This window comes from Bos javanicus, chromosome 5, assembly GCF_032452875.1.
Source record: "Bos javanicus breed banteng chromosome 5, ARS-OSU_banteng_1.0, whole genome shotgun sequence".
NCBI lineage: Eukaryota > Metazoa > Chordata > Mammalia > Artiodactyla > Bovidae > Bos > Bos javanicus.
In genome coordinates this window covers 113,847,493-113,979,618 of record NC_083872.1, presented here as the reverse complement: position 1 = coordinate 113,979,618, position 132,126 = coordinate 113,847,493, and the positions used below count along the sequence as shown (strand labels likewise).

The window sequence follows — 132,126 nt, the reverse complement described above, 5'->3', positions numbered from 1 at the left end:
CCCACTTTACAAGTGACAGAACCGAGAATTCCAGTGGCCTGCCTAAGACCCAGAGCAGGTAAGAGGTGGAGGGATTCAGATAGGGTTGCCTGTAGCTGTTCCACGTGGGAAGGGAGGGCAATGCTGGTTTCCTGATCTTATTTCAGGATTTTCTGTCATTCTCATATTGTCCACCTGGAGGCGCCAGATAACAAGGTTGTGAAAGCAGCTTGCAGAGAGCTCTGGGGCCCCCTGTTCCCTCTTGCTTCTGCTCACCAGCTCCTCCTCCACGCAGGCCCAGGGGCCTGGAGAGACGCCCCAGGTGACATCTTTTGCCCGCCCTCCCCAGCCCTGAGTGCGAGAGGCCTGGCCTGTGCTGATCAAGGCCACATATCAAGACGCGGGCGGTCTGGCCCCATCGCTGGCCTCTCACCGGGCCAGCCAGGCCCTGGGCCCTGCCCCCTCACCTCCTGATCACCAGAACTCCTTTTTCTTCTCCCCTTTTCTCCTCCATCTCCTTCTCCATCTTTGCCTTAAATCCGAGGCCCCACACAGGTGACCTCCAGGGCCTGCCTGGCCTTCCCTCCTCCTTGGTGCCCACCCCCGCCATCTCCTTCTGTCACACCTGTTTCTGGGCCTGCACCCCATCCCTGCAGCTCCCGAAGGCAGGCCTGCAGGGGCCTCCATGCAGTGTGCAGGGCACACCAACAGCACGAGGTCCCCTGGGGTAGAGAAGTGTTTCCGGACAGGACAGGGCTCTGCAGGACCAAACCTCAGGGGGGCTGCCCTGGGGTCCTCTGCCCCTGGCATTCCCAGCAGGGTTGGACTGTGGGACTTGACTTTCTATTAACCAGACCCCAAGCAACTGACCAACCAGAGCGGTCAGGTCTTAGTCTACAGAGAGGACACACGTTAGTTTACACAGAGGGACTCACCTGAGTGTGGGCATGTCCCACTGGGGCCAGGGGGTCCTTGAGTCAGAATCTAAACTGTATATTAAAAAGCAGAGACATCACTTTGCTAACAAAGGTCCGTATAATCAAAGCTATGGTTTTTCCAGTAGTCATGTATGGAGGTGAGAGTTGGACCATAAAGAAAGCTGAGCGCTGAAGAATTGATGCTTTTAAACTGTGGTGCTGGAAAAGACTCTTGAGAGTCCCTTGGACTGCAAGGAGATCCAACCAGTCCATTCTAAAGGAGATCAGTCCTGGGTATTCATTGGAAGGACTGATGTGGAAGCTGAAACTCCAATACTTTGGCCACCTGATGCGAAGAGCTGACTCATTGGAAAAGACCTTGATGCTGGGAAAGATTGAGGGCAGGAGGAGAAGGAGGTGACAGGGGATGAGATGGTTGGATGGCATCACCGACTCAATGGACACGAGTTTGAGCCAACTCCGGGAGTTGGTGATGGACAGGGAGGCCTGGCGTGCTGCAGTCCGCGGGGTTGCAAAGAGTCCGACACGACTGAGCGACTGAACAGCAACAAGGGGTGGCAGGCATTCACTAATGTGGACTGTCATGGAGAGAAAGCGCCTACCTTTTCAAGTCTCTTTCCCACCTTCTGTGGAGAAGAGAGCTCAGTTCAGGGCGAGGACACCTGGCCGCCTCTGAGCACCTTCTGTCCAGAGGACAGCGAGCCCCCATGGGGCCTCTGGTCATCCCAGTGCACAGCTAGCATGTGTTCCCATAATCTCCGCTGTGCTTATCTTTATGGTTACTTTCTATTTCTGACAAGGGATCCTTGTTCTCTACTAGTGATGACATAGTTTCTTTTTTAAGGAAAAAATCAATCAGTTCAGTCGCTCACTCGTGTCCGACTCTTTGCGAGCCCATGAACCACAGCACGCCAGGCCTCCCTGTCTATCACAACTCCCAGAGTCCACCCAAACCCACGTACATCGAGTCGATGATGCCATCCAACCATCTCATCCTCTGTCATCTCCTTCTCCTCCTGCCCTCAATCTTTCCCAGCATCAGAGTCTTTTCCAATGAGTCAGCTCTTCGCATAAAGTGGCCAAAGTATTGGAGTTTCAGCTTTAGCATCATTCCTTCCAATGAACATCCAGGACTGATCTCCTTTAGAATGGACTGGTTGGATCTCCTTGCAGTCCAAGGGACTCTCAAGAGTCTTCTCCAACACCACAGTTCAAAAGCATCAATTCTTCGGCGCTCAGCTTTCTTTATAGTCCAACTCTCACATCCATACATGACCACTGGGAAAACCATAGCTTTGATTATATGGACCTTTGTTGACAAAGTAATGTCTCTGCTTTTCTTAACATGCTGTCTAGGTTGGTCATAACTTTCCTTCCAAGGAGTAAGTGTCTTTTAATTTCATGGCTGCAATCACCATCTGCAGTGATTTTGGAGTCCCCAAAAATAAAGTCTGACACTGTTTCCACTGTTTCCCCATCTATATCCCATGAAGGAAAAAAGCGAATGGATTTAAGGACTTAACAGAGGAGGTGGGGCTCAGGGGAGCAAGCCTGTCACCAGCCCTGGGACGGCTGGCGTTTGGGAAATGCAAGGCGTGCTCTTCTGAGCCTCCCAACCACCAGGTAGCTGGTATCGCCCCCTGCACAGATGAGGAAACTGAGGCCAGGAGCAGGGAAGTGACCATGAAAGTGAAAGCCCTTTGGGTGGGAATGTGCTTCCCTGGCCTCTCAGAGCCTGGGCCCCTTCTCATGGGGCCAGGAGCCTACACCTTGGCTGATACCTGGGCTTGGGGGCTGGGATGGCAAAGCCCTGGGGCGTCGAGGGCCTGAGGAGCAGTTCTGTTGCCAAAGCGCTGGGCTCCTGAGAGGTACCCCCTGGTTGTAGCACAGACCCACAGGAGGGGTGTGTCCCACAGAGGATGTGTGTGTGTCATTGTCTCCACGCTGCAGCAGGGGAAACAGACTCCAGCCTGGCCATTCAGCCAGTGCATGGAGGGGGCGGGCCTTGAACCCAGGTCTGTTGGACGCCAGACCTGAGTTCTTTCCTGTGCCCAAGTCCCAGCTGTACTGAGGCTCTGAATCCTGGAGACCATGTCCTGGGGCACCTACACCCCTGGGGTCTCTCTGGACTCATTTCTAAATTTTTTCTAAATTTTATTTCGTTATTTATTTATTTTTGGTTGGGCTGTGCACGGGCTTTCTCTAGTTGTGGCGAGTGGGGTCTGCTCTTCGTTGCGGTGCACGGGCTTCTCAAAATGGTGGCCTGGGCTCCAGGGTGAGCAGGCTTCAGTAGCTGCAGCGCTTGGGCTCAGTAGTTGTGGCACACAGGCTTAGTTAGGTGGGATCCTCCCAGAGACCAGGAATCAAACCCGTGCCCTCTGCACTGGCAGGCAGATTCTTAACCACTGGACCACCAGGAAAGCCTGGACTCATTTCTTTATGCCCTGCTTGTCCCCATGAGCTTGGGGCCAGACCCAGAAGCATAAAAGAGCCCCGACAGCCAGTCCACACATCAGCCGTGGGGCCACTTCTGCCCTGCTGTGGGCATGTCATGGCCCCCGGGAAACGGGGCTGTTAACTCTGTCTGTAGCCCACCCAGGGCTGCAGTGTGGGCCCAGGGATGTGGCAGGCAAGCTGAGACTGAAACCCGGCCCTCACCGAGCTCCTCCCTTCTCCTGGACCCTGGGTGTCTCCCGTCCATCTCCCCACACAGGCTGCCATCATGTGGTCAGGCTCCCTCTTCTCCCTGGTGGAACGGCGATGGTCAGTTAGTGAAGGAGCTCATGGACTCAGAGGCGCATGCGTGCCTCAAGCAGCTTGCCTTAACTGCTGTGAGTGGACATTCCCTTGGAATTTGCTGATGAGGACCCCAGACGTCTCTGAAGGTTGAAGCTGCTGCCTGGAGACAGGACCTTGCTTTTGCCCTAACCCACCCTCACCAGGTGGGGCTTCCCTGGTGACTCCATGGTCAAGAATCTGCCTGCCAGTGGAGGAGATGCGGGTTCAATCCCTGGGTCAGGAAAGTCCCCTGGAGAAGGAAACGATAACCCATTCCAGTATTCTTGTCTGGGAAATCCCACAGACAGAGGTGCCTGGCGGGCTATAGTCCATGGGGCTGCAAAAGGGTCAGACACGACTGAGCAACTATACAACAATAACCCCCACCAGGCAGTATCTGGGACTTCCAGGCTCGGCTCCCAGGGAGAGCTCGAATCTTCAGAGATTTGAGAAGCCATCCGAGTGCAGAATTAAGCAGTCACTTCACCCACCTAATTTGCAGGGTTTTGGGGGTTTTTGGCTGCACCATGCAGCATGCAGTATCTTCATTCCCCAAGCAGGGTTCGAACCCAGGCCCTCTGCAGTGGAAGCATGGAGTCTTAACCACCGGGCCAGGAGGGAGGTTCCCGTCCTGCAGAAACTTTTTAAGCAAGTTGTCTTTATCAAACTTTTCCATGGGATTCAAGTTTGTTTCCACAGAAACCCCCACAATTCTTCTGTTAGCCCTCAAGTCTCAGCAGCTTGTGTAACACTGAATTTCTTGAAGGGTTACAGTAGAAAGGACGCAACAGGCACAAACCGGTTTGGGGACAAACATCCTGGAGCTGGCCCAGCTGGGGGTGACCTGGGGAGGCGCACAGCAAGGCTCCTGCAGGCTTGGAGGGACAGGTTTGTCAGAGAAGCGAGCAGGTTGTGCCTGTTTCGTGTTGGCTCTTCAAGCCCAGATACCCTGATAGTTCCCACTCCTTTTCTATGGGCCAAGTGAGCCCTCCAGTGCCCCCCTGCCCCTACACACACCAGGGCATCCACCCCACCGGAGCTGGGACTCATCCTTGTGGCTGCCACATTCTTATCGCACATCTGGTGAACAAAACTTCTGGGAATTGATAAGACGCCCCCTCACTGCCCCCCGTTCATTTCTTTAAAACTAAGGTCAGTACTGGGTGAAGCCAGAGAGGCTGTCTCCTCAGGCCCCAAAATGAAGGGGTGCACAAAAGCAGTGATTAAGACAACCCAGTTAACAGTGGGCAATTCCCTGTAGCTCACGTGGTAAAGAATTTGCCTGCAGTGCAAGAGACCCAGGTTCAGTCCCTGGGCTGGGAAGATTCTCTGGAGAAGGAAATGGCAACCCACTCCAGTATTCTTGTCTGGAGAATCCCATGGAGAGAGGAGCCTGGCAGGCTATAGTCTGTGAGGTTGCAAAGAGTCGAACACAACTGAGCAACTGACACCACCTAAAGCTCAACATTCAGAAAACGAAGATCATGGCATCCGGTCCCATCACTTCATGGGAAATAGATGGGGAAACAGTGGAAACAGTGTCAGACTTTCTTTTTCTGGGCTCCAAAATCACTACAGATGGTGACTGCAGCCATGAAACTAAAAGACACTTACTCCTTGGAAGGAAAGTTATGACCAACCTAGATAGCATATTCAAAAGCAGAGACATTACTTTGCCAACAAAGGTTCGTCTAGTCAAGGCTATGGTTTTTCCTGTGGTCACGTATGGATGTGAGAGTTGGACTGTGAAGAAGGCTGAGCACCGAAGAATTGATGCTTTTGAACTGTGGTGTTGGAGAAGACTCTTGAGAGTCCCTTGGACTGCAAGGAGATCCAACCAGTCCATTCTGAAGGAGATCAGCCCTGGGATTTCTTTGGAAGGACTGATGCTAAAGCTGAAACTCCAGTACTTTGGCCACCTCATGCGAAGAGTTGACTCATTGGAAAAGACTCTGATGCTGGGAGGGATTGGGGGCAGGAGGAGAAGGGGACGACAGAGGATGAGATGGCTGGAAGGCATCACTGACTCGATGGACGTGAGTCTCAGTGAACTCCGGGAGTTGGTGATGGACAAGGAGGCCTGGCGTGCTGTGACTCATGGGGTCGCAAAGAGTCGGATATGACTGAGCGACTGATCTGATCTGATAGGGTCTGAATGGACATTTCTTTGAGGTACACAGAAGTCCAACAAACATATAAAATGATGCCCTTGAGACCATCAGCTCTTAGGGAAATACAAGTCAATACCCCATCATACCCACTAGCATGGCTATAATTGAAAAGACAGATGATAACAAGCATTGGTGAGAACATGGAGAAATTGGAACCCTCCTACACTGCTGGTGCTTATGGAAAATGGTGCAGCTGCTTTAGCAAACTGGTGGTTCCTCAGTAAGATACACATAGAATTATATGAGCCAGGAACTCCAGTCCTTGGTATGCCACCAGGGGAAATGAAAACATGCCCGCATAAAAATTTGTACACAAATCTGTACACAGGTGCTGTTCATAGTAGCATTACTCATAATAGCCAATAAGTGGAAAACAGCCTGCTGCTGCTGAGTCACTTCAGTCATGTCCGACTCTGTGCGACCCCACAGACGGCAGCCCACCAGGATGCTCCGTCCCTGGGATTCTCCGGGCAAGAATATTGGAGTGGGTTGCCATTTCTTTCTCCAATGCACAAAAGTGAAAAGTGAAAGTGAAGTCTCTCAGTCATGTCCAATCCTTAGCGACCCAATGGACTGCAGCCTTCCAGGCTCCTCCATCTTGGGACTCTGCAGGCAAGAGTACTGGAGTGGGGTGCCATTGCCTTCTCCAGAAAACAGCCTAAATATCCATAAATAGATGGATGGATAAATAAAGTATTTATCCATACAATGGTGTATCACGCAGCCAGATCTTGGCTTCTAATGCCATTCTCCAATAAAAGGAACCTGGTCTCCTTGGAGAAATGCCTGATCCTAGAACTAGGGCAGGGATTATACAGAATGTCTGGGCTTGTCTGGGCTTCCTGTGTAGCTCCTGTGTCGATAAACCATCTGCCCGCAATGCGGGAGACCTGGGTTCAATTCTTGGGTAGGGAGGTTCCCCTGGAGAAGGAAATGGCAACCCACTCTGGTATTCTTGCCTGGAGAATGCCATGGACAGAGGAGCCTGGCAGGCTACATTTCATGGGATTGCAAGAGTCGGACACGCCTTAGCACTGAATTTCTTCTTTCTTATACAGAATGAGCCTGGAGCACTTTGTAATGCCAGAAACTACGGAAAGACTCACACACATACACAGATGTATACTGTGTTAAAGGGACACGGACCAACTAACTGAAAGAGCTCCCAGTAAGCAAAGGTTGAACAATCTGAAAGAAGATAAGAAAGGAGGAAAGGGAGGGAGGAAGTTTCAGATGAGGAATTGGGTGGGAAGAGCCTCGGTCGCCAGTCCTCGGAGGCTGCTGGTCACGTGTCTTCACAAATCAGCATGGGGGGCTGAAACCGAGCAGCTCTTTGCTTCTTCACCACCCTCATGTGCCCAGGAGGCTTCTCTGGGGAGACTGCCTGGGCCCCAGTGGCCCATGTAACCGGGAGGACCCCTGCACTATGGCAATATAGCCCACCGGGAAGCAGGCGCAGTCAGACCGTCTTGTCTTGCTGTGCAGGAACCCAGTGGAGGCGGGAGTGGACACCCAGCTCGACACCCAGTGTGGTCGCTCACCAAGCCCTGGGTCCCAGCATGGGGCCAAGGTGGGGGCCTCTCCAGAGAGGTGCCTTTCCCTAACTCACACAGGGCGTCCCATGGGCCAGCACTCGTGCTGGACGCAGACCCCTCGCCCTTCGCCTCTCCCCTCTTGGTGCAGCCCTGGGTCCATCTCTGCAGGCAGGGCTGGGAGCCTTCCCTCCTCCATGTGTCCTTAAGGAGCCCTGTGCATGCCGGGAACCCTCCCCCTGGCCCAGACTGCTGGCTTTCCACTCTCCAGGCCTTTCTGCTGGGGCAGTGAGCACATGGAAAGGGAAGGAGAAAAATGCAGGGGAAATGAGAGAAAGCAGAGCCCAATCGACGTCTCGGGTCCTGTTTCTCCACACAGGCAAAGTGCCTGGCACCGGGGGCTGGCCCCCTTCCCCCTTGGTTTGCACGAAATCACAGTGGTCTTTGGTTTTTTAGTTTATTGATTGATTGTATTTGGCTGTGCTGGGTCTTTGCTGTTGTGTGTGGTCAGTCTCTAGTTGTGGCAAGCAGGGGCTACTCCATGCTGCAGTCTTCAGGCTTCTCATTCTGATGGCTTCTCTTGTTTCTGATCCTGGGATGTAGGTGCATAGGCTTCAGGAGTTGTGGCACATGGGCTTAGCATATGGGATCTTCGCGGATCAGAGATCAAACCCATGTCTCCTGCACTGGCAGTGGGTTCTTTACCGCTGAGCCACCAGGGAAGCCCAACAACAATAGTCTTTTAATTTGCTTACAGATGTGAAATTTGAGCAGGGCTTGTGGGGGGTGGCTCATCTGCTCCACAAGGTGTCAGCTGGGGTGCTTAATGGGGTGGGGGTTGGGGGGCGGGGGCTGGAGGTCCTGTTTCCAGGATGACACACTCACACGGCTGGCAAATTGGCAAATTGCTGTTGACTGTTGGCTGGGGAGCTCAGCTGAGCCGAGAGTCAGACCTCAGTTCTTCTCCACATGGACCTCTCTGTGGACTGCTTGGGCTTCCTCACAGCAGGGAGGCTGGGTTTCAAGAGCTAGCTCCCGAGGGGTGGAGGGGGGGGGAATACGTTGGAAGATTGGGACTGACAGAAACACACGATTATATATAAAATTTATAATTAATCAGGACCTACTGTATAACATAGGGAACTCAGTACTCTGTAATAGTCTACATAGGAAAAGAATCTAAAAAAAAGTGAACATACGTGTACGCATAACAGATTCACTTTGCTGTAAACCTGAAACAAACACAAGGCTGTCAATCAACTATACCCGATAAGAATCTAAAAAGAGAGCAAGCATCCCAAGAGACGGGAAGTGGAAGCCACCAATCTCTTACGGTCTGGCCCCCACCAAAACGGCAGCATGTCACTCAGTCAACAGAGCTTCTGTTGGTCAAGAAGTCACAGAACCCAGATTCAAGGGGAGGGGACACACACTCCCATGTATCAGCGGATGGAAAGTCAAGAATTTACAGATACATTTTAAAACTGCTTTAGGGTTGCCATGAGGATTAAGTCAAATCATGTAATCACGGTCTCAAAAGACCACTCCATGGATGACATTAAATACAAAGAAGGGGGGAAAAAGACCTTTATAGGGAGAAGCCTGGCAGACGTGGCTGGGCCAAGTGATCAAAGGTGGCCTTACAGTCAAGGAACAAACTCACATAATTGCTGCTTCCTAAAGGAGCCAAGCGCCCCTGGCCGCCTCAGGGCCTTTGCACTTGCTGTTCTCACTGTGTGGCATGCTCTTTCCCCCGTTTTCCACAGGGCTTGCTTGTTGAATTCCTGCAGGTCTCTGCTTTAATAACATCACCTCTGGAAGGCCTCCCTGGCTCCTAAATAAAACAGCAACTCCCCCGCTACTACCTGTGTCCCTGTGACTCTGGTCTGCTGTTCCTTTTCCCAGTGAAGGCACATGTCTATTTTTAAAACTTATTTTTTATTTACTCTCCACCTACCCCCAATGCCAGCTCTTCCAAGGCACTTTTGTCTGTCTTGTTCACTGCTCCAGCACCTAGAATAGTGCCTGGAACAGAGAAGGGACTCAGTAAAGATACGGGGAATGAGGGAATTCCTGGTGGTCCAGTGGCCCAAAAGCTCCACGCTTTTGCTGCCGAAGGCACGGGTTCAATCTCTGATCGGGAACTAAGATCCTGGAAGCCACACAGCATAGCTCCCCCACCCAAAAAAAGATATGAGAAATGAATGAATGAATGTCACCTCCTTGATGAGGTCTCCCTTGATTTCACTTATAAGTGAAAGACCCAGACCCGGGGTTCCTCCCCACTGTCCTCAGCTCGGGCCTTCTGTGTGTCTCTGGGGACGAAGCCTCATTCAGGTGTGATTCCTCAGCCTAGCGTTCAGCATAACATAAACACACAGGTAATGATGCTTCTAGTTTCCACCTGTCCATAGAGCTGGTTTTGTAATGCAGGTTGACACCTGACGTCTCGATTCATCTTTCCCATAGACTTTTGAGATGGGTGTGTCATCCCTGTTTACAGTTATGGCTTGGAGAGGGCTGCTGACTGGCTCAAGATCAGACAGCTGATTAGGAGCTGAGCCATGCCTAGAACCCATCTCCCGCTTCCCTGGAAGCAAAGAGTATGGAAATTACACCATGGGAGCACCTCGGGAGGATCTTAGAATCAGCTGCACCAGAGGTTGTGACCCCAGCATCTGCAAGGCCTGTAGCTGGGAGCTGGTGTGGCAAGAGCCTCAGATTTGTCACAATAAGCCAGAAATCCTAACTTGGCAATTGACTCAAATGAAGCTTAAACCCAGAACAGACTCTGACGTGGGCAGGATGCCGACCTTCGGCCAACAATTTGCCACCTTTGCTCTATCGGATTCTGCTAGATTCTAGATAATCCCTCACTTTATAGCCGATAAAACTGAGGCCCAGAAAGGAGAGGAATTTGCCCAAGGTCACACAGCAAGAATCAAGATTTGAAAATCTCTGTTCCGGAGAAGGCAAGCTTTGGAGGAAGTGACACAGACCCCCTCAACCCCTAGTCAGTCTCTGACCTTCTCTGGAAGGTGGCTCAGGCCAGCAGGGAGTAGGAAAACACACGCCTGATTCCAGGGGCAGGAGGCTGTGGGGAGAGCTGAGTTTCAGAAGCCAGCAGACTTGGGTTCAAACTCCATTCCCAGCCCTCGCCAGCTTTGTGACTGGGCCAGGCTCTTCCCTCTCCGAGCCACGGCCTCTCCTCTGTAAGATGGAGACCAGATGCCCTGATGACTCACTCTCAGGCTTGCTGGCCCAGGGGCGCTGACCAGATGCCACTGGCTCCATGGGGTTTGGGATCCTGCCGGCCGGGCCTGTGCTGTGAATACCTCTGGAGAACTTGGCGCGGTTGCTACAGCACACGCAGGGCACCAGTTCCTGTTGCATCAACGCTCCGGCTCCGCTGGCACGGGGACTGCACCAGAGCAGACCGTGTGGCTTCCAGAAAGGCCTCTGCGGGACAGGCTTGGTGACACCGGAGCCACCCTCCGGTCCCAGCGCCCCCTCCCTGCTGAAGCCAGTTCGCAGCCTGAACAGGTGCTTAATTCTACCAGTTAGCCTCAGTCACTGGCTAAAAAGCGATTCCAGTCCCTGCTGCTCCTTCCATCTTTTAGACTGAGCGACTGAGCACGCACGTTGTCTTCGGATTGCAAAATGCGCAAGGAGATTAATAACATCAGCTCCCAACATATCATCTCACCGGTCTCTCCAGGCACTCACTCTGAGTGCAGGTAGGCGGGTGGTGAGTATGGTTCTGGTTGCATCCCCTCCTGCCTCCAGGAGCCAGGAGACACAGCCCTCCTCTCCCAGGGCCCTTAGGTTCAGCCAGCTCCTCCTATAGCAGAAATGTGGCGGGGGAACACTTTGGGCAGAAATGCCTCCTGGGCAGTCACTCCACAGTCCACCACCCGCCCTAGCTCCGTGCCCCTCCTTCCCTGCTGCAGGGCCACTCTCTCCTCCTTCTGAACTTCAGATTCTGGTCTCCACTGCCTCTCAGATTTTCTCCACCCCCTCCCAAAGTCCCCCCGAAACTTGCCCCCTCGCATGCCAGGTCAGAAGCCTCCTGCCTACTCGCCCCAGCTGGGGGACCCCGGGCCCCATCAGTCCTGCCTCCTGAATGCTCTCTGCATCCGCTGACCACTGGCCTGAGCCTCACAGCATGTCGCCGGCCACCACAGTCTCCCCCGACTGGTCCCTGGCCTTTAGTTTTGCTCCCCTCTGCCCATGCTCCATAGTCAGAGAACTTTCTAGAACTGTTTGGCAATGGACCTCCAAGGTGTCATCCTTTCTTTCAAAGCTGTAGGCTACTATCAGAAGCGCAGCTCAGCCCAGCATTCAAGGCCCCCACTGACTTTACCTGCCTCATTTCCTACACGTGGTAACAAGTGCTATACATTTTTAAAATTTACGTATTTATTTTACCAAAATTTATGAGATCACCCTCTGCCCCTTTGGAAAGTGCTTTCTTTTTTTTTTTTTTTAAAAAGGAAAACAACTTTATTTGGCTTCCTTGGGTCTTAGTTACAGCAGGTGGGATCTTTCACTGCAGCGTGTGGACTGAGCAGCTGTGGCACGCAGGCTTGCTCCTTCACAACATGCGGAATCTTAGTTCCCCGACCAGGGCCTGAACCTGCATCCCCTGCATTTCAAGGCAGATTCCTAATCACTGGGCCACTGGGGAGGTTCCTAAAAGTGCTTTTGACTCTGACTTCTTCCTGGTGATTTTCTTTCTTTCTTTTTAAACTGAGGAATAGTTGCTTTACAATGTTGTATTCGTTTCTGCTGTGTAACTAAGTGAATGAACTCTAAGTGCCACACATTATTTATTAATGTGGCCATTTCACCCAGCATGTGAAACCTTACTTCCCCAACCAGGGGTCAACCCATGCCCCCTGCAGTGGAAGCCTGGAGTTTTAACCCCTGGACCATATGGGAAGTCCCACATGAGCCATACATTTAATTCCCCATACCCGGGTGAAAAAATTATTCACTGTTCCTCTGAAATTAAATTTGAACTGTGTCCCATACTTTACCTGGCAACCCTAATGTTAGTCCAAACACCCTGGACATCTTGAGGTTTTAGTTTAATTTTTTTAAATATAGGTATGTTTAAGTGCATAGGTATATATACGTATGTTTAAGGATTCCCAGGTGGTGGTAGTGGTAAAGAACCCACCTGCCAATGCAGGAGACATAAGAGACTCAGGTTTGATCTCTGGGTTGGGAAGATCCCCTGGAGGAGGAAATGGCAACCCACTCCAGTATTCTTACCTGGGGAATCCCATGGACAGAGGAGCCTGGTGGGCTGCAGTCCACGGGGTCTCAAACGAGTCAGACACGACAGTGACTTTCACTTCATGTATAAGTGCAATATCTTGGAATACTTGAACCAAAAAATGACTCATCCTTTAACTGAAATTCAAATCTAATTGGCAGTCCTGAAATTTTATCTGCCAAATCTAACAACCTAGGTCCTACATAGGTAACAGAGACCAGGGGGGCTGGCAGGGATTGGATAGTCCCAACCTGGACCCTGATGCTCTGCCCCACAGCTGGCCTGGAAGCCTCCTTTCCAGACTCCTGCCCTGGTCCATGGAACGGACAGGAGCCCAGAGACGCCTTGGGAGGAATTACTCCACAGCTTCCCCCTTCTCTCCTCTCTCTGGACCTAGTTTCCTCCTATAAAAAAGGTTCCTCCTAAACAAAAAGAAACTCGGGGTTTCTCTGCCCTGTTCCCCCGCCTCTCCCAGGGATCTGAGACTTGAGTAGACAGGGGATTCTCATCCTACCCTGAAGGCAAACAGGCTTGTGAGAGTTTCTGTTCTTTGACTCGCTGAAGGGCCTTGAGGAATGACTAAGACAAAGGTCCTTTTTTTCCCCCCCGCCAAGTACCTTGTAAACCTGGCTTCCCAGGTGGCTCAGTGGTCAAGAATCCATCTGCCAAGCAGGAGTCGTGGGTTTAATCCGTGGGTAGGGAAGATCCCCTAGAGGAGGAAATGGCAACCCACTCCAGTATTCTTGCCTGGAGAATCCCATGGACAGAGAAGCCTGATGGGCTACAGTACATGGGGTCAGAAAGAGTCGGACATGATTTAGCGACTAAACGACAACCTTGTAAACCAATTAAACCACCTTAATGAGAATTGTTTCAGACAAAGATCATCAACGGATGCTAAAACCATTAGATGAAAGTTTGTTGAGAATTAGGACATTCACACGGTATCAAAGGAAAAGTTACTTTTACAATAGGGAGACCAGGCAGGCGTCAGCAGACCCGTCACCTGCCCTGTGATCCAATCTGTCCACTGATTAAAGGAGACTAAAGATACCTGCCAAATAAACTTGCCAAACCTGATCTGGGATTAGGGCCTGGGCCAGAAAAAACAATGGCTAGAAAGGACATTATGGAGCAACTGGGACGAGTGGAATGTAGACTGGAGATAAGATAACTGTGCTGTTTCAGTGTTACATTCCCTGAATTTGATGCTTGCATAGTGGTATGTAGGAGAATGGCCTCATTCTTGGGAGATGCATGGTGAACGGTTCAGAGGTGAAGGGCCATTTGTCTGCAACTAACTTTCCATGGTTCAGCCAAAGCAAACAGATAGATAGGGAAGAAAGAAGGAAGACGTCAAATGATGTTGTTGTTGTCATTCAGTCGCTAAGCTGTGCCCAACTCTTTTGGACTCTGTGAGCTGTAGCACACCAGGCTCCTCTGTCCGCCACTATCTCCCAGGGTTCGCTCAAATTCATATCCATTGAGTCAGTGATGGCATCCAACCATCTTATCTGTCACGCCTTTCTTTTCCTGCCCTCAGTCTTTCTCAGCATCAGGATCTTTTCCACTGAGTCAGATCTTCGAATCAAGTGGCCAAAGTATTGGACTTTCAGCATCAGTCCTTCCAATGAACATTCAGGGTTGATTTCCTTTAGAGTGGACTGGTGTGATCTCCTTGCAGTCCAAGGGACCCCCAAGAGTCTTCTCCAGCACCACAATTTGAAAGCATCGATTCTTTGGCGATCAGTCTTCTTTACGGACCAACTCTCACATCCATACGTGACCACTGGAAAAAACAGTTGGTGAATCAGACAGTTCATCATACTGTTCTTGCAACTTCTCTGTACACTGGACATTTTCCCAAATACAAAGCCTGAAGAAGGACTTCCCTGGTGGCCCAATGGTTAAGGATCTGCCTGCCGACACAGGGGACAGGGGTTTGATCCCTGGTCCGGGAAGATTCCACGTGTCCCGGGGCAACTAGGCCAGCGTGCCACAACTACTGAAGCCAGCTTTCCCTTTGTGCTCCACAGCAAGAGAAGCTGCTGCAGTGAAAAGCCTGCACACCACAGCGAACAGTAGCTCCCACTCACCTCAGCTAGACAAAGACCCAGTGCAGCCAAAACAAATAAATAAAACAAGATTTTTTAAAGCCTGAAGGAACGCCCACACAGAATATAATATTAGAAGTGGCCCTTTCCCAGAGAGACAAAGGTCTTGGCCTGTGGTCATGTATCGAATTGGCTGCTGAACCCGCCCCGCTGGGTCTGAGTCCCCAGAGTAAGGATGGGCCACCTAATCAATGTCACCCCTCGTTCTTCTCATCGCTCCTTCTCACTTGCCAACATTCTGTCACTGAGGCCACCCTACAGTCAAGCAAGAGGTGAACAGCCCCTTCAGAGTTTGGGGAGAAATTTACCCTGTAATCCTACAAAGAAACTGGGCCACAAGTCCCGCCTGCGAGGCCAGGCCTGGCATGCGGGTTACTTTCTAGAGAAGCCTTCAGATGTAAGCAGAAGTGAAATCCCCTTTTGCACTTTACAAATATAAGTGTGTCAGCGGGGTGAGGTGTAAACACAACAGGTTTTCCTGTGGTGAGAGTAAAATGCTTCAGTAATTTATATTGATTGTTATCTGGTTAGATGACATCACTGACTCAATGGATATAGGTTTGGGTGAACTCCGGGAGTTGGTAATGGACAGGGAGGCCTGGTGTGCTGTGGTTCACGGGGTCACAAAGAGTCAGACACCACTGAGCAACTGAACTGAACTGATTGTGTAAATTTTATATATCAAAACAATTATGAAAAGGCTCAAAAAGATAAACAGGAAAAGAAATGGGCAGTTAATATGACCTTAAGAGAGGCAACAACAGCAATGATAACTTTAAGAGAAAAGCTATTTCCTTTTTGAGTCTACAAGTGCATATAGTAATTGAAGTGAGAATATAAGACAGAAAAAGAGATTCAATCTTAATTGTAATTCTGTAGGATTTTTGTTGTTGTTGGACTAGTGTCTATAGCTTTGATCTAAATAGGATTTAAGATTTGTTGATTTAATGCCATTTAGGTGATGAGTCTTTAGAAGAAAAGCCCTGTGGGAATTCTTCATGGCTTGTGAGAGAATGATTAAAAGGAGAAAGCCAACTTCAGATCAGATCAGTCGCTCAGTTGTGTCCGACTCTTTGCAACCCCATGAATCGCAGCACGCCAGGCCTCCCTGTCCATCACCAACTCCCAGAGTTCACTGAGACTCACATCCATCGAGTCAGTGATGCCATCCAGCCATCTCATCCTCTGTCGTCCCCTTCTCCTCCTGCCCCCAATCCCTCCCAGCATCAGAGTCTTTTCCAATGAGTCAACTCTTCGCATGAGGTGGCCAAAGTACTGGAGTTTCAGCTTTAGCATCATTCCTTTCAAAGAAATCCCAGGGCTGATCTCCTTCAGAATGGACTGGTTGGATCTCCTTGCAGTCCAAGGAACTCTCAAGAGTCTTCTCCAGCACCACAGTTCAAAAGCATCAATTCTTCGGTGCTCAGCCTTCTTCACAGTCCAACTCTCACATCCATACATGACCACAGGAAAAACCATACCCTCGACTAGCAGAGGTTGGGGGTGTGACCTGCTGCTCTCCTGGCCTCCGTAGAAGGTGGCTCTGGAGAGGGTACCTGTGCCGTGGGTAGCCTAGGAAGCACCTAGCACTGGGAACTTAGCGGCTGCACACGCTGATGTCAAGCTTTCCTATTTGTAATATGAAAACTGTGATTGTTAAAACTGAAAGAACTCCTAACTGATCTGCGGTGACATTCACCCTCATGTTCTACGGCAAGAGGCCTCTCTCCCCATCCTTCTCTCCATGCTGTGCCCAGTGTTCCCTTCTTCAAAATGATTGACTCATTCATTTATTTATTTTTGACTGTGCTGGGTCTTTGTTGCTGAATGCCGGCTTTCTCTGTTTGCGGGTGGTGTGGGTTTCTCACTGCAGTGGCTTCTCTTGTGGAGTACGGACTCTGGGCGTATGGGCTTCAGTCGTTGCAGCACGCAGCCTCAGTAGTTGTAGCTCATGGGCTTCATTGCTCCATCACATTATGGAATCTTCCCAGATCAGGGATTGAACCCGTGTACCCTGCACTGGCAGCCGAACTCCTAACCACTGGACCACCAGGGAAGTCCCAGTTTTCCCTTTCAAAACCAGGTGGTCACTCCCCCACCTGCCAAAATCCTCCAGTTAGTTAGTTAGTTAGTATTAGTTGCCCAGTCATGTCCGATTCTGTGTGATCCCATGGACTGTAACCCGCCAGGCTCCTCTGTCCTGGGATTTCCCAGGCAGGAATGCTGGAGTGGGTTGCCATTTCCTCCTCCAAAATCTTCCAGAGCTCCCCACAACCCCCTACATCCCAGTTCCCTCCACCTGGGTCCCCACATTGCCTCACCCTGACCTCACATCACACCAGTGGGAGGGACCTGGAGGTCCCACTGTATCAGCCCCTCTGGTCTTGCTGACCCTGCATCTGTCCACCTCTTCCCCAGGCTCTGCCCAGCTCCTTCTGCCAGGAAGGCCCACCTGTCCTCTGCCTGGGCAGCTCCACACTGCAGGAGCACACTGCCTGCCACAGGCTGCTGACCACAGTACCAGGAGCTCACGTTCCAGTCCAAGACCATTCCAGAAGAGCAAGGCTAGACAGCCCCGTGGGGCCAGCGTGGGTTTATCCAGAACAGGTGCCCACTGCCTGTTTTTAAGTCACTCATTCAACAAGTATTTATTGAGCACCAACTATATGCGACTGGGCTTCCTAGGTGGCTCAGACGGTAAAGAATCTGCCTGCGATGTGGGAGACGTGGGTTCGATCCCTGGGTTAGGAAGATCCCCTGGAAAAGGGAATGGCTACCCAGTCCAGCGTTCTTGCCTGGAGAATCCCTATGGACAGAGGAGCCTGGCTTGCTACAGTCCATGGAGGGTCACAAAGAGTCCGACAGGACTGAGCGGCTAACACAACCCTTTCACTTTTTTTCTGCCCGCCCCCCGCCTTCGCTACCATGTGCTCTGTGCTAGGCGCCAGGCATGCAGGCAGCCCAGAGTTCACTGTGATGGGGCAGGACAAGGGGCAGGCCACCCTTGAGGAAACACACAGGATAACTTCAGCTCAATGCTAAGTGCTGGGAAGACCACCAGGGGCGGCCTGAAGGGGGCGGGAGGGTCAGGGCAGGTCTTACTGAGGAGAGAACATCTGACCTGATGCCCAAGCAATAAGGCGGCACTGACCCTGAGGCAAGTGGGGATGGTCTTCCAGGGAGAGGGCAAGGCCTGGAGGTTGGGAGCCGGCCAGTTTGAGGAACGAGAAGGCCCAGGGGAGGCTCAGGGGCGCGATCAGAAGTCAGACCAAGCGGGGGCCTCCTCCTGCCAGCCTGGGAAGCCACAGAGTTTCCGGATTTTATTTTAGAGCCCAACAGTGGGGGGGGGGGGGGGGGGGGGGCGCCATCTTCTCCCCTTAGGGGACGGCCAACGAGGCCCAGAGACGCCAGCGTCCCACTGGAGGCCACACAGCGGGTCGGTGGGTGGGCTTTGGGGCGGGGGGCGGTAGCCAACAGCGCCGGCGGCCACGCGTTCCGCCGGCCCCTCTCCGGGTACCTTCTGGCGGCTGACGGAAGCGGGCGGGGCGGGGCCTGGAGGCCGGCCTCCCGCCCCCCGCGCGCCGCCACTGGGCCGGGCTCGGCGCGCCCCTCCTCTCGGCTGACGCGGCCGCGGGCGGGCCCGGAGCGCGGCGGTGTCGGCGGCGGAGCGAGCGCAGCGCGGCGCCAACATGGGGGCCCAGCTGAGCACGGTAGGCGGGGAGCGGGGCGCCGGCCGCCGCGGGCCGGGGGGCATCGCCGCGGACCGGAGCCGCGGGCGCCGGGCCTCCATCTCGGGCAGCGCCGACTGCGGCCGGCCTCGGGGGCGGGGCGGGGGGGCCCGGCTCGGACGTGGGACGCAGGACCCCACCCGGCCCCGCCCTGCCCGCCGCGCCCCGGCCGTCCCCTGGCGGCCGTGACTCAGGCACCGGGCTCCTGCCCTCCGGCCCGGCCCTCCCGGCCGAGGGGCGTCGCCCGGAGCCGGGGTTAGGGTGGCGGGGGTGGCCGAGCCTTCCGGGGGAGCCCCGCCCCTCTGCCCGGCCCAGGAGTGCGGGTGTGCGCGCCAGGGATGGGCGAGTGCAGGGTGGGGGCGGTGAAGGAGACTGGTGACCCCGCGTGTGAGTTCATGCGTGTGAACACGTGTGAAGTGTGAACGGGCGCTTCTGTGCGAGTGTGAGATGTGTGTGTGACCGGGGTGTGGGTGTGACGTGTGTGCATGTGCAACCGTGTGTTTAGGGGTGTGTTTAGGTTTTAGGGACGGTGAGTGAGTGTGCAGCTGTGCGGGAGTGTGAACAGGTGCGTACCTGCGAGTGTGTGCGTGTGGAGTGGGTGTGTGTGTGTGCACACGTGCAATGTTGCTGGATCACGGAGTGTTTTTTTTTTTAACCACCCACCACCCCTGAGCCCTGTTCTGGGCTGCATGCTGGGCTCTAGTTTCTTTTAACCCATGAAACTGGCGAGGCCCCATTTTACAGACGAAGAAGATGCCGCCGGGGCCTTGGCCACCTGCCCGGCTGGCCGAGTCTGAACTCCAGGGCCGCAAAGTCCACTGTCACACTGGCATGTGGCCGGCCCAGTGCCGCCTCCTTTGGGCTTCCTCAGAAGCCGCAGTGGGGGTGGGTGGCCTGTGTTTCCCCTCCAGGCTGTGGCCAGGTCCGCCCCCCACACTCTGGTCCTTGGGGCCCGCTGGGGTCCTCTGGGAGCAGGAGGCCCAGAGCCTCTTGCCTGGCCTCCTCCCCGCCTCGCCCTCCGGCTCTCTGTGGCCCCCCCTTGGGTAGGAGGCAGAAAGCCCCTGGCCTGGCCAGTTTGCTCTGGGTGAGCGGCCCAGCCTGGGACTCAGGGCCCTTCAGACCGAGGGGCAGCTTTACTCAGGGCAAGCCTGGGGGCATCACCCCAGCTCCGTGGAACGTCCTGACCGTGTTCCCAGAAATTGTCTTCCTTCCTTACCGCTCAGCCTTCTACCCCCCAGGCCAGACACCCCCCACCCCTTGCTGTTTTCCCACAGGGCTCCTCACCTTCTAGCCATCCACGTTGCCTGGATTTGTCTCTGTGTCCCTTCGATGAGCTTCCCTGGTGGCTCAGACAGTAAAGAATCCACCTGCAATGCAGGAGACCTGGGTTCCATCCCTGGGTCCGGAAGATCCTCTGGAGGAGGGAATGGCAACCCACTCCAGTATTCTGGCCTGGAGAATCCCATGGACAGAGAAGCCTGGTGGGCTGCAGTCCACGGGGTCGAATAGAGTCAGACACGACTGAGTGACTAAGCACGCACCCTGGGATGTGGCTGCTCAGTATTTTTACTGAGTAGCCAAGGACCCCCTGTAGCCCCTCCGTGAGGGACAGAGCCCCATCTGAGCGTCAGGAGACCTGTCCCAACTCCTGAGCCTCCTCTGTCCAAGGGGTGGTGGATGGTCCCTTCCTCGTGGGCCCTGCTGGGGTCCCCGCTTGGCCCAGAATACCCGGAGCAGACCCCAGCCCTGCCTCCGGGCACAGAGGCTCCACGCAGTCTGCCGGAGGCCCGCTCGGGCTTGGGGCGCCAGACTTTTTATCTGGGACGTGCAGGCCCTGCAAGAGGCCTCCTCCCACTCACGGAAGAGGGGTTAGCTCTGGACTCTGCCAGCCACCGGTGGGTACACGCTGGGGGGTTTAGCCGGCCGGCCCCAACCCTGATTCCCCTGCCCCCAGCACAGATGTGAGCGCTCAGTGGATCCGGACAGGCCGCCACCACAGGTAGAGTCCAAGGCTTTCTCCTGCCCCCAGCAGCCCTGTGCCTAGTCTGTGGTCCCAAACCCCCTGCCCCTGGGCAGCAGGGCTGGGTCTCCCTTGCAGAGGGCGGATCGGCTCTGCACCCGCCCCTCCTCCTGGGCTCCCTTCACCCCAAGCCTCGGGCCAGGAGCCCTTCGCTGCAGGACTTCCTCTGCACCCTCCCACTTCCTGAGAAGGGGGCTATGAGGGAGGTGGACGCTCAGATCCCAGCCGGATAGCTGGCGGGCAGGCAGCAGGCAGGTAAGCCTCAGCACAGGGGGCTGGCACCTGGGGAGGAACATGCCTGCCAGGTGGAGGTCCTGGCAGGTCCCTTTGCCCGCTGAGACCTGACCTGGGTAGAGAGGATGGCAGGGTCCCAGGGTCGGGGAGGGGGAGGGGGTGGAATTCCAGGGGGTGAGCAGCTGGCAGGGTGCCGCATGGGGGGTGGCAGGGCTACCCCGCCTCTCTGCTCTGTTGGGCAGGCTGGGGGCTCCCTGGAGACACCCTGGTGCCCCATTTTCCTCTCCCCGTCCTATGTTATCAGAGGCAGGGAAAGGCAGGTGGGTTCCGTAGGGGGCAGAGTGTAACCTTTGAGGCACCAGGTCAAGGCCTGGGAGGCAGCTGTCCCCTAGCCCCCGGGGTGGCCGGGGGGAGGTGGTGTGTGTATATGCGTGTGCGCACATGTGTGTGCAGTGCACTGAGGAGCTGGGGTGGGGCCTTAGCCTCGTCCATCCTGTTTACTCTGCCCACTGTTTGCAAGGGTGGCAGGGCGTCCCAACCCCTTGTGGGTCTGGTAAAGCCTCCAGTTTCCCAGAGACAAAGCTTTGACCTTTCCACTGCACTCTTTTCTCTGCCAGCTGTGCCCACTGGGCTTTGTGTCCTGAAGGACCGACTGACAGTGAGAGTCTGCCCACAGCTGCCACTTGGAAAGGAATTTGTGCAAAGCCCACCCCTGCTCTCTTCAGTGGCCACACTGTCCGCGGGGGCAGAGTTGTGGTCGCGGGGCTCAGTGCGCAGACCGAACTGGCTGCCAGTTCTCACCCTGCCTCAGTGTCCTCACTGAAGTAGGGTGGCCGTAGTGCCCGCGTGCTGGGCTCGAGGACCTGTGCTCACGCGGAGCAGCCGGGCAGAGGGACTGGAGGAAAGACCGCTTATGTTTACCCATCAGTCCCAGGCCAGCTCCTTCCAGCAGCGGCTCCAGCCCCATGTCTGGGAGGCAGGTGTGTCCGCCAGGAATTCAGGATCCACCCATCTGGCCGATGCCTGGTGGAGGGCCGATTCCTGCCCTCCCCCTGGGGGCATCTGGTCTCTTGTCCTGGTTACTGAAACATTCGTATAAAGTAAGAGAAGTCAGAGAGACTGTGGGGTAGCCGCTGGTGCTTGTCCCCATGTGAATTAATCCACAGATATTTACCAAGTCTCTGCTCTGACTGCTGGAGATGAGACACCAGGGCCCTCGCCTCTCTGTGTCTGCCATTCTGCATTGTGATCGCGCGTGGGGAGCTGGCCCAGGCGTGTGAGCCCCAGGCTGGCATCCAGGGCATACGGAGCTGGTGCCTGGAATGTGCAAGTTCTGTGCGAGGGCCAAGGTCAGTGTTGAGGGCTCGCCTTCAGAGCTGTTGACGAATGAGCCTTTTTCACGGCTCAGCACCTACCCTGGGTTGGCATTTGGGGCAGGTGAAAGATTGGAGGAGAGAGACGGGATCCGGAACGCAGACTCTACTCTGGGCCTTGCCAAGCCAATGAGGAAGGCAGCTGGCCCGTCACCCACGGCTGAGGGTCAGTGAGGAAACGCAGAGGAAGGTGCTTTGCAGACTGCACATCGAACTGCAGGTCAGGGGTGTATGTGAGTCGCTCAGTCGTGTCTGACTCTTTGTGACCCCATGGTCTGTAGCCCGCCAGGCTTCTCTGGTCCATGGAATTCTATAGGCAAGAATACTGGAGTGGGTTGCCATTTCCTTCTCCAGGGATCTTCCCAAACCAGGGATCGAACCCGGGTCCCCTGCATCACTGGCAGATCCTTTACCTGCCAGCCAGGGGTCTTAGTTATCAAACCTGGCTGTGCATGCACTGAAACAGCTGTGCTGGGAGGAAGGAAAACTCCAGGGAGCACAGCTCCACTTGGCTCTTAATGTCATTTAAGTTTATTTCCAGGGCTGCCGACAATAGTGATTTCCTGCAAATGTAACTTGGCTCAATTTTTTTCCTAAACAATGTTCCGGTGGATATGCCTTCCCTGATAGACGTGGAAGGGGCCTGGAGCAGAGGAATCATCAGAGTGCCCCACCCTCATCCCCAGGGAGTTGGCAGAGGGCAATGGGGGCTCTGGAAGTCTGCTAAGGGCTTGATTAGCCAGGGAGGGGCCTGGCAGGTGAGATTTGAGGTTTGAGCTGGGCTCTTGGAAGCTAAATAGGAAAGGAATGTGCTGGTTGGATGAGGGAAGGGTGTGCAGAGGCCTGAAGCAAAAAAGGCTGGTGACAGGATGGTAGGGACCTTGAGCGTAGGCAGTGGGGAGCCACGTGGTGGGTGTTTGGGGGACGGGGGGAGCGGCCTGTTGCTTTGGGCTGCTGGGCCCTGGCTGCAGGAGGTGGGAGATGGGATTTCGGTGGAGCCGGGGATTTGGGCTGTGGGCTCCAGGGCATCTGTCTTGGGAGGCACCTCCAGAAGAACCAGACTACACAGGACTGGGTTTCATGGCGGTGAGCAAGTCACTTAACCTGTCTGAAAAATGGGGACAGCAGTCTCACTCGTTTTGAGCGTGGTCCCTTGAGGACAGACTTTGCTTATCCTTGACTGGATGATAGTCACGGTGCTGCAGCCTGGGATTGAAGTGAGGATTAGCTCAGAGGATTCACCGCCCACTCGTGGAGCAGTGCCAGCTCGGGGCCACGTGTGCTTTTGGGCCATGTGTGCGCATGGCCTTTTCCAGCCTTGATGCCCTCCCCGGCCTTAGGTGGGACCTTCCTGAGGAAGGTGCAGCCTGGAGAGGTGAAGATTCTCTCCTGAAGTCCTGAGCTGGGTCTCAGCCCCGGGTCTCCTGACCCTGGAGTCCTGGGCTGCCAACGGGCCTTTTTTCAATATTTATTTTATTCATTTATTTATTTGGCTGTGTCTGGTCTTAGTTGTGGCACATGGGATCTAGTTCCCCGACCAGGGATTGAACCTGGACCCCCAGCGTTGGGAGCGAGGAGTCTTAGCCACTGGACCGCCAGGGAAGTCCCCCCAATGGGCCCTAAATAAAATTCAGGGTGGGAGAAATAGCACATGGTGGTCAGGACATGGTAGGTGGTAGGTAAATGAGCAGGAGACCAGAGACCCTTTGTGAGGCCTGTGCAGGCCAGGGGTTGGGGGGTGTGTGCTGGGGTGTGTGCTGGGGCCAGCTCCCTCGGGCCTTCCCTTTACACCCACTGATACAGACCAGGGGCCCCGTGGGATGAGGCCTTGGTTGCACGCAGCCTGGAGGCCCTGTCTGCCGGAGAGGCACGAGGCACTGTCGATGGTGTTCTGAGCCCCACAAAAGGCCTGTAACCAAAGCTGCAGCTGGGCAACTTGAAGCTGCTGGGCCGGTTTGGGGGGCAGGGCCAGGCCTGGTGTGGAATCCTGGTGCCTGTGTTCTTGCTTCGCTTGTGGTGGGGGCCCCATGAGGGTGGTAGAGAAAGCTCCTGTGTGTGTGTGTGTGTGTGTGTGTGTGTGTGTGTGTGTGCGTGCACGCACGCACATGTGCCCACACTCCCCAGGTTATAGTCCGTGACCTCAGCCCCCTACCTCATCTCATGTCCCAGCTCCCCTGGGTGGTAGGCCAGTCAGTGGCCCTGACCTTCTTTCCATAGATAAGAACACCAAGGCTCAGAGAGGCCTCAGGTACTGGCAGGGCTTCCAGGAAGGGAGGAAGCGTTGAGACTGGGCCTAGAGAGGGGAAGATCTTGTCAAGAGGTCTGCAGAGGAAGCAGAGAGGCCTCCCTGCAGGCAAGGAACTTGGCTCTGAGCTTCCTGGCAGCCAAGGAAAAGGGGGAACTTGCGCGGAAGAATATGCACGGTTGTCTACCGTGAGAACCAAGCTCAGGGAGGTACCCTAGGGAGGCCGAGTGAACAAGCTCTGAGACCGTTTCCTTGAGAACCAGTGTTTGGGGAGAACTTTGGGTTCTTGACCTCGCTGTTTGAACTGCTAGTGTGGACTGCCTTCTTCACTTTTAATTTTGAAATAATTTCAACCTTCCAGTAAGTTTGGAAGAGTGCATAAAAGAGCCCTTATATACTCTTCACCAAAATATACCAGATGTTAACATTGGTTGTATTTATCTTATTATTGTATGTGTGTATTAGTAACCGTTTGAGAGTAAATGACATTATGTTAATTCTTTGCTTCTAAATACTTGTGTCTGTCTCTTAAGAACAAGGACTTGCTTTTGCATAACTGCAAGATGGTGATCAAATCGGAAACATACAGTGCTATTGTCTAATCCATGGGTCTTAATGCATGTTCTGCCAGTTGTCTCAGGATTGTCCTTTACAGCTGTGTTCTCTTCCCCCCGGCCCAGAATCAAATTCAAAACTGCCCATTGCATTTTTTCTGCAGTTTTTCTGTCCCTTTGGCCTCTGTACAGTAAGTCTCCTCCATACGAACCTTGTCCCTATTCCTCAGGGGAAGTGGCGGTTTTCCCAGCGACTCAGAACACAGAAACACAGGGGTATAGAGTTCATCCCTTACCCACGAACCTGTAAGTTGCAGACTTTCAAAGATGCGAACGTGTGTTCCATCCGCGTGAGGCGTGAATGAGAGCACACTGTCTTGCTCGCCCTCCGTCTCCTCTGCTGGCGGTCCTTCAGCTCCACCGTTTCCCAAGCTCCCGCCTCCAGTCCGTGACTCTTCTTGTCGGTTGACTCAGTGCCAGGCCCTGTGTGCCAGCTGTTGTACTGGAATACTGTATTTATCAAGGTGCTCTCCTGTAAGATTTTAAGTGTTGTCTTTATTTTTTGTTTGTGTATCATTTGTGCGAGAAGTATTATAAGCCCAGTACAGTACAGTACAACATAGCCGATTGTGCAAGCTGGGTGCCTGTGTCAGGCTTTCGAACAAATTGGACTTCACAAAAGCGCTCACGGGACGGAAGTTGTTCGTCGGTAGGGGACTTCCCTGTCTTCATTTCCTCTGACTGCATATAAATTGTCACAAACTAGGTGGCACAAAGCAATGGAAATTCCTTCTCCCACACTCTGGAGGCCTGAAGTCTGAAATCGGGGTACTGGCAGGGCACGGTCTGGAGGTCGAGGGGAGGGTCCTTTGCTCTTTCATGCAGCCCTCTCCCCTGAATCTTCTCTCTCTGAGAAGGACGCTTGTCATGGGATTTGGGGCCTGCTGGCAGAATCCAAGAGGATCTCAAGTCCAGGTTTTTTCCTCCCGGTTAATTTATTTCAGCAGCACTGGGTCTTCATGCTGTGAGAGCTTTCTCTTGTCGCGGCGAGCAGGGGCTACTCTTCGCTAGGGTGCCCGGTTTCTCACGCGGCGGCTTCTCTCGTTGTGGAGACGGGCTCTTGGGGTGTGTGTTTCCATAGTTGCGGTGCGGGGACTCCAGGAGGTGCAGCTTGTGGGCTCTAGGGTGCAGGCTCAGTATTTGTGGCGTTTGGGCTTTCCCTACCCTGCGACATGTGGGATCTTAGTTCCCCAACCAGGGATTGAACCCCTGTCCCCTGCATCGGCAGGCGGATTCTCATCCACTGTACCACCAGGGAAGTCTTCCTTGGTTTAACTACAGCTGCAAAACCCCTTTTTCCATCCCCACGATCTGGGTGGACAGGTCTTTTGGGGGCCACCCTGCAACCCACCAGAGCCTCCTTTAATCTGGAACCCGTTCCTCAGCCTTCGTTTCTCGTGGCCTTGATATTTTTGAAGAGTCGTGCCAGTGGTCCCAGAGGACAGCCCCTCGGTGTTTCCTCGTGTTGGAGGTGGGTCCCAAAGAAGGCACGGGGCAGTGCCGGCCCCTCTCACTCCATGTCAGGCGTTGTCTGGTGAGCCTGGCCCCTTTCCTATGCTGCTCGCTGGTCAGGGTGGGGTCTGCCAGGTTCTCTACTGCAGGGTTGGTCTGAGCGGTCTTGAGGCTGTTCTTGTCTTCTCCTTGGGTCTCGCTTGTGGTCTAGTTTGTGGAAGCTGCCCAGGACGCGACTTCCAGATGGCCCAGGGTAGCCGCTGCACCCATGTACATGCCCAGTGAGGTCACAGGCCTGCTGGGGGACAGCCTGGGCTAGCCGCTTTCCATGGCTGAGTTCCGTCTTGACAACCAGGAAGTGTGTTTTCTGATCCCCATTTCACCGACGGAGAAGCAGGGCAGAGAGGCTCAGTGGTTTTGCTTCCCAGGGACAAACACAGCTAGAAAGAGCAGCAGGCTAGTTGTCTTTCTTTGCAAGGATGTCCTCCCCAGGTAAAACCTAAGCAGTTTTATCTGCCCATGTGATTTGAGTTTTCTCTGTCTTCAAAGTATCCAGACCACCTCTCAGGGTCTTTGTGAGGCTGAGAGCACGGGGCAGGGGTGCAGGGGGCTGGCGAGGAAGAGCCCCTTAGAGCCACATAGCAGGTTGAGCGTGATGTTGAGGGCGAGGACTGATGTTATAAGAGCGTGGCTGGGGAGGCAGGTGGACTAAGGCTTGAATTCCAGCCCCCCACCTGCCAGCTGTGTGCCTTTGGGTGAGTTGCTTCGCCTCCCTGAGCTGTTCCCTTGTCTGTAAAGCGGCAGTGACGTCAGCACCTTCTTCAGGGTCGTTGTGAGGTTAACCCCCGTGTGGGGCTCGGCACGGTGCAGAGAGCTTCGGGGGACCTTGCAGATCACCTTTGTCCAGTTCAGTTCAGAGGAGGGGAAAGGACTCGACCAGGGTCACCCAGCCAGCAAGGAGCAGAGCTTCCCAGCGTCCAGCTCAGTGCCCTGGCTGCCCCTCACACCTGAAAGCAGAACCCCAGGGCTCAGGGGTTTGTCTGTAGAGAGCTAGGACTTGATATCACTTAATGCAGGGAGATTGACTCAAGGAGGGAGGAAGGGAGCACAGATACACAGTACTCAAGGTTAAGCACAGGTGCTTGGGAACTTTGTTCTGAGCTTCCTGGCAGCCATAGTGAAAAGGGGCTACATGCTCAGTTTCATAGCTTTCTTTGTCCCTGTTCCTCAGGGGAAATGGAGCTTTTCCAGTGACGTAGTAACACCCTGATGGGTTTCATGAGTTTGAGTTTTGTATTAATAGCGTCTCCCAGCTGGCACCAAAATGGAGCCAGGGTGGGGATGGTGATGAACTGGGGAGAGGGTGTTCCTGGCAGAGGAGTGGTCCAGAGCTGTGGACCAACTGGTGTGTTTGGGGGGAGGGCAGGGGGCAGACCCTCCCCGGGGCCAAGCTGACCTCTTGGGTCTGCCCTGTCGTTTCAGTTGGGCCACGTGGTCCTCTCCCCAGTCTGGTTCCTGTACAGCCTGATCATGAAGCTGTTCCAGCGCTCCACCCCGGCCATCACGCTCGAGAATCCAGACATCAAGTACCCGCTGCGGCTGATTGACAAGGAGGTCAGTGCAGGGCCTGAGGGGTCCTGGGGCACGGGCACCTCTCTCTCCTTCTCGGCATCAGAGCATTTCATGGGCATCTACTGTGTACTTAGGGCATGGACCCTCATGAAGTAGATCCTATTATTTGCCCATTTTACAGATGGGGAAAGTGAGGTGATGTCCATTTCTAAGGTCTTCCCAGGTGGAGCTAGTGGTAAAGAACCTGCCTGCCAATATAGGAGACATAAGAGATGTGGGTTCAGTCCCCTGGAGGAGGTCCTGGCATCCGACTCCAGTATTCTTGCTTGGAGAATCCCATGGACAGAGAAACCTGGCGGGCTGCAGTCCATGGAGTCACAAAGAGTCAGACATGACTGAAGCGACTTGGCATGCATGCATGCCTATCCATTTCTAAGGCTACCAGTAAATTACTGAGGGATTTGAACCCTCAGAGCAGGTTCTCTGAGCCACACTTACTATCCCACAGAAAATCAGAGTAGGAGGGATGCTGTAAGGATTTTTGGGTCCAGATACCCATTTAACAGATGTGAAAACAGAGGGCAAGAGAGGGTTAACTCGGGTCACATTGTGAGTTAGGGGTTGGGTTAGGACTCAGGCCTAGGCCTCGTGGTCATCCAAGGTGCTGCATCCCAGGGCCCCTTCCTTAAAGACAAGGTCTCCTCCCCTCTCCTTCCCTCACTTCCAGGCCCACCCACTCAGGGCCCCTAGAGTCCTGATTCCCTGCATGTTCCCGTGATCTTGACTGTGGCTGGGTCGGGCAGGCTCACTCCTGCCCTTCCCCTCTTGCCCTTCCCCCCTTTTTCAAACCTCCGATCGTAGTTTTGATTTAAAACCATCCTCTCCCCATCTTTGCCCAGCCGCCCACCCTGTAGGGCCGCCTCCCTCCTCACCATCAAAGCCTCCCCCATGCTATTTCTGGCCACAGGCAGCTGCCTCAGAAGGGGTGTGGCAGGGAGGAACTGAGTCATGGGGCAGAGAAAGCCAGTCACCTGCTGCAAGCCTGAATCCCAGGCTCTGGTCTGTGCCCCGGGCTCCATGTTAGAGCTGGAGCGCCTGTGACCGTAATTGTACCAGGAGTTCTTCTTAGAAGTCAAAAACAAGAAAGAGGCCAAAAAAAAAAAAAAAAAGACCACTTCCCAGATGAGACCAGACTTATCCTTTCAATATATCCTGTACAGTTTCTTCCTACTAAAATGAAATCACAACGTTTTGAATCCTTTTCCTTTCATAAAGTTCTTTTTCCTTGTTTTTTTTTTTACCACGTGGCTTGTGGGATCTTAGTTCCCGGACCAGGGATTGAACCCCAGCCACGGCAGTGAAAGCCCAGAATTCTAACCCCTAGGCCACCAGGGAACGCCCTTGTTACTGTTCTTAAATTCCAGAAGTAGTGTATGATTTACATGTGCTCACTGTAAAAATTGTACTTTTGTAAAGACACATATTTATACGTGCCCTGTTCTCAAGGTGTGAATGTTCCTCTTCCCTGCACCATGACCCCTGTGCAAGAGGGTCCCATTCACGGGTCATCACGAGCCTTTCCTGGTGTCACATTGGTTACGTACATGACGTGTGGACGTTCAGATGTGTGTATACTTAGTTTCTCTAATAACCTGATATTTTTACCTGGCTGTACAACATGGACTTCCCTGGTGGCTCAGACAGTAAAGAATCCGCCTGCAATGCAGGAGATGCAGGTTTGATCGCTGGGTCGGGAAGATCCCCTGGAGGAGGAAATGGCAACCCACTCCAGTATTCTTGCCTGGAGAATCCCCATGGACAGAGGAGCCTGGTGGGCTACAGTGCAGAGTCAGACACGACTGAGCGACTAACACTTTCACTTTCACACACAGCACAGACACCTTTTCATGTCTAACCCAAAGCTGATTCATTCTGATTGACAGCTCTCTGGTATTTTGTCACAGGGATGTCCGCAGTGGACCCTCCAGGCCCCTTTGATTGAGCAGGTGGCGAGTGTCCTAGCAGTTACCCTCCCCCATTGTAGCCTCCTGGTGGCTTTGCAGGGTCAGCAGGTGGGCTTGCTCTGGCTACTTGCTATGGCACAAGGCAGGGTCCCAGCTGCCCGCCCTTCCCCTCTCCGAACGGGACTGGACCAGGTGCTGGGCAGGGTCGCCCTGAGCCCTGAGAGTCTCCTGCTCAGCTTGTCATGGCCAGCGGCTTCCTGGAAGCAGCGGCGTGCCAAGCCCTCTCAGACATTAGCCTGGTGACTCTTGCTGTCCTGGGCTAGAGGCTGTCGAACACAGTAGTCATCAGGGTCTTTGCCTCATTTCTGCTCTTCCTCCAAAAACGTCTGGCATGTGGATTTCTGACCTCGAACCCTAGGACTGCTTGATAATCCTGGAATCCACTTGCAGGAGGCCTTGGGCCTCTGTTTGCAGCTGGACTGTGGGGCAGAGAGACCCACCAGCCTCCAACAAGCCCTGCATCCTGAGTGGAGGCTGGGTGCCGTCTTTCCTGAGGTCCAGGCCTCCTGCCCCAGCTCGCTCACTCCAGTGATGCTCTGGCCCTTTGGAGGTCTCTTGACCCTCCCTGGGTGGTGGCACCGTCCCACTGGGCCTTGCCTCCTGTGAGCACGAGCACAAGTGCTGGGCTGCTGGCTGCCTGTCTTTCCAGTGGCCCCTCCACAGCCACCGCCCTGCAGCGCCTGGTGCAGGGGAGACCCCCAGGGGCCTTCTGGAGCCCAGTCAGAAGGACCGGGTTCACGTCCTAGCTCTGACACTGTGGGACACTTGCCTCCCTGGCCTCTGTTAAGACCAGCCCCCATCCTCAGCCCAGCCTTGGTCCTAAGCCGCCTCTGCCCCGCCCTGGAGCGGAAATGGCCTTTGCCCATTGACCATGCCCTGGGTGCGCATGGCCATGTCCACCTCCCAGGCAGTGAGGCTGCCATGCCTCCTGCCCTGTGTAGCCCTGTCACAGTCATGCCATCCTGCCTTTTGAGGGCTTTTAGTTTAGTGGCTTCTAGAACCCCTCTCTCAAGTCCCAGCCCCAAGACTCACAGGAGCCTTGTCTCAGCCCTCCCCACTCTGTGGTCAGCCTCCAGGCTCTTCCTGCCACCCCAGGACAGGACACATCTCAAGCTATGGCAGAGGTGGTTCCTTCCCTCCTGCCCCTGGAAGCCCTGGAATTTTCTGGGCCATTTGGCAGCCTCCTTTTGGGATCTGGAGCTTGCTTCCTGCCCCAGCCACCTTGCTCTGTGGCCCTGGGCGGGTCACTGCCCTTCTCTGGGCCAACAAGAACAGAACACGTGCAGTGTGTGGCTGACCTCTGTGCCCTCACATACACACGTGTGTGCAGGGCATGTGCCACCTGTCAGTGTCATCTCTGGTGCTGGGGCAGGATGGGGGCTCTGGGTCCTGTGGCCCCTCTGCCCTGGGTGTCGTCCAGCAGCTCAGCCTCCTTGCAGGTCATCAGCCATGACACGCGGCGATTCCGCTTTGCACTGCCGTCGCCTGAGCACATCCTGGGCCTCCCTGTCGGTGAGTACAGCCCCGGCCCAGCCCACACGGAGCCAGCGCTGGGAAAGGGAGGTGGGGGGGCGGGGGAGTTTACATCTCAGTGAGAGCAGGGAGGGCTTCAAGGAGGAGGTATCAGCCATCCCAGGCCTTCGAGGATGAGTGTCACAGCGAGAGGGCAGAATGCTCCAGTGTCCCTGGCAGTGGCCCCAGCACGAGCAAAGGCAGAGAGCTGGGATGTGATGGAAGTCCCTGGGGTGGGGGGCGGTGAAGGGTACAGCAGGAGCCGGGGTCTGTTCAGGCTGTGGTGGGGCGCAGGGAAGTGGGTTGACAAGATCCAGGGGACGCTGCGGGATGGTCCCAGGCCCAGACTCCCCCCGCCATCCTGCAGGCCAGCACATCTACCTCTCGGCTCGAATCGATGGGAACCTGGTTATTCGGCCCTACACGCCCGTCTCCAGCGATGACGACAAGGGCTTTGTGGACCTGGTCATCAAGGTGAGGCCTTGGGGCCACAGCTGGGTGGGGCGGGGGTGACCACATCGCAGCCCAGGCCTCCCCGGGGCCCACGTGCCCCAGAATCTGGCCTCTGAAGGCCCTGTGCTCTCTGAGCCTGGTCTCGGAGTGAGGGGCACCCTGTGGTTCTTAGCACAAGCTGAGCATGGGGGTCTCAGCAGAGGGCAGGGGGTGGGATTCAGGCTCAGTGTCTTCAAACCAGGACAGATGGTCTGCCGGAGAGGAAACAGGCAGGCCCACCAGCTCACGCAGGGCCCGTCTTCCACTTGCAGACGGGGGAGGCCCGGGGAGCTGGGCGCCCGCTCACCCTTGAGAAGCACCCCACAGGCCCTCTGGGGGTGCAGTGTGGGGCTCATGGGTCCTTGTGTGGGCACTGGGGTGAGGGGCTCTCTGGGATCCCCCACCAGTCAGGGGGTGGGTGCACCCCACGGGGAAGACAGAGCCATTAGAAGCAACAGACCAGAGAGACACAGAGAAGCCAGAAAGGATCTTAAAAAACAAGACGCTGAGCAGAAGGAGAAGTGACACTCTAACCCAGTACATTTTTGTGAAAATTAGAAACACAGGCTTTACAGCAGTGAGTCACTTTCTCTGATTACACACCCAAAAAGTGGGAACCTGCCAGAGCTGGTGGTGGGTGTGGAGTGTTAGACACCTTCCCCAGTCAAGGCCCAAACCACAACCCCCAGCCACAGCCACCCTGGCTCAGCATCCCCCTGGGGACCAGGCTTACTGTCCCAATGCTGCTGTGCGGGCCCCAGGCCCCCTCACTGGACCCCAGGATGGGGGATGGGGCAGAAACAGACCCCCGCTGGGCCGCAGCTTCAGCCCCGGGGGTTTCAGGGTCCCGGGCTGGGCGCTGGGTCTGTGAGGGCAGGAAGGGAGCTGGCCTGGCAGTCCTGGCTCTGGCCTGGGTCCCTTCTTTGCTCAGTGTCACTCAGGCCACACGCTGGGTGCCCAGCCCATCCGGCCTTGGGAGCCTGTTTTTGGCTGGAGAGTGGACACTGAACAGGTGGGCACACGCAGGTCAGTGTTTGTTCTGGGGACAGACACTGGAGCTGGGGCGGGGTGATGACAGCTGTGCCCCCCACCTCGTCCCTCTGAGCAGGCAACCGTGAGGCGAGTAGGTGGAGATGGAGGGAGAGGACCCTCCCAGTGCAGAGGCCCTGGGGCCAGGAGGAGGCTTGAGGACTTGAGGGCCGAGAAGGGGAGAAGTCAGTGGGGCTGGGCAGAGCCTTGGAGGCCCTGCAGGGAGGGGCGCTTTGTCCAGAAGGAACGGGAAGGTGGTGAGGGTTCATGCATCTCTTCTTGCTGAACTCACCCCAGCCGGATGTGGAGGAGGTGTTGGGGCGGGGGGATTCAAGTAGAGGATGAAACGCTCACGAGGACCAGGTCCTTCCTGGCTTGGAGACCTCGTGGCCCCCTTGGTTCACCCTGGCTAAAGGTCAGAGCGCTGGCCTGGCACAGAGTGGGCTCTGCCCACTCTCCTCCCCGACCCCAGACACACAGACATGTCGGCTGTCTTGCAGCCACGAGTTCTCCCCTCCACACCCCAGAGGCTCCAAGCCCTGTGAGGCCCCTGGCCTTGGCACACCCTGCCCTGCCCCCTCTCTGCCCACTCCTGCTTGCCCTTCAAGGCCCAGCACAGATGCCGCTCTGTCCTGGAGCTCCTCCTCTGTCTGCCCGTCTCTTTTTCGAGGGTTGTAGCTGCATCCCTTTTTCCCAAAGCTGAAATCCCAAAGGGCACAGAAAAGGGAGTTGTTCCAAGAGTGATGTTTTCATGGCAGCACAAAGCAGAAAGAACTGAACAGCCACCAGCAGGGCCCGCACTGGGCTGACAGCCGTGGGAATCTCCTGCCGGGAGGGGTCACAGACACGGGTCTTGGCAGAACATTACACTTCAGGCCCTCGGGTCGGCTGCCATGGACACCAGGCTGGTGCTTTGCCCTCCAAGGGGACGTTACGGGGAAGGCAGGCCCCCGGGGGGGACGGGGCACAGACAGGTAAGTTCTGACGGGTGGGAGGAGCCCCGAGTGAGCAGGCCGCACGCAGCCGCAGAAGATCCCGGAGCTCACCCTGGCAGCCTGGGAACGGGGGCTGAGGATGGTGCGTGTGTCTCTCAGGTTTACTTCAAAGACACCCATCCCAAGTTTCCCGCTGGAGGGAAGATGTCCCAGTACCTGGAAAGCATGAAGATTGGCGACACCATTGAGTTCCGGGGCCCCAACGGGCTGCTGGTCTACCAGGGCAAAGGTGACCTGGGCTGGACTCCCCAGGGGCCCGGCGGGTGCGGAGGATGTTGGTACAGGTCCCGCCCCTGCTGCTGCCTGGAAGGGTGACTCCTGTAGGGCAGGCCACCTCCTCTCCGGGGCCTCATTTCCCCAGCTGTTAGGGATCAAGGTGGCCGGTGCAGGGGTTGTAGATCAGCCTTGGGCACATCCAGCCCACAGAGTAGCTCTGTCAGGCTGAAAGCAAACCAGGGGAGGGCTGAGCTGGGGCCCTGTTTCTCCAGCCTCCTGCTGCTCTTGGCATTTGAGCTGGCCCTAGTCCCCCCACTTCCCATCCCCTTCACCTGACTGGCTGGGGGGGTAAGGTGGTCGCCACACCCAAACCCTTGAGATGGGGCAGGATCTCCAGCCCGTCTGACCCCCAAGCACGGTGTGTTTGAGAACTGGGTCTCACCCCGTCTGCTCTCCCCAGGAAAGTTTGCCATCCGTCCAGACAAGAAGTCCGACCCTGTCATCAAGACGGTGAAATCTGTGGGCATGATTGCAGGAGGAACGGGTATGTGGACCTAGATCCCTGCCTGAGTCCCTGGTGGGCGGAGTTGTTGAGTCGGGGGCAGGGTGTGGGACACCACACAGGTTACGAGCGCCCGGGAGCTGCATGAGGTCAGGGTTGTCCTGGCACCTCCCCGGGCATCTGCCTGGTGCTGTATGTATGCAGCAGGCACTCACACAGCGTGTGGGGGTGGCTCATTTTGCAGGCATCACCCCAATGCTTCAGGTGATCCGCGCCATCATGAAGGACCCTGATGACCACACCGTGTGCCACCTGCTCTTTGCCAACCAGGTCAGTGGGTGGTCCTTAGGTCTGTAGGCCCGAGGGTAGGGTGCTGGGTAGGCACTGCTCAGGGGTCTGCAAGGCGCTGTGGAGATGCTCGCGATGGCTGGAAGGTGTGTTGAGTGTTTTGTGCACAGCAGCCTTGCAGCAGCTGGTGAGGTTGGGCAGAGCTAGAGCGTCTGACCCGAGCAGGGCTGCTTGGTTGGGGGGGTAAGGCCCCTGGAGCACCCCCACACCGAGACTGGCTCCCCTGGCCGCTTCCTCGGCACCTCAGCACTCTCTCTACCGCACGTGGAATTTGGGACCCACCAGGGACGTGGGAGGAGCCTGAGGGTGCGTCTGCACAGATGAGGTGCAGAGGACGCACCCGCACGAGGTCCCTGAGCTGGGGGTGTTGGGATCGGGTTTGGACCTGGGCTGTCTGGCTCCCGAGCACATGTCCTCCTCCCCACGCCTGCCGCTTGCCTGCCCGCCCTGGCCTGCTGTGTGGCCTTGGACAGGTCATTCTCCCTCTCTGGGCTTCCCTGTCTCCCTGAGGAATGAGCCGATAAAGCCCGGTCATCATGAGGATCTCTCCAGGCTCAGCGTTTCATGACTGAATATGTGGATTTTGTAGTGAGGCCCCTTTGTGGGGAGGCTCAGACGGGACACCCCTTGCCTGTGTGGGGGCACGTGCACCAGGCCCCCCACACCTCTCAGATACGGTTCAGGTCAGCCTGCCCTGGGTCCGTCTGGCCCAGGCTCTGCCCCGTCCATCTGCGAGGACGCTGAGCCCAGAGGGGAAAGGTTGGCCTGATGTCCCTGGACTCCCACACAGCTGCAGAAAACTGCCCTGAGGTCAACCAGTGAGGCCTTGACCAGGCCCAGGGGTGGGTGGACAGAGCCAGAAACGCCAGGCTGGCCGGTGGGGTGAGCGGGTGGGCTGCACTCGGCTTGGTGGTGCTGGGCAGTCTCCGTGGAGGCCTTCCGTCGCCTGAAACGGCGTCATTTTGCCCGTCGGTGGGGGCAGTGGCTTCTGTCATCTGTTTCTGTATTTAGTCAGTGTGGTGTCACAAGTCACGTAGCCTCTGAAAGTTCCACTCCACGCTTGTGAGGGAGCGAGAGTGAAAAAAGTGCAAAAAAAAAAAAAAAAGTATCGTGTGAAAATTGTTCTGACCTCAGGGTCCCGCTGGAGGGTCTCAGGGACCCTGGGGTCCGCAGGGAACCCCACAGGGGGAACCACGGCTTTGCTCCAGTCGGGCTGTTGCCTCTCCCTCCTTCCCCGTGTGCCGTGCATGCTTGGCTTGGACGGGGGCCGCAGCTGCTTCAATTCCCCATCTGCAGTGTAGGGTAACGGGGGCCCACCTCTCAGGACCCGTGTGAGGACTGAGGTGGCCTGGGACAGGAGCGCTTAACATCGCAGATGCGTGCGTTCTTCCTGGAGGCACCGGGTGGCCGGGAGTGGAGGCCGGTGGGGACCCAGGACGAGGAGGGAAGCCCCGCTTTCAGAAGGGCATCAGGGAGACAATAAACAGCAGGGCAGCCTGGTTCTTGGGCAGGGAGACTGATGTTCTGAAGGCATCGGTTCTTCAGAAAGTAATACTCAGAAGTCCCAGTAGGATCATTTTTTTCCTTTTATGATATGACAAAATGATGCACTGTGGCCTGGAAGACAAAGTATACATGGGCAGCCAAGAAAATTTTGAAAAAGAAGAGAGACAAAGAAGAATACTAAGAAGTGTCAGTGATGAAAATAGCGCGGCTCTGGAGCCGCACGTGAGACCTGGGTTTACTGGACTAGCTGTGTTTCTGGGTAACACAGCGGGAAGTCTGGACTGTGCTGGAACATGCTAGATATGTGGCTGTTTACACTGAGGCTAGTTAAGATGAAATAAAATGAAAAGCTCCCTTTCCCAGTCTCACTAGGCACATGTTGTTGGTTCCATAGTCTCCTGTGACCAGTGGTTAGTTTCCCTCTTGGATAACACAGATCTAGAACATTCCCATCATTATAGAAGGCTCGGTTGAACAGCCCTAACCTAGAAGCAGACCTGAGTGTAAATGAGACTCTATATCTGATGCAGGTGACATGTCAAACCTGAGGAGATGAAAAGGAGTGTTGGGTTAGTTGCTGTGCACTTGGGAAAAGTGAAGTAGGTCCATACCTTACCTTATAGAAAAATGAAGTATGGGTTAAGGATATATGTGTGAAAAAGTGAAGCTTTAAAAGTAGAGGGCGAGCCTTTTTAAATACAAGAAGTATTACTGAATGAGTGAACAAAGATGGTCAGGCTAAGCAAGACACTGGAGGAGAGCCCGTCAAAGACTGATGGAGTCATCTGCTTAAAAATGAAAAGCTCCTCTGGGGAAAAAGTTCGCAAAGAGTCGGACACGACTGAGCGACTGAACTGAACTGAACTGATAAATAAGGTAGAAAGATAAACAACTGAGGATGAGACACATAATGTATCATCAATAAAAATATCCTTCATATAAAAAGTTTTTACAAACTAGTAAGAAAAAAATATGAGCAGACCAGTGACAAGCTTACTAATAATAAAAGATAAAACACAAGCTTTATTTTCCATCAATCTGATTGGCAAAGCGTAAATGAGTATTACCTAGTCCTGGTAGAGGTGTAGAGGGGTGAGTACCTCAGGACTCCCTGCTGGCGTGTGTGTTGGTTGTAACCTACGTGGGGAATAAAGCAGCGGCTTGTATTGAAGGCCCTAACTATGTGGAGTTGTCTGCCCTGGACTCCACTTCCTCAAGTTGATCCTAAGGAATTGACAGGGCGCTGAGGGTGGTCAGAGAGGTGTTCACAAAGGAGGATGTTCAGAGGATTTCCATGCCTCTCGTTGCCTGCCTGTCCCAGCGGGGGGCTCAGGAGAGGTCAGTGAGCGGGTGACCTTTGCTGGTTGACGGTGCTCTTTGTCCCTAGTTTCACAACAGTCCTATGAGTCAGTCGTGCCCTCACTGACTGGAGGAGCCAGATCTGAGTGACCTGCAAACATTCCAGGCAAATCTATGCTTAGGAATGGAAAGAGGGAACGTTTCTGGAGTAGATTGCTAACACTCCCTGGGGGTCTAGGAAGACTTCTTGGAGGAGGTGAAACAAGCTGAACTCTACAGGGTCGCGTGGGGCTGGCTGAGTGAAGTCAGCGGGGTGAAGGTGGGGAGCTGCACGCCAAGCAGAGGGATTGGCGTGGGCAAGGTTGCGGGTTGTGTGATGTGGGGAGCTGCATCTATATTCCCTAAATTATGGACCTATTGATACAGCCTGAGATGCCAGAGCATAAAAAGACTCGGACTTGCCCTGGAAGCTTTGCCAAGCGTGTGGCCCACGGGTGGGCGGGATGACCAGGGTCTCCAAGGGCAGTCCCTGTCGCTATCCCTCCTGACCACTGGGCCCTGTCCGCTCCCCCAGACCGAGAAGGACATCCTGCTGCGGCCCGAGCTGGAGGAACTGAGGAACGAGCACTCTGCGCGCTTCAAGCTCTGGTACACGGTGGACAAAGCCCCTGAAGGTGAGTGTGCCTGGGCGGGTGGGCACGCTGGCCCATGCGTGCCTGTGCTGCAAGCCCTCTGCCAGGTGGAGCCTTCTGTCCACGAGGTCTCCCTTGGTCCAGCTCACGGTGGTCCTGTGAGAGGAGGGCAGTGAGGAAAGAGGGATCAGAGAGGGGAGGTAAGTGCCCCACAGTGCACAGCGAGAAAAGCCCAGAGCTGGGACTTGAACTCTTGTCCGCCTCTTATGGAGCCCTAGGCCTACCCCTGCCTGCACTGCTGGACATAGAAGACCGGCGTTCTCCCCTCGAGCTGGGGCCAGTGCTGGGGGCGACGGGTGATCGTTTCCACAGTGCAGTCACCAGCCCTGGGGGTCGGGCTGCACTGATGTACAGTTCCCTTCACTCTGCCTGTCCAGGTGTTTGGGCTGTTTGCCAAGGAGTCATAGGAGGCAGGGACTGAAGGCTGCCCCAAAACTCGAAACAAGGCTGTCCTCTGGGAGCTAGACCCTGCTCCAGTCTCCTGCCAGCAAAAGGCCTGGCCGCACTGTTAGTTGGAGAAGGGCATGGCAACCCACTCCAGTATTCTTACCTGGAGAATCCCATGGACAGAGGAGCCTTGCCTGGGCTACAGTCCATGGGGTCGCAAAGAGTCAACAGAAAAAGACACGACTGAAGTGACTTAGCATGCATAGCATGCATGCAAGCACTGTCGTGGACACCGCCCTCTGGTGGTGGCACCTGGCAATGCCGAGACCAAAGTGCCTCCTCCTAGGAACTGTTTTAAGAGGAACCAAGTAACATGGCCCAGGAAGAGATACAGTTAGGTAGTTTTCTGGTATTTTACAGTTACGTTTATTATTACCCTGACCACGATTCGAGAGTAGCTGGAGGACTGCTGTACCATCAGGTATAAACTGGAAAAGGCCGATGTTGAAAAAGAACAGGGTACCAGGCCAGCGTGGCGATTGTGGAGCTAGAGGAGTTGAGGGAGGGGCCCACTGACCACGTTTCCGCCACAGTCTCTTTCAGTATACACACAAGAGAAATACTTGCCTAAAAAAAAAATCTTGTAAAACAGATGTATCTTATACACCTGTACATTTCATATACTAGCAAATAGGGTTTAATCCCATGAAGTTTTTTACAAAGTACTTGGAGATCCGTTAATAAAATGTGATCTACCTGCCTATGTCCTGCCCCATTCCAGGGGGATTTTAGGCAGCTTATAGAGACTTATGGAGTGAGTCAGAGTGAAAGAAAAACACGGGCAGGCCCATAAAATAGAATCTAGAGTGAGGTTTGTACAGGAGCGTGGGCTGTGATGCACCCTCCCAGCAGCCAATGTGAAAGGGGAGGTGTGGTCAGTGACTAAGCACAGTGCCGGTGAGGTAGAATATACCCCACTGCTCAGCACAGAGGAGGCTTCCTCATCCAGGACCAGCTGAGACCGACTTATCCCCCTCCCTCAGGGGACACCCCCCGTCCCTCCACCACCCCACCCCCGCCGTGGAGTGTACAGGGCATGACACAGGGAGCAGTGTCCATTTAGACAAGATCCCTCGGTGACCTCCGCGTGACCTTGGACTTCCGCAGCTGCGTTTCTATTGGTGTCAAAGGCTTTAGTGAGGTTCTTCCAAATTGTGAAGGACAGAGAGAAGCCAGATAATTGGGTGTTTGGAGCCAGAGGGACTCAGGGTGCAGGCCTGGTGGAGCCCTGCTCGTCTGATAGATGCAGTGATGCTCTGTCTGCTGCTCACGCTGCCGCGTGGCCCTCAGTTTACTGTTTCACCGGAGCAAAGCCAGAGGGCTGGCCTGGGTAAGCCCCCCACTCACTGGCCGGGGCTCAGAGGCTGGCCTGGGGTCAGGCGCCCACCATGGGATCAGGAGGTGGTTGATGGTAGCTTTTCAGAGGGGAGGGAGCAGGCAGCGGGTGGTGGGCATCAGGCAAGTCCCTCTGTTTGTCCCTCCGGGGTTGAGATCCTGCTGAGCTGCTCGGCACGGGTCATTTGAGAGCCTAGCATGTGCCCTCAGTCCCTAGGCAGTGTTTGTCCCGACTGACCATTGAAGAACTGCGGAGCAAGGTGAGCTTCAGACCGGGTTGCTCCTCATGCGTCTGCAAAAGGGAGTCACGTTGTTGGGCAGTACAGGTGATGGGGGCAAGGAGCCATGTGCCAGGACTGGCTGGTCCCCATCCCTGAGCAGCCCCCATCAGCGGGTCAGTCCTGAGGGTCCGTGTGGGACTAGAGTCCTGCCAGCCCCGGGGCGTCAGGTTCTCACCATGGGCACCTGCAGTCACTGGGAGGAATAAAAGGCAGCTCTGGATCTCAGGTGAAACCTGGAGACACAACTGCGCGTGTGCATGTGCAAGACAGGGAGGCAAGCAGGACTTCGAGGAGGCTGCTGTTTTGAGGATCCTGCATCTGGAACCTCGGCCTGTGTCCTGGCCTCACTGTTTTCTGGCTCATTTCAGTTCAGTTGCTCAGTCGTGTCCGACTCTTTGTGACCCCATGGACTGCAGCACACCAGGCCTCCCTGTCCATCACCAACTCCCAGAGTTCACTCAAACTCATGTCCATTGAGTCAGTGATGCCATCCAACCATCTCATCCTCTGTCGTCCCCTTCTCCTCCCGCCTTCAGTCTTTCCCAGCATCAGGGTCTTTTCCAGTGTGTCAGTTCTTCGCATCAGGTGGCCAAAGTACTGGAGTTTCAGCTTTAGCATCAGTCCTTCCAAAGAATATTCAGGACTGATTTCCTTTAGGATGGACTGGTTGGATCTGCTTGCAGTCCAAGAGACTCTCAAGAGTTTCCTCCAACACCACAATTCAAAAGCATCTAATGCTTATTTGGGACACATTCCTTTGTTCATTATTTATTGAGCAACTACTCTGTGCTCGGCTGTCTAGGCACTGGGACTACAGCTGTGGACTAGAGATGGCTCCTTGTGGGCCAGCGCCCCATGGAGGGAAGAGTCAGGCAGTAGGCACGGGGCTGGTAGGTAGCAAGAAGAGGGGTCGGGGGTAGGCAGCATCACCCTGACCAGCCTGGCACTGAGCACTGGCTGGGGGGCCTCTGGGACCTGGGGTTGCCTCACTGTGTGACCTGAGACAATTCTGGGTCCTCTGGGCCTCAGTTTCCACACCTGTAAAATGGCATCAGTAAGCCCCGCCCTGTCCATCCACGAGGGTCACACAAGAGGCCAGTAGAAGTGAAAGGCTTTGCAAACTGTAAAGTATGGTTAGGGAACCTTGACAGGCTTGCATTTGTGAGCCAGGTGAGCCAGGCAAGGGGGCAGGGGATCAGAGCCAAGGTCTGCTCCATTCTTCCGTGTTTGTTGAAAGAAAGGAGGAATTCACAGGCACAGCAGCTTCATCACAGAGGAGGGGGCGGTGGGCAGTTGGTGGTCAGTCACACGGCCACCCTCAGGCTCACCTGGTCTCCCGTCCTGCAGCCTGGGACTACAGCCAGGGCTTCGTGAACGAGGAGATGATCCGGGACCACCTGCCGCCCCCAGAGGAGGAACCGCTGGTGCTGATGTGTGGACCCCCACCCATGATCCAGTACGCCTGCCTGCCCAACCTGGACCGCGTGGGCCACCCCAAGGAGCGCTGCTTCGCCTTCTGATGGACGGGCCCTGCTGCCCGCTTTCACTGTACCCTGGCCACACCCACCCCTCCTGCCGCTGTTCATTAACACCACCCGCCCCGCGTCTCCAGCTGCGGCCGGGTTCAGCCTGGCCTGCCCGTGCCTGGGAGGTCACCCCGCTGGGCTGGCCCCTGAGGGGCCCCTTTGGGAGCAGGTGTCTGTTACAGGTGGGCTGCTGTTGGCCACCTTTAAGACAGATTCCTGTCTAGGCCTCGCCGGAGATGTTCCTTCCCTCTCCGCCCCCTCCAGCATACACACTACTGGGTGGAGGCTGCCAGCACCATGCTCCCCAACCTCCCCAGAGCATCCCACACCCTGGAAATTAGCAGAAATGTACAGGCAACCCTTAGCTACAGGCCGCAGGCCCTCACCCCAGCTGCAGACCATCGCCTGCCGCCCCTGCCTGCTTCAGGGCCATGGCCAGGCTTCCACAGCTGACACTACATGGTAGCTGACACCAGTAAGTTCCCATGGCAGGGGCTGCTGGGGTGAGAGGTTGGCCAAACCACCCAGAGCCCAGCAGGTCCGGTCAGCAGGGAGGTGGGCTTGTCCCTGGGGCTGGTGTGGGAGGAGGGGGCTGGCCGAGGGCCCTTCCAGCTGGCACATGGGCTCTCCCAAAGCTTCAGCAAAAACACCCAAACATTCGGGCAGCTTTGGAAGTTCCAAGCAGTCCACCTCCCATCGACTGCCTTAGCGTCCCGGGCAGCCAGCCCTGATGGCAGAGCTGAGATGGTGTGCGTTTTATTCATCCGTCCCAGAGCACCTGTGCTGCCCCTGCCCCAGGTCAGGGAGATTTCGAGTAGAGCCCCTTGTTGGAAGGACATTCACAGTGGCCTCGACGTTGCCTTAGACACAGCGTGTTAGCCTCTTGCATATCGGCTTTTTCAGAGTCATTTATGAGCAAACAACATTGAAGTAAAACTTTGCTAGTTTGAACCCTTTGGAACTCCTGGAGGCTCTGTGACCTGCGTTGTTGGGGCAGGAGGGGGAAAGGGGCTGTGCAAGACCTGGCATTTATTTCTGAGGTTTGTTTGGGGAACTCCCTGGCTGTTCTTCCACTCCGTGCTTCCACTGCAGGGGGCACGGGTTCTGTTCCTGGTCAGGGAACTAAGATCCCACAGGTTCTGCAGCACGGCCAAAGAAAAAAAGAGAAAATTTGTGGAGAGTACAGAAAAATAGACACAGGAAAAGAAATAGTCACAGGAAAAGATATATATATGCAGTAAAAATAAAAACTATACCCAGGAAAATAGTGCACATCCAGAGGCAAACACTTAAAACTGAGATGAAACCACACAGTCCGCTGTGCGGCCGCAGCTCGCCTTAATGGCAGGTATGCTTTCCCTCTGTGGTTAGAAACGCCATAAGCCTGATGGATCATGGCTTTTTATGTAGCAGATCCCTGCTGTTGGACAGTAAGGCTGTCTCCAGTTTGCGGATTTTGTAAATCACAGTGGCTATCTTCAGCCTCCTCTCTGGTGGTTTCTTTTAGGATAGATTCCTGGAAAACAGAGTGTGGCCCCTGGGAGTTAAGCATCCCTCACACCCAGTCTTGCACAGATCATCTCTGCCGTGTCAGAAGGTGTGCCCAGTCCTAACTTCAGACAACCCCATGTGACCCCAGTCTTTTCCACTGTATGCTCTCTGGACACCCTGAAAGAAGTAGGAAGAAGTTAGTAGCCCCCCTCTCCCACAGAGAGACTGAGGCTGAGGGCAGTGAGTGGTTTTCAGGGTGTGTGTGGGGGGGCTGCCCCAAGGTGAGGCAGGTGTCACCTTGTCCTGTGGAGGCTACAGGTAGAGAAGGGAGTTCCTTCATTCAGGGTCCAGGTAAAGAATGCCTGCAATGCAGGAGACCTGGATTTGATCCCTGGGTCAGGAAGATCCCCTGGAGAAGGGCATGGCAACTCACTCCACTATTCTTGCCTGGAGAATCCCATGGACAGAGGAGACTGGTGGGCTACAGTCCATGGGGTTGCAAAGAGTCCGACCAGATTCAGCAACTTCCACTTTAGGTGGCTCAGAGGTTAAAGTGTCTGCCTCCGATGCAGGAGACCCCGGTTCGATCCCTGGGTCGGGAAGATTCCCTGGAGAAGGAAAGGGCAACCCACTCCAGTATTCTTGCCTGGAGAATCTCATGGAAGGAGGAACCTGGTAGGCTACAGTCCACGGGGTCACTAAGAGTCGGACACGACTGAGCGACTTAACTTTCACTTACTCTCCTGAAGTGAATTCACAGGTGATAGATATCACCTACCCATACAGAACTTTTAGGAAGTCAATGCAAAGCTCCAACTATACTATAAAAGCAAAAAAAAAAAAAAAAAAGTAAAGGGGGCGATCCAGTAGGTTAAGACTTAGTGCTTTCACTGCAGCGGGTAGAGTTTCATCTCTGGTCGGGGAACGAAGATCTCATATGCCGTTGGGCCATTAAAAAAAAAAAAAAAAAGGAATGTATAAAGTGATGCACATTTCAGCATGTCAGTGCTGGGCGCAGGCCCCGGAGGAAGCACCGGCCTGTGCCCAGACACGCTCCGCCCGGTGCAGTCTCGCCTTCCGGGCACTGCCTCCCCGGTGCGGTTCTCCCTGGCCCGGGCACAATCCTTGCTTAGTCTCCAAGCAGGACCCAGTACCTTTGGCTACAGCGCAGCTGCACTGCTGGTAATCCATGTGTGTTCTCACCAGGCAAAAAGTCCTGTGTATTCGTACAAGAAACGGAACGAAACCCCTGCCCAGAGAATCGTAACCCGCACCTCCAGCTCCGGGACGTCTCGGGCGTAGGAGGGCCAGTGGGACGCCCCACCCCGTGCACCCTTCACGTGACCGGATCCCTGCTGCCCGGGCCGCCAAGTGCGACCCCAGAGTTACGAAATCTTCCTAGTGGAGGGCCATCCCGCTCACTGTCAGATATGGTATCAGTTAAGGACCCTACTCTAGTGGTAGTTTAGGGGGCCGGCACCCAGTCTCGGCAGTGCAGAGGCGACCTGGATTTCCCCCCTCCGTCTGGAGCCCAATCTCAGACCCCCTCCGGCTTCAGCAGCTCGTTTTTCCACAGACCTTCCGACGCCGGATTTTTTTATTGTGTTGTGCTGCTCTGTCAAGAGTAACTAACTCCACTCGCGGGACTTAGAAAAGAATAACAGTAGTGACTCATAGGGCACTCAGTCCGTGCCTGGCACTGTGCTCAAGGCATTGCCTGTATTTTCCATTGATTGTGTGTGTTGATGTCTCAGTCGTGTCCGACTCTGCGACTCCATGGACTGAGGCCCACCAGCTCCTCTATCCTTGGGATTCTCCGGGCAATAATACTGGAGTGGGTTGCCATGCCCTCCCCTTCCTCCAGGGGAGCTTCCCAACCCAGAGACTGAACCCGCGTCTCCGGCATTATACGCACATTCTTTACCGTCTGAACCACAAGGGACCCGGGTTTCATTAACTGCTCAAATACGATTGACTACCCATCTCACGCCAAGGTCAGTGCAGGCGGTTCAACAAAAATGCAATTCCACATGTTGCACCCTTAGATCGCAAAAAGCCTGTGCTGTTTGCCCCACTTTCACAATACACACCAGGAAAACACAGGCACATACATACACAGGAAGGAAAAACGGCTGGCTTTTGAAGGTTATTCAGCCTGGAAATGCGACACGTGACAGCGGGAACTGCTTGAGCCGGTGTGCTGAATTCAAACACAAACAGCTAACGTTAAAAATATTAGCCGCTCACACAATGCCCTTTAAAAAACAGAAACAAATTGTTCACTACAAACTTAATCCACAACAAACACACTACCAATGGTTATTTTTTATCTTAATCCCGTGCATACACACCCAAACAATTCTATTTTTTAAAATATAAGGGGGACGGGCAGATCGCAACTCCCAGGCATCCCGCAAAGTAGGCGGGTCACCTTAGGGGCAACCTTTACCCGCTCAAAAATTCGTCTCACATTAGCAGTGAGGATTCGGGCGTCACCCCGAATCGTTATTTTCCTTACTCATAAGTTTAAGGCATAAAGACGTACCTGGCTTACTTCCTAGGTAATGAATCCCATTCTCATTTGCAATACGGTGAGTATAAAAGTGGAACGTTAAAGCCCGTACTTTGTTCGTTGAAGGTTGCCTTATTCATTTCATTGTTTTATGTCGCTTTTCATTTTACTATTTTTCAGTTGCGAGAGAGGGGGAAAGGTAGGACTACAATATGCAGATAAGCAACCGGCTCGCAAAGGTTCACGGGGAGAGCCCCGCCCCTTCCGGTTCCTTTCTCAGTCTGAACTGTCGCGAGAGTTCATCTGGCGAACGCCGGAAGCCGCTAGTCGCTCCACAGCGACCTTAGGGGCGGGCTCGGAGGCTGAGGGAACCTAAGCTGCTCTCGGCTCGTTCGGCGGTGCAAGATGGCCGACATCTCTCTGGACGAGCTCATCCGAAAGCGAGGAGCTGCATCGAAGGGGCGGTGAGTGGCCTTTTCTCCCTTCGGGTTTCAGGGTCCTCGTCCTAGCGGGGCTTGGGGCGGAGAGGGGAGCGGCCCGGGAGCGACGCGGAGGGCCAGTCTGCGCCCGCCCCCTCCCTCAGCCGCGCTCCTCATTGGCCCGGCCGCCGCCGCCGCCGCGGGCCAGGTCGCCCGGCCGCCCACTGGCTGTGGGCGCCGTCGCTCCGGCTGGCCGGAGGAGGCTGGTGCGGCTGGCGCCGAGGAAGGGGCAGGCCTGCTGGGCTTGTGCGAGCGGCCCGCCGGGGGCGGAGCTGCGGGCGCGGACGGGACTCGCTGCCCCGCGGCCCGCCTGGCGTCCGGAGGGTCTCCCCGGCGCAGCCCCTCCTCCTCTGAGGAGACGGGCGCGGCGCCGAGGTCTCAGCGCGGCCTTCGAGTTAGGACGCCTGGAGTTTCTCGGGGAAGTGACTTGCTAAGACTCTCCGGGTCTGTTCCTGCCGAAACCGCGACCCAAAGTCAGCCCTTTAAAATTTCCCAATCCTTCTCCCGGTTCCCCGCTCTTCGCACTCGCGGCCCTTTGTGAGGCGTTTCAGGCTCTCGGGGGCGCTTTGCCGCCGGTGCGCGGTCCTGTCAGCCAGCTATTAATGTTTTCCAAATGAGGGGCTTGAGGTGGAATTTGCCCGCGGCCGAGGAGAGCTCAGAGCGGGGCCGGGCGCGCTCTGAGAGTTGGCCTCAGGCTTGGGCGAGACAAACTGGCGGGACGGGGCGGCAGGCCGGCCGTTTCTTGATGACTCGCAGAGAACCCCTGTTCTGTGTCGGGGTGAAGAGTCGCGGAGCTGGTTTGCCGTTCCGTGACCCAAACTTCCTCTGGACCCTCAAAATATTGGTAGTCATTTCCAGACTCTATAGGGGCTCCAGTTCATCTGTGTGAAGGAGATGGGAAACCTGGGCCAGTGGTTTTCTAGCACACGTTAGATTAGTTCACATGTCCTTGCGGAGAAGCCAGGCTGTAAAGAAGGATGTTGTTTTCTCCCGCAGTCTTTCACTCGGCAGATGTTTATTAATACTGCCTTGTGTGGTGGCTCGAAGATGGATTCTTTTCACTGTGTGAAAAGTATCCCTCACCCTCAACCTGTACACACAGATCCGCCACAACTGCTCCCGCCCCCGCCTCATTCCCCAGCCAGCCCTTCACGAGGTTTCTGGTTCATAATGGGCACGCAGCGTTAATTTTCTCTATCCTTGTTGTGGTTGTGTTGTGTGCTCAGTCGTGTGCGATTCTTGGCGACCCCACAGGACTGTAGCCGGCCAGGCTCCTCTGGTCCATGGGATTTTCCAGGCAAGAATATTGGTTTGTGTTGCTACTTCCTCCTCCAGGGGTTCTTCCCCACCCAGGGATCGAACTAGCATTTCTTGTGGCTTCTGCATCAGCCAGCAGGTTCTTTACCACTGCGCCACCTGGGAAGCCCTCTTTCAGGTCTACCCTCTAGTAACTGGCGGGGAATTGGTACTGGGTCCCCTGGTCACGTCTGAGCCCATCCAGGTTTCACAGAGTTGCTGAACAGTTGCTGGGGGAGCCAGCTTCCCACTACCTGGGCTTCCTGCAGGCACTCCCTTAGTTCCCGACTGCAGGCAGTCTGTACCTGCGGTTGATGTTGATGTGTGCAGTGTCTTGTGTTGGGCCTTGAATGGGACTGCAGGGAAGGGAGGATGTGTGGATCCACCACAAGAGCAGAGACTGCAGCCAGGCAGACCTGGTCCCTTGGCGGGCCCCATTGTGGGGTTCTGTGCTTTTGTGGCCTGATGACCTCTGATTTAGGCATTTTGCTCGTTTGTAATAATGGTTCCAGGTAGGTGGTTTAGAAGATTAAATATGAGGATGTAAGAGTGTATGTTTTAAACTGTACCAGATAGTAAGTGTTCAGTAGATGGCTTTAAAGGAATAGAAGCCCAAATCCCTCCTTTAGGGGACATAATAAGTAAGCATTGGGGTCCTAGAGTCAGACTGCCAAGTTTCAATCCCACTTGCCATATGAAAGTTACTTAACCATGCCATGCCTCTCTTTTTTATCTGTAAAACGTGGGTAATATTTACTGGGTATTGTCAGGACTAAATGAATTAATGTATCTAAAGTACCTCAGAAAGCATCTAGTGGGTACTAAGTGCCCAGTAGATGTTAGCTCTCATCATTATTGTTAATGAAGGCTTTTAAGGAAAGAAGTAATATCCAGTCTTCAGTGTAAGAATATTGTGTTGCTATTTTGTAAAAATTGAATTGGGGGAAATGCAGGCAAAGAGACAGTGTGAAAGAAACTGGACCACATGCTGGGTTTGGATTAAACCTACTGGAAACTCCATTGTGCTTGCACAGCCAACAGAGAAAAACTAGATCGGGGGTGAGGGGGTTAGGGTTCTTGTCAAGAACTGTGAAAAGTCTGAACAGATGGTATTTCCTACAGTAAATAAATACTGTTCTACTTGCTTCTTAGAAGAAATCTCTTTACTGGCACCTTGGTGTAGTATAGGGATGTCACAGAGACAACTTTGTGCTTAATAATTTAGGAAGAGCCTATGACCATCTCAGAAAACTTCTTTTCTTAAAGGAAATAGCAAAGGACTGAGCCTCTGCAAGTGTAAATAACCCCTTCTCAAAAGTCGTGGAATGTGCTTTGTTCTTTAGAACAGCTATTCTGTTTTGTGTTCATTGTACTGTGTAAGTCAAGAAAGGTGTCATTACCATCATTATTATTTGGCCCTCAATTAATCATCAGAAAGTTCTTTGATTAACATGAGATTCAAGAAAGTGGGGAATTATTTTATGATACTTCATCCAGGCTGTGGTGAGGTGCTGTCCTTCCCCCAACACAGCATGTCTCTATTGGTTTCAGTTGTTCAAGACCCATAGATGAGTCTCCTCAGGTAGTACTGGGCACCAGCTGCAGTGTGGGCCTGCCTCTCTTGTCAGTTTCTTCCTTTGGATGTAATTGGTTAGTCAAGTCACCCTCCTCTTTGGTTTGCTTAGTTCAACCGTCAGAGGATAGCTGTCACTGCTTCCATGCAGGTAGATGATGACCGGCAGTCTTAGTGGGGAAGTTGGGCCTAGAGTGTGCTGGAGGTGAGTGGCTCTGAGCTAGATACAAATATGGAGAATCCTTGGAGCTGTGGGGAGAGGAGGTTAGGGAATTTTCCAGTTGAAACCAGGGCTCTGCTCCCATACTCTCTGCTGGTTTCCTATTGAAATAAGGTAAAAGAAATTAGACCTAAAACAAAGAGGAGGGAAATGAGTTGTTACATTAGCTTGGAAGAGAAGAACTATAATTTAAAATGAAACATCGGCACAAAGGTAAGGGGATCCTGTCTTGTTTTTCCTTGTGTCTCTAAAGCACATAGTTCAGAATTAACCCTCAGTAATTGTTAGAACTAAACTCTATTTTCTAAGATGACCTCAACACACACATTCTAACCCAGAGACCCCATGGGTTAAAATCCACTTTGAACAATTCAGGGTCCCTCCAAATCCTTTGGACTGGACATCTGTCCAGAGCCAGGGGCCACTGTGCCCTCCACAGGCAGATCCAAGAGGGTGAGGCATTCTTAGCCCCAGACAGACCTTCCCTGATCATGTGTCTGCCAGGTTCCAGTGGAGGAGGGGTGCTGGGGGAGAGGGCTTAGGCTCCAGTAAGTGTCTGCTCTCTTGCCCACACTGCTCTTCCTAGGACCTGGTAGAGTACCTGGTGAGCGCCTGGAAGCAGTGCACAGTTGCACTGTTACAGGTATCATGAGGCAGGGCAGTAAAAACACTCCTCTCTCTCCCTCCCAAATGTTTACTGGGGCCAAAAACCCAGAATGTGTTCAGGAACATCAGATAGTCTGCAGTGGGAAGGGAGGCTGCAGTCTGTGGGAGACAGACTGGGGGTTCCACTGAGGGGTTGCACTTTTTTTAGGGAGTCCTTAGCAGTTATTGGAGCCAGGAGGGGAACAGAATTGGCTCAATGTTTTAGAGACCTGCTCCTAGCAGGAACGTTTACTTGAAAAGTTCCTGATGACTAATGCCTGCCATATAAGCAGTACCGCTGCCTGCTGGGATGAATAGCTGTCTTCTCACGCAGGGAGAGGAGCAGTGATTAGAAAAATCCTGAACACTGAAACCCCCCTAAAGCTGCTCATGAAAGGAGTTGAGAAGTGATGTAACCAGGGAACCGGATATATGTAATTGAGGGAAAGTAGCTTATTTAGGCTCCTACCTCCACAACTGTATCACCTCCCTCCTGAAAATTTACCTTTTGTGCTCTTCAAGTAGATAAAAATAGCAGCATGGGCCATCACGGTGGCATTTCTTGCCAGACAAGGAGTATGGTGTATGGGTCTCTGGTGAGCCCACCATCCTTAGTGTGTGTGTGTTCACCCTCTGGTCACTAGAGGGTGCACTCTGTCCCTGGATGTAACTGGTGTTCTCATTTTTTTTCTTAGTTTGAGGACAGTATTCACCCTTCCTTAACTTTTTTAGTCTTGTTCGTTGTTTTTGACCCATGCTTGATTTATTGGTATTTTAACTAGGTGTGGTGGTGGTGGTGGTGGTGGTTTTGTTGCTAAGTTGTGTCCAATTCTTGGGACCCCATGGACTGTAGCCCACCAGGCTCCTCTGTCCATTGGATTTCCCAGGCAAGAATACTGGAGTGGGTTGCCATTTCCTTTTCCAGGGGACCCAGGGATCAAATTAGCATCTCCTGCATTGTAGGTGGATTCTTTACCGACTGAGCCACCAGAGAAACCCTTAATTAGGTATCAGATCAGTCGCTCTGTCGTGTCCGACTCCTTGCGACCCCATGAATCGCAGCACGCCAGGCCTCCCTGTCCATCACCAACTCCCAGAGTTCACTGAGACTCACGTCCATCGAGTCAGTGATGCCATCCAGCCATCTCATCCTCTGTCGTCCCCTTCTCCTCTTGCCCCCAGTCCCTCCCAGCATCAGAGTCTTTTCCAATGAGTCAACTCTTCGCATGAGGTGGCCAAAGTACTGGAGTTTCAGCTTTAGCATCATCCCTTCCAAAGAAATCCCAGGGCTGATCTCCTTCAGAATGGACTGGTTAGATCTCCTTGCAGTCCAAGGGACTCTCAAGAGTCTTCTCCAACACCACAGTTCAAAAGCATCAATTCTTCGGTGCTCAGCCTTCTTCACAGTCCAACTCTCACATCCATACGTGACCACAGGAAAAACCATAGCCTTGACTAGACGAACCTTTGTTGGCAAAGTAATGTCTCTGCTTTTGAATGTACTATCTAGGTTGGTCATAACTTTCCTTCCAAGGAGTAAGTGTCTTTTAATTTCATGGCTGCAGTCACCATCTGTAGTGATTTTGGAGCCCAGAAAAAGAAAGTCTGACACTGTTTCCACTGTTTCCCCATCTATTTCCCATGAAGTGGTGGGACCGGATGCCATGATCTTCGTTTTCTGAATGTTGAGCTTTAAGCCAACTTTTTCATTCTCCACTTTCACTTTCTTCAAGAGGCTTTTGAGTTCCTCTTCATTTTCTGCCATAAGGGTGGTGTCATCTGCATATCTGAGGTTATTGAGATTTCTCCCGGCAATCTTGATTCCAGTTTGTGTTTCTTCCAGTCCAGCATTTCTCATGATGTACTCTGCATGTAAATTAAATAAACAGGGTGACAATATACAGCCTTGACGAACTCCTTTTCCTATTTGGAACCAGTCTGTTGTTCCATGTCCAGTTCTAACTGTTACTTCCTGACCTGCATACAGATTTCTCAAGAGGCAGGTCAGGTGGTCTGGTATTCCCATCTCTTTCAGAATTTTCCACAGTTTATTGTGATCCACACAGTCAAAGGCTTTGGCATAGTCAATAAAGCAGAAATAGATGTTTTTCTTGGAACTCTCTTGCTTTTTCCATGATCCATCAGATGTTGGCAATTTGATCTCTGGTTCCTCTGCCTTTTCTAAAACCAGCTTGAACATCAGGAAGTTCATGGTTCACATATTGCTGAAGCCTGGCTTGGAGAATTTTGAGCATTACTTTACTAGCGTGTGAGATGAGTGCAATTGTGTGGTAGTTTGAGCATTCTTTGGCATTGCCTTTCTTTGGGATTGGAATGAAAACTGACCTTTTCCAGTTCTGTGGCCACTGCTGAGTTTTCCAAATTTGCTGGCATATTGAGTGCAGCACTTTCACAGAATCATCTTTCAGGATTTGGAATAGCTCAACTGGAATTCCATCACCTCCACTAGCTTTGTTCGTAGTGATGCTTTCTAAGGCCCACTGGACTTCACATTCCAGGATGTCTGGCTCTAGGTCAGTGATCACACCATCGTGATTATCTGGGTTGTGAAGATCTTTTTTGTACGGTTCTTCTGTGTATTCTTGCCATCTCTTCTTAATATCTTCTGCTTCTGTTAGGTCCATACCATTTCTGTCCTGTATTGAGGTCATCTTTGCATGAAATGTTCCTTTGGTATGTCTGATTTTCTTGAAGAGATCCCTAGTCTTTCCCATTCTGTTGTTTTTAAAGCTCAAATCACATTATAGCTCTATAATTTGAAATAGTTACTCTCCTTGAATTTGTTTCCCCATCTATAAAATGTGGATAATCTAATTCTCAGAGTTGTGAGGGTTAAAGGAGGTGAGGCAAAGTTTATGGATCTGCAGTTAAGTGCTCAAAATGATTCGTTGAGAGTGCTTCCATTGTAAAATCTTTTCATAAACCGTAGTAGCCAGTTGCCCCTTATTTGGCCATGGTAGACATTGCTTATCAAGCACAAACTCCTGTGAATTCTCAGTACTGACATTTCAAACAGCCATTACAGTTTATCAGAGAAGGGAAATTGTTAAGGAATATGAGTAAATTAAGGTTGCAGAGACCTAATCTCCGTTGCTCCTCCTACTGCAAAGGTTTACTGTTCAGACCCAGTTGGAATGAACCAGAAAACTTTGAATCTGCCCCTTTCCTCATCTTTTGTCCAGGGATATGAATTTTGTTTTCAAGAATCTCATTGTTTCTTTAATTATTCAAAATAGTTGCTTTCAACAGCTTTTTCTTTTCCTTTGTTTCTTTTTTTTGGTAGTAATGTTTAATTGATTGGTGAAATTGGGTAACTAGATTTTTTGAAAGCATAATTTATGCCACGGGGTCTAGATTTGCCCAGTTTTATGGTGTGGTAAGATCATTTGGCCACCTGATAGAAAGAACTGACTCATTGAAAAAGACCCTGATGAAAAAAAAAAGAAAAGAAAAAGACCCTGATGCTGGGAAAGATTGAAGGCAGGAGGAGAAGGGGACAGCAGAGGGTGAGATGGTTGGATGGCATCACCAACTTGATGGACCTGAGTTTGAGCAAGCTCCAGGAGCTGGTGATGGACAGGAAGGCCTGGCGTGCTGCAGTCTATGCGGTCGCAGAGTGGGACGTGACTGAGCAACTGAACTGAACTGAAGATCATGGTGTATTACATGATAAGATCACCGCACCTCCTATAGTTATAAATATCAGGAGCCTGTGGTAGGGGTACCCTGGTGATGAGAGAAGACAGATGAAGATAGGAGATCTTCATTCAGGACCTGCTCACATTTGTATGTGGATGTGTCTGACCCCTCCTGTGTGGTGGACCTGGTCATCAGTGATGCCTTCGTTGTCAGCGTTTATGTAGCTTGGTTCCCTTTGTAATGTCCACTCAGTCAGAGACCAGCTGCTTTCTCTTCTAGAAGGCCTTTCCTGAAGTGCCTGCAGTTCAACAAGACCCTTGTGGGTCCACTTTTTGGGTAAGGACCAGAGGGGCCCCTGTGCCATGGCTCTGTGGGTGCCCTCTCTCAGCTGGGAGAGCAGTTGGTGGCCAGGATCCTAGGGCACAGTTGAGGACTGCTCTTCCAGGGCAGCCATCCTTTCTCCCATCTTAACTCCCCTGAGGCTTGGAGTAGGAAAGAGGGAAGCTTGAAATCTGTTATTGGAAAGACTGTGCTCTTTGATTTGGTTTCTCCCCTATAAGGTGGACCTGATGGCAGGTAATCTCAGAGATGGTGAGCCTAAAAGGAGAAGATAAGATAGAAGCCCTGTGGATCCCTGACAGAGCTCTTAGAGCCTTTGTCGTTCCTCTGGGGCATTATTGATGTGGAGGAGGAGACACAGGATCTACCCTCAGAAGCTCTTAGTCATGTGGGAGATGCAGGCTTGTAAAAATCTTTGTGATGCTGCATGGTAAGTGCTTTGATAGAAGCTTTGTCCAGTGTTTTGAGGGCTCCAAGAGCAAAGAAGCTGCAAGCTGTGGGCTGTTGGGGGTCCTTTCCATATTTGGAAAAGGTCCGTCTAGTCAAGGCTATGGTTTTTCCAGTGGTCATGTATGGATGTGAGAGTTGGACTGTGAAGAAAGCTGAGCGCCAAAGAATTGATGCTTTTGAACTGTGGTGTTAGAGAAGACTCTTGAGAGTCCCTTGGTCTGCAAGGAGATCCAACCAGTCCATCCTAAAGGAGATCAGTCCTGGGTGTTCTTTGGAAGGACTGATGCTAAAGCTGAAACTCCAGTACTTTGGCCACCTCATGTGAAGAGTTGACTCAATTGGAAAAGACTCTGATGCTGGGAGGGGCTGGGGGCAGGAGGAGAAGGGGACGACAGAGGATGAGATGGCTGGATGGCATCATGGACTCAATGGACATGAGTTTCGGTGAACTCCAGGAGTTGGTGACGGACAGGAAAGCCTGGTGTGCTGTGATTCTTGGGGTCGCAAAGAGTTGGACACAACTGAGCGACTGAACTGAACTGAGGATGTCCTTTGACACTACTCTTTCCAGAAATCTTGGAAGGCTGCGCATAGCCCACAGACCTTGGCCCTTCCTCTCCTAGAGTGGGAGCATGCTGATTATTTGTTGATCTGTATGTCCCATCTGCTCCACCCCACCCCATAGTTTGGCATCCCGTTCCTCACTGTGCTCCTTTTGGTACCCAAGGCCTCTGCCTTCAGAGGGTTCCAGTGCTTGACGAGTGAGGAATTTCATCTGGAATGCTTTCCACTAACTCGGGTTTCATCTGGATGTGCATGTAAATGTTGATCCAAATCTTTTCCCCACGTTTTATGAGTAGACTTTCAGTAGTAGACCCTGGTCTGAACCGACAACCTGTTGCTTTTCTTTGATGGGCATCATCAACAGATACAGGGAGTTGAAAGCATTTTAAAAAACACCAAACAAATCTTAGTGGAGGCCTTACCTGCCATTTGGTCCTGGGGACAGGGCTTTGTTACAGAGTTTCTCCATAAATACCAAGGGCCCCTCTGTAGCTACAGTTTTCTGTGCTTACCACAGAGCATAGCCTCACTATTTCCCATGGCTTCACAGGCTACAAAGCCTAGGGTAGCCCAGTTCAGGGACGAATAGATGCTCCTGCTGCACACAGCTGTTTCCCTCTCCCTGACGGTGCTTACTGGTCTCCCTAAACACCTCATTCCTTTGGGCCTTGCTTTTTCTAGCACCTCAGTCTCCCAGAGACTACATGGGAAAACAGAGCAGGGATGCACAAGCAGTCCCACCCACCTTCAGCCTAATCTGATCGATTCTGTAAATGACCCCTTCCACTCTCCCACCTGTTTTTTGTGTAAACCCACTGGAAAGTACTTAAATCCTAAAGTAATTTGTCGATTTTCAAAGTAAAATGGTACTGTGCATCACTGCTTTAGGTCTGGCTCTGGCCTGTTAGAAGCAGCAGGTATTTTTCCGCTGTGCTTGGATAACAAGATGAAGGTCCAGATTTTCTTTTACTGGTGCTAGGAAGACTCACCTTTGGGTGTGCTTCTGCTCTTAGCAGAAGAGCTGAGAAAGTCTCGCTCCAGCTTCCAGCTGAGGAAGCATGAGGCAGTAGGAGAACCCAGAGGCTTGCCGGTGATGAAGAATGCCTCCTGGGAGGCTTGGGCTGTGATGTGGGACATGATGCAGGAACTTGTTTATTCAGCAGTTTTGCCTTAAACTCCAGGCCAGAGAGTCTCAGCACTGCTATCCTCCACGATCACCTGTGGAGTGAAAAATGCATATGCCCAGGCCTTTACACAAATTTTGGACTCAGTAGCTCTGGAGTAGGGTTTGGAGAGCTGTATCTTTTTGTTTTCTTTCTTGCCTTTATTTTTTTAAAGAGAGAGCTGTATTTTTAAGAAGCTCCTTAGATGTTTCTGATACTGAGCCAGGTCTGAGCAACATTTACAAAGCACGGGGCTCTGAAACAGGAGTGATCCCCATCTGCCCCTTCCCTCCCAGTCCAAGGTGGGGAAAGAAAAGAACAACACAAACAGTCGTGATAATAGGCACAAAGGAGGGCTGTCTTGGAAGGATCAGAGAAGGTTTCCCAAAAAGGAGATGTTGCTTTGGGAGTCTGTGTCCCCAGGCAGGGCACCTGCCACAGGAGGAGTGTGTGTGTGGCTGGAGGCTTGTGGTGGTGTGGGCAGGTGGGGTGAAGCAGAAGCCCGCAGACCCCCTGGAGGACTTTAAGGATTATACTTGAAGGGTTCTTCTGTTTACTCTAAAGTCATTGAAGAGCCAACAAAGGAGCCCCAGAAGAGAATGGGGCTTATTTAATGGAGTTTTGTTCCTTTCCAATTTTAAGTTTCTGAACTTGATGTTTTTGTTGTGTCAGAGTGTAATAAATATATATTTGGTCTTTGTCCCTGGCATACAGTTTCTAAAACCCTTGGAATTTCCTGAGTGGTAAGGGCATTAGGAGCATCTTTTGTTCTAATGAGGCAGCTCTCAGTGGGCCCCTGGATTGCTTCAGGACAGAGGCTGGCCTCCAGAAAGATGGAGGCCTGCTTAGCTTGTTGAAACTTGCAACTCCACCCCCACTCTCTGCCCTGGACCTCCAGGGAGAAAAGAGGATCTAGAGATTAAGTGATTATCATCTGTGGCCAGTGATTTAATCAATTATGCTAGGTAATAGAACCTCCATAGTCACCCTTATACAGTTGAGTTTGAAGAAATTTTGGGTTGATGAACATATCCATGTGCCAGGAGGGTGGTGTTACCATACCCTTTCTCCATACAGTGCCTTATACATCTCTTCTATTTGGCTGTTCTTGAGTTGTATCGTTTGTAATAAATTGGTAATAATAATAAGTAAAGTGTTTTCCAGAGTCCTGTGAGCTACCCTAGCAAATTATCTAACTTCAGGGGAGGGTCCCGTGAACCCTCCATTTTATAACCTTTGTCAAATGAACAGGAAGCCTAGGACTTGAAATTGTTCTCTGAAGTGAGGGCAGTTTTGTGGGACTGAGCCTTTAACCAGTGGAGTCTGTGCCAGCTCTAGGTAGGTAGTGTCAAAATTGGGCTGTCAGACACCCAGTTTGTATCTCGAGAGTTGGAGAATTTGTTGGCATGTGGAAAAATCCTACACATTTGAAGTCACAGTGTTATGAATAGAAACAGTTCAGGCAGTGGTTATTTTTCTTTTCTTCCAAGTCTTTATGTTTTTATTAGACCTCAGACTCCGAGACAGACCCATGTGTTGACTTTCTTGGTCCCAGCCCATTGGGGGTGTCTACCTGCCCTGGAGACATGAAACTGTCATAGGCCAGCTGGGCGCCCTTTGTTGATCATTGAACCTCTCTAAGCCTGTGTCTTCCACTGTAAAATGGGCATAATACTGCTTGCTTCACAGGGTGTTGAGAGGGCTGATGGAGAACAAGGAATGAAAGAATTTTGGAAACTAAAGTTAGTCTTTCGCTGTGTGGGTTTACGATATCTGGGAAATATTCTTATTTCATTTGGTATTGTTTAGAGGTTATTATCCATGATAGTGTCTCAAAACACCTGGTCTGGGGTGCAAAGCAGTCTTGCCTAATGATAGAAACCACCAGGCCCTCCTCCCTTTGTTTACCATGCAGACTTAAAAGGCATAAAACTGTGAAAGAAGTCTCTGTATAGACTGAATTGTTTCCTCTAAGAGGAAGCAGCTTTCTGGTTTCTCCAGGACCTCCTTTGTTCCCAGTATTACCCCGACTCTACTACTACCACAGGCTACTGTTGATATACAGATCTTCTTAATATTGCAGTTTTTATTTGCAGGCTCAATGCCAGACCAGGAGTGGGAGGTGTCCGATCGCGTGTTGGGATCCAACAGAGCCTTCTTAGCCAGCCAGCACGCACAGCCACCTTCCAGCAGAGGTTTGATGCCCGGCAGAAAATTGGCCTCTCAGATGCCCGCCTCAAGCTGGGAGTCAAGGATGCCCGGGAAAAGCTTTTGCAGAAAGATGCTCGGTTCCGGATCAAAGGGAAAGTGCAGGATGCCAGAGAGATGCTGAACTCGCGCAAGCAGCAGAGCACAGTGCCCCAGAAGCCCCACCAGGTTGCTGATGCCCGGGAGAAAATCAGCTTGAAGCGGAATTCCCCTGCTGCCTTCATGAGCCCACCCATTGGGACAGTGACCCCTGCTCTGAAGCTCACTAAAACCATCCAGGTAGGTTGAGACTCCTGCCAAAAACTCCTCGAAACCAGTAACAACTGTGGAATCAGGCAGAGACCAGGTGTGTTTAAGCAAAATGACAGTCCCCCCAACTGTTTGAAGAGTAACTATATGTGGAGGCAAGATATCATCTCAGTTTTGTGTAAAAGAAAATGGGTGGGGTGGTGGTGGGGATTTGTCCAGAGAAATTAAGTGACTTTCCAGGTGAAATAGTGGTAGAGGGAAGAGAGGAGAGGACAGACTAGTTGAGCTAGTGCTGTGTGCAGACACTGAATATTTATTCCTCATGCAACCCCAGTTATTACCACAGTTTATCAAAGGAGAATCTAAGTCTCAAAGATGTGAATCTTTGTGCACAGTTACACAGCTGGTCAGTGGACGCATCAGGATAGAAGCCCTGTCAGACCTGGCTCTTAGTGCAGAGTCCTGGCCACCTGCAGAGCCACTGCCCCAAAGGGAATAGAAACAGTATCATTTAATCTTCACAGCAACTTTGGTAATAGGAACTACTGAAGCAGTGAACATTTATTAAGCCAGGTTCATTGAGCCCTGCAGGTACATTGTTACATGATCTCTGGGATGATGAGTCTTCCTGTCGCTTTCCTGCTTTGCGAATGAGGCACTCTGTAGGACCTTTTACTACAGACCAAAACTGAATGCCCACCATATTAAAGTTCATTTATCCCCTACTTGTAGAGAACGCATGTAGGCCAAGTGGGATGAATTATGACCACTGGGTGTTTCTAGGTTCCACAGCAGAAGGCCATGGCACCAATTCATGCTCATCCTGCTGGAATGAGGATCAATGTCGTCAATAACCACCAGGCCAAACAGGTGGAGTGTGTGTGTGTGTGTGTGTGTGTGAGAGAGAGAGAGAGAGAGAGACTGCCCACAAGTGTGTGTTTTGATGTGATCTTCCAAGTGGATTAACTGAGGCCTGGCCCAGGGTTCCAATTTGAAGAGTTGGAGGTTGACACTTTGCAGTTTATGAGTTTTGAGAAGAAATTTCTTGAATGCATAGAAGCAGAGAGGCATGTTGAAAATCTTTTTATTTTTTTAAAGTAAAAGTACTGTGTGCTTACTATAGAAAATTAGCAAAACAGAAAGATTGGGGGGGATGGGGGTAGTTCTTATACTATGGCTGTCCATAGTGAGCCCCTGTTGAAATTCTGCCCTGAATTCTTCCTGTGTTTTTCTTGTTTGTGTGTGTGTATATGTGAGAGAGATTATTATTTATTTAATGCATAGCTGTAGTTGTGATTATGTTATTATCCAGTTTCATATTGTTCTGTTTTCACTTTATAACTCAAGCATTTTTCTGTGGTTCACATTTACTGTAAACATTTTAATAACTGCTTGATCCATTGAGTAGACATTTAGTTGACTTCAACCATTTTCCTGTAATTTTCACTGTTACACATCCTTCTATGAACATCTTGGAGGATAAAGCTCTTTCTACAGTTTGAGTTTATTTCTATAGACCGGATTACCTGGCACAGACTTTCTAAGCCAAAGGATATAAACAGGCATTTTAGGGATCCTTAATAGATATTGCCGACTTGTAGAAAGGTACTTCTGATGTACCTGAAATTTCACAGCTTTTTCATTTGGCTCTTACGGGCAGGGAGCCTGCCAGAACTGAGCCCCAGTCACCCAGGCCAGTTTGCCCAGGCACTCCATGTGTACATACTTCTCCCTACGCCTTGCTTAATTACTCCAGCTCTCATCTCCCTGCTGTCCTTACTCCAAATGTCTGCTGAGAGCCTGCATGCTACATTAGCATGTATTTTTTTATTTTCAGAATTTATACGACCTGGATGATGATGACGATGTTATAGCTCCCATTCCTACTAAACAGATGAAATTTGCAGCCTCAGGCAGCTTTCTCCACCACATGGTATGTCATCTTACATTCTTCTTAACACTCTGTGTGTGTCTGATCAGGTGCATGGGAGATGTGGTGGAGAGTAGGATCTTTCAATTCAGAGATATTTCCTTATTTGGGTCCTAAGATTATTAGAACCGGAACTAATCCAGCCCCTGGTTTTTATAAATACTGAGGCTTAGCATGTCAGCGGACTTGTTCAAGATCCAACAGACAGTGAAGTGCAGACTTTAGTTCCCAACTGCTGTGTTTGGAGACTTCAGGGGAAATGTGAGTGATCCCACAGGACAGAATCACATTTTATTTCCTTTAGGGCAGGACATTCTGCTGGTTCCCTTCCTTCCGTGGTCATCAGCTCTGGCCCCATCCTTGAGTCTGGATTCCATTGGTTGATGTGTTAGCAAGAATAAACTGAACCTTTCCTGAAAGCTCCACCAGGTGCCACCTGCGTGGAGGGAAAGTTTGATGGATGTTCTGCCATGCAGAGAAGGAAAGAAAGCGGTGTATCTGGGAACATCAGGGAGCTCTGCACTGCTTGGCTCAGTGCATGGAACCAAATCACACATAGGAGGCGAGAGGGTACCCACGCTAAAGACATGGGTACCCATGCCTTTATTTGGTCTTCAGGCACCCAAAGACTCAGTTTTAGTCACTGCACTGAATATGTGGACCAATTTCTTGGTTACCCTTGAAGCTCTTAACTTTGAAATGTGAAGCTGAATGATGCCAGTTTGTTACAAAGGGGCTGAGCCTTTCTAGTCATTAGAGTGTTTGTGTCTGTTACCAGGGCGGCTGTCAGCTAACTGTTAGTTAGTGGCTAACTCTAATTGGAAAAATCTGTTTATATTAACTTACTTAAAAATGAGTTCCCTCTCTCCCCACCCTGTGAGATGGGTACTGTTACTACCCCTATTATATGGACTAGGAGTTAGACACAGAGAGGTTAAATAAATCTGCTCAGCTTGTAAGTAGTGGATCTAGGATTTAAGCCTCAGCAATCTGGCTCCCAGGCCACGTTTTAACCACTGCACTCTGCTGGCTCTTGAAACTCAGGAAACAGCTTGAGAAGTGTGGGATCCACACTGAGTCACCTGGGTTGGGAGAAGCTGGTGAATTAACTCTGTTCCATCATCTGTCTCTCTGGCCGCTGCATTCCTCCTTTCTCCATGAATCAATGCCTGGTAGACTGTCCTCAGTCAGCAAGACCACTAACCGCTTCTGCCTCACACATTTTTTTTTCTCCAGACACATTAAAACCAGGCACTTCGCTGGTTTATATTTCTAAAGGATCACTTCCCCAGTTAAGGGTAGCAGGGGAGGGAGGGAGGGAACGGTTTCTGCTGATTTGCACGTGCTGACTCTGCTAGCCTGCACCTGACCATCTGGGAGCTGCAAAGGTGAGCTACTTGTGGTTCCTCTATATGACTAGAACAGGTACCAAAAAGCGGGGGTCTGGGCCTTCTTCAGAGTAACTTCCTAGTCCCAGCCAGCCCATGGTGATAGAAGCATATCTGGGAATGAACTTGACTCCAAGCTTTTGGACTCTAACTCCAGATTGTAGGTTTTTATCAAATCTAAATGGTATGACTGAGCTGTGGCTTCTGTTCGGGAACTGCCTGGATGCTTCTTGCCAAGGGCTCCCTACATTGGAACGTGGCTTCTGTGAGCACGTGTGCAGTCTACTTTTTTCTTCTCCTGTCCCTTCCCTGGCAGCTGGTATCTTTCTGGCTGTAGATCAGTAATGGAACTGGGGAGGTAGGAGGCCTTGAGATTGGGGGTCGTCAATCACCTAGGGTATCTGGGTCCCTGGCTTCTCAGATTGCTGTCTGCCTCTTTGTTTAGGCCGGGGTGAGCGGTTCCAAGCTGTCCATGTCCAAGGCCCTTCCTCTCACCAAAGTGGTTCAGAATGATGCGTACACTGCTCCTGCTCTCTCCTCCTCTGTTCGGACAAAAGCCTTGACCAACATGTCCCGGACGTTAGTGAACAAGGAGGAGCCCCCCAAAGAGCTGCCGCCTGCAGAGGTAAGGTGAAGGCGAAGGAGAAGTGTTCACACTAGTCAAGAGTTAACCTGAGCTGGGTGGGCAGTGTGCATCTCGTTGGGTCCTCATAGTGCCTCTGGGAGGTAGGTGTTGCCACCTCTGTCTTACAAATGAGCAAACCAAGATCCAGTAGACCCCGCCCTCAGAGAGCCCACAGGCAAGCCAGTAGGGAAACAGAGCTGCAGATAGAGCACTGTGTCTGCCACAGCACAGGGCTGCCAGGAGCACCGATGAAAGAGCCTCTCATTCCACCGGGGATACAGGAAGGCTTTAAGGAGAAAGTGCCATTTGAGCCGGATGGTTCTTGAAACACGAGTGGCATTCTGTGCAGAGGTTCAGGCCTGGAAGGGCCTGGAATATTTGGGCAACATGAGAAGTTCCATTCCTTAGCATAAGTTGACTGGGACATGATTAGAGGGGCCCAGCTGTGGTAGGAAACTCTCCATAGAGGTTTCCTCTGGGCCTTCCTGGTCGTTTGCTGAAATGAGTTCTGCCGTTTGAGCACAGCTGTTGTCTGGTAACGTTCTGTTCTCTGGTAACTTCTGGTAACGTTCTTCTATCTGTGGCAGCCTGTCCTCAGCCCTTTGGAAGGCACCAAGATGACCGTGAATAATCTGCACCCTCGAGTCACCGAGGAGGACATTGTTGTGAGTACTGTGGCCTGCCAGAATTTCAGATCTCAAGCCACTTCTGTTCCAAGGGTCCCCAAGACCACCCCCAGGTTAGCTGATTGTCTAAGAGGACTCACAGGGCTTAGCATAGAGTTGTGTCCAGGCTGAGATGCATTACAGGATGCAAAGCAAAATCAGCAGAGGGAGACAACTTGTGGAGGAAAAGCTAGAGGATAGCAGACTCAAACTTCTGGAGTCCTCTCCTAGGGGAGTCACACAGGATGCACTTACTCCCCCAGCAGTCAGTTGTAAAGACCAGGGAAGCTCATTAGAGACTCAGTCCCCAGAGTTTTTCTCAGGGACTAATCACATATGCACCGTCTGCCTGCCACATACCAAAATTCCAGACACAGAAGGAAATCAAGTGTTTGGCAGGAAGCACATTGTTGGCACAATTTAGTTGCAAGTTGCCACTCTTACCAGTTATGGTGATGAGCGCCCTCCCAGAATCCAAGATCCCAAACGTGAGCTAAGGGTCAACTTTGGAAGCAGGACTTCCAAAGGAGAACAGGCAGGCCAGATATGTTAACCCTTTTTCCTCATAGCCTGTAAACCAGAGCCAGAGGAATTCCCTGGTGGCCAGTGGTTAGGACTCGGCATTTTCACTGCTGGGGCCTGGGTTCAATCCCTGCTTGGAGAACTAAGATCCCACATACTGCACAGCATGGCCTAAAGTAGATCTTTAAAAACAATAATAATAAAATTAGGATCACACTTAGTATTCAGTTTTGTGTCTTGGTTTTGATATGTACCATTTTCCCTTTTATTGTTGGAAATCTTTTCAACGACGTTTTCACAGATCTTCCCTTTGTCCTCATTACAACCTTGTGAAGGCAGTTGCAGGTGAAGAAATGGTGTGGTTGTTAGTTAGCCTTTGCAGTCTGTGTCCATACTGTGTTCCCTCTCTGACTTCAGTCTCTTCATCTGAGAAGTGAGGGATGGGAGTAAAGGATGATGACGACACGTGTACAAAGCACTGCCTTGAAAATGGTTTCAGTTGAAACCCCTCAATCTTGCCAACCAGGATAATTGGTCACCCTGCATTGAACTGCGGAATTTTGTTTCTGATTCCCGGGTGATATGTTAACCACTCTTTGTCCATCCATGTGGACATCCACTGGAGTCCTACATGTCCATCCATTTTCATGACACAGCACTCTTGACAGAAATACCATATTCCATAACTATTACCCTTGTTGAGGAAGTGGGCACTGAGGCAGGAGGACTTTGGGGGTGACTTGGAGTCATAGGGATCACAAGGCCCAGCACAACTTGTCCATCTGGCCCCAGATTGAGGCTTCTGGATGTCCCAGGAATACTACCTGACATGGAGCCTTCCTGAAATCTTGGCTGCTTGGCATGTTCAATCAGAGTGAAGCTACCTGTCAACCCAGAGCCCTGTCTGAAATGTGTGAATTGCAGGCAGGGAGAACAACAACCTGAAATTCTTTCCCAACCCAAGCCCTCTTGCTTTTCATAGGAGCTTTTTTGTGTTTGTGGAGCCCTGAAGCGTGCTCGGCTGGTCCATCCTGGGGTAGCAGAGGTGGTGTTTGTAAAGAAGGACGATGCCATCACCGCGTATAAGAAGTACAACAACCGGTGTCTGGATGGTAAGTCAGAGAAAGCAGCCTCCTCACCTCGATGCTCCTCGCCGCTCACAGCAGGCCTTCGGGGGAAGCCCTCCTCTGGGACGAGTGGGTGGGCATCTACCTAGTGCTTTAAACTCTCCAGGGCCTCCTGTGTACTAAGAATAAGCAGTGATGTTTTGTTTTCAATTGAAGTGTGGTTGATTTACAATGTTGTGTTAGTTTCAGATATACAGCACAGTGATTCAGTTATATATATCTTCTTTTTCAGATTCTTATCCCTTAAAGGTCATTACAAAATACTGAGAATAGTTCCCTGTGCTATACTATGCAGTAGATCCCTTGTTGGTTATCGCAGCCTTTGCCTTTTGATTGTATTATTTAATCCATTTACATACATTTTATGTGGCCTTTTTGCATTGTATAAGTATTTTTTAGTGTAGCATTTTAGTTCCTTTAATGATTTTTTCCACTATATTTTTTGAGTCACTTTCTTTTCTTAATAGTTGCTCAAGGATTTATAGTATATATTGTAGGTTATCAGAGTCTATTTCACATTAATATTAATGTAGCCACAATGAAATTTAGAAATGTTACTCCAATAAGGCTCTATTCCCACTTTCCCCTTTTTTTGTGCTGTTATTGTTATACTTACTACATAAAATGCAAAGTGGGAGTCTGGTACTTGTAAGGTTAATCTTTCATGGACAAAGTAGAAATCTGAACATACGCTTTCAAATTTTTTTTCACTTAATTTTGTACCATAAGCATTTCCCCTTTGTACTTGCTTCACAACCAGTCTGGGTTGTTTCATGCTGTGTGTACTTTCTCCCTTACTTTGATTCTGATCTCCTCCTGCACAAAGCAGGGTCTGTTGCCAGTTTGCTTCTTGACACTGTCATTACCGAAGTTTCATGGACCTCATAACCCTCATAGTCTCTGGGCTTTGCTGACACCTGACAGCCCCAGCCTTAGCTGTGAAGCCAGAGCTGCCGGCGGTGGGTGCTTTGACTCCTGATAACAAAAGTGGCAGTCCCTGTCCTTCCATGAGGAGCTGAGGGCTCATGACAGAGCTTTTTCTTTCTTGGTTTTTCAGGGCAACCAATGAAGTGCAACCTCCACATGAATGGGAACGTTATCACCTCAGACCAGCCCATCCTGCTGTAAGTTCCAAAGGCAGAGGTGCTGGGCACCATGTGGGCTTTTCTGCTCGCTTACTGGGCATGGTCATCTCTCTGTTCTGAGGAGACACATGCTTGCATCACAGCTCCATTCCATTTCCTCTGCTCTGAGAGCAGCCAGCCGACTAGGAGGCTTAAATTTGTACAGAGTGGGTTGTTATATCATTTCTACAGGAGATTGACCCCACAGGGGCTAACTTAACTTCATTCCCTGCCTTATAATTTAGAAAGTGGAGAGCAGGCTGGTTGTGTCTCTGTTTGCATGATTGGGTGTGCATCTTCAGATGAGCAGAAAACCCCCCTCCTCATGATTGACTCTGATGGGGATTGTGCTGGGTGCTCCGCCTTATTTTGTTACACACCCAGTGTACATGCCTGGCCCAGGACTGAGGACTTTTTGAAGCCTGAGATGCAGAAAATGTCTAGATTGATATGTAAAAGGAGGTCCTTTTGAGGAGGAGACAGAGACCCAGGGAGAATATTAGGCTTGCCAACATGGGTGTAGTGAGGGGCAGGCCTGTAATAGACTTTGAAATTTAGAAAGACTGCAGTTTGAATCCTGGATATTGAATTGTGTGATTTAGATGAGTTTCTTAAACTGTGTTCCAGGATTAAGTTGTATTCTGAAAAATGTGGGTTTTATGACCTAGTGGATTTGGGAACCACTGAGCTAGACCCAGTTAAATCTACTGGGCTTCTCAAAATGTGTGATAAGCTGATGTGTGTTTGGCTATCCTTGAGGCTTAAACTTAAAAAAAAACCCCAGATCTTAGCAGGCTGCATCTCAACTTTCTTAGCAAATTTAAAGAATGGTAGGTTTGCTATAAGAAATAGGGTAAAAGGGTACGGAAAGCATTATGTTTGGTGCCTACCTTATAACAGATCTCCAGCTAATGGTGGGACCCTTCTCCACTGAAGGGGAACCGGATGAGGATTTTGACTCTTCTCTGCTCTCTACAGACGGCTGAGTGATAGCCCCTCAGTGAAAAAGGAGAGTGAGCTGCCTCGCAGAGTGAATTCTGCCCCCTCATCCAACCCTCCAGCCGAAGTAGATCCTGACACCATCCTGAAGGCGCTTTTCAAGTCATCGGGGGCCTCTGTGACCACACAGCCCACAGAATTCAAAATCAAACTTTGAGCGGGGGAGCGAGACAGCCAGAAGCGGGGGCGGAGGAGGGTGGCTCTGTTTCCTTAAACGAAAGTTGTGACCAATGGGCCGTTGGCTGGGGGCCCCCGCGTGCAGGAAGGGTCACCGGGGGTAGAAAGCCTCCTCGCTGGACGGCAGCCGCCTTTCTGTGTTGTGTTCTGCCTGTGCTCTTCTATGTGCTCACATTTCCTGTAGTGCGTTTCTTCTCTCTCCACCTCATCACCAGGGTAGACTTGTGTTGTTCAGAGTGTTTCTCCCTAAACTCAGCCCCAAATAGATTTTTTAAAATCTGAAAATGGTGCCCTAAATTCTCTGAGTGGCCTTCTTGTGGCCCCATAGAACTCGGGGCAGGGGCTATTTGAAGGATACTGCTTTCTTCAGGGTGAGGGTCTGACTCCCCTTTCTCTTTTTAAAACTTTTCAAACAAAGTAGGGAATGGAAGCCCCTGCCATCCTAATAGGAACCACATCAGCTCAAAAGCTCTGCCACTCACTCTCCTGGTCAGTGGAGATGGCCTAGGTGGGGATCAAGTCACGGGCTCCTTGTCCTCTCCCCGCAGTTGGCTCCAGACCAGTGCTTTCTGGAGAGAGCCCTGTGGTAAGGGCAGGGTGAGGATACTGCTCTGCCAGGAAGAGTGTACCCTAGCTCTTGGTTTGGGGGACCCTACTGTCTCAGTCAACCCAGAATAAATTCTCAAGCTTACATTTCCCCTTCCCCTGAGTTGTGCCGAGTGGCCCAGCCCAGCTCTCTTGGCCTTCTGAGTGTCACTGCTGGGCAGGGCTGCCTTGTTAGCCCCCCCATTTCTCACCCAGCCTAGCACTCATCACACTTGGTTTTGGTACAAATGCCAGCTCTCTGCTAGTTGGGTTTTCAAAGGGTCTGCCTCCTGTTCTATGACACTGAGGACCTTGGGGTTGTTTGAATAGGGATGTTGGCTTGCTCCAAGATGTTTTTTCCCTGGCCTCAGGTTCATGCCATAGTCAGGGATGCTGAGAGGTGGCAGATATTCAGCAGCCACCAGAGGGCACTGTCTCCACTACTATGAGTGACCCATCCATCCATCCTGACCAGAGGGGCATTTTCCTGCCTTGACTGAGGTGGGAGGGGAGCAGGGGGCGGTGGGGAGGGAGTTGAGAGAGCGGAGCAGCCTTTGCAGGCAAGTGGACAGGTTGTCCCCTCAGCGTGCTTCCAGGCATTGGGGGCACAACTCTAGAACCAAAGGGGAAGCCCTGAATACACCAGAACAGCATTACTCCAGGGGTGTTCATCCTCAGTTTCTTGCTGGTTTGTTGGGACTGTAGAGGGAATCCAGCCTAGCAGAGCTGGCAAGTCTTGGGGAGCAAGATTCTGTAAGTAAATAGTGTAAAAGGCACAAGCCTAGAAAGTGTAGGGGGTACCTGAGACAGAGTCTTTGATGACCTACTTGGGGCCAGTCCAGCGAAGAAAAACCTGGAAACTCAAATTTCCACAGAGTTAGATCAAGCAGCAAGGACCCAGGTGTGAACTCAGCTCAGTCCTCCAGCTCTGAGGTTGCCCAGGCTTGGGAAGTCCAGGGAATGTGCCTGATGGTGGTCCACTTTCCAGTACTTTGAAGAAGGCTGCTTTTGTTCTCTTCTCCCTCTTTGAATGGGTGCAAACTGAGTTCTCTTCATCAGCTAGAAGACATTCCTCCTACACTTTCCCCTTCTTGACCCCAGAGAGTGTCCATAAGACACTAGGAGCTGGCTTCTCAGGTCTGGAGACAGACAGATCACTGCTTGGACTCTGCGTTCAGTAGGGAAGGTAACTACCCTGCCTGTATGCCTTTATCTTCCCACCGGCCCTCTGGACCTCGTCCTCTGGGTGGCTGTGTGGTCCACTGCAGGGTAGAGTCTGTTCTCCCCCGTTCTACAGGCAGGTGTCATCGTGGGAAACAGAAGAGAAGGTGGTAGGCCAGTCCTTGTGTCCCTCTCCACCTCGCACTCCCCTACATTCCCTGTCTTGTCTCTTTTTTTTTTCCAAAAGGAGAGGAAGAGGCATTAAGGGATGGAGGAGACTATGTGTTACTTATCCATTTCTGAATAAACGTTTGTTATTCCTACTTTTGAGCTGTCATTTCTTAAAAGGTTACGTTAAGGGGCTTCTTGGAATTTGGCACCAGAAAACAAGAGATTTGCCTCTGCTTTGCTGCTCACCAGCTATGACCTTCAGACAGTTCCTCACAGGACTCTTTGAATTTTGGTCTTCACAGTTGAGAGAATATGAGCATGAATGTCTGGGAAGGACCTAGCACAGAAACTCGGTACCTCCTGGGCCTAAAGTGCCTCACGAGTATAAGCATGGTCAACTCGAACATAGGTCTATTCATAGGGAACAGGGGAGTCGCTGCCTTGAAGTTACACTTACGGGTAAAATTTACCTCTTAGATCAACTGCGTACTAGAAAAAAGTTAGTTGGTAGGTTTTTTGATTTTGTGATAAAATATACATAAAATTTATCATGTTAACTGTCTTAAGTGTAACTCAGTGGTATTAAATACATTCACAAGAGTTGTACTACCATCACTACCATCCATCTCCAGAGCTTTTTCATCTTACGGAGCTGAAACTCTCCATTAAACACCAGCTCATTCTCCTTCCACCCTCCAAGCCTCTGGCAACTACTAGTCTGCTTTTTGTCTTCATGATTTTAACTACTTGCATAGGTGGACTCATACAATATTTGTCTTTCTCTGACTATTTTCTTGGGCTCCAAAGTCACTGCAGATGGTGATTGGATTGCAGCTATGAAATTTAAAGGACACTTGCTCCGTGGAAGAAAAGCTATGACAAACCCAGACAGCATATTAAAAAGCAGAGACATTACTTTGCCAACAAAGTTCTATCTAGTCAAAGCTATGGTTTCTCCAGTAGTCATGTATAGATGTGAGACTTGAACTATAAAGAAAGCTGAGCACTGAAGAATTGATGCTTTTGAACTGTGGTGTTGAAGAAGACTCTTGAGAGTCCCTTGGACTGCAAGGAGATCCAACCAGTCCATCCTAAAGGAAATCAGTCCTGAATATTCATTGGAAGGATTGATGCTGAAGCTGAAACTCCAATACTTTGGCCTCCTGATGCGAAATTGGAAAAGACCTGGATGCTGGGAAAGATTGAAGGCAGGAGGAGAAGGGGATGACAGAGGATGAGATGGTTGGATGGCATCACCAACTCGATGGACATGAGTTTGAGCAAGCTCTGGGAGCTGGTGATGGACAGGGAAGCCTAGCGTGCTGCAATTCATGGGGTTGCAAAGAGTCGGACACGACTGAGCAACTGAACTGAATTGACTTTCACTTAGCATAATGTCCTCAAGGTTCATCCATGTTGTAGCATGTGTCATTTCTTTTTAAGGCTAAATAATACTCTGCTGTGTGTCTATACCGTATTTTGCTTATCCATCTGTTGGACACTTGGGTTTCCATGTTTTAGCGAGTGTGAATAATTCTATGAACGTGAATGTACAAAATGTCTTCAACGACTCTGTTTTCAGCTCTTTGGGTATATACCCAGAAGAGGAATTGCTGGGTCATGTGGCAGTTCTATTTTTAATTTTTTGAAGACTCAACCATTTTGATTTCCACAGTGGCTGCACCATTTTACATTCGTTTATGGGAGGATGGAATGCAAGTATTTTATTCCTATCCTTTCCACTAAATACAACCTTGTATATTTTACATAAAACATAAGACTGGAAGGTGGAAAGAAAAGAGACTGGCTGGGGACCCAATGAATGACTGGCATTGAGTTCCCTGGGTTTCCTTTTTGCTTCATATATGCCAAGCTGGGTGTGAATAAGCAGACCAACAACCAAACAAAAACCCAAGTGAGGACCTGAAAAGGGATAGCTTAACAAGACTGAAAAAACTAGTGAAACACCACAGGAAAAACTGCAGCCTCACCTTCACTAGTAAATGCCAAGTTGAGTCCTAGATATGCATCCTCCTTCACTAGGCTGTACTGGGGGCACCCCCAAATCTGCAGGGATGGAGTCAGAGAAGGCCAAACAGGGAGCTGGGACTTTTAAGTTGATGTCAGTGAAGGCCACAGGAGGAGAAATGGGCACCCCCCACAGCTCCTCCCAACCAGGGTATTAGCAGAGGGTCTAGGATGATGGCGCTCACTGCCACCCATAACCTGGTAGTAATGAAGCAGTTTTTTTCCATGCCCATTAGAGGAGGTGTGCTGTAACATTTAAATAAGATACAGAGCTTTAATAATGCCCATGTTTCAGTCAATAGTCAGTCATACTAAAGATCAGGAAAATTTCACCCTGAAGGAGAAAAGGCAATGGATGTTAACTCCATGATGACAGAGATGTTAGTTACTGATAAGGATTTAAAAGCAACCATTAAAAATGTGTCAATGAGCAATTAACATGAAACAATTCATGGAATATTTGAACTTCAAACAATTGAAGAATAAAGAAATGGAAAACCATTTTAAGTTGGTTTCAAAGGTAGAGAAAAACCTTTTCAAGTTGAAAAATACACCAAATTCCCTGGAGGTCCAGTGGTTAGGACTTTGCACTCACTGCCGGAGCTGTGGGCTTGATTTCTGGTTAGGGAACTAAGATCCTACAAGCCACACAGTGGAGCCAAATAAAGTTGAAAAGTACAAGTACCATTCTCCCCCTCCCGCCCCCCCAAAAAAGCAATGGAGAAGAATCCGTGAACTTGAAGGTGAAACAATAGAAACTACCCAATCTGAACAATAAGGAAAAATAGACTTAAAAATAGTGAAGGACTTTGGGGGCCTATGGTACTGTAACAAAAAGTCTAAAATCTGTGACATGAGTCCCAGAAGGAGAAAAGTAAAAGTCGAAGAAATAATGGCTGTTGGGAGTTCTCTGGTGGCCTAGTGATTAGCAAAAATAATAACGATGTTCTCAGTGAATGTAAAGGAAGTATTTAAAACAATTATTTTATAAATGGGAAAGGACTGAGAGATATCTAGAGAAGGAATGTTTCTGCACTTAGAAATATCAACACTGATAAAATATCAACAGTAGTATACTGTGGTAACTTTTTAATATATGTATTTACATAATAAATATTTACATATAAAATAATGTTTACATATTCATGTATTGTTTTACATGTACATAATATAATTATTTATTTTAAGGTAATTCCTTATTCCAAGAATTGGCGATGGACAGGGAGGCCTGGCGTGCTGCAGTCCATGGGGTCGCAAACTGTCGGACACGACTGAGCGACTGAACTGGACTGAACTGAAGGTTGGGCCCTGGGAGGACCGAGGGAGGGGGCAGGCGGGGAGTAGGGGTCGCAAGAGGCGGGCCTGGAACCGAGAGGGCGGGGCCCCAGGAGGTGCCGTCATCACGGAAAGGGCCACCAGCGACTAACTACAACTCCCAGCATCCCCCGCAGCTTCCGGTCGGCAAGATGGTGGCGCGCAGAAGGAAGCGTGCGGTGCGGGAATCTGATTCGGGGGTTCCAACCCTGCCCGGCTACTCAGGTGAGGGAATGCGGGGCGCGAGACCGGGGAGCGGCCATACTTCTCCACGAAGAGCCCGGGGGCTCGGCAGTGGCTCAGGACCCCAAGGAGCCGTCACACGCTTGGACGTGAGCCCCAGAAGGTTCTGAAGCCCCAGGCCCCCTTAGCCCACGCGGCGCCTGTTCTCGTCTGGCTTTACTTGGCTCGGGACGGACCTAGTTTGGCCAGCGCTTTCTTTGAGTGAATGCACCTCCGTCTACACTTTTCCAGGGCGAACTTGTGTCTGTCTGTATTCTCTCCCCTGAGATACACGCATCCACTTATCAGCCCCTCTTTGCAATTTCTGGTCCAGCCCGCTCAGCGCTCACCTCGCCTGTTATTATGTGTTCTCCTCCCTGGTTCCCCTGCCTTCTGTTTTTCACTCAGCTGCCAGAATAACTCAGATCTTGCCTCACACGCCCATCCCCGACGAACTCTCTTCAGTGATTAAAGTTAGCACGTAAAACAAAATCCAGACATCACATCACTTCTGTCCTGGCTCTAGCTAATCTATAGCTCTGTCTGTTTCTCCGAGACAACAGGCTCTTTACACCCACAGAGTTTTTGTACTTACTGTGTCTTTTTCCTCTGAGTTCCTCAGACAGCTCTGCTGTGTTACAGGGCTTCGTGTCATTCTGGTCGAAGCTTTAATGTTACTTCCTCAAAGAGGTCGTCCTGATAGATGCCTGTCTGAAGGCCTCTGTCACCCATTACCCTGCACTACTTCACTCTGTGTGTTTCCTTCCTGTTTGGAATTTTATTTATTTTTGGCTGTGCTGGGTCTTGGTTGGTGCTCGGGCTTTTCTCTAGTTGCCAGGAGTGGGGCTGCTCTCTGGTTGCAGTGTGCTTCTCATTGCAATGGTTTCTTTTGTGGAGCACTGGCTCTATCTAGGTAGGCATGCAGGCTTCAGCAGTTGCTGCTCCCGGGCTCTAGAGCACAGACTCAGTAGCTGTGGTTCACAGGCTTAGTTGCTCTGTGGCATGTGGGATCTTCCCGGATCCGGGATCCAACCTGTGTCTCCTGTATTGGCAGGTGTATTCTTTACCTCCGGGGAAGCCCCTGGTGGAGGCTTTAATGTTAGTTCCTCAAAGAGGTGGTCCCAAAAGGCCTCTGCCACCCATCAGCCTGCTCTGCTTCACTCTGTGTGCTTCCTTCCTATTTGATACCAGCTTGTTACATGCTGACTTGTTCTGTCCTCCCACTTTACCACGTGAGCTTCCTGAGTGCAGGGCTTGCAGCTGGATCCTCTCCGTGCTCTCTGTGCCCGGAGAGGTGGTGTCTGGAAGTTTGCATCTCTTGTGACAGGATTAAAGTTTATGGGAATGCCAGCGATTATCCAGATCATCACACAGCAGGGGGCTTAGAGACCGAGAGAGATGTTAAGGCACAAAGCAGGTAGCTCTAACCTGGCATGCAAGGCTCTCCCGAGGAAGTGAGGACCTGAAGAATGGGTGGAAGGATGAGGGCTGATGTTTCAGAGCAGCATGGGTGAAGCCCTGGCTGATTGGAGGAACAGAGAGGAGGCATGTGGTGTGGAGAGGGGAAGATGGGGTGAAGAGAGGCTACACGGGGAACCGTGGTAAGGATTTGGGGTTTACCCCCAGAGCAGCAGAATTTGAACCTCTCTCCTTTCGCATCTCATTTACCTTCTCTCTACTACCGACTGGAGCCCCTCCTGGGCAGATGGTGTTCGTCCAGCCGCGTAGCCTGCCCAAGCATCTTGCACAGGCCTTGCCTAGGAGAAGGGTTCAGTGAAGGATGGATGGGTGGATGGGCGGACTGACAGGCACACAGGACTAAAAAGGGACAGCCTGAACCTGACTCGTGTGTCGTCCCTCCCCGTCCCCATGTTCCTTCCAGCCATTCCGATCAAATTCTCTGAAAAGCAGCAATCCTCTCATTACCTCTATGTGAGAGAGCACAAAGTTCGAGAAGGTACCAAGTCTCCCTGGCCTCCGAAGCGGACCCTTTTTGTCCTCAACGTGCCCCCGTACTGCACAGAGGTAAACGGGTGTCTGGGAGGGAACCTGAGCCTGGGGCAGGGGCTCCTGCGGGCCCCTCACCTCCCCCCAGTCCTCAGTGATGAGAGGGAAGCAGCTAACTGAAGCCCTGGTGTCTGGAAGTCTGCATCTCTTGTGACAGGAAGTTGGCTTTTTAAAGGTGTCCTTTTTTAAATATAATTCTTTAGGGAGCCCATAACTTTTTATATGTTACCCAGAATTGTTTGACTTACGTGTTTTTTCCGCTGATTATAAAATTGATATGTGTCCATTGCAGATAGTATTATAGTACAGCCGAAGTGTTCTGTTGCCTAAAGCAGTTGCTGCATAACTATGTCTGCCAAGCATAATTCCACCCGAAGACAGAGACACTTGAGACTGAAAGTGTTAGTCGTTCAGTCGTGTCCTGCTCTTTGCAGCCCCATGGACAGTAGCCTGCCAGGCTCCTCTGTCCATGGAATTCTCCAGGCAAGAACACTGGAGTGGGTTGTCATGCCCTCCTCCAGGACAGACACTTGTTCTCACATTTTTTCTTGAGTATTGTGAAGGTTGTGCTAACTACTTGTGTGAAGTCTGACAACATAAACATTCTTTTTTTTTTTAATTGATACGCATCCATAGTAAAAAAAAATAAGAAAGTAGGAGAAGATAAAATTACCTCTGAGTCTACTATTCAGAGTTTTCCCAGGTGGCGCTAGTGTTAAAAAACCCATCTGCCAATGCAGGAGACAGAGGTTCAGTCCCTCCAGGAAGATCCCCTAGAAGAGGGCATGGCAACCCATTCTAGTATCCTAGCCTGGAGAATTCCATGGACAGAGGAGCCTGGTGGGCAACAGTCCATAGGGTTGCAAAAAGTTGAACATGACTAAAGTGACTTAGCACACACGCACTACTATGCAGATATGTCTGTTATTTTTTTTCTTCATAAAAGTTACTAAATTTAGTATTTCTTTAATTTACAGAAGAGAAACTAAAGGAATGGCTGGATTTTTGATGATTTTTTTTTTTTAGAAAAGAAATATTAATTTTTAAAAGATTCCTCTGCAGTTAAGGAGAAAAACAGTGAGAGGGGAGGATGTCGTTTTTAATGTGTCCTGAAGACTAGTGTATGAATAGAGAAGCCTAGCACTCACTACACTTCACAGATTGAGCAAATCTGTGTCATCAGTGCCCAGACTGAAAACAGAGCATCACCCACACCCCAGAAATCCCGCTGCACCCCTTCCCCCTGCCAAGGATAACCACCAACCTGATTCCAATAGGGGAGATTTAATTCTTTCTAAATGGCTGATTCAGGTAGTAAAATTTCCCCACCTATTCTGAGAGACTTGGGTTCAATCCCTCAGTCAGGAAGATCCCCTGGAGGAGGGCATGGCAACCCACTCCAGTATTCTTGCCTGGAGAATCCCATGGACAGAGGAGCCTGGAGGGCTACAGAACATGGGGTCGCAAAGAGTCAGACACAACTGAAGTGACTTAGCACATATGCATTCTTGTAATAGTGGGAAAAAGAAAAGTTGAGAACCCACTTCTCCTTTGGAGATCCTTCAGAGACATTGACAGGGGAAGAGAGATCTTTCAGCCAGATGGCCTTTCAAAGGGAGCAGTCCCTTTCCGGAACAGACAGAGCATACCCTGGGCACATGCTTCCAGCAGGGTCAGGTCATAAAGCCAAAAAATTATACTTGAATTCCGTCTCCCCTCTGTATCCTCCTTCTGGAGTCCCTTTTTACCCACAGCTTTGAACACAAAGTCAAAAAAGGTGGCCCCCTTGGGCCGTGGGGGGCTGGGGTTGTGACCTCGGTGTTGAGGAGCTGGGTGGCGTGCCCAGGCTCTCTGTGCGCGCCCTGCAGGCTGGACTCCGGGCCTCTGGTGTGGCCGGCGGCTCACCCTGCGCTTCTCTCCGCCCTGGCAGGAGTGCCTGTTGCGCCTCCTCTCCCCGTGCGGGCCCGTCCAGTCAGTGGAGTTACAGGAGAAGCCGGAGCTTGCTGAGAGCCCAAAGGAGCCCCCGTCGAAGTTCTTTCACCCCAAACCAGTTCCTGTAAGCCTGCAGGACCGGGCCGCACCAGTGAGGGTGTGGGCGGGGCCGAGCGGTGTCCCCGGTGTGTGAGGGGAACGTGCATCGGGGGTGGCCGCAGCAATTAAGGTGTTCCCTGTGGTCAGGCCCGTCCTGACCTGTGTGGTCTAGGAGTCCTGTCAGCTGAGCGGCCTCCACCCGGATTTGCCACGTCCTAGAGCCTCCCTGTCCGGCTCTTTCCATCATCCTGGGAGTGGGGAAGCTCAGAGACATCTCTGCTCCCCGCCCGAGGGGCCTCCCCGAGTACCCCCGCCGCTGGCTTCCCCCCGCGGAAGTCGATTCTTCCTTAGGCTCGGTGGCCCTGGTCTCCGTTCTCTGCGTCCGGTGCCCACACCTCCTCCTGTTGAGGGGACTTTGCGGGCGCCCCCCCGCCCCATGTGTCCATCCACTCCTGGCCCCGGGAGAGCACGCCCTCCCCTGAGTCCCTCCCACAAGTGAAACAGGGGCCCCCAGGGTCCACTGCTCCCCGGTGAAGACGTGGGATCAGGTCACTCTTAGCAGAAGTTGCGTAGCTAGGAGTGTGGGCACCCCACGCCTGGGTTAGAACAGCCCTTCTCCTCCTGGTTCCGCGACAGTCAGGCTGAGGGCGGGTGGGGGGCCCTGGGGTGAGTCCCCCTGGGGAAGGCTCCGGCTGCTGACCTCTCACCTCCTCCAGGGTTTCCAGGTGGCCTACGTGCTGTTCCAGAAGCCAGGCAGCGTGTCAGCCGCCTTGGCCCTGAAGGGCCCCCTGCTGGTCTCCACTGAGAGTCACCCTGTGAGGAGCGGCGTCCTCAGTCAGTACCGTGGGCCCCGGGCCGGGAGGGCAGCTTTGGGGGCCGCGTCTGCCCGTGTCACCTGGCCCTCAGGGTGGGCAGGGGTGAGGGCCCCCGCTCGCCGCCCCCGGACTCATCCTCAGGCGCGAACCCGGGCCCACGCATCAGCATCCCGGCGGCCTGGGCGGGGAGATCCCGGCCCGCTGCCAGGTCCTGGGGGGGCCCTAAGGGGCGGGCCTAGGAATCCCCGTCTCCCTCGCCCCCTTCTCCCTCAGAGTGGATCCGAGATTACACGGACTCGGTGCCGGACCCCGAGGCCCTGAGGGTCGAGGTGGACGCCTTCATGGAGACATACGACCGGAAGATAGCGGAGGTGGGGCTTCTGCACGGGCGGCGGCTGGCTGGGCCTCCCTGCTGGTAACATCCAGCCGGAAACGGTCCTCTCGTGGGAAATGGTCTCTGGCGGGCCGGGCGGTCAGGGCTGGAGGGGAGCAGCGTGAGGGCACGCGGTGCTGGGCGCGGAGGGAGCAGCCGAGGTGGCAGCGTGGTGCCAGGAGAGCGGAGAGGAGGTGGCGAGGGGCTCCTGGGGCCACAGGGTGGGTCCCACGCGCCCGCCCGTCACGGGCCCTGTTCCCTGCAGGAGGAGGCCAAGGCCAAGGAGGAGGAAGGCGTCCCCGACGAGGAGGGCTGGGTGAAGGTGACCCGCCGGGGCCGCCGGCCGGTGCTCCCGAGGACGGAGGCGGCCAGCCTGCGGGTGCTGGAGCGGGAGAGGCGGAAGCGCGCCCGCAAGGAGCTGCTCAACTTCTACGCCTGGCAGCACCTCGAGACCAAGATGGAGCGTAAGGCGCCCCAGGGCCCTGTCCTTCACCCCACTGCCTGCGTGCCTGGGCCGTGGTCTTGTGGCCGCTCTGCCAGCCCCGGCTGCGCGGAGCTTCCTGGTCTGTTAGGCTGGGAGAGGGGTCCTAGGGGTCTCCCAGCACCCCCAAAGCCTTCTTCCTTCACCTCGGGGTGTGTGTTGGAGGTGGAGGGGATAACAGAGGTTGTGTTTTTTTTTTATTTGGTTTTGTTGGGTCTTAAATGCAGTGAGCAGGCTCTTAACCGTGATGGGTGGGTCTCTCTCTAGTTGAGGTGCCTGGGCTCAGGTAGTTGTGGCATGAGGGCTTAGTGGCCCTGCTACGTGTGGGATCTGAGTCCCCAGCATTGCAGGGCAGATTCTTAATCCTTGGGCCACCAGGGAAGCCCCATTGACCTGGTAAAGTTTCTGTCTGAAACCTCAGGCATGCCATCTTCTCCACTTCAGCCTGCATCCTCTGACTGGGTTGCGGCCCAGTTCCATTTCCTGGCAGCATCTGCACTGTTGCCCAGCACAGAGGCAATGGGGGAGGCTGTGCTGAGCGCCCACCAGGGGAGTGGGGGCTGAGGGGAGGAGCTGCTGTCCTCTCCAGTGTGGGCTGCGGGGCATAGCTCCCGCCCGGCTTGCCGTCTCACCCCGGTCCTGTTTCCCATCCTGATCTCTCGCCCCAGATATTGCGCAGCTGCGCAAGAAGTTCGAGGAGGACAAGCAGAGAATTGAGCTGATGCGGGCCCAGCGCAAGTTCCGACCCTACTGAGCCTCTCCCGTCCCCATGGGCCCCGAGGAGCAGGGTGGTGACCAGGAGGCAGTGTGGCCAGTGAGGACCCGGGGTCCTGGAACACCTGTCTCAACGGCTGTGCCCAGGCCGAGGGGCCGCTGTGTGAAACCCCAGAGACCTGAGCCCACGGGGTGGGTGAAGGACAGAGTCACCCGTCGGTTCCCGTGTGCTTCAGCTGTCCTAGGGCCCGGAGCGAGGACTTGGCCTCTGGAAGCCCCTGGCCCAGAGCTGGCTCCTTCCCTGTCCTGGGTCCTGTCCCTGCCTGGCTCCGGACTCTCCTCTCAGGGCTGACTGTCCCCTGTGTTTGCCCCTTCCTCCTGATGGAGAAGCCCCTGTGGGCAGTGAGACGGCCTCACAAGCAGAATACAAGAACGTTTTATTTTTCATGCAGCTGGGTGGCAAGAAAGCACTACAAAAGCCAGCTGGGCCTATCTCAGGCCTCACACATGCCCTCTGCGCAGTCACAAAACAGACACCATCCCTCCCCCCGGAAGTCACAGATGTTAAAGTCAGAATCTTAGACCCCTCCGCGGCCCCACCCCCAGCTCTGCCATAGCACTCGCTTCTGGCCGTGCTGGTCTTCGGGACCAGGGGCCCTGTCCCCAGCACGCTGGCCTGGGCTCGGAAGCTGGGAGCCCGGTGCTGAAGCAGGCGGCTGTAGCTCCAGGCCCAGGGCTACAGGGAGGCTGGGGTCCCCTCCTTGTTCTGTAAAAAGGAGCTGATGACACGAGCCACCTGCTGGGGTTGGTTCATGTGGATGTAGTGATTGCCTGGGACTTCAAAGTACTGGAACCTCTGGGGAGGGAAGGGGACATGGGATGAGGTGACCCAGTGGAAGGCCGCCTCCCAGCAGTTCCGCGTGTCCACAGCTCTGCAGGCCCTAGTCAGTCAGGGGAGGGGACAGTCAGGCCTGGCTCGGAGCCAGTGGGAAGTGCCTTCCTGGGAGGGAAGTGCCAAGCCCTTGGGTTCTAGGCCATTCTGAGCTGAGGTTGTAGAGCTCGGCTAGGGAGGGGGCCACAGTCCAGGGGCTGCTCCTGGGTCTGGTCATCAGATAATATTCACTTGAAGAAGGAACAAGCAGCCTTTCCAACTGGCCCAGAAGAAAGGCCCACAGGGCAGGAAGAAAGACATTGAACATTGCCCGGCTAGCCACACAGGGGCTTCGCCTTTGTGATGACGCCCGGCCATCTGCTCAGGCCCTAGGGTCAGCTGTCTACTGGATGATGCTCCTGAAACGCCAGGTGCTCCCAGGAGCCCAGGCAAACATCAAAGTCATAGCACACGTCCCAGCCCTCCAGCTTGGAGTCTGGCACCCACTGGTGGGACTGGTCATCTGTTCCCATTTGAGACCCTAGGAAATTGTAGAACCACTCAGTTGGGCATGGCCCAGGAATACAGGAGGACAATAAAACCAGGGGATTCTGCCAATGAAAAGCCTGCTTTCTGTGCTGATTTATATGTGATTCCAGGGACCATAGTAGCAACATGAGGCCTGGTTGCTCCTGGGGTTACCTGTTAGACCTGGGGCCAGAGCAGGGGTCCCAGTGCAAGAAAAGAGATGGACAGGTGGAGCCCAGGGCAGCCTGGCAGCCCCTGCCGACCCCAGCTGCCCTGAGCCCTGGGCACCCACCTCTTTCAGGACAGACTTAAGTGAGCTGACCACGAACATTACGGTCTCCTTGTCGGCATCGTCCTCTCTTCTCAAGGCATAATATCCTTCGGTTGCTCTGGAAGATGAGAAGGAAGGTTCATCTGGGACTGCTCCCTGCATGCTCTGTCTCTGCCCTGGGCTCTGAGATTGGCCCAAGCCCAAGCATTCCTCTAACCTTCCCACCGCCGCCGGGCCCTTCGAGCCCAGGTTTAGTTCAGGGCTGAGTCATTTAGTCCCCACTGGCCCTCGCAGCTCAGCGGGACCTGCACAAGGTTAATCTCAGGATCTTCCCAGGGTTAGCCACTGAATGGTGGAGCCAGGATCTGAACGGGCTTCTGAGTGCATGCTTTCTCTTTTTTTTAACAGCTTTATTAATTCCACCCATTTAAAATGTACAGTTCCATGGATTTTGGTACATTCAGAGGTGAGCAACCATCCCTACAGTCGATTTTAGATCCTATTTATCACCTCAACTGAGCCACAGGGGGTCCTGCAATGCAGGAGGTCCAGTTCCTGGGTGGGGAAGATCCCCTGGAGGAGGAAATGGCAGCCCACTCCAGTATTCTTGCCTGGGAGATCCCATGGACAGAGGAGCCTGGAGGGCTACAGTCCACGGGGTCACAGAGTTGGACGCGACTGAGCACATGATGGATGTGGACTTGCAAGTGAATGGAATCACACAGTACGCAGGCTCTCCTGACTGGCTTCTTTCAGCAAGTCTAATGTTTTCAAGGTTCCTGCCTGTTGTAGTGTCAGTGCGTCATTCCATCTCGTTGCGGCATCAGTCCATCATGTGGTTGGAGCCTATTTGCTTGGCGGTGAGCTGAGGGACATCGGAGTTGCCTCCCACGCTCGGTTCATTCTGTTCTGAAGGACACCGCTGTGAGCCACCAGCACTGGCTGTGGTGTGGGCAGATGCTGGGTCACATGGTGATTTCAAGGCTTGAAAAACTGCCAGACCTTCCCAAAGTGGCTGCACTGTTCTACAGTCGCACAGCAGCCTGGCAGGGTTCTAGTTTGTAGCTCCTCCAGGCCCTCAGCATAAAGTCTAGATGTCCCAGAGGGTGCGCAGCGTCCCTCCCTGGGGTTGGGATTTGCCCCCCATGAGTCCCTGCCTTCTGAACCCCTGTGCTCGGCAGACGAGTCCCCGGAAGTCACAGTTCCTGCCAGGTCCCAGGTCCAGGCTGAATGCAGTGGAGCAGGGGTGGCACCTGAGCCCCCGCGAAGGATGTTCAACGGGCTGTGGGTCCCGAAGGTGGCGGATGGCCTCTGACTGAGGATGGCGGAGAGGGGACAGCAGATGGAGGCACAGGGCCGGCCTGGGGGTGTGCGGGGCCCGGTGTGGCTGGAGGGTTTGGGAGGATGGGGCCAGGCGGTACTGACTGCTGGTCCCTCTGCCACACCTGAGTGTGCCCCGCCCCCCAGACACAGATACCTGTGGAAAGGTGTGGTGCTGTCCCTGCCCACCCCCAGTGCCCTCCCCCGTGCCCCTCCCCTCGCCTGCCTTCCACGCACCAGCTACGGGGCGGGGGTGGGGGCGGGGCGGGGCACTGCCCAGGAAAGATGGCAGAGTGGTCTCATACCAGGAGACCTGGGCATTCCTGAAACTCGGGTCTGTCTGGGGAGCTTGGTTCCAACTTACTTGACGAGCAGGATGCGGGCCTGCAGATTTTTGATGTAGTGCATAAACAGCTCACTGCTGACGAAATCGAGGCAGTGCTCTGCCTGCAGAGACAGAAAACCCCAGTGAATTCTCGCCACGAGGCCCCAGGCGCTGCTGTGAGTGGAAACCCAGCTCTCTTGGGAGCAGTAGACACCCACCTCAGGCACCCAACCAGGACCAAGCCCACTGCCTAGCCACATCACCACCTCAAGAGAGGCTTCGCCTCCCTCAGACTGGAGACTTTAGTCCCCGTAATCGTTCTCCCTCCTCCTGGGCTCATGGCTGCCCAGGCAGACGACATGTCCAGGCCCCCCTCTGCCAGGTGAGGCCATGCAACTACATGCAGAGAAGTGGCCCGGGTGCTTCGGGCCAAGGTTTTAGGACGGAGGCGTGACACGGGAACCATATGTGGCTGCTGAGGGCTTGGCATGGGGCTTGTCCAGCCTGAGACATGCTGTCTCACTGGATTTTAAAGACTTAGTGTGAAAAAATAATGTCAAATATCTCGACTATTTTTTTATGTTGATTCCATGATGAAGTGACAACACCTTGGATACACTGAGTTAGAAGGTATTATGAAAGTTGACTTCACCTGTTTCTTTTCACTCTTTTTGTATGGCCACAAGACGGTGAGACTTTAACATGAGCTCACATCATACTTCTATTGGACTGCGCTGCTCTGGGCCGAGAGCCCTCTGAGGGAGGGCACTCAGGATTTCCTGTGTCCACAGCTCTCGGCACACGTGTGACAGGCACGGGGTTCAGTGAGTGTGTGCCGAGTGGGTTAATTCAAGAGCGCCCCCACATGGACTGACTGTTAATGTCCAGTTCCCCTACAGCATCTAGAGGAAGCTGCACGCACACACAGCCAAGAAAACTCATCTTTGTTCTGCTCTGACCCCTCCCAGCTATCTCCTTCTCCTCAGAGAAACAGAGGTCCCCCTGTCAACCACAAGGCCTGCTGGGTGAAGATTTACTGAGGATCCAGACGTGCCACATGTTATCCCCTCCCCAGAGGATCCGAAAGGCAAAGCAACTGTGTCTCAGTCAGCAGCTGACCGGCTTCCCAGGTGGCTCAACGGTGAAGAATCCATCTGCCAAGGCAGGAGAGGTGGGTTCCATCCCTGGGTTGGAAAGATCCCCTGGGGAAGGAAATGGCAACCCACTCCAGTATCCATGCCTGGAAAATCCCATGGACGGAGGAGCCCAGCGGGCTATATATAGTCCATGGGGTCACAAAAGAGTTGGACACGACTTAGCGACTAAACAACAACCGGTGAGACAGGAGATGGCGCCAGACTCAGCTCAGCATGGACTGCCCCCCACCCCTAGTGTCTTATTTCAGTCGGTTCAGTCACTCAGTCATGTCTGACACTTTATGACCCCATGGACTGCAGCACGCCAGACTTCTCTGTCCATCACCAACTCCCAGAGTTTACTCAAACTCATGTGCATTGAGTCAGTGATGCCATCCAACCATCTCATCCTCTGACATCCCCTTCTCCTCCTGCCTTCAATCTTTTCCAGCATCAGGGTCTTTTCCAGTGAGTCAGTTCTTTGCATCAGGTGGCCAAAATATTGGAGCTTCAGCTTCAGCATCAGTCCTTCCAATGAATATTCAGGACTGATCTCCTTTAGGATGGACTGGTTGGATCTCCTTGCAGTCCAAGGGACTCTCAAGAGTCTTCTCCAACACCACAACTCAAAAGCATCAATTCTTTGGTGCTCAGTCTCTCAGCCTTGCTTTAATTTTGCTTCTCCCACCAGGACTGGGACCCTGTGGCTTGATGGCCCAGGCAGGCCCTCAACAGAATTACAGGCAGGTCTCTGAGGCAGAGGTTGACGGATATCACCTCCATGCACATCTCCAGATGTGAAAACAGAACACAGATCTGGGTTTGTGGAGCGCTTTCCTCAAAGGCAACCATATGAAGGCTCCAAAAAGCCTTTGAGGACAGCTGCTGGCCGCATCTTATCTCCTCCGTCTTTTTTCCTTTTCCTCTCCATCCCTCTCTGACCATCTTTTCCCAGTCTGCTTTCATTCCCTGATCTCTACTTTTCTTCTGTAAGTCAAGTGTGGGTTTCCCAGGTGGCTCTGCAGTAAAGAACCCACCTGCCAATGCAGGAGATTCAATGGGTTTGATCCCTGGGATGGGAAGATCACCCGGAGAAAGAAATTGCAGCCCACTCCAGTATTCTTGCCTGAAAAATCCCATGGACAGAGGAGCCTGATGGGCTATAGTCCATGGGGCTGCAAAAGAGTCAGACGACTTAGCAACTCAACAACAACAATAAATTCAAGTATAACTTATAATGAAGTGCACAGATCTGAGTGTTACCTCATCATGGCCTCTGACACACGGATACATGTGTCACGTAAGGATGTAACCATGACCCAGATGGAGGTTGGAACTGCTCAGCAACCAGCCGGCTCCCTCTGGGGGTCTTCTCCAAGGACACCACCTGCTCTGACCTCTAGCTCCCTAGATCAATTTTGCCGCTGTTCAGACTTCATATAGGAGGAGTCATAGTGTTCTTTTTGAGTTCGGGCTTCTTTTGGTCTGTATGTGTGTTTTTCACATTCCTGTATGAATGTGTGGCAGTTTATGCATTCTGTTGTTGATAGACATTTGGGTGATCTCCACTTTGGGGCTATTATGAATCAAGCTGCCGTGTCTTCTGGAGCACACACACGCAGTGCTGCCGGCTGTATATCTAGGATTGAGATTGCTGGGCAGAGAATTTGCATATATTTTCCTTCGGTAGTTACTGCCAGTTTTCCAAAATGGCTGCATCAACTTACACTTCCTCCCGCAGTGTGGGACAGTTCTGGATTCTCCACATCCCCACCGAGACTTGGTATTTACTGTCACAACTTCGGTTTTAGCTGCTCTGGAGCGGGTGTGGAGGTCTCTCGCTGGGGCTTTGATTTGCGTTGCCCTAATAACTGATGGCGTCCAGCACTGTTCATGTGCTCACCGGCCATCTGGATGGCCTCTTTCAGAAAGGGCCTGTTCAGATCTTTCGCCAGTTTTTAAAAATGAGGTTGTCAGCCTCTAATCTTATCGATTTGGAGAAGTTCCTTACATATTCCAGACATGAGTCCCTCAGCAAACCTGTGTATTTATTTACTTATTTGGCTCTGTCGTGTCTTAATTGTGGCACATGGGCTCTAGTTCCCTGACCAGGGATCGAACCTGGGCCCTCTGCATTGGGGGCGCAGAGTCTTAGCCACTGGACCACAAGGGAAGTCCCCTTTTTCATTAATATTCTGTTTTTTAAAAAAATATTTATTCGTATTTATTTATTTGACTGCACTGGGTCTTAGTTGCAGCATGTGGGATCTGGTTCCCTCACCAGGTATCGAACCCAGGGCCCCTGCATTGAGAGAACAAAGTCTTAGCCACCGGGGAAGTCCCTCTTTTTTTTTTTTTTTTTTACTATTCTATTTTGATGAATAGAAATTCTAAATTTTAATAAAGCTGTATCTATCAACATTTTCATTGATTCATGGTGTGTGTGTGTGTATTAGTCTACTTAAAACATATTTGTCTACCTCAAGGTCATGAAACCATTCCCTAATTTTTCTTCTAGAACATTACTGTTTCACCCTTCATATTTGCTCTACGATCCATGGTGAATTAATTTTTTGTATATTGTGTGAGGCAGGGACCTGGGGTCATACTTTTCCATCTAGAAAACCCACTGCCCGCCCCCCAGTGAACTGAGGTGGTGCCTTTATTATAAGCTGGGAGAGCCTCATTCATAACTTTCATAATTAAATTCCCAAAGTATTCTACAAATTCATCCCAATATAATTTTTAACAGAAGTCAATGATTCTAAACTTCATTCAAAAGTGAGAATATGCAAGAAAAAGCAAGAACATGTGTGAAAGAACAAGGAGAGTGGACTAGTTCTGGTATCAAAACGTGTTAGAAAGAAACAGGAATCAGAACGTGTGACTTGATGCGGACAAAGAGATTGATGGGACGTAAAAAGCAGGGACAGGCCCATCCTAGAATTTGTCTCTTTGGTGATTTAGTTTCTGCCCCAAGGGGAGTCTTCCCATCTGTGGGTGGCCCTCTCCCTTGGGCCCTGTGATGACCACACGGCTCCCCCTGCAGAACAGCTGTGGGCACAGTCCCCGAGGCTGGAAGGGCATTTCCAAACACCCTCAAAAACAAACTGACTTCCCTGTGGTCCAGCGGTTATGAATCCGCCTCGCAATGCGGGTGATGCAGGTTCGACCCTGGGTGGGGGAACTAAGACTCTAAGCAGAGCAACTCAGCCCACGCACCCCAATGGCTGAGCCCACAAGACACAGTGAGGACTCCTTGTGCTGCAACTAAGAACTGATGCAGCCAAATAAATGAACAAGTAAATAAATAGTCTAAAAAATAATAAACTGGCAAGAGTAGTACTACTGCAGAAACTGAAAAAAAAAAACCCAAACTGCTCTGGGAAGCGGACAGCTGGGACAGCAGCCTGACTCAGCCCCAGGGGGGCCAGCCAGGAGACTCCCTGGAGGAAGACTTCTCCATCAGGGCCTCCAGGATCCTGCTGATTAGGATCGAGCCGTAAGCTCCGCCTCCCCCGCCAAGGATGGGCACCCAGAAGACAAGCCACAGAGAGTGAGCCCCGTGGTGGGGACGGCCCTGGATAATTGGCGGTGGACCCACTGGTGTTCCTCTGGGGAAAAAATGAAAATGGATCCCTACCCCTCCACAGGCTTCCCTAGTGTCTCAGCAGTAAAGAACCCACCTGCCAATGCAGGAGACCTGGGTTCAATCCCTGGGTTGGGAAGATCCTCTGGAGGAGGAAAGAGCAACCCACTCCAGTATTCTTGCCTGGGAAATCCCATGGACAGAGGAGCCCGGCGGGCTACAGTCCATGAGATCACAAAGAGTTGGACTCAACTGAGCAACTGAACAAACAAACAACCCCTCTTTGCTTGAGAACAAATTCCAGCTGGATCAAAAACAAAACTCGAACATTCCCATCCCCTTGGCTGATGCCCTGGTTCAGGCCTCGTGTCCACGCCTGGGCCTGGGTGACAGCTCTCAGCAGGCTCCATGGGGCCAGAATGTCCCTCCTCTAATGCTAGCGTCTCACAGTGGAGAGCATTTAACCCTCTTACACGGTCACAGAAAGAGCCTCATCTGTGAGCGCCGGAAGCGACGGCACGGTGCCTGGTCACTCAGCACGTGACCTTAGCTAGTCTTCACAGCTACCCCAGGAAGGCATGCACAGGGGCTGGCACCTCCTGGCGGCTCACCAACTGGCTGCATGAATGACTAAATGAACGAATGCATTTTCTTTCTGCACACAAGACAGCTGAGGCTCAGAGAGGGTAAGTGCCTTGCCCAAGGTCACAGAGCCTCTCTGTGGCAGAGACGACTGAGTTTCTAGAGTACTCCTGTCACACACCAGGCTGCCTCCAGGCTGCCTGCCAGTTTCTGAGGCCTTTAGTTGGCTTGTTTTTTGGCCACACCCTGCAGCATGCAAAACTTCCCCAGCGAGGCATCAAACCTGAGCCCTCAAGTGCAGATTCATAACCACTGCACTGCCAGGGAAGTCCTCTAAGGCCTTTTGTTAACCAGTCCCTCTCTCGTCTCTTTCAGTCTTCAAACCCTCCAGCAGGAACGCCCCTCAGATGCCCAGAACTGACTCCAAGGCCTCACCTGTGTGGTCACAATTACCTGAGCGTTCTTCTCTTCTCCACCCCGCTCCTGGGGCCGGGCATGGCCCACCTTCTCTAAGGGACTTCTGACCACACCCTCCCCCAGCTGTCGGCTGGCTTGCCCTAGAACTCCTATTGCCCTTCCAGTCATTCCAAATCCATCTAAGCATTTGTAACCATTTGGCAATATCCCATGCACAGAGGAGCCTGGTGGGCTACAGTCCATGGGGTCCCAAAGCAGCAGACACAACTTTGTGACTAAACATGTAAACACCTAAACAATGGGGAAAAAAAGCCCTAGAACAAGTCTGTCTTTGTAGAATGTCTGTATTTGTCTGTGTAGAGTGTCTTTCTACACAGACACTCATAAGAAAAGAGATGGAACTGCAAATCTGCCCACGATGTGGCTGACAGCAGGCCTCGCCTTCATGGATGACTGGTATATCCGTATTTGTTGTTGTTTAGCTGCTGAGTGGTGGTGACTTTTTTCAATCCCATGGACTGTAGCCCACCAAACTCCTCTGCCCACAGGATTTCCCAGGCAAAAATGCCATTCCCTTCTCCAGGGGATCTTCCCGACCCAGGGATCGAATCCGTGTCTCCCACATTGGCAGGGGATTCTTTACTGCTGAGCCACCAGGGAGGCCCATGTCCATGTTACTCAGACACAAAAGGAATGGAATTCCAACACATGCTATAACACGAGGGAACCTTGAAAACATTTATCTACATGAAAGAAGCCGGACACAAAAAGTCACACACTGTGTGATCCCACTTATATGAGGCGCCTGGAGGAGTCAACTGGGAGACAGAAAACAGTCTGGCAGTTTCCAGGGGCTGAAAGAGGACGGGGGAGGTGGTGTTTAGCGGGTGCGGAGGTTTCACTGGGGATGATGAACAATTTTGGGGTGGTGACAACTGCACAACATCGTGAATGCATTTAATGCCACAAATGGTTTGAAAATGGTTATTTATCATGCTATACATATATATCTCTTACTACCATAAAAAAGGAAAGAGATGGAACACAGGCACTGTGAAAGGTCGAGAAGACAGCAGCACTCACCCAAGTGATCCTCCGATCTCTGTTCAGCCACACACCTGGAAGGAAGCAGAGAGACGTGGACTCAGCACCGCCAGTTGCAAGTGGAGAGGGGTGGAGACACAGCTCGGTTCTCCAGGGACCCTGGGTCCTTGCAGCCAGGGCTCATCGCTTCAGTCTGGGCCCGCAGGGACCACCCTGAGCATCCTCTCGGGCTTCCTCAGAGCAGAGCTTGCCCATAGCTACCCTGCCATGGACTGGAGTGGCCCAGGCAGGTGCCTCCGGGCCATCCTGGAGGGAGCACAGAGTGACGGTGGTGGTGGGAACAACTACCCACCTGGCATCACAATCTCATCTCTGGGAGCCCTGAAATGTTCACTGGGATCTTTATGTTCCAGGAAGTACCAAAAAGCTAAGAAGAACATCATCACTTGTTGGAGAGAAATTGAGCCAAAAAAGAAAGGTTGTGTGTCGGGGGAGGCCTGGGTGGTCCCAGCTCCACCTGGGTTCTCTGCCATGGTCCATACGGGGGCCACCTATCCCGTGCGGCTCAGACAGCAAAGAATCTGTCTGCAGTGCGGAAGGCCCGGGTTCGATCCCTGGGTGGGGAAGAGTCCCCAGAGAAGGAAATGGCAACCCACTCCAGTATTCTTGCCTGGAGAATCCCATGGATGGAGGAGCCTGATGGGCTACAGTCCACAGGGTCGCAGAGTCTGACACGACTGAGCAACTAAGCACAGCACAGCACAGCGACATATGACCCAGCAATTCCCGCCTGGGCAGTATCCCCTCAAGAAAGGGCTGCAGGAGTTAGGATGGCAGCCGCCATCAGCTCATGTAGCCGAACACTGCCAGCTATTCCGTCACCAGTGCCCATGTCCCTGGCCTAGGAGACTCTCCAAGACCAGTAGGAATTAAATCAACAGCTGGAAAGAAAGAAGTGGAAGAACCCGAAAAGAGAAAGACAATTGCTGAAGAAAAGCACGAGGGATGCGTTCAGAAAAAGAACCCATTTTTTACAGTGGGGATTCTTATCCAGAACCAGCCTTTTATAACCCAATTCCATGGAAACCAATTCCTATGCCCCCTCCTAAAGAAGTGAAGGATCTCTCAGGAAAGAAGGCTAAGAGGCCGTGATGAGCCGGCCACACGGGTCATCCTCTCTGGTAGGGCATAAAGCTAGAAGCAATCTTTGCCTCGGAACTCTGTGCAGAATACAAAGATAATAGATGTGGGAAATTACATGGTTTCACCTGGAGCTATTTAATTTTAAAATCAGAATTTTTTTTTTTTTTACTGCTCAGTTATTAGTAGGGCAACATTTTGATGGATCATTGATAAGTTCAAGTTTTTGCATTTGTATACTGAGTCTTTAGAGTTAATTGAGGACTCTAAAAATGAAAACATTTTCATTTGTATAAATGCTTCAAGGTTCATCTTGGCATGTTGTTCGGCAAGATAAGTGACTGAATATCTAACAAGCTTATATTAAAACTACCCTCTAATACCAATAAAACCAACAGTTTTCCCTGCATTCTTTCATACTTGAAAAAAAAAAAGAGCTGCAGGGTGTCAGGGAGGGTACAGAATCTCAGAGCCTGGAGGCAGCCTGATCTGAGTAGTGTAGGACCTGAGTAGGGGAGAGAATGCGTGACATGGGTCACCCCACAGACGTGCTGCCTGAGAGAAGCAAGCCTGTTCCCTCCTTCGCACGCGCCTTTGCACAAACACCACGCTCCCAGCCAGGCCTCCGGGACCTTCCTTCACACCCGACCTCCCTGCACAGATGACTTCTTTCTCTCCATTCTCCCCAGAAATTTCTAATGCCTTCTGTCATCTACCCTCTGTGCTTCTTTCCTCTACTAGGTCACAGCTTCCACGAGGACATGGAGATTTGGTCTCTTTTTTGTCCACAGCTGATTTTTTAAAAGTCTTTTTGCCTGCGCTGGGTCTTCGTTGCTGCACTTGACTTTCTCTGGTTGCGGGGGCTGCTCCCGCTGTGGTGTGGGCTTCTCACTGCCGTGGCTTCTCTTGATGAGGAGCACGGGCTCACGGGCTCAGCTGCCCCTCGCCAAGTGGAGTCTACCAGGATCAGGGATGGAACCCGTGTCTCCTGATGGGCAGGCAGATTCTTAACCACTGGCCCACCAAGGCAGTCCCATAGCTAATTGTTGGTAGGGGTTCTTAGGCATTCGTGACTCAAAATACTTAGAAGGAGCATGTAATTGAAGACTCTCTGGTCACTGCGCTACTAGATCACTGCTGTCTGATGCAACCACGGCCGAGGCCTCTGGGCCGCCTTCGTCTCCGGCCACGACCTCCCTGCACAGATGACTGGCTCCGCTGTGTGTGCAGGACTAGAGCTGACCCCTGGGTCTCCTGGCCTCCAGGCTCACTGCCCTCCTCCCTCCTCCAAGCCTGAGCTTCTGCTGCTCAGAGGATGTGAAAAGACTTAAAAGGGGGGGGTTTATCTTGGGGGTGGGGTGACCCCCAAGGTACTGAGGACCCCACAGTGCTGTTTTCTCTGCCCTGAGGCCCTGCCCCGCCCTGAGGCCGTCCTCCGTCTCTTCCAAGCCTCGCCTCCAGCTGACACCCACCCCGCCTGGACACTCCCGCACCTGTCTGCTTTTCTGCTTGCCTCTCCTGTGACAGTGACCTTTGTGAGGGCAGGAACGGTGTTTCTCAGACTGGTGGGCCACAGCAGATGTCACTTAAATAAGAAGTCCAAGCACCAGGTCCAAAAGCAAGTGGCCCTGGTGCTCCTGGTCATGAAAGAGACTGGTGCATGGTGTTTTCTCAGTTAGATTCCAATCCCACAGTCACCGCGTGCCAGCAGCCATGAGCAGGGCTTTGGGCCAATTCACCTCATTTAATTCCCTCAACAACCACACAAAGGCAGACGCCAGCATCTGTTTTACTGGGAAGGAACCAGGGAGGGTTGAGGTTGAGGTCGGCCTGGCGGCTGTGACCCCTCAGGCTGGCCCAGCCCCTGACTTGTGAGGGACGCCTCCTCCAAGGGTTTAGAAATCCCCGGAAAGTTGCATGAAATGTACATTTTATAAGAAAATAGTTTTGAAGGCAGGGGATGTTATGAGAACCCTAGACTCCCCTCTTTCTTGCAACAGCCGATAGTTCGAGACTGTGCCATGGTTATATGATACAACATATTTTTGAGTCCTGCTCTTTGGCTCCTGGCCAGAGCTCCTAAAAACTGTCCCTTCCTAAAGCGGTGGAAATGCTAGGGGCATCTTTTGTCCTAACAGTTGGTCTCTGACACAGAACTCCTAAATTCCTTGGGATTTCCTGGGCAGTAGGAATGTCTTTTGTTCAAATGGGGTGATCCTGGGTGGTTCTTGGATGGCTTTAGGATGGGGGCTGGTCACCAGGAAGATCGAGCCATGATTAGGAGCTTGGAACTTTCAGCTCCACCCTGGTCCTTTGGGGAAAAGAGAGGGACTAGAGGCTGAATTGGGAGAAGGAAACGGCAACCCACTCCAGTATTCTTGTCTAGAGAATTCCACGGACAGAAGAGCCTGGTGGGCTGCTGTCCCTGGGGTCACACAGAGTTGGACACGACTGAAGCGACTTAGCATGCCTGCATGCATTGGAGAAGGAAATGGCAACCTACTCCAGTGTTCTTGCTCGGAGAATCCCAGGGACAGGGGAGCCTGGTGGGCTGCCATCTATGGGGTCGCACAGAGTCGGACACGACTGAAGCAACTTAGCAGCAGCAGCAGCGTGCCTATTGGGTAAAGCCCATAGAAATCTCTGCATTTGGAGAGCTTGCGGGAGGTGTTGGGAAGGTGGCACACCACTCCCTTTCTCTGCTGGGACCTGCCAAGCTCATGGACTCAAACACCCACAGGAGCTGGGCAGAGCGGGCGCTGCACCCACCGGCACATGGAGGGGTCTCCGTCCACCTGCTGTTGTCTATGGGGAAGGTGTTGCCAGCTCTTTGCGTTTTTCAGAAGAAAACCTCCCTGATGGTCCAGCGGCTAACACTCTGTGCTTCCAACCCCGGGGGGCCCAGGTTTGGTCCTCGGTTGGGAAACTACATCCCACACTCCACAGCTAAGAGTTCACAGGCCACAACCGAGACTGGCACAGCCAAACAAACGAACAAAAAGAAAGTGGAACTCTCCATTTTCACACAGTCTTTCTATTCTAAATACAAGCCATCTATTCAAAATTCCCCTCAGGTCAAATTTTTGTGTTTCAAGTGCACAAGTCAAAACAAATCAGGCTTGCAGCCCCAGGGCAGCCCAGCTCGTGACCGAGTCAGAGCTGCAGCGGCCGGGTGCTGACATGGGACTGTCCGTGGTCACGAAAACCACCCGGATCAGGACTCTCCCCACCTCACGCCAACAACTGAGCTTGTTTCTAGACAGCCTGGGCCAGGGCTGTGACAGGAACACGGATAAGAGGCAGATAAAATCGGAGCTGACCTCCCTCCTCGCCCTGCTTGCTGCCTCCTGCTTTTCCCAGAAGCCCAATCAAGCTCCTGCCTCAAGCCTTTCCTGGAGGTTTCCCTGCATCCCTGAAGGGTTCAGAGGTCACCTTCTCCATGAGGTAAACCCAGGCCCTTCTATTGAAGAGAGCAAAGGACAAGCTCGGCCCCAACTCTGGCCTCCCTTACTCGATGTTTTTTTATTTTTTTCTAGAGCGCTCTCATCTCAGACTCTGGGAAGACTTGGGGAGAAAGACGGCGCCACACATGGGCCAAGGAACGCCTGAGGCCACCAGAAGCCAGAAGAGAGGCTCGGACGGCCTGTCACAGCCCTGCCAACACTCTGATCTTGACTTCTGGCCTCACACTGTGAGAATAAATGTCTGCTGTGTAGGCTGCCCCGTGTGAGCGGCTTTGTATTGGCAGCCCTAGGAAAGAAACACACATCCTGGGGGGTTGGGTTGGATGATGGGGGTGTGGCCTGCTCCAGAATGCAGTGGGGGGCTGTCAGGGGGTCGGGACTCAGGAGGAGCCTGGAACATCAGTTCCCCAGGGTCACCCTGTCTGATTGGGTCTGGGAGGCTGCTTGGTCTGCTTTGGGGTTAACCCCGGGCCTCAAAGGGCCCCAGTAGCACAGAGAGGCTTGTCCCGACACAGCCATCCAGCCGCCTGCTCACTGCCCAGGACGCCTCTCTCCTCTGCTCTCGCCCCGTGACACCTGGCTCAGCGTCCGCTCACCGTCTCACATGACCCCGGGCTGCCCTAATCGGCTTCCCCAGCCTCTGTCAGGCACCCGCCAGGCACCCTGTCTTATTCCAGATTAGCCCACTTCTGCCTCGGGGCCCCTCCAGTCTGCCATTAGGGGAGCCGGAGCCCATAGGCCTCTGCACTCCACCTCCCTTCTCCATTATGGATTTGCAGGGAGGGGCAGATATGGCGACTAAGACAAGAACAGGTTGCCAAACCACTCAGGGATATTCCCCTTGACCTAATGGTGGGTTGGCAACTTCTGAGAAAAACTACAGCACAGCAGGCACTTCCCTGGTGGTCTGGTGGTTAAGGCACCGCACTTCCACTGCAGGGGGCCCAGGTTCTATTCCTGGTTGGCGAGCTAAGACCCCACACACCTCACCAAGTGGCCAAAAAGAAAAAAAAAAAAATTACAGCGCAGCAGACCTTTGGCTTCTCTTGAGCAGCTAGAAATTCTGGCCACCCAAGTCCCCACAGGATGACCACTGGGGGCTGCCCTGCTGTCTCCATTCAAGGTCCCTATCACTTCCCAAGGCCCCACCTCCAGCAGCTGGGGTAATTCCACAACTCCTTGAGCCCCCCCCCAACCCGGGCCCCGCCCCACCCAAGGACACTTGGACTTTGGACTCTAGCCTCATTTAGTTCTTCATAAACTGAAGTCACCTGGGAAGGTCTAGGAGTCTAACAGCAGGAAGAGCTTGCCCACGCTCTCTGAGCTCCTCAGGGAGTCATTGCCAGCAAGGGCATTTGTGGATGGGGCCCCCTGGGGTTGTGCCAGCCAGGTGTCATCTCTGGCTCACCACCCTCGGGGCTGGGCACAGAGCAGACTCTGGGTGAAGGTTTCCTGATTGAATATATTGGGAAATAACACGCAGAAAACACAGGCCTGATGCTGCCCTGAAACCAAGGTGCCACCAACTCAACTTCTCCATTCTGAAAAACATCTTCAAAGTCCCCTGCCCTGTGGGGGTCCTCTAAGCCTTGCCTCGGACACTGGGCGCCCAGCACACAGGGTTGGCAGACCAGGGCAGCGTTGTGCCTTGACAATGAGCCCCCAAACCCCTGACCAAGTTTCCCACAGGATGTGACTTTCTGGAATGTGCAGCAGCCGTCTGACCTAGCATAAGCTGCTTGGCCCATCTGAGCCTCCATTTCTCCTGCTTTAAATGGGACGAGCATAGGGCAGTGGGCATGGCAACCCACTCCAATATTCTTGCCTGGAGACAGAGGAGCCTGGCGGGCTACAGTCCACGGGGTCGCAGAGTCAGACACGACTGAAGCAACTTAGCACGCATAAGTCAGTAGGAGCATTAAAGGAGGTACTTTTGCGAAGTGCTTAGGATCACGCCTGGTCCAGAGCAAGCAGCAGTAAAGCTTAGCCACTGCCATTCCTCAGAAAGGACAGTGCCCATAAGCAAAGGCCTTGGACAGCGAGCCCCTTACCCGTGGCCACCTGTGTGGTTCCTCTCTGCAGGAGATGCTTCCCGCACTCCTCGCCTGCGTGGCTGTTCTTTTTCAGTAACCTGGGGAAGAGGGGACACTGGGTGCCTGGGGCGGGGGCGGGGGCCCAGGTGAAAGGAGAGGAAGGTGCGGGAAGGCCACCCGCCAAGGACACGCGCCTGCACCAGTGGGGATGTTTGCCTCAGTGCTGTGAGTGTGCGTGTGTCTGTGTGGGGGGGGGTACTGGGCGTGGCAGAGAGCTTGTGGAGGGGTGGGGCAAAGGGCACAGCTACAGGGTGGGGTGAATGAGGGCAAAGTCCCAGCCAGGGTGGCTAAGGAGCGCCAGTGAGCACACAGAGAAACAGGTGTGCTGCAGATTTGGGACTAGGAGATGGAGCTTCCTCCAGGCCCCAGAGACTTCCCCCCTCGGTGGTCCATAACTTCCCCAGATCTCTGACTCCCACCGGTCCCACCTGCCACTCACCTCTGCAGCATCTCTTCCGGGCTGACCACCTGCTCGGGCTTCCTGGAGGCCTCCACCTGCAGCACGTGCTCTATGGCCCTCCGCTTGTAGGTCAGCAAGTTGTCCATCTCCTAAAGGCCCATGGGTTCTGCTGGGCGGGCGGGGACCCAGTTCCTCGCCCAGCCGCACCCTCCACTCAGCGGCACACCCTCTTAGCCCGAGAATACTCTGAACCCGAGAGACGCAGGGCGCAGGATCAGCCCCTGCCAGTTAGCCCTGTGACCTGAAGCAAGTTGTCCACCTCGGTCACAGCCACCCAGCCCAGCCTGCAGCCCGGGAAAGCTGGAGGGGTCAGGCTGAAGACGGAGGGGAAGGGAGAGCTCTGTTAACTGCCAAGTGCCTTGCAAAGGTGCACTATTAGGGTCCAACTGAACGGCAAGTTCATCTGTTCTAATTGACACTCTCACACTACATGGTGGAGAGGAACTTGCGGAGGGGGTACAACCTAACTCCAGTGCACCCATTTCCAGCCCAACTCACTCTCAGCATGGCCTGGCCTCGTCCAAGGCCTACTGCCTGGAGCAGCAATGGGAAGTGACACCTCCATCCACCCCGGCAGGAGCAAAGAGTCACCAGAAACTCCCAAGGAAGCCCCCTGGGGCACGGTGTTTGTCAGCTCAGTGGGTGAAACCAACAAGGACTCCAGAGTGGTGGTTACCACAATCTCGGAGATCCTACTGTAACCCACGAGCTCTCCACTCACGCAATGCACTTATTGAGTGCTTACTGTGTGCCAGTACTGGGTGTGTGGTAGTAAAGAGACAGCTGTGGTTCCTGCCCTTACAGAATCTGTGGACATCTTATGGACAAGAAAACTGAAACTGATAAAGGAGCTGTGTGAGGCTAAGCCCTCGGGAACAGGAAGACTCCCGTCAGAGCTGGAGGGTGCCTCCACATCATCTAGTCCAGGGGACCCCAATATTCCTGGTACCAGGGACCAGTTTCGTGGAAGACAATTTTTCCTTGGACCAGGGTGGGGGAGGGAGATGGTGTCAGAATGAGTCAAACGCTTTACACTTACTGTGTACTTTATGTCTATTATTATTACAGCAGCTCCACCTCAGATCATCTGGCATTAGGTCCCAGAGGCTTCAGACCCCTGCCCTAGTCCAACCTCCTCATTGTACAGGTGAGGAAACTGAGGCCCAGAGAGGCAAACTGACCTGCCCGGAGTCACACAGCAGGGAAAATGGCAGAGCCAGGACTCAGATATAGAGACAGCCCTGGTGGTCGTCACTGGTGGTGCTGGTGAGAGGGGTCAATGCTTTGCCCACCAGTCCCTACTCAGGCCTCCTGTGTGCAGTTGTGTGGTGCGTGTACACTGTGAGGGCACTTGAGTGCAGGTGGGCCTGCCCAACTGTGCACCCCTAGGGCCTCCTCAGCCCACTGCTCCTCCCCTCTCCCATCCCTGCCTGGCCTTCTGCAGACTCCAGGCCACAAGCAGGGCCTCCAAGGATGACACAGGCCCGTGACCCTGTTCCCTGCCCAGTCCGAGGGAATATGTAGCACAACCCTGCCCTCAGGGGCGGCGGGGGTGGGGAACCCTGAGCCCTCTTGTCCAGCGTCTGCCACCTCCTCCTGCTTCCCTGGTATCTGCCAAGGCGGGCAGGGCTGAGGACACTATCTGGGACCCGGGTACCCCAGTGACACCATGTGCACAAGCCCCGTCCTTACGTTTGTGTCCAGGACAAATGGTAAGGACTCCAGCAAGATGAGTTTATCCACCATCTCGGGGAAGATACAGGAAAACTATGATGCGACACCGAAGAAAGGAAGCATGAAGAGGAGAGGAAGGAGAAGGACTCAGACTGTCCCCTGGGGACACTGGCGTTCGGGTGGGGACAGGGTACTGACCACTAGGCCACCAGGAATCTCTTATCCTTTCAGGGCACCTTTCTCTCCCCTCCTCCCCACAGTCCACACCCAGCATTGACCCCGGTGATGGCTGGATTCTCCAGGGTTCTCTATGACAGAGGGGATGGGCAGTGGAAACACTTAACTCCATCAGGAATGTCCTCACAATAGTGATCATCATGGGTCCTTCCAAAGGAAGCTGGCACAAGCCACTAATGCACTGCCTGCTCCTACTCTTTACCCCTTCCTGCTCCTACTCTCCCCATCCCACCGGGAGGAGGGGCCAGAGGTGGTCACTGCAAAGCCATCTACTCACCATTCCACCCACAGCACCACCTGGGGGGACAAAAGAGTATTTGGCGGATATTCCCCAGCTCTCCAAGTCCTACCAAGATTCCTTCCCAGAGGTGGACCTACCACCAGCCAGGCCCCCCAGCTCCTGTCTCCCACCAGCAGGCGGGGCTCTGCATTCACCATCAAACTTGAGGCTCCCTCTCTGGGGCCACGCGGCCCCTACATCGGACCTGACTCTGTTTCCCTTCTCAAATCAGGAGACAACGGCCATCCATGGGGCCACCTGTCCCTTAGGGGGTTGCCTGAGGCCACTGGGCATGGTGCCCACGGGTCAGTGTCTAACGAACTCCTTTATATCTCCTTGCAGTTCCCAGGGGTGCAGGGAACCTGTGTACTAGTCCTCTCCCTCTCAGCCCCACAGCTTGAGACCAGCGCACTCACCAAAACTGTGGCCCAGGAGGGAAAACCGGTTCCATTTCAGGGCTGAAAAGACATGGAGCCAGGTCGGGGTGGGCCCAGTCTCCCCCACCTGCCCTCGGCCCCGCAGTCCCTGTGCCCTGGGATGCTCCACTCAGGAAACATCCTGAAAGGGCCCCCAGGGGCACTGAGGGGTTGGAACTCATGGGAAGAAGCGAGCTTTCTCCAGCTTGCACAAAGTCACCCATGAGTTGCTGGCAGAATTAGGGCCAGACCCCAAGGCACTCTCAGGCCAGCGTTGCTTCCTGGCCATCACACCCCATTCACAGAGCACCTCCCCAATTCCCTACACCACCCCACCCCCGACCCCCACAGACAAACACACAGGCTGTGTCTCTTGCTCACCTGCCGCGACTCTCCGGACCTCACTCACAAAGTTTTGATAGTGATACGGGAAACCTGGGCTGTAGTGGGATGAGAGTCCATGACCCCCGAAGTCCATGGCAACATAATTAAAGTCTGAGACAGAGGGAGAGGGTGGGAGGGGGCATCCAGGTCAGCCATCTCCCCCACTCCTGATTCTCCTACAGACCCGCTGCCTTACCCCATGGCTTCCCTTCAGCCCCCAGGCCCACCTTTTGGGAGAAGAGGGATGAGTCTGTCAAAGGAGTTGGCATTGTCCAGCCACCCGTGAAGGCAGAGAACAGGGGCGGCTTGATGGGAGCCCCAGGCTTTGGCTGCAATGTGGCCCCAGGGAACAGCGAGCTTCAGCTCTGAGATGAGACCTGAAATAAAGAGCCTGATGTGAGTGTGTGGCTACCTGGAGGACGGAGAGGTAAGCTGGGTCCACTGGGTGAGGAAAAACCTTGGGAGGGCTTCACAGTAGAATTTTGTAGAATAAGTTGGGGGTGGGGGTTAGCTAGGCCTGGGCTCTGTAACTTATGGCTGTGCGACCTGGAGTAAGTTACTAAAACCTCTTGACCCAGTTTTCTTTACTGTAAAACTGGAGTAAACAGAGTAATAAGCAATGGCCAAGGTTTTCTAAGCCTTCGCGGACGGCGCGATGGGGTGGCCCATCTCCCCACATCTTCACAGTAAGTTGGAACACTCTCGCCCTCCCTTCCCAAACCCAGAAGCTGAGGCACAGGAAGTGCAGTCCATGCCCTAGGTCACACAGGGGCAATCAGGTGGAGCTTGGATTCAGCGCGGGCGGCGCGACCCCAGGCCCCTTGCCCTGACCCCCGGGGCACCGGCCCGCTCAGGTCCGGCTGCCTCCTATAGGGCTGACCTTTGCACCCGCAGGCGCTCCTGGCCAGGCTTGAGACACGCGTGCCCCCAGAGCCCCCGCGAATTTGCTTCTCTAACTTGGGGCTCCCGGAATCCTGAGAGACCACGTGCGACGCATTCTCGGGGCCCCACCCTCGCGCCGGTGGGACTGGGCCTGCTCTGCAGGCTGCAGACAAGGACGTGCTACCGCCGGGAGGGCGGCATGCCCACCCCGCTTCCGCGGTCCCAAGCAGGTGGGTGGCCTCGCCCATCCCACTCCGGTCTAGGGAGCCCGGGACTGCGGAGCCTCACCCATCGTTCGCGTCCCTAGGTCGCACGGAGGCCGTCACTCCAGCTAAGTCTCCCCGCGTGCGACAGACACCTGCGTTCTGGCTCCGGCTCCTAGGGAGCCGGCCCCGCCCCGCCCCGCCCCGCCCCGCCCCGCCCCGCCCCGCCCCGCCCCGCCCCGCCCCGCCCCGCCCCGCCCCGCCCCGCCCCGCCCCGCCCCGCCCCGCCCACCAGCTGTCGTCCCCGCCCCAAACCCGCCTCGGCCCCGCCCATAAACGGCCTGTCCGCTCTGCCCCGCCCCCGCCCACCAGGTCCATTCTCCCGCCCCGCCTTCGTCCCCGCCCACCAAAGGCCGGCCCCACCCCCCCCCCGGCCCCGCCCACCAAAGGACGGTCCCGGCCCGGCCCGGCCCCGCCCACCAGCGGCCGTTTCCCTCCGCCCTCGGCCACGCCCACCAATGGTTGGCCCCGCCCCCGCTCCCACGTGCAGAACTTCCGGCGGGCTGGCTGGATTCCTGCCAAGACCTGATCCCCGATCGTGCTTGCAATGGGAAGCCCCCACGTGCCCACAGTGGGGCTGAGCGCTCAGCTGTGAGCAGAGCGGCTGGGGGAGCCCGCGGGCTCTGGCCAAACGACCTCCAAAATCTTGGGCTGCACCCGGGGCCGTGTCGCAGGTAACAGATCTGGACAGATGGGACCAGACCCTTGCGCAATCCCCGTGGCCATCCTTACACCCGCGCGGGAGCAGGAGCTGGAGAAGGCCCAGGAAGCTGCCCCAGCGATCGGGGCACCCCCTGGGTCCTCATGGACCCCCACTGGAGGGCTAACTGCGTCCATTGTGTTCTCACGGTGTCCTGGGGTCTTCAAGGTGTCTGGCACGAGCCAGCCTTGATATTGGTTGTACCAGTGAACCAATGAATGTGTAAATTGGGAACATGGAGGAACCCCCAGGTGAGGGAGGATTATAGACAATGACATTGAGCTTGGAGAGGATCAAGAACTCCAAATCATGAAGGGGATCTTTGGGGTACCAAATCCTATAATAAAGGTGCAAAAGTGCATCCTTTGAGCCTCTTGAAAGTGACAGGCCTAGGACAAATAAGGGGAAGTACTTCCTCTTTGTTTAGCACCATTTGCTAGTTGGAAAGCCTAGGGCCCTGAGGTGTCATGGCCCAGCAGAGCCCCTAACTGGAGCCCAGAATCTAGGTGGCTGAGGGCTAAAGTGAGAGCTGTACAGTGAATTCTTCCTGGGGTGTGGGTGTGTGTCAAGGGCAGGAGATCAGAGACCCAGGCTCTGAAGACAGGGCTGGTGGGGGATGAGCTGGCAGGGTGTCAGTGCAGGGAAGGGTGTTGGTGGCTGGACAGTGCATGAAGGTGAGGATGGGGCCGAGCGTGGAGCTAAGGAGGTTGGACCTTACTAAGTGGTGAGGGTCAGCTGGGAGCTGGGGTTGATAAGACCATCTCTCAGTGGGTACATGCATGGTGGTGTCCATGAGTTCCAGAAATGCTGTGGCCTCCTGGACAAGTTAAGCAGGGGTCACAGACCCTGAGGTATAGAAGCCACAGGGAGGGACATGGCCCCTGTGAAGAGGCTCCTTCCTCCACTGCCCTGGGTGCCACCTCTTTGTCATGGATGATGCCACATTTATACCTGGCACCAGGCTCCAGCCTGGCCTCTGAGTGGGGACTTCTCTAGCTAGCACATTGACCTCAAATTCTCTTAGTCCACGTGGCTCAGTGGGTAAAGAATTGGCCCACAATACAGAGGACACAGGCAGACACAAGTTCGATCCCTGGGTCGGGAAGATCCCCTGGAGGAGGGCATGGCAACCCACTCCAGTATTCTTGCCTGGAGAATCCCATTGACAGAGGAACCTGGTGGACTGCAGTACATAGGATCCCGAAGAGTCAGATGTGACTGAAGTGACTGAGCATCCATGCACCTCTCTGCACTCCTCAGTCCAGTCGGCCCTTCCTGCACAGACCTTATCTGCTGCCTCAACTCTGTCCGTCAGGCTCCCCTCAGTCACCCCACCACATCCGCTTCCTCATCCTCACATTCACATCTAGACCGGGATCCACGGCACCCTTTCACTGCCTGCCTCTGACCCCTCCCATTCCAGTGACCCCCTGGGCTGGGTGCCCATCACCCCAAGGACTCCCTTCGGCTAGGCCCCCTGCTCCAACTCACACGTCCTGCCGCCACCAGCTCCCCCTGCTGCATGGCCGCAGCTCTGACCTTTGGCATCACTGCCTGCTGGAGGGAGGTGGATCTCCCGCCTAACACTAGAGACTGTCTCTGCGGCCGGTCTTCCCTTCTTCTTTTTAACGTTTACTTATTTGACTGTGCTGGGTCTTAATTGTGGCATGCAGGATCTTTTTTTTTGTTTTTTTGACTGTGCTGGGTCTTCGTTGCTGGGCATGGGCTTGCTGTAGTTGCGAAGAGTGAGGACCGCTCTCTAGTTGTGATGTGGAGGCTTCTCACTGCATTGCTTCTCTTATTGGGGAGCACAGGCTCCAACTTCATGGGCTTTAGTAGCTGCAGAACGTGGGCTCAGTAGTTGCAGTTCCTGGGGACCAGAGCACAGGCTCACCAGTTGTGGCACACAGGCTCAGTTGTTGCCCACAGACACGTGGGATCTTCCCGGACCAGGGATCGAACTGGTGTCCCCTGCATTGCAGGGCGGATTCTTAACCACTGGACCATTGCGTTGTGGCTTGCAGACTTGCGGGGAGCGAGCTCCGCCCCTGGCAAAGGTCATGAGGAAGGAGGCTTGGCATACGCAAAGGCGGGATCAAGCCTCAGGAGTCTCCCTGGAAATTCTCGAGCAATCTACCCCCAAAACCAGAGTCTGCCTACTTTCTGCTTTGTGCTTTCACCTACACCTCTGACTTTACGGGGGCTGTCCCCCACTACCTCTCTCTGAAAAAAAGAGTTAGCTTAGAGCTCCAGTTAATAATTCCTGGGTGTGACAGTGTTTCAACCTACAAACTCCTTTGGAAATCCTCTAGCCTGCCTGAATAGGTTTTTCCAGCCACATGTGATTGCTCAGAGCCTCCCAACTGTGAGAGGCATGAGATGTTCTAAACTGTCTAAACACAGATTCCTTTGAGCAGTTAAAAGATTGATTAGAAATTGTATTGGTGAAGGATTTTCACTTTTTGGGCCAATGTTTGCTGCTAAGTTTCCATATCCCTTACCTGCTGTGTCCCTGGCAGTGTATTGATTAATATAATTGGTGTAAATAGTAGCTTTAATGTTTGTAACCTGGGACCCTTGAGTTAATTCTTTTTCTTGTTATAGCCCACCACACCTTTGCTCTGTAGGAATGCAACTTTATCTAATGCTTTTCGAGGGTGGTGCTTGACTTATCACCTTTAGAGAAAAATAAGTTTTCTGAAGAAAGGGTCTTAAAATGTTAACAGGCCTCCGGGCCAGAAGATGATGCAAATCACCTAAGCTTTTGCATATGATAAGTTTGCAGGAAGAAAGCCTGGCTTGCTGCATGACTCTACCCCTTCCCCCATTATCCTCTATGCATAACTTAAGGTATAAAAACTACTTTGGAAAATAAAGTGCGGGCCTTGTTCACCGAAACTTGGTCTCACCATGTCGTTCTTTCTCTTACCTTCTGGCTGAATTATTCAGCCTCTTTTCTCCACTGAATTTCCTCACTGAGCTATCCTCATTCTATTACTCTTTATGTCCTTAATTAACGTTTAGTTAAGCAATTGTTTCCTGATCCTCGCCGACGCCGTCCCCGCTTCGAATTCCCTGGATCCACCGGGGCTGGACCCCGGCACAGACTCTAAGTTGCGGCACGTGGGATCTAATTCCCTGACCAGGGATTGAACTCAGGCCCCTTGAGTTCATTGGGAGTCCAGAGTCTTAGCCACTGGACCACCAGGGAAGTCGCCTGTCTCCCTGCCTTTTGGGGCACACATCCAGCTTCAGGAACCCCAGGCTGTGGGTTCTCTGTTTGTGCCCACATTTTCTCACTGCTGTGCCTTTGTTTACCCCATTTCTTTGGTCCAGAATACGCTTCCCTTTTGCCTTGCCATTGAAACCCTACCCTTCTTTCAAAGCATGGTTCGAAAGTCACCTGCTCCAGGAAGCCCTCTTCAGCCCTTGCAGGTGAGACGCGTACCTCCTCATCTCTTGTTTTTGCTGCCGGTACACCACCTCTCACCCCCGTATGGTGTTGTATTCAACTGGGTCCACTCCCTAGATGTCAGCTTCTAAAATTAGGAAAAGGTCTTACTCAACTCTGTTTGCCCCTTTAGCATCTACCAGAGCCCCTGCACACACTAGAACCTCAATCAACTTCTGCCAATTGAATTGGCTGAGAATTACAAAGAACATTTCCTCCCAGCCTGTCCCTCTAGACTCACAAAAGCAACAGCCCAGAGTTGGGGAGTCAGGGAGTAATTCTTAAGGTCTTGCGTCCTTACTCCCTTGGTTACATTCCTCAGGTTAGAATGCTGTCCACATCCAGAGAGGTAGGAACGTATTAATAAGTGAGAGGCAGAAATGTTCCCAGGAGTTCCTAGTCCATCAGCAAGGGGAAATTTCCCTTGGTTAAGTTTATGAAATAAAGGCAATCTCTGACACTAAATGTAGTGCGGTATCCTGGATCGGATCCTGCAACAGGAAGGGACATTCTTGGAAAAACTGGAAAAATCTAAAATCTAGGGTTTAGTTCATAGAAACATCCTAATGTTAATTTCTGCCTTTGTATCATGGTTATTAGAGGTGTTTACGTCATAGGGAGCTAGGTGAAGAACATAGAAGAAATTCTGTACTATCTCTGCAGCTTTTTCTGTGAATTAAAATTATACCCAAACTTAAGAGTTCCACTAAAAAACCAAAAACCTGACAAGAACCCTTGATTTATAATTTAGATATGATTAAATACATGAGGGAATAGCAAGTATGTTGCACTGTGAAATGTTGTCAGCCGTTATTAACAAGCCTGTTTTGCTCTGTTCCAGCTTGTTTTAACTTAAAAAAAAATTTTTCCTTGTATCCTATTTACCGAATTTAAAGCTTTAAGCGTTTTTTTTTTTTTTTGGCGGGGGGTGGGGGTGGGTGGGGGTTGTGGGTGTGGGGAGTTGCATCTCAAGGCATACGGAATCTTAGTTCCCTGACCAGGGATCAAACCCGTGCCCCCTAAAGTGGAAGCATGGCGTCTTAACCACTGGACCACTAGGGAATCCCCTAAAGCTTTACACTTCTAAAGATGATTTTAGCTATGTCCTATACGATTTGACATTGTGCATTTTATGTCTCATTAAGTTATGCATATTTAAGTTGTTTGAAGCGATAAGGCACTCCTGTTCAAAGAAGGACACGCAAGAAGGTATGCAGCGGGGCATCGTGTTTTTACCCCATCCTTGGCCAACCCACTCTTACCACTCAATTCAGGAAACTTCTGTTAATTTCTTAGTAGTCCTCAGTTTTTTGTTTTTTAATGTACATGTGGACAAATCTTTCCCACTTTTCCCATGATGTTGCTAGATTTCCGCATTGCCAGACTGTCCCATGCTGCACGGCACCTGTGCTGGACAAGCCTGCCTGCTCCCCTGTGGCCTTGACAGAGGAGGCCAGTTTCCAGCTTTTGAATTTGTGTCAATCTGCTAGAAGAGAAATGGTATCGCAGGGCGCTTATAATTAGAATTTCTCTCTTGGTTTAAGTGGGCTTGACTTTTTTTTATGAACCTCAGGGCCATCTGTGTTTTTAAATGTCCTTTCTCTGTTTTTTTTCCCTGATTTCTTAGAACTCAGCTATTAGAGAGATTAATTCTTTCTCTGTGACATGAGTTGCGTATGTTTTCCCCAAATATCTTTCATTTGACTTATGAGTGTATTCATTCCCACACAGAGGTTTTTTTGTTTTGTTTTGTTTTTAATGTAGTTGAATCAATCAGTCTTATTTCACTTCTAGTTTTGAGTCATCCCCAGAAAAGCCTTTGTCACTAAGTCTTGGGGCAGACGGTTACACGGTAATAGGTTACTAGAACGGCTATGGCACATGAAAAGAGCCTGAAGATTTGTTTGTTGAACGATTTAATACAGGAAAGAATAAGGAATGGTGCATACCTCAGGAAACAAGGGCCCCTGAAGAACTGTAATTTTCTTTTTAGCTCCTTAGATGCAGTGCCCATGGGACTGCTCCAGGATGTTCGGGGGCCTCTGGTGTCCAGTTTTATGGGTCAGTCTCTGGGGGATGTTGCTCATATCTTATTTTCAGTCCCCTGAGGGTCAGTTTAGTTTCACACCGTTAGAGATGTCCCTGCTGTACACAAATGCAAGCCCAGTAGCGAGGGCCCTGACCGAGGGTGACCTGCATGGGCTCAGCCTCAGGACAGACCCCTGCCCTCTCCCCCACCTCCCCACCAACCCCTGCAGACAGGGAGGGCAGGAGTGAGTGGACACACGCTCTGGAGGCTTCGAGAGAGCAGATCCTCTTTCGTTGGGGCCTGGATTCAGGACTTAGATGGTGACTTAGGGGACAGGGTGTGTATCAGAGCCAATTGAAACAGTGACCGGCCGAAGCCCAGGCTGGTCGGCCTGGGGGGCTGGTGTGCTGGGGTCTTAGCGAGGGGGGCTTGATGGACAGGAGTGCCGGGTCCCGGTGGGGTGCCCGGCCCTGGACAAGCAGCCTCAGGGTGAGCGAGGTGGCCAAGGGCAGCTGACCCAGCCCCGAGGCTGGCCATGCACTCTGGCACTTCAGCCCCCGCAGTCACAAGAGCTGCCTGTGCCCTGATGTCCTCAGCCTGAGCTGGCTGCCAGCCAGCCCCGTCCTGCTGGCCTGAAGCACAGTGGCCTCAGCACCCTCTGCCGGGACAGCTGTTCTGCCTCCCCTCCCACTTCTGCCCGGCGGCCAGGCCTGACCTGTTTCTTCAGAGCCCGCAGGTGACTGATGAGATGGAAGGAAATGGCTCGCCTCTCTGCTTCTCCTCCACAAACAAAACCCCTTCTTGGAGGGACTAAATAGCCAGTTCCTTCTGAGAAAGACCCACAGCTTTCCTTTTAGGTCTTTTGGCCCAGGGACTTTGGGTTTTCACTTCATTTCATTTAGACCTTGAAAGTCTAAATGAAAAAACAGACACATTGCTGTATTTCTTTATTGTTATTGGGGATTTTCACTTCATTTCATTTAGACCTTAAAAGTCACAAAATAGACATGTTGCTCTATTTATTTATTATTATTATTTTAGGGGGGTTTCACTTCATTTCATTTAGATCTTAAAGTCACAAAATAGACATGTTGCTACATTCATTAATTATTATTATTATTTTGAGTCTTTGTTGTGGCATGTGGGCTTTCTCTGCTGCTGCTAAGTCACTTTAGTCGTGTCCAACTCTGTGCGACCCCATAGACAGCAGCCCATCAGGCTCCCCTGTCCCTGGGATTCTCCAGGCAAGAACACTGGAGTGGGTTGCCATTTCCTTTTCCAGTGCATGAAACTGAAAAGTGAAAGTGAAGTTGCTCAGTCGTGTCCGACTCTTCTCAACCCCATGGACTACAGCCTACCAGGCTCCTCCATCCATGGGATTTTCCAGGCAAGAGTACTGGAGTGGGGTGCTCTAGTTGCAGCATTTGGGGGGTTCTCTCCAGTTGTGGCACATGGGCTTAGTTGCCCCGTGGAATCTTAGTTCCCCATCCAAGGATTGGACCCGTGTCCCCTGCTTGGGAAACCAGATTCTCAGCCAGGGATCCACCAGGTGGGTCCATGCTTATTTAAAATAAGCAACAAGGACCTACTGTAAAATTAATTAATTAAGAAGTCATAAAATAGAGCTCACCCAAACCAACAGTTGTTTTTTTTTTTTTTCAGACCAATAGACCTTGACTCAGTAAAGCTAACTCTCCTTCCGCACCCACCCTTCTGGAGTGATAGTCAAGTGTGCGACCACTTGCCAGGCTGGAGTCTACCTTAACCCTTTGTTTGCTGGGGAGGTCTGCAAACCATACGTGGAGGGTCTTGTGGAGGCTCCTGACCATTAGGTGCAAGAAGATCTCGGTGGCTGAATGAGTGGTCCAACTGCACCGTCACGTCACCACCAGGGTCTTCCTGTTGCCTCAGGTGAGAGGGAAGCTGCTTTCTTTATCCCAGAATGTCTAACTGAGGGGGTCTCAAGGTTCACCTGCCCCCAACACTTCTGTTTTCAGATTCATCAAAGAAACATTTTGTGGACAGGTGGTTTTCCCCAGACCCTGTGCTGGGAGCCAGAGCAGAGAGCCGTGTCAGGAGGCCCTCAGTCGGTGATGACAGGAGGGATTAGACGGGGAGGTAGTACAGGCAGGCTGGGGGTGGTTGAGAGTGGGGAGGAGATGGAAGAGGCGGAATCAGGACGACTCTAAGGATTCTGACCATCAAGATACATGTGTACAAATAGTGTTGCTTGTGAAATTCAAAAGCCGAATGATCTAAATGGCCATCAGCGAAGATGAATAAATAAATTGTGGTGTATGAATTTGAGGGACTACAATATAGCAATGACAAAAAATGAATGAATGCTACACATATTACCAGGGACGACTGTTACAAATGTAATGGTGAGCGAAAGCAGCAAGACACGAGCGAATGGCAGTGTAATACACTTTACAAGGAGTTCAAGAAAAGAAAATCTATAAAGTACATTGTAGTAGGGAAAGAACCTCCCAAAGATGTTTGCGTCCTAATATCTGGAGCCTGTGGTTGTGTTACTTTACATGGCAAAAGAGAGCTTGCAGATGCGATTAACTTAAGGAGCTTGAGGGACTTCCCCGATGGTCCAGTGGTTAAGAATCTGCCTGCCCTGATCCCTGGAAGATTCCGCATACTGTGTGGCAACTAAGCCCACAAGGACAACTGCTGAGCCCTCATGCCCCAGACCGTGCTCTGCAGCAAGAGAAGCCAGCGAAACACAACTAGAGCGGAGCCCCTCTCGCCGCAACTAGAGAAGGCCCATATGCAACAGTCGAGGCCCAGCGCAGCCAATAAGTAAACAAAAAATTTCATAAGGAATGGTGGAATGAGAATTACAGAAGTTTTAAAAGTAAATTAATAACCAAAAATTATACACAAGACGCTGGTGTCTCTTGTTTTGGAGCCCAGTCACAGATATTTTGGGATAGGATGATAGCCAAGCGGGCCTCTGCTGTGAAGTCCATGTGGTGTGAGTCTCCAGAAGTCTTCCCATTACCCACCCTTACAATGAACAAGTGTGAAATAGGCCAGGGGCTGATCCAAATAGAGTCCTTCCACAGGGAAGAGGGGGTGTAGCCAAATGCACCAGAAACACATTCTGGGTGCTTAAACAAAGCCACTCAGGGCCCTTGTGTCATTGCAGTATCAGCGACAGACTGCATTACCTATAGACACTTGCTGTTACCCAGAAACACTTGCCACAGAGACCCTTGCATTTTCCAGGACTAAATGACCCAGACACCCTTGCTGCCACCGGGGAATTACCCAGAGACCCTTGCTGCCGCCCGGGCATTACCCAGAGACCCTTGCTGCCACCAGGGCATTACCCAGAGACCCTTGCTGTCACCCGGGCATTACCCAGAGACCCTTGCTGCCACCAGGGCATTACCCAGAGACCCTTGCTGTCACCCGGGCATTACCCAGAGACCCTTGCTGCTACCCGGGCATTACCCAGAGACCCTTGCTGCCACCCAGGCATTACCCAGAGACGCTTGAGTTGCCTAGGACTGCATTACCTACAGATCTTTGCTGTTGCCCAGGAAATACAATCCTGACAGTCAGAGATCCTCTCACTTTGGGCTTCTCTTTTTTTTCAAAGGTTACAGTTAAGGAAACCGCATTCTAGGTTGTCCTTGCTTCTTCAAAATGTCGTTACAGCTTAGGCTCATATACGGTCTTGCATGTGGATAACTGCTTTACCTTTTTAATCACAAGAAGAATAAGTTCTTGTTATACAAATTCAGATAGTATGGGTTATCTTTTATTAAATCCCATTGTCTTATCAAGAAGTAGGGGAAAAGAAGATAAGTAAGCCAGGAAATCTCTAACACCTGCTTCCTAGGGTAGACTAGATAAGACAGAGCAGTTCAGTTCAGTTCAGTTCAGTTCAGTTGCTCAGTTGTGTCTGATTCTTTGCGACCCCATGAATTGCGGCATGCCAGGGCCCCTGTCCATCACCAACTCCCGGAGTTCACTTAGACTCACGCCCATTGAGTCAGTGATGCCATCCAGCCATCTCATCCTCTGTCAACCCCTCCTCCTGCCCCCAATCCCTCCCAGCATCAGAGTCTTTTTCAATGAGTCAACTCTTCGCATGAGGTGGCCAAAGTATTGGAGTTTCAGCTTCAGCATCAGTCCTTCCAAAGAACACCCAGGACCGATCTCCTTTAGAATGGACTGGTTGGATCTCCTTGCAGTCCAAGGAACTCTCAAGAGTCTTCTCCAACACCACAGTTCAAAAGCATCAATTCTTCGGTGCTTAGCTTTCTTCACACTCCAACTCTCACATCCATACATGACCACTGGAAAAACCATAGCCTGGACTAGATGGACCTTTGTTGGCAAAGTAATGTCTCTGCTTTTTAATATGCTATCTAGATTGGTCATAACTTTCCTTCCAAGGAGTAAGCGACTTTTAATTTCATGGCTGCAGTCACCATCTGCAGTGATTTTGGAGCCCAGAAAAAGAAAGTCTGACACTGTTTCCCCATCTATTTCCCATGAAGTGATGGGACCAAATGCCATGATCTTCGTTTTCTGAATGTTGAGCTTTAAGCCAACTTTTTCACTCTCCTCTTTCACTTTCATCAAGAGGCTTTTTAGTTCCTCTTCACTTTCTGCCATAAGGGTGGTATCATCTGCATATCTGAGATTATTGATATTTCTCCTGGCAATCTTGATTCTAGCTTGTGCTTCTTCCAGCCCAGCGTTTCTCATGATGTACTCTGCATATAAGTTAAATAAACAGGGTGACAATATATAGCCTTGACGTACTCTTTTTCCTATTTGGAACCAGTCTGTTGTTCCATGTCCAGTTCTAACTGTTGCTTCCTGACCTACATATAGATTTCTCAAGAGGCAGGTCAGGTGGTCTGGTATTTCCATCTCTTTCAGAATTTTCCACAGTTTATTGTGATCCACACAGTCAAAGGCTTTGGCATAGTCAATAAAGCAGAAATAGATGTTTTTCTGGAACTCTCTTGCTTTTTCCATGATCCAGCGGATGTTGGCAATTTGATCTCTGGTTCCTCTGCCTTTTCGAAAACCAGCTTGAATGTCAGGAAGTTCATGGTTCACGTATTGCTGAAGCCTGGCTTGGAGAATTTTGAGCATTACTTTACTAGCACGTGAGATGAGTGCAATTGTGTGGTAGTTTGAGCATTCTTTGGCATTGCCTTTCTTTGGGATTGGAATGAAAACTGACCTTTTCCAGTTCTGTGGCCACTGCTGAGTTTTCCAAATTTGCTGGCATATTGAGTGCAGCATTTTCAACAGAATCATCTTTCAGGATTTGAAATAGCTCAACTGGAATTCCATCACCTCCACTAGCTTTGTTCATAGTGATGGATCTCCTTGCAGTCCAAGGGATTCTCAAGAGTCTTCTCCAACACCACAGTTCAAAAGCATCAATTCTTTGGCTCTCAGCTTTCTTCACAGTCCAACTTTCACATCCATACATGACCAATGGAAAAACCATAGCCTTGACTAGCCGGACCTTTGTTGGCAAAGTAATGTCTCTGCTTTTTAATATGCTATCTAGGTTGGTCATAACTTTCCTTCCAAGGAGTAAGGCCTTGGCGTGACTTCACATTCCAGGATGTCTGGCTCCAGGTGAGTGATCACACCATCGTGATTATCTTGGTCATGAAGATCTTTTTTGTACAGTTCTTCTGTGTATTCTTGCCACCTCTTCTTAATATCTTCTGCTTCTGTTAGGTCCATACCATTTCTGTCCTTTATCGAGCCTATCTTTGCATGAAATGTTCCCTTGGTATCTCTAATTTTCTTGAAGAGATCTCTAGTCCTTCCCATTCTGTTGTTTTCCTCTGTTTCTTTGCATTGATCGCTGAGGAAGGCTTTCTTATCTCTCCTTGCTATTCTTTGGAACTCTGCATTCAGATGCTTATATCTTTCCTTTTCTCCTTTGCTTTTCGCTTCTATTCTTTTCACAGCTATTTGTAAGGCCTCCCCAGACAGCCATTTTGCTTTTTTGCATTTCTTTTCCATGGGGATTGTCTTGATCCCTGTCTCCTGTACAATGTCACGAACCTCCGCCCATAGTTCATCAGGCACTCTGTCTATCAGATCTAGGCCCTTAAATCTATTTCTCACTTCCACTGTATAGTCCTAAGGGATTTGATTTAGGTCATACCTGAGTGGTCTAGTGGTTTTCCCTGTCTCTCTATGTATGGCACAGGGTCAGCATTCAATGATATCACTATCCTCAAGCTGCAGGGCAGAGCTTGGGGAGAGGGACGGGTGGGAGGAGGGCTGACAGATATCCATTGTCAACTGCCCTGGTCAATTGCCAGAGTCACAGGTGAGCCCAGGACTCAAATCTTCCCTGGGGCATGGAAGGAGCACACAACAGGGAGTCCAGCTGCATCTAGTTCCTCCAAGTCAGGTGTGGGACACATTTTCTTGCTGTAAAATGAAGCAGTGGTCTCCGAGTTCTAATGTTTTGGCATCCCCCAGCCAAGTTCAGGGCACGCCCGTGCCCTGAATCCTGTATCCTGCCCACCATGGTCTCCACAGTCAAATGACGTAGGCTCTTCATGGTTTATTAAGCAACCAGAGCAACACAAGACTGGCATGCCTCAACTGCTACCATATAACAGAAGAAGTGGGGTTTTCTTTCTTTTTGCTCAATGACCACGATAAAGGTCAACTCGGCCTCTGCTACTTTATACATCAACATCTCACCAGAACATCTCGGGGAAGTATTCTAGTAGGCTGTACGTTCAGCACTGCTGGGAAGTGCTCTGGGGAAGGCTGCTTACATTTCTGTTGTCAGTTCCCCAGTTTCTTTGCAGTTGTACTTCTAGCCTGTAATTACATCTGGTACATAGCAGGTGCTCAGTAAATGTTTGTCAAATGAATAAATGCATGAACTCTCGGCAATGGCGTACTCTCCACTCTCCCATGCCTTGGCATATGTTGTTACTTCAGTCTAGAAGCTCCTACACATTGCTCTGGTTACCTCTGGATGGATGCCTAATTCACAAGAGTTCTCCGTTGGGGAGATCTATCCACCTCCCATGCACATAGTCACCAGGGTGGGTCCTGGGCAGCCTTGTTGGTATCTTGGAATCTAACCTGAGACCATAGCTAATTACTGGGTGGGCACACTGACCCAAGTTGAGCCAAGGTCTCTGACCCACAAATCTGAAATTGGATTTGAGATTCCAGCCTTAGTCTAGGCTTGTCTTCAGAATGGAACACATTTTTTAAAAATTAGGAGCAATGGTGTAACCATTATCTATCCTTGTAACCTAAGGAGCAGGAAGAGAAAAATCTGACATGCAGAGAACAGAGAACGAAACAGGCTGCCCTTAAGAAGTGGAGGGGATGCTTGGTACCCAACCTGGCATCCTCCACAGCCTGAAGCCTCCGAGGTTCCTCCAGCCATCAGCTGTGAAAGCTCACGGATGAGTTCTTCCCTGAGACTTGCCCTTTACTGAAGGGACCTGCCATGCCCAAGGATATGACCTCTCTGGGTAGTTCTCTGCTAACATCCAGTCCGTGCTGGGGGTACAAGAGGCTGGCCCCCTACCTTGATTCAGGACCGCTCTAAAAGTCCATCCCAGCTCTCGAGCTCCCTGTGGAATTAGGTGAGGCTCCCAGCAGGGGTTCCTGGGTAGCTCAAATGGTAAAGAATCTGCCTGCAATGAGGGAGACCTGGGTTCCATCCCTGGGTTGCGAAGATCCTCTGGAGAAGGGCATGGCGACCCACTCCAGTATTCTTGCCTGGAGAATTCCATGGACAGAGGAGCCTGGCGGGCTAACACAACAATGACTCCAAGCTGCATCAGAGTTCAACTTCTGCCCAGCCTGAGTGATTTGCTCAAAGTCCAGTTCCTGAGAGGCTGTCCAATTAGCTGTCTGAATGCACCAGTAAGACTCCAGCTCTGTTCCCCAGGGCATCTAACCTAAGACAAGAGGCTTTCAGCTGAAAGGAACTGGTGGCATAACCCGTGGTCGCTATGACGATACAGTGGTTCCTCCCAATAAACGTAGGCTGCTTTCTTGCTGGGAGTGCTGGGCTCCCTAAATTAATGTTTACTAGATGGAACAGAGTTTGCAGGAGGTCAGGGTGGTAATTAGTTTGGCCTCCAGCATAGCAGGGCAGGCCCTGGACAGCTTCACAAGGGAGGTCAGGTTTGGCCTGGGCGCCTCCTGCTATCTCTGAGCCTCCCTCACTCTGCCCATCGGGTTGCCGCCTCCCTAGCGCCCCAGGGTGGAGATGTGGGGTGCTCCACCCAGCCCTTCCGGCTTCTCTCTTTCAACAGGGACTGAGGATCCGTGAGATGCCGGGCTCCTCGTCTCATTCATCTCACCATCACAGTGCTCTGGAGCACTCAGACTGGATCCTGTCTCTGATCCCTGTGGTGGCCGACACCGTGTGCATTGACGATCACCCGCTGATTTTACCACAGTGCTTCCCCTTGGCTCCTGTTCCTGGTCTTGGTATTCTCGCCTCGGGTGAGGCCGCAGTTCAGATTGTGGAAAGTCTTAGGTTGAAAGTGGCACAGATGCTCAGAGGCCCTCAGATGGGCTCCAGAAAAACTTCATTCAATCCCCTCGTAGTGCAACTGGGGAAACAAGTATTTCAACCAATCCTGCAGGCCAGGACAGGCAGGTGGGAAAACTGCTTTCCACTGAGTGAGGTTCGACTCAATTTGATTCTCTTGCCACCCAGCCCCAGCCACCTCCCGCCCTTTGGATGGTTTCCAGGAGCGAGTTTGCTTCTGAGAAAGACAACCCCCCACACAAGAATAGTGTCTCGTCCTCATCGTGCCCTCCAAACCCCGTTCTCCCTCCTTCTAGAGCCCCTTCTCAGGTGGGGTGCATTTCTGTCCTGGCCTGGAGACTTGTGTGACACTTTCTTTTGGTGAAAGAGAACGTTCTGAATTGAGGGCATGTACCTATTCCCTGAACCTCAGGCTGATCCCACTGACTTGTCACTAGCCTCGTACGTTGTTTTCCATTATAGCATTTACTTAAAAAAAAAAAAAGAATTTAGTTTTCCATGTATTACAGTTTTGGGCTTCGTGTTTAATCTCGGCTACTCCTCTTTTGATACCCCCAACTCAAAAAACCTTCAAGCATTTCTGAGGGTCTTGAGCCATGTGGGATACACAAATACAGTGACATGAAGTTTTCTGTCGCAGAGAATATACAGTATATTATATGTAATATGACACAGTGTGTATAATACTATATGCAATAGATGCAATTCCATTCTGGCCACTAATTTTCCAGACTCTATTAAGTGCGAAGAGTTCTAGGACAAGTAATTGTTTTGTTTTGTTTACTTTTTATTTTGTATTGAGGTATAGCCAATTAGCAAACTGTGATAGTTTGTGATGGTTTCAGGTGGACAGCAAAGGGACTCAGCCACACACACACATGTATCCATTTCCCCCCAAACTCCTCCCATCCAGGCTGCCACATAACACTGAGCAGAGTTCCCTCTGTATACAGCAGGTCCTCGTTGTCATCCATTTTAAATGTAGCAGTATGTACACGTCCATCCCAAACTCCCCAGCTACCTCTGCCCCCCATCCTTCTTCCCAAGAACCGTAAAATTGTTCTCTAAGTTTGTGAGTCTCTTTTTGTTTTGTAAGCTCATTTGTATCATTTCCTTTTATATTCCACTTTTAAGGGATTTCCTACTATATTTCTCCTTCTCTGTCTGACTTACTTCACTCAGTGTGACATTCTCCAGGTCCATTCATGTGCTGCAAATGACATTATTTCATTCTTTTTAATGGCTGAATAATATTTCATTGTGCGCATGCGCTCGTGTACACACACACACACGCGCACACACACACGCGCACACACACACACACACACCTTCTTTATCCATTCCTCTGTCGATGGACATTAAGGTAGCTTCCATGTCTTGGCTATCGTAAACAGTGCTGCAATGAAGACTGGGGTGCATGTATCCTTTCAGAACATGTCTTTCTCTGGATGTATGCCCAGGAGTGGGGTTGCAGGGTCACATGATAGCTCTGTTTTTAGAAGCTCCGTACTGTCCTCCATAGGGGCTGTGCTAATTTCTCTTCCCACCAGCAGTGTAGGAGAGTTCCCTTCTCTCCACAGCCTCTCCAGCATTTATTGTCTGTGGATATTTTGATGTTAACCGGGTAATTGTTTTGTTTTTAACACACGTCCTGGAACCCTAGAGGAGTCAGATTCTTCCAGGAACGAGGAGTGGTCTTGAGGTAGGTCTTCAAGGATGCTTAGAGTTTGATCGGTGGCCTTGGCAGGAGATGGGTGTTTGGGGAGAATAGAGCCCAATTTGCCTGTGGGGAGAGAATTCCTATCTGGGGTTGGATGGGTTGGGGTAGGACAAAATTGTGAGGAACTTCAGAAACTAATCCGCTTTTTGGATGTGACGAGAGAGGAAATGGAGAGGCCCTGTGTATCTGAAGCAGAGTCTTAGATAATTACAGTCCCTCCTAAAAGGGCCTGCGTTAGGATAATAAGATCAGTGGAATGAACGGAGCCTGGGAATTTGTCTTGAAAGGCAACTTTTCTTTTGTTGTTTTATGGCTTTGTTTTTGTCCTTAATCAGTAGAAATTGTGAATGGAATCGAGATGGTGACATGTTTTATTTTCTCTCCACTTCATGAAAATAATGTTAACCACTGATCCCAGTGACACCTGGCATTGATCTTTGTCTTATGGCAACATTTCCTCCATGGGTCAGGAGCCTGGTGTATTCTCATTTTTGAGAGCACAGCTAGGCGTTTGCTCACTAAATACTGAAATTCTGCTACATGCTGGATACAGTATTAACGGCTATCTTTTTGATAGACAGGGAAGTACAGCATATTCTTGTTTTTATGAGTTTAATGTCTTGTTGAAAACTGACATATAAATACATAAACAGAGCAGTCCGGGGGCTGGCAAATGTTTCTGTAAGAAGCCAGGTGGGGCCTCCCTTGGTGGCGCAGTGGCTTGGACTCCGTGCTTCCACTGCTGGGGCAGGCGGTTTCAGTCCCTGGTCGCGGAACTTAAGATCCCACACACCATGAGGTGAGAGCACAAAAAATTAGCCAGCTAGTAAATATTTTAGGCTTTGCGGTCATAGAGTCTACTCAGTTCTATCACTGTAGCATGAAAAGCAGCCATGGACACTCATTCACCAAGTAGAGAAGTGTGGCTTTGTTCCAATCAAATTTACTCATGGACTGAAATTTAAATTTCATATAATTTTCATATGTCATGAAATGTTCTCCTTTTGATTTTTGTTCACCATTTACAATGTAAAAGACACACTTGGTTTGCAGGCCCACAAAAATCAGTGGCAGGCCAGATTCGACCCACAGGCTATGTTGTTTTTTTTTTTTTATTCCCGAGCTATGACTGATCTCATAATGTACAAAATGCGACAGAATACAGAGCAGGCAGAGGGTAACTATTCCTGCAGGAGTAAGGAGTAAGAATGCTTCCAGGAGGAGGGGACTTTTACACAGGCTTTGACAGTTATATGTTTGTTTGCCTGGGATCAGTAATTGGGGGTGGAGGATAAGGACCAGTGCGGAGCGATCCAGGCTCCTTGAGGAAAGGTGTACACAGGGCCGACAGGGTGTGGCATGTTTGGAACCCTGAGCAGCGTGGTGTGGCTTGAGCTTGGGTAACGGCAATCAGAATGGCCCCAAGTGGGCAGGGACATTGTGCCAAGTTTTGCAAAGGGCCTTTATTGCCCTGCCAGAGCGCTTGAATTTATTTCACAGGCAATGGAAACCTTGGAAGTTTCCCATCAGAGAAGCACTTCAAAGTGTATCAGTGTCTTAGACCTTCTGGGACATGGGCATGGGGGCCAGGTTAGAGAAGGGGGCCCGAGAGCAGTGGGTGGTCAGGTTAGCCTGGTGGGGTAGGATCTGGGGGTGAGGGCCGTCTCCAGATGGCAGACTGTGGGCATTGCCAGATGGAAAAGAGGCTTTAATGGAGTCCAGGGCATGAAGCCAAAAGCTGGGAGCCAGAAGCAGCCTGGCAGGGCATTGCCTGGCAGGACTAGAGGAGCAAAGCATTGGGAGAGATAACAAGAGGTGGAGGGTGTGGGGAGGGGCAGAGATGTTTCTCCAGCTCCTGCAAGAGCTGGACAGGACCTGTGGGGGAAAAAGATCTCATTTTTTACTATAAAAAGAACACAATAATTGTTAAAAAAAAAAAAAAAAAGCAACCAGCAGAGAGTATATATGGTCCTTTTCCCCCTCGGCCCTCCCACACCTGGGGAGTTACCGATCACAGTGGTATGCATCCTCCCAGCTCTCTGTTCTAGGCTCATGCACATGCTTTTTATTTTATTCTTTTAGTTTTACCAGTTTATTGCTACCAACCCATCTCCCTCCACCCTCATACACGCATGCTCAGTCATGTAACCCCATGGACTGCAGCCTGCCAGGCTCCTCTGTCTGTGAACTTTTCCAGGCAAGGATACTGGAGTGGGTTGCCATTTCCTTCTAGATCATGGTTTTTAAATAAAAATAGAAAGCGTACATATTTTCATGCATTTTATTCATTTACTGACAATGCTTATGTGGCAGACATCTTTCCCATCAGCCCGTATATTTCTACCTCCTTCTTTTTAACAATTGTGTCAGTTTTCAGAGTCTGGGTGTGCCATAATTTATCTATGAATGGGCATTTCCGTTGTGGCCATCCATCTAGGCTTTTATTTTATTTTTAGAAAATCTGGCTGTGCCATGCAGCATGTGGGACCTTAGTTCTCCAGCCAGGGATTGAACTCGCAGCCCCCGCACTGGAAGCAGGCATCTTAAACCACTGGACCACCGAGGAAGTTCCTATCTAGGCTCTTACATAAGGCTGCAGCACACACACATCGAATGCGCATGAACACTTGCAGTGGAATTGGGGGCTCAGGTTTGTTTGTACAGTTAGCTCAGCGCTGCCAGATTAGGGCAGGAGGTCGGTGCAGCCAATGGGGTTGCCCTGACCACTTAACATTTGGGCAGGAAAATGGGTCTTGACTTGAGTACTGCATATGAGGCAGAACCTTATCTACCTGGCACAGTAGATAAGGCAGTAGCAGGGACCTAAAAATTGGGCAAAAGTTGTTCTAGTTCATCAGCAAATCCCACTGACTTTATCTTCAGAATTAATCCAGAGTCGGTCCAGCTCTTCCTCCACCCACCACTGCCCATTCTGACCCAAGCCATTCTCTTGCCCTTGCACCAGGGAAATAGTCTCCAGAGCAAATGAATGATCCTTTTAAAATGTAAGTGAGGCCAGGCTATGCCTCACCTCTTAATCTTTCACCAGCTTCCCCGTCACTCAGAATGAAGTCTGGTTCCTCACCAAAGCCTCTGGGGCCCTGAGGGTGATTGCCTGTGTGACTCCTGGACCATGAACTAACTAGCATTCCTCAGAGGTAAAAATGGAGGCTAATTTTTAAGGAGAGGGAAAGGGGGTCGAGGACACTGATATGAAAGTATCCTGCAAGCTGAAGGCGTGGCCAGGTTCCACGTGGTTCCTGGTGTTTGAAGAAATTCGACAGCAGTTTGTCATGTTTGGTGAAGGGCTCTGGCTTACTATGTAGTAGGACGGGATGAATTTTACTCTCTAAAATGTAAAATCTTATTATTATTTTTTTTTTCTGCACTGCATAGCTTGTGGGATCTTAGTTCCCTGATCAGGAGTTGAACTCATGCCCCCAGCAGTGGAAGCTCTGAGTCCTAACCACTGGGCCATCAGGGAAGTCTCTAAAATCTTGTTACCATGTGTCAAACTGCAGCACATGTCTAATTTTGCAGGTATGTATTAGAAAGACGTACCAGCAGCCACCTGGGGCTTCCCAGATGGCGCAGTGGTGAAGAATCTGCCTCCCATTGCAGGAGACAAAAGAGATGTGGGTTCGATCCCTGGGTCTGGAAGAACACCTGGAGTAGGAAATGGCAACCCATTCCAGCATTCTTGCCTGGAAAATCTCCTGGACAGAGGAGCCTGGTGGCCTATATAGTCCATAAGGTTGCAAAGACTCTAAGCACACAGCACACACACGCACATCAACAGCCACAAAATCCCCATCTTGCCTTTTCAAAAGCTATACAGGAAAAAAGGAATTAATTTTGCTACAAGTAGAGCCACAAGCCCTCCATAGGGACTGCAGTAGGGGACCAGGACCATCTATTTTGGATCATCAACCTTTCCTTCTAAAACTACAATCATCACTGAAAAAAGAAGAAAAAAGGAAAAAAGAAAAACAAAACAAGGCTGGCCAGGGCATCCTAGAAGGGGCACTTAAGCAGGATGAGGCTACCAGCAATTGACTGCTAATACATACCTGCAAAATTAGGCACGGGTCAGACAAAGAGAGGAAAAACTTGCATTTAAGACTCAGTCAGTAGTTGGTATATCTCATTTTCCCATTACTGACAGGTCCTCATGAGCCTTTCTTGCACAAAAAGAGCAGATCTGAAGTGAGAGTGCGCTAGGAGTGTCAGTTTCATGATAAACCTTTGGTGTCAGTAGAAGCACACAGATAGCCGTATGGGTTTTTCACCTCCCACTATTCCTCTCTCCTCGGCTCCTAGCAAACTCTGCAGTCAGCCCCAAATGGAATTACAACATATATTACTGCATAGGTAAAAGGCAGGAAAGCCAGATTAAGTTAATAGCCCAATAAATGTCCTCTTTCATGCTTGTGCTTTAAACAGAGATGCCTGTTCCTATTTCCTCCCAACACCGCCACATCATTTGTATTTTTAGGGTCATTGATTCATTTAGCAAAAACATGTTGAGCCCATGTGGAGCAGCCTTGTAGCTGCGGAGGAGGACCATGGTATGAGGTGTAAGGTCGGGTCACGGATCTTGGTGTGAGCTGAACCTTGAACCTTAGGGAGCAAGAGATCAAGACTTGGAGACATGAAATCGAATGCTTTGCTAGGACCTCCTGACTTCAGGGGCTTCCCAGATGGTGCCAGTGGTAAAGAACCCACCTGCCAATGCAGGAGACTTGCATTTGATCCCTGGATCGGGAAGATCCCCTGGAGGAGGGCATGGCAACCCACTCCAGTATTGCTTGGAAAATCCCATGGACAGAGGACCCTGGTGGGCTACAGTCCATAGGGTCAAAAAAGAGTCAGACACAACTAAAGCAACTTAGCACGCATGCATTATAACTTCAGCCTGTAAGATTTTCTTCTAGACTATGTCCACTGTATTCTTTATATATATACACACACACATAAAGAAGGACTTTATTTATTTTTATATTATCTTCATTTTATCATCTGTATTTATTTATATCATCTTGGGTGACTCTACATGGCATGGCTCATAGTTTCACTGAGTTAGACAAGGCTGTGGTCCATGTGATCAGTTTGATTAGTTTTCTGTGATTGTGATTTTCATTCTGTCTGTCCTCGGACATATCAGGATAAGAGGTTTGTGGAAGCTTCCTGATGGGAGAGACTGACTTCAGGGGAAACTGGATCTTGTTCTAATGGGCGGGGCCATGCTCAATAAATCTTTAATCCAATTTTCTGTTGATGGGCGGGGCTGTGTTGTTTGACAGGGGTAGGGGTCATGAAGAGCCTCTTGATGAAAATGGAAGATGAGAGTGAAAAAGCTGGCTTAAAACTCAACATTCAAAAAACAAAGATCATTCATGACATCAAGTCCTATTGCTTCATGGCAAATAGATGGGGAAACAGTGGAAACAGTGACAGACTTTATTTTCTTGGGCTCCAAAAACCACTGCAGATGGTGACTGCAGTCATGAAATTAAGACTCTTGGCTCCTTGGAAGAAAAGCTATGACCAACCTAGACAGCATATTAAAAACCAGAGACATTACTTTGCCGACAAAAGTCCACCTAGTCAAAGCTGTGGTTTTCTTTTCCAGTAGTCATGTATGAATCTGAAAGTTCAGTTCAGTTGCTCAGTCGTGTCTGACTCTTTGCGATCCCATGAACCACAGCACTCCAGGCCTCCCTGTCCATCACCAACTCCCAGAGTCCACCCAAACCCATGACCATTGAGTCGGTGATGCCATCCAACCATCTCATCCTCTGTCATCCCCTTCTCCTCCTGCCCCCAATCTTTCCCAGCATCAGGGTCTTTTCAAATGAATCAGCTCTTCTCATGAGATGGCCAAAGTATTGGAGTTTCAGCTTTAGCATCATTCCTTCCAAAGAACACCCAGGACTGATCTCCTTTAGGATGGACTGGTTGGATCTCCTTGGGACTCTCAAGAGTCTTCTCCAACACCACAGTTCAAAAGCATCAATTCTTCAGTGCTCAGCTTTCCTTATAGTCCAACTCTCACATCCATACATGACCACTGGAAAAACCATAGCCTTGACTAGACGGACCTTTGTTGGCAAAGTAATGTCTCTGCTTTTCAATATGCTGTCTAGGTTGGTCATAACTTTCCTTCCAAGGAGTAAGCGTCTTTTAATTTCATGGCTGCAATCACCATCTGCACTGATTTTGGAGCCCCAGAAGAGAAAGTCTCTCACTGTTTCCACTGTTTCCCCATCTATTTCCCATGAAGTGATGGGACCGGATGCCATGATCTTAGTTTTCTGAATGTTGAGCTTTAAGCCAACTTTTTCACTCTCCTCTTTCACTTTCATCAAGAGGCTCTTTAGTTCTTCTTCACTTTCTCCCATAAGGGTGATGTCATCTGCATATCTGAGGTTATTGATATTTCTTCTGGCAATCTTGAGTCCAGCTTGTGCTTCCTCCAGCCCAGCATTTCTCACGATGTACTCTGCATAGAAGTTAAATAAGCAGGGTGACAATATACAGCCTTGATGTACTCCTTTTCCTATTTGGAACCAGTCTGCTGTTCCATGTCCAGTTCTAACTGTTGCTTCCTGACCTGCATACAGGTTTCTCAAGAGGCAGGTCAGGTGGTCTGGTATTCCCATCTCCTTCAGAATTTTCCACACTAGATTGTGATCAAAGGCTTTGGCATAGTCAATAAAACAGAAATAGATGTTTTTCTGAAACTCTCTTGCTTTTTTGATGATCCAGCAGATGTTGGCAATTTGATCTCTGGTTCCTTTGCCTTTTCTAAAACCAGCTTGAACATCTGGAAGTTCATGGTTCACGTATTGCTGAAGCTTGGCTTGGAGAATTTTGAGCATTACTTTACTAACGTGTGAGATGAGTGCAATTGTGCGGGAGTTTGAGCATTTTGCATGTGAAAGTTGGGACTATAAAGAAAGCTGAGCACTGAAGATTTGATACTTTTGAACTGTGGTGTTGGAGAAGACTCTTGAGAGTCCTTTGAACTGAGAGATCAAACCAGTCAATCCTAAATGAAATCAGTCCTGAATAGTCATTGGAAGGACTGATGCTGAAGCTGAAACTCCAATACTTTCGCCACCTGATGTGAAGAACTAACTCATTGGAAGAGATTCTGATGCTGGAAAAGATTGAAGGTGGGACGAGAAGGGGATGACAGAGGATGAGATGGTTGGATGGCATCACCAACTGGATGGACATGAGTTTGAGGAAGCTCTGGGAGTTGGTGATGGACAGGGAGGCCTGCTGTCCCGAAGTCCATGGAGTCACAAAGAATTGGACACGACTGAGTGACTGAACCGGAGAAGGCAATGGCACCCTACTCCAGTACTCTTGCCTGGAAAATCCCATGGACGGAGGAGCCTGGTAGGCTGCAGTCCATGGGGTCGCTAGGAGTCGGACACGACTAAGCGACTTCACTTTCACTTTTCACTTTCACGCACTGGAGAAGGAAATGGCAACCCACTCCAGTGTTCTTGCCTGGAGAATCCCAGGGACGGGGGAGCCTGGTGGGCTGCCGTCTATGGGGTCTCACAGAGTCGGACACGACTGAAGCGACTTAGCAGCAGCAGCAGCAGAGTGACTGAACTGAACTGAACTGTTGGGTCTTCGTTGCATCAGCAGGATCTTTCCTTGTGGCCCACGACTCTCTACTTGTAGCACAACGGCTCCAGAGTGCGCAGGCTTTGGTAGCTGCAGTGCGCAGGCTTGGTTGCTCCATAGCATGCGGCATCCTAGTTCCCTGACCAGGGACGGAACCCACATCCCCTGCATCCCAAGGCAGATTCTTAACCACTGGACCACCTGGGAAGTCCCATGCCCATTGTATTCTTGATTTGATTTTTTATACTTTGGAGGAAAAGGAAAATTTTTTCATACTCTTAAAACTCATTGGATTTATATGAAAACATGATTTTCCAAACTGTATTTCATAAATAGTAGTTCCATGAGATATTATTGTGCTCAATTGCTCAATCGTGGCTGACTCATTTTGACCCCATGGATTGTAGCCCACCAGGCTCCTCTCTTCATGGGATTTCCCAGGCAAGAATACTGGAGGGGGTTGCCATTTTTAAACATTAAATCAGAGTTTTTAAAAAGTTTGCATTTAGTTAGTTACTCCCGGGTAGCTCAGCTGGTGAAGAATCCGGCTGCAACGCAGGAGATCCCGGTTTAATTCCTCAGCCGGGAAGTTCCCTTGGAGAAGGGATGGCCTACTGACTCCAGTATCCTTGGACTTCCCTGGTGGCTCAGACGATAAAGAGTCTGTCTGCGATGTGGGAGACCTGAGTTCGATCCCTGGGTTGGGAAGATCCCCTGGAGGAAGGCATGGCAACCCACTCCAGTATTCTTGCCTGGAGACTCCCCATGGACAGAGGAGCCTGGCGGGCTACAATCCACAGGGTCACAAAGGGTCGAACACAAATGAAGTGACTGACCTCACATGCTTATCTAGCATCTGCTGTCCTACAGACAGACAAGCGGGTGGATATGGAGCCCTCGAGGACTGTGGCTTCTTGGTGGGAGAGAACAGCTCACGAGCTCAGGATTAATTCTATCACGGGCTCAGTGTGTGACCTCAGTGCTCCAGTTCTTTGGTCTGTAACGTGGGCATTGACCAAAGAACTTCCCAATTAGAAAATAAAAGGGACCAGAAACACACCATAGAGACAGTTAGGTATTGAGGGATGACTTATTCCATAATCTTTATCCAAAATGTCTTTTGAAGGTAACAATTTTATACAGTTGAGCCCACATTTAATATAATTACGCAATTATTAGGCATAAGTGTTCTGGAAAATGTTTGTGTGTGAATATGTTTTAAATTTAAAAAACAAACATATGCCCCATATAGTTTGTGATGAATAATTCAGTGGACTTAATGATTTTCCCTTAAAGACATTTAATAAATATTTTGTAACTTGAGGGGGGAACTCAAGTTTAGTCTTGGTAAGAGTCTTGGTCTTAATTCAGAATTAATTTTTGACTCAGCAAACTTTTCTGAAGAACTCTGAATAACACAAGTGAGGTTGAGTTCTAAACATTCTTAGAAAGTCCTAGCTGCAAAGCACATTTAGTAAGAGTTGGTCAAAGGTCATGGTTAAAAGATTTTTCTGGTGTTAGGAACTTTATATTCCGGGTAAAGATATATATATTGGCTTCTAAATAGCCAAGTATTGATTTTTTTAAAAAAATTGATCAGTTGGTCTTGGTTTTCACAGATATTTTATTATATTTTTATTTCAATATTATTGGTTTATTATACTGTTTTGTAAGTTTAGTTAATGAAAGAAAATTTTTCTTTACTTGAGTGTCTCGGTGATAAATACTGCACCTTCATTCCTCCTGGGTAGTGACAGAAGATAAATGATTTACTTTGGTCCTCAACTGTGTTTGTTTTTCTAAACATTTATTTATTTAATTTTATTTGGCTGTGCCAGGCCTCAGTTGCAGCATATGGGATCTAGTTCCCTGACCAGGGATCGAATCCAGGCTCCCTGCTTTGGAAGTGTGGAGTCTTAGCCCCTGGATCACCAGGGAAGTCCTCAACTGTATTTATAGCAAGAGTCAAACATGCAAATATGGCGGATAGGGGCCTGCCCCAAATTCCCCTTCATAAGACCTTTCTTTACAGGATGCATGAAGAATTATAAATGAAGATTGTAAATAGATCATTTAAAAGGCGTACATTTGATTACACTTGGTCTAATGCATAACTTTCCCTGACTCAGACTGGCCTTTCCCCTCAAGTGGGCCAAATCGGCCAAACCGTCCCACACCACTGTCAGCAGCACCAGGCGCAGCGAGCCTTCCTGACCCAGCGGGGATCAGAGGGACTCTGCGGGTTTAGCGATGCGTTCAGAGCTTGTACCTTCAAGCTCTTCATCTCTGAAGTTCCTGCTGGCTGGACTCTTGCGTGACTACAATTTGTTTTTTTCCAAGGAGAATTTTTAAAGCATGGGAAATTGGTGTTCCCTCGGGAACGTTATGCTGGAGAGCGGGTAGCGACCCCTCGCTCAGGCAGGTCCTCTGCTGTGCGCCCCCGGTACGGGTCTGTCCAAAGGGGAGGGAAGAAAAGGGAAGACGGCTTTCCGGGGCTTAGCTGTCGGGGTCGGCCTCTGCAGCGGGCGGTTCAATCAATGGGAAGAAACAGAGACGCCTTCAAAACCGAAGGGGGCGTGAGCCTTTGCAGAGAGCGACTGCGTTTAGCGAGCGCGTCCCCAACTACGCAGCCGCTGGGAACAGGCGCGGCCTCGGAGACCTCGGGCGGCGGGAGCTGAGCCGAGGGAGGCGCACGTGGCTCCGACCGCCCGGCCTCGTTTTCTTTCCTCGTACAGTGAATTCCCAGAAAGGTTCCGAGGCTTTTGTTTGGCAGCGCACGGGGGAAAAGACATTTCAAAATGTGTTCCATTGTCTCTGCTGGTGCCAGAGCGGCCCCCCCGCCTCCAGGGCAGTCTCAGAGCTTCTCTTTGGAACCGGGCGAGAGCGGGACCTCCCTGTTCCTCTTAAACCGCAGCAATAATGAACAGGGAGAGAAAGTGCTTGTTGCCGATAGCGGCTTATTATATAGGTCTCCAAGCGTTCCGCATCCTCCTGCTGAGAAAATCCTGCCTTTTCCTGTGCGGGGATTTATAGCGCGGTTCATTTGCAAGTGGAGAAGACCCGAAAGCTGGGAAGGGACCAGCGTTAGCTGCTGAGACAGATCCTGCAGAGTGTTTGAAAAGTGGGTGCAACATGATGTGGGGGCCTCGCAGAGGATGAGATGGTTAGATAGCATCACCTACTCAATGGACATGAATTTGAGCAAACTCTGGGAGATCGTGGAGGACAGAGGAGCCTGGCTGTGCTACAGTTCATGGGGGTCGCAGAGTCAGACAGGACTCAGCTACTGAACAACAACAAAAGCGACATGGTTTAAACATCTGGTAGGTTCTTCCTCTGGGTTTCCACCACCCACGCCAGAGGCAATAATATCCACAGTCCTTTGGCTGTGGCCCTGGGTATCACAGTGTACCTGGCGCATTCCCTAGGACCTGAGCTAGCTGGAGGGGGACCCTTGGCTATTACACGCACCATGTGTAACTGTCTTACACAAGCAGATGGTGGCAAGTCCTTCCAGAACGTGGGTGCTGACAGGTGGGAGATTGGGCAGAGAAGTGGAGGTGTGACTCCAGAACCTTCTCCCCCCACCTCCCCAATCTAGCCATGTTATATTAAAACTGCTGAAAACCAAAGATAAAGTGAAAAATCTTGAAGGCAGCCAGAGGAAAAAAATACATTACACTCAGAGGAACAGAGATAAGAATTGTATCTTTAAAGAGCTGAAAGAAAAAATACTGTCAACTCAAAAGGCTATACCCAGTGAAAATATCTTTCAAAAATTAAGGCAAAAATACAGATGTTTTTAGAAAAACAAAAGCCAAGAATCAATTCTTGTGCTATTAGAAACATTAAGGGAAGTTTTTCAGGCAGGAAGTATATGATACCAGGTAAAAATTTGGATTTATATCAAGAAATGAATAAGTCCAGAAGTGATAACAATGAAGACAAATATAAAATACTTTTAGGGCTTTCTAGGTGCACAGTCATATCACCTATGAAGGATACGTTTGCTCTTTTTCTTGCCTATTCTTATACCTGATGGCTCTGAATCACAGGCTCAGCAGCTGTGGTGCATGGGCTTAGCTGCTCCTCAGTGTGTGGAATCTGCCCAGCCCAGCAGCTGAACCCATGTGCCCTGAATTGGCAGGTGGATTCTTAACCACAGGACCAGCAGGGAAGTCCTCTTACACCTGAAAGTGGTTTATCTTCTCTCACTGCTTTGCCTAACGCCTCCAGCACGACATTGACTAACAGGAGACCTCTTTGATTTATTGTTGATCTTATGGTAATGCCCTTATTTGTCGTTGTAGTTCAGTCGCCAAAGTTGTGTCCAACTCTTCGTGACCCCATGGACTGCAGCACGCCAGGTTTCCCTGTCCTTCACTATCTCCTGGAGTTTGCTCAAACTCATGTCCATTGAGTCAGGGATGGACTCAACCATCTCATCCTCTGTCACCCCCTTGTCCTCTGTCCCTCAGTCTTTCCCAGCATCATGGTCTTTTCCAATGAGTTGGCTCTTCATATCAGGTGGCCAAAATATTGGAGCTTCAGCTTCAGCATCAGTTCTTCCAATGAATATTCAGGGTTGATTTCCTTTAGGATGACTGGTTGGATCTCCTCGCAGTCCAAGGGACTCTCAAGAGTCTTCTCCAGCACCACAATTCGAAGGCATCAGTTCTTTGGCAGTCAGCCTTCTTTATGGTCCAACTCTCATATCCATACATGACTACTGGAAAAACCATAGCTTTGACTAGATGGACCTTTGTCTGCAAAGTAATGCCTCTGGTTTTTAATATGCTGTCTAGGTTTGTCATAGCTTTTCTTCCAAAGAACAAGTGTCTTTTAATTTTGTGGCTGCAGTCACCATCTGCAGGGATTTGGGGAGCCCAAGAAAATAAAATCTAATTTCCCTGTTAAGTTAGACTCTAGCTTTAGGAACAAAGTGTATATATATATATATATATATATATTTATCATCTCAAAAAACTACTCATCCGGTTTCCCTGGTGGCTCAGTGGTAAAGAATCTTCCTGCCAATACAGGAGACTTGGTGGGTTCGACTCCTGATCTGGGAATATCCCACATGCCGCAGAGCAACTAAGCCTGTGCACCACAACTGTTGAGCACAGCTCTGCTCTAGAGCCTGGGAGCCGCAGCTGCGGAAGCCCGTGTGCCCCTAGCCTGTGCACCACGACTAGAGAAAAGCCTGCCTAGCAACAAAGACCCAGCACAGCCAAATAAACAAATAAATTAAAAAAAAAATTTTTTAACCACTCATCAATTTCACTCCAGAGCCTTCTATCTGTCACATACTTGTGGCTTTGAGGAAGTCCTGTAAACCTCTGTCTGGGACCCCAGTTTCATCCTTTCCCAAACAGAGGATGGTCAGTGACCTCCTTGGGCTCTGAGGTCATCTGACTAATAGGACACAGCAGTGAGTGTCCACTGGGGGATGATGGAGAACAGTATTCTGCCTCCAGTATCATTCAGCTCCTCTCCCTGAGCCTGTTCGGCACAAACCTCCTCTGTACTGTGGCCTGAAGTCAGCCACCAGTTCAGGGTAGCTGTAACCATTTAGGAGAGTGAGCCTGTGTATACTAATTAGTTGATATAAAGACCAAACTCAGATTCTTCCAAGATTTTCTAAGATAAGCACTTTGCAGTGAGAAGTGAACCTGAAAGCAGGTGTCTGGAGGATTAAAATGGCATTCAGTCTGCTAAGCAACTGCATTGTAGAAAGACATTGATAAAAGAAAATAAATAGCTGTGGCTGCAGTCAAGATCTGGGGAAAGGGTGAGAGAGGATGGGGAGGAGAGGTAACTTGTATACAGACCCACAGACAGGAAAGTCTGGCTGAGAAAGTAGCTCCAAGCAGGGTGGCTCAAGGAGAGGAAACTGGGGTGGCCTGGAGAGTCTTAATAACAGGGGGACTGAAGGTGTCCTGGGTTGGACGGTGTCCCTCATCATGTCTGCCTGGAACCTGTGAATGCGACCTTATTTGGAAACAGGGTCTTTGCAGATGTAATCCAGTTTAAGGTGGAGCCCCACTACCTTAGGGTGGGCCAGAATCCAATGGCTGATGTCCTTAAAAGACGAGAAAAGCTTGGACACAAAGGGAAGATGGGCATGGGAGGATGGCGGCAGAGACTGGAGTGATGCTGCTACAAGCCGAAGAACGCCGAGGACCGCTGGTGTCTTAGTCCCAGCTGATACAATAAAATAAAATATCACAGATTGGACTTCCCTGGCAGCACAGTAGATAAGAATCTGCCTGCCAACGTGGGCAACATGGGTTCAATCCCTGGTCGGGGAAGATCCCATGTGCCAGAGAGCAACTGAACTCGAACACCACAACTACAGACCTCACGTGCTGCAACTGCTGAAGCCCAAGTGCCTAGAGCCTGTTCTCAACAAAAGAAGCCACCACAGTGAGAAACCCCATGCATTGCAACCAGAGACTAGCCCTGCAACTAAAGAAAGCCCAGGTGCAGCAACAAAGACCCCATGCAACCAAAAATTAAATAAATTAATTTTAAAAATAGCACAGACTGGGGGGCTTAGATGGCTGCCTTCTTCCTGTGTTCTTACATGGTAGAGAGAAAAAGAGACAGAAAGATCTTGTCTTTCTTCTTATAAGGGCATTAATCCCAGGATGGGGGCTCCACCCTCATGACCTCATCTAAACCTGATTACCTCCCAAAGGACTCAAGTCCTAGTACCATCATATTGGAGATTAGGGTTTCAACATTTGGATTTGGAGAGACAGGTATTCAGTTGATAACAGCCGGGAACTAGCAGAAGCTAGAAGAAACAAGGAAGTATTCTCCTCTAGACCCTTCAGAGGGAGTGTGTTCTATGGATACCTTGATTTCAGATTTCTAGTGTCCAAGACTGTGAGAGAATAAATTTCTTTTCTTCTCTTTGGAGGGTGTATCAGTCAGCTGATCAAGGTTAAAAGACGGCCTTATCAACGGATAGCAGTTATCTGCTTTATACTGTCAGATCTCAACTTCGTAGAGCAAATCAGCAAGAATCACATACTGTGAAAATGCAGCTGTCTCACACACAGAACCAACAGCATGGAATCATACGTGACCTAGACTGGGAGACAAAA

At 51.5% G+C, this 132,126-nt stretch overlaps 4 protein-coding genes and 1 non-coding gene across 12 annotated transcripts; 3 read left to right on the top strand and 2 right to left on the bottom strand.

Moving 5' to 3' along the window:
• The first annotated feature begins 18,397 nt into the window (after positions 1 to 18,397).
• On the top strand, positions 18,398 to 43,186 carry LOC133248481 (NADH-cytochrome b5 reductase 3). 2 transcript variants are annotated; one of them, XM_061418748.1, is made up of 9 exons: positions 18,398 to 18,503; positions 27,942 to 28,073; positions 31,495 to 31,567; positions 31,935 to 32,041; positions 34,183 to 34,312; positions 34,760 to 34,843; positions 35,046 to 35,131; positions 38,529 to 38,628; positions 42,057 to 43,186. In XM_061418748.1, the coding sequence occupies exons 1-9, from the start codon at positions 18,483 to 18,485 to the stop codon at positions 42,227 to 42,229; spliced, it is 906 nt and encodes a 301-aa protein (XP_061274732.1). In that variant the 5' UTR covers positions 18,398 to 18,482; the 3' UTR covers positions 42,230 to 43,186. The 2 variants fall into 2 exon arrangements, with proteins under 2 accessions (XP_061274732.1, XP_061274733.1); XM_061418749.1 differs by lacking the exon at positions 18,398 to 18,503 and adding an exon at positions 20,763 to 20,796.
• A 2,925-nt stretch (positions 43,187 to 46,111) lies between these two features.
• On the bottom strand, positions 46,112 to 46,261 carry LOC133249024 (U12 minor spliceosomal RNA). Its single transcript, XR_009736835.1, has one exon. It is a non-coding gene; the product is annotated as a U12 minor spliceosomal RNA (small nuclear RNA).
• Positions 46,262 to 46,531: 270 nt separating this feature from the next.
• On the top strand, positions 46,532 to 69,710 carry POLDIP3 (DNA polymerase delta interacting protein 3). Of its 3 annotated transcripts, XM_061418739.1 has the most exons (9): positions 46,532 to 46,702; positions 58,724 to 59,114; positions 59,868 to 59,954; positions 60,922 to 61,017; positions 62,848 to 63,027; positions 63,615 to 63,692; positions 65,197 to 65,326; positions 66,399 to 66,465; positions 67,444 to 69,710. In XM_061418739.1, exons 1-9 carry the CDS (start codon positions 46,644 to 46,646, stop codon positions 67,619 to 67,621), a joined length of 1,266 nt encoding a protein of 421 aa, XP_061274723.1. In that variant the 5' UTR covers positions 46,532 to 46,643; the 3' UTR covers positions 67,622 to 69,710. The 3 variants fall into 3 exon arrangements, with proteins under 3 accessions (XP_061274723.1, XP_061274724.1, XP_061274725.1); XM_061418740.1 differs by lacking the exon at positions 59,868 to 59,954; XM_061418741.1 differs by lacking the exons at positions 59,868 to 59,954; positions 60,922 to 61,017.
• Positions 69,711 to 73,015: 3,305 nt separating this feature from the next.
• Positions 73,016 to 81,038, top strand: RRP7A (ribosomal RNA processing 7 homolog A). The gene is made up of 7 exons (XM_061418750.1): positions 73,016 to 73,125; positions 75,005 to 75,147; positions 77,060 to 77,185; positions 77,877 to 77,994; positions 78,249 to 78,346; positions 78,614 to 78,812; positions 79,498 to 81,038. The coding sequence occupies exons 1-7, from the start codon at positions 73,053 to 73,055 to the stop codon at positions 79,581 to 79,583; spliced, it is 843 nt and encodes a 280-aa protein (XP_061274734.1). The 5' UTR covers positions 73,016 to 73,052; the 3' UTR covers positions 79,584 to 81,038.
• On the bottom strand, positions 79,964 to 101,077 carry SERHL2 (serine hydrolase like 2). Of its 5 annotated transcripts, XM_061418745.1 has the most exons (12): positions 100,945 to 101,064; positions 100,002 to 100,151; positions 99,772 to 99,885; positions 99,391 to 99,432; positions 98,972 to 98,991; positions 98,476 to 98,550; positions 96,763 to 96,872; positions 96,282 to 96,361; positions 89,666 to 89,700; positions 82,898 to 82,980; positions 81,235 to 81,331; positions 79,964 to 80,399 (listed from the first exon to the last, which is right to left on the bottom strand). In XM_061418745.1, the coding sequence occupies exons 1-12, from the start codon at positions 100,946 to 100,948 to the stop codon at positions 80,280 to 80,282; spliced, it is 930 nt and encodes a 309-aa protein (XP_061274729.1). In that variant the 5' UTR covers positions 100,949 to 101,064; the 3' UTR covers positions 79,964 to 80,279. The 5 variants fall into 5 exon arrangements, with proteins under 5 accessions (XP_061274729.1, XP_061274730.1, XP_061274726.1 ...); XM_061418746.1 differs by lacking the exon at positions 98,476 to 98,550 and having other exon boundaries at positions 100,945 to 101,063; XM_061418742.1 differs by lacking the exons at positions 79,964 to 80,399; positions 81,235 to 81,331 and adding an exon at positions 81,598 to 82,528 and having other exon boundaries at positions 100,945 to 101,076.
• Between the last annotated feature and the right edge of the window lie 31,049 nt (positions 101,078 to 132,126).

Coding starts and splice junctions, on each gene's coding strand:
- LOC133248481 (XM_061418748.1), top strand. CDS start 18,483: ATGGGGGCCCAGCTGAGCACG. Junction 18,504..27,941: donor TGGGGGCCCAGCTGAGCACG/GTAGGCGGGGAG, acceptor CTGTCGTTTCAG/TTGGGCCACGTGGTCCTCTC. Junction 31,568..31,934: donor CATCCTGGGCCTCCCTGTCG/GTGAGTACAGCC, acceptor GCCATCCTGCAG/GCCAGCACATCTACCTCTCG.
- POLDIP3 (XM_061418739.1), top strand. CDS start 46,644: ATGGCCGACATCTCTCTGGACGAGCTCATCCGAAAGCGAGGAGCTGCA. Junction 63,028..63,614: donor AAGAGCTGCCGCCTGCAGAG/GTAAGGTGAAGG, acceptor TATCTGTGGCAG/CCTGTCCTCAGCCCTTTGGA. Junction 66,466..67,443: donor TCAGACCAGCCCATCCTGCT/GTAAGTTCCAAA, acceptor TGCTCTCTACAG/ACGGCTGAGTGATAGCCCCT.
- RRP7A (XM_061418750.1), top strand. CDS start 73,053: ATGGTGGCGCGCAGAAGGAAGCGTGCGGTGCGGGAATCTGATTCGGGG. Junction 73,126..75,004: donor AACCCTGCCCGGCTACTCAG/GTGAGGGAATGC, acceptor TGTTCCTTCCAG/CCATTCCGATCAAATTCTCT. Junction 78,347..78,613: donor ACGACCGGAAGATAGCGGAG/GTGGGGCTTCTG, acceptor TGTTCCCTGCAG/GAGGAGGCCAAGGCCAAGGA.
- SERHL2 (XM_061418742.1), bottom strand. Junction 96,873..98,475: donor CATTTGTCCTGGACACAAAC/GTAAGGACGGGG, acceptor ATGGGCCTTTAG/GAGATGGACAACTTGCTGAC. Junction 96,362..96,762: donor CCGGAAGAGATGCTGCAGAG/GTGAGTGGCAGG, acceptor CCTCTTCCCCAG/GTTACTGAAAAAGAACAGCC.